The sequence below is a fragment of the Amblyraja radiata genome, chromosome 30 (assembly GCF_010909765.2).
Source record: "Amblyraja radiata isolate CabotCenter1 chromosome 30, sAmbRad1.1.pri, whole genome shotgun sequence".
Lineage (NCBI taxonomy): Eukaryota > Metazoa > Chordata > Chondrichthyes > Rajiformes > Rajidae > Amblyraja > Amblyraja radiata.
Window position 1 is genome coordinate 19,927,861 of NC_045985.1, and position 144,179 is coordinate 20,072,039.

Here is a 144,179-nt window from a genome sequence, read left to right on the forward strand (position 1 = left end):
AGTTTTGTTGTCTAAGAAATGCCAAAGCTGGTTTAAGAATTTTTGTGAATAATCTAGGGGCTGACGTTAGCCCGTTTGGTAGCGCCTTGTATTGCCAAAGCTGACCCATCCAATTAAATTTCAAAAACCGTCTGTGTTCTTCTCTGATGGGTACCGTATAGTAAGCATCTTGCAGATCAATACTTGCCATAAAGTAGCCTGCCGACACTAGCTCTGTAGCAGTACTAAAAGTATCCATTTTAAAATGAGCATATTGTACAAACTTATTAAGTGTTGATAAATCAATAATTATCCGGCAACCCCCATCTTTCTTATGTCTAATGAATATATTTGAGACAAATTCCTGTTGTTCATGTTTGGTTTTTTCAATTACTCCTTTCGTGAACAACCTTTGTATTTCAATTTTTGCTTTAGCTCTGTCTAATTTGGTAAGCATATAAGTTCTGTCCGGTGTATGTTGTACTGGAGGTTCTTGTATGTGTATAAACTCTATAAGATATCCCTTAATACTGCTAAGGATATACCTATCCACAGTTAACTTACACCATGCTTCCAAATGAAATTGCAACCTCCCTCCAAGTTCTGTGCTCCTTATTAATTTTTGAGGCACAGACCCACCTACCTCCATGGTTATCGGTGGTGTTACTTTCTTGGTCTTAACCGAGGTTGCGGAGGGCCTTGAGGTTGAAAGTGGGGTAAATGTTGAAGTGGAGGCTTCCGCATTTTCCATTGTGGGCGTCCCGGGCCAACCCCTAAAAAAGGACGCTGTTGCTGGTTTCCTCTGGCCTCTCTCCAATTTTTCGTACTATACATACTAGTACTTGCTTTTTTAGTCGTCCCATAAGGATGATACCGTTTTCCGACATATCCTTTGGTCGCTTTTATTAGGCCCAACGTTTTGGCCTCTTCCTCCAAATCTTTGACCTGTTTTGATAGGTCACCCCCAAACAACAAATTTTGAGGTTTTATGGCTTTCTGTTTGCACAGGATTGCAAATTTTGGGTCTAACGTTGGCTGAATAGCCCCTTTCCTGATGTTGTTCAGTTCAAATTGAACATTGCAAAACAGTGCTAAAGCGTCTTTCCCAGTTTCTTCTTGCTGGAAATATGTGTGCACCATGTCCAGCAACTGTGTTCCCTCATCCTCCATATGGGAACGTGGCTCTGACTCTTGTTCAGAGTCCGAGTCAGGCAGCCCTTGAACACCCTCTTCAGATGAGGATGATATGTCCAGCAGCCTTTTCTGGCCATGCTCTGAGGGACTTACACCTGTATGTGTGCGGCTTTTATCCATTTTCTGGAGCCTGACACTATGGAGATGTTCCTCCCACAACCGCTCCAGCCGACTTTCGTGCTCTCCCGCACTAGTCGCTCGCGGGTGTTTCTTTTTAGCCCACCGCTCCTGCCGACTTTCGTGCCCTCGGGCACTAGTCGCACGCGGTTTAAATCGCAACTCGTCGCCATGCCTACCGGCTCTGGTTGCTCCCGGCCGCTGCAAACGCCGTTTTTCGCCGTCCCGGTACTCCTCCAAACAGATAGATGACGGCCCCACATGCTGCAGCCACTCGTACTGTTTTCCGAGCTCTGCAGATGCGATCGCTGCCGGCTGCTCTATGCCCTGCAGCTGGTCATCATCACTGCTATACAAGTAAGTATTTACCGGCGATTTTTCGGGCTCACTTTCCCAGCGGTTCGTTTTGCGTTTCGCCTTCCCGCCCGGTCTAGAATAAGTTTTTCCCGGCGCGGGGTTTGAATCTGGCACAGCTGGCTCAACGCAAACTGCCTGTGCCGTCGGCTGCTGCTGCGGGTCCCCGGCACCTTTACCGCCGACATCCTGCAGCTTCTTCACAGCCTTTCTGCGTCCTCTATCCATTCCTAAAAAACGGTGAAAATGCAGAATCACTTACCTGCCGTCGACCGGCTTGTTAACTCTCCCGTTCAAGGGGACGTCCTCCCCAGGTCCGACACGTTCAATGCGTGTATGCGATATGACACGCATGCGCCGTAGGCGGGGTTCTTCACGAAGTCACTCACGTGACTCCGAAGTAAAATTGATGGGAAGATGGATGGAGCCAAATACAGGGCAATCTTGGAAGAAAACCTGTTAGAGTCTGCAAAAGACTTGAGACTGGGGCGGAGGTTCACCTTCCAGCAGGACAACAAACCTAAACATACAGCCAGAGCTACAATGGAATGGTTTAGATCAAAGCATATTCATGTGTTAGAATGGCCCAGTCAAAGTCCAGACCTAAATCCAATTGAGAATCTCTGGCAAGACTGGAAAATTGCTGTTCACAGATGCTCTCCATCCAATCTGACTGAACTTGAGATATTTTGCAAAGAAGAATGGGCAAAATTTTCAGTCTCTAGATGTGGAAAGCTGGTAGAGACATACCCCAAAAGACTTGCAGCTGTAATTGCAGCAAAAGGTGGTTCTACAAAGTATTGACTCAGGGGGGCTGAATACTTTTGCATGCCACACTTTTCAGTTTTTTATTTGTAAAAAAATTTGAAAGCCATGTATAATTTTCCTTCCACTTCACAATTATGCGCCACTTTGTGTTGGTCTATCACATAAAATCCCAATAAAATACATTTACGTTTGTGGTTGTAACGTGACAAAATGTGGAAAAGTTCAAGAGGTATGAAAACTTTTGCAAGCCACTGTAGTTGGCACCATTGATGCATTCTTCATATGGCAGGACAAGCCAATTATTTCCCTCATCAGGTGTAAATGTTAAGATTTGTCTCATGTAGACTGGCTTCCAAGTCTGTATTAAATATTAATATATTATCTCTAATTTAACTATCTGCAATCTGAAGAAGGGTCCTGGCCTGTATATTACCAGTCCATTTCCTCTGTAGATGGTGATTGACCTGCTGAGTTACTCCAGCACTTTCTTTTTTGTGGAACATTCAAGCATCTGCAGTTTCTGTTGTGTCTCTTTATCTTTTATTTACTTCAGTCATTGCAGTTTAAATGATATTAATATAATGACTTCAAAGTAACAAAATTGATATTGCCCAGCCAATTGCCCAGAGGGGAACGGGAACCTTCCCCAATATTGAAAGGGAATATTATAGTGTGAAAGGTTTAGAGAGGGTGGAATTTGTCAAAATGTTCAGGAGAGTTTTCTCCAGCAATATGTAGAGGGCCCCACACAGGAGAGGGCAACACTTGAATTAGTCTTGGGAAATTGGGAGTGGCAAGTTGATGAAGTGTTTGTGGATAAGCTTTTTGGGATCAGTGATCACTGTTCTATTAAGTTCAAGATAGTTATGGATAGGGACAGAGAGGGCCCACAAGGTAAATGCTAAATTACGATAAGGCCAACTTTGAGGGTCTGAGAGAGGGACCTGCTCAACTTGATTGGAGTCGGTTGTTTGAAGGAAAAGGAATGTCAGGAAAGTGGGATGTTTTTATAAGTTTGCTGACAGGAGTCCAGGGGATGCACATACCTGTTGGAGTTAAGGGCAAGGCAGGTGAGCGGAAGGAAGTTTGCATGACCAGGTAAATTGCGGCTCATATCAGCAACACTGCCCTCATCAATAAAACTGTCCTACATAAAACATCATCTCCCCAATCCTTCCACAGATGCCCGACCCTCTGAGTTCCTCTCATCTAAATATACATTATAATGTGTGCAATGTATGATATATTGCTCCTTTTCCTTCTCTCAGTTCTCAGATGAAGTTACCAGGCTACCTTCGTGACCCTATTCCGTTATTTGAATAAGCTGACAGCACCAGCTCCTCTACATAATGATGATCTTCGGCTGCTCTATGCTCTGCCTTCTGCAACTTCTCAGCAACAGAGTTTCAGGTAAAATTACTTCTGAGCCTCTGTAAGCAGTCGGTGACTGCAATCTGGCTCAAGACTGTTCAAGTTGGGGGCGAAAAAAAACGCATTCGTAAAAATATAATTCTAAATTGAACAATAGAACAATTGATGTTAGGGCCTGATGTCTGTGTCAAACATGATCCCAAATGAAACTAATCCTTTCTTTGTGAAACTTCCCCCATCTGACCTTCACAATCAGTCCTCTACGATACGATAGAGCTTTATTTATCCCAGGAGGAAAATTGATCTGCCAACAGTCATAAAACACAAGATACATGAAACATTACATTAATGTGACGAGTGGATAGGATTGGAGATGTGCAAAGATTGGGGGTGGGAGGATAGTCAGTCTACCCCACGACAGAAGGGGGAAGAGTTGTACAGTTTGATAGCCACAGGGAAGAAGGATCTCCAGTGGCGTTCTGTGCTGCATCTTGGTGGAACCAGTCTGTTGCTGAAGGTGATCCTCATGTTGACCAGTGTGTCATGGAGGGGTGAGCTGTATTGTCCAAGATCATCTGCAGTTTGAGGAGCATCCTCCCCTCCAAGACCACCTCCCATGAATCCACCTCCATGCCCAGGATGGAGTGTGCCTTCCTGATGTGTTTGTTAATCCTGTAGCCGTCTGCGGCCTTCGCCCTGCTGGCCCAGCATGGGGCTGTAAAGAAGTTGGTACTGGCCACCACCAAATGGTATAACATCTGCAGAATCTTAGTGGAGATGTTGAAGGAGCAGAGACTCCTCAAAAAGTACAGCTGGCTCTATCCCTTCTTGTGCAGGGCCTCAGCGTTCCTGGACCAGTCCCGTTTACTCGTCTTTGACATTTCCACCCTCGAATTAAAGGTTCTGTCTGTCTATTTACAGTGCCCTCCATAAACATAGAAACATAGACAATCGGTGCAGGAGTAGGCCATTCGGCCCTTCGAGCCTGCATCGCCATTCAATATGATCATGGCTGATCATCCAACTCAGTATCCCATACCTGCCTTCTCTCCATACCCCCTGATCCCTTTAGCCGCAAGGGCCACATCTAACTCCCTCTTAAATATAGCCAATGAACTGGCCTCAACTACTTTCTGTTGCAGAGAGTTCCAGGGATTCACCACTCTCTGTGTGAAAAATGTTTTTCTCATCTCGGTCCTAAAGGATGTCCCCCTTATCCTTAAGCTGTGACCCCTTGTTCTGGACTTCCCCAACATCGGGAACAATTTTCCTGCATCTAGCCTGTCCAACCCCTTAAGAATTTTGTAGGTTTCTATAAGATCCCCCCTCAATCTCCTTAATTCTAGCGAGTACAAACCGAGCCTATCCAGTCTTTCCTCATATGAAAGTTCTGACATCCCAGGAATCATAGAAACATATAAATTAGGTGCAGGAGTAGGCCATTCGGCCCTTCGAGCCTGCACCGCCATTCAATATGATCATGGCTGATCATCCAACTCAGACTGGTAAACCTTCTCTGCACTCCCTCTATGGCAATAATGTCCTTCCTCAGATTTGAAGACGAAAACTGTACGCAATACTCCAGGTGTGGTCTCACCAAGACCCTATACAACTGCAGTAGAACCTCCCTTCTCCTATACTCAAATCATTTTGCTAAGAAGGTTTGGGACAAAGACCCATCATTTATTTATTTGCCTCTGTACTCCACAATTTGAGATTTGTAATATAAAAAATCACACGTGGTTAAAGTGCATGTTGTCAGATTTTATTAAAGGGTATTTTTATACATTTTGGTTTTACCATGTAGAAATTACAGCTGTGTTTATACATTTCAGGCACCATAATGTTTGGGACGCCTAGCTTCACAGATGTTTGTAATTGCTCAGGTGTGTTCAAATGCCTCCTTAATGCAGGTAGGAGAGCTCTCAGAACCTAGTCTTTCTTCCAGTTTTTCCATCACCTTTGGAAACTTTTATTGCTGTTTATCAACATGAGGACCAAAGTTGTGCCAAAGAAAGTCAAATACGCCATTATGAGACTGAGAAACAAGTATAAAACTGTTAGAGAAATCAACTAAACCTTAGGCTTCCCCAAATCCACAGTTTGGAACATCATTAAGAAGAAAGAGAGCACTGGTGAGCTTACTAATCGCAAAGGGACTGGCAGCCAAGGAAGACCTCCACAACTGATGACAGAAGAATTCTGTCTCTATTTAAGAAAAATCCCCAAACACCTGTCCGACAGATCAGAACCGCTCTTCAGGTGTGAATTTGTCATTGACCACTGTGTGCAGAAGACTTCATGAACAAAAAGTCATGTATGTTCATTGCTGATACAACTGCTGATGGTGGTAGCATAATGAATTCTGAAGTGTATCAACACATCCTATCTGCTCATGTTCAAAGAAATGTCTCAAAACCCATTGGCCGGCGGTTCATTCTACAGCAAGACAATGATCCCAAACGTACTGCTAAAGCAACAAAGGAGTTTTTCAAAGCTTAAAAAATGGTCAATTCATGTGTGGCCAAGTCAATCACCCGATCTGAACCCAATTGAGCATGCCTTTTATATGCTGAGGAGAAAACTGAATGGGGCTAGCCCCCAAAACAAGCATAAGGTAAAGATGGCTGCAATACAGGCCTGGCAGAGCATCACCAGAGAAGACACCCAGCAACTGGTGATGTCCATGAATCGCAGACTTCAAGCAGTCATTGCATGCAAAGGATATGGAACAAAATACTGAACATGACTTCTTTCATTTACATGGCATTGCTGTGTCCCAAACATTATGGTGCCCTGAAATGGGGGGACTATGTGTAAACACTGCGGTCATTTCTACATGTTGAAACCAAAATGTAGAAATATGGCCTTTATTAAAATCTGACAATATGTACTTTAAGTAAGTAAGTAAGTTTTATTTATATAGCACGTTTTAAGTCAACTCACATTGACACCAAAGTGCTTTACATAAAATAGATAATAAGTTTGCATACCATAGAAAAAGGTTAACAAATAAAGAAAATGGACACAACACATTATAGAGTTCAACACAAACATCCCCCCACAGCAGAATCAAAAATTTCCACTGCGGGGAAAGGCACCAGAATGTTAAGTCCTCTTCCTCCATGAAACACCCGAGGTCGGGGCCCATTTGTGGCCTTCCGATGTTTTCAGGGCCCTCTTGCCGTGAAGATCGAACTCCAGCGTCGGGTGAAACAATTCCTCAGCGGCTTGGTAAAGTCTGGAGCAGCTGCCTCCTCCCCGGAGACCAGGGCACTCGTAACCGTATGTGATTTGTTTTCTATTACAAATATAAAATTGAGGAATACATTGGGAAATAAATAAGTGGTGGGTCTTTGTCCCAAACATTATGGAGGACACTGTATGCCTTTTCAAAATTTTACAAACTTCTATCAGGTATTGTCTATAGTCTTCTATTGTCTATTGTAATCCCTCAGCTGCCGATGACCGAGAGAAAAAAAATTGAATTTACTACTTTCTACTGTGCATCTGTAGACATTGATAAGTTATTGGAGATATACTGAACTTGTCCTTTGTCTCTTAAACAAGTGGAGGTGATGATGTGCTACTTTGTTCTTCAGTCTTCAAATTTCATTTGCATATTCATTTTTAATCAACATCTACAATCTTCAATGTGGTTGGTTGGTCCATGAAAAATTGGTGGAGATATTGTGTTTTAGTTTAATTTAGAGATACAGCACGGAAACAGGCCCTTCGGCCCATTGAGTCCACACTGACCAGCGATCCCCTCGCATTAACACTTTCTGATACAAACTAGGGACAATTTACATTTATACCAAGCCAATTAACCCATAAACCTGCACGTCTTTTGAGTGTGAGGGGAAACTGAAGATGTTGGAGAAAACCCACGGGGAATGTACAAACGCCGTACAGACAGCATCCATAGTCAGGATCCTACCCGGGTCTCTGGCGCTGTAAGGCAGCAAATCCACCACCGTGGATGCCCTTAAAGGGTGCCCTTTACACCCAGGAAGATGAAGTTTCAACCATTTCCACTTCAGCACCATTGATGCTGATTGGACATGTACTCCACCATGCTCCCTGAAGTTAATAACTAGATATTTTGCCTTTTTAACTCTGAGGGAGTGGGTGTTGTCAAAAAACCATGCCTCGCACATCTCTTTTAAACTTTCCCACCCCCTCCCCCCTCCTCACCTTAAAGCTATGTCCTCTTGCCTTTGACATTTCCATGTTGGGGGAAAAAATGTTCTGACTGTCCACCCTATCAATGCCTCTCACTATTTTAGATACTTCAATCAGGTCTCTCATCACCCTCTGAAGTACCATATAAAATAACCCAAGTTTGTCCAATGTCATCTGATAGCTAATACTCTCGAATCCAGGCAACATTGTGGTAAATCTCTTCTACACTCCCTCGAAAACCTCCATAATCTTCCTGTACAAGTGATGATTAGCACAACATGCAATACTCGAAATGTGTCCGAACAATGGTTTTATAAAGCTGCAACCTGACTTCTTGACTCTTATACTCAATGTCCCATCTAATGTGGAAGCATACTATACACTTTCTAGTGTGGCAGCTTTTTAAAGCATCCCAAAGTTCAACCTTTGTTAAACCACTAATATGTCGGAGACCATTAGTAAAGTAATCTCACGCATGTCACGACACTCCTGAGATAGCAATGATGAATCTTCCAGCCGTAGTTTGTTGATTAATAGCTTCTTTATTGTAGAAATACAGAACAATGAAATAACACTTAAATTCCGTTCTTAATCATCGTCCCAATCATGCTGGTGGTCATGATGATAATGGTAGAAAACTGTATCATCTCATGGCTCTGACATCAAAACTGAAACTAATGTATCTGCGCGTAAGTGCTAGACTCTTCAGGCTAAAAACACGCCCAGACTACTTAAATAACTCCACCCACATTAACATAGGCAGATAACTATGGAAGGTAACAAGACAGGTGGCTATAATAAACTTACTTAAGGGCTTGTCCCACTTGGCCGTCATTTGCGCATAAATTACGCGACATAATTTACACGTCACGATGCACACGATGCGTGCATGGTATGCATTACATGCGCGTGGCGTGCGATGACATAGGCAGTGACGCGCGGCGCCGCAGGATTTTGTGATGTACAAAATATTCGCTCGCCATCTGCGTGACGTGCAAATGATGACCAAGTGGAACAGGCCCTTAAAGCTAAATGACTCCTACACTTTCTTTACCGTTAGTACTGTGTGGTAGCTAAGATAAACACTGAACATCTACGTGTGTGTGTGTGTTCATCTATCTCAGATGTGGCACAAAAACCTGGAGTAACTCAACGACTGCATCTCTGGGGAAAAGGAATAGGTGATGTTTCGGGTCGAGTCCCTACTTCAGACTCTGGAGTCTTCAGGAGTCTGAAGAAGGGCCTCGACCCGAAATGTCACCTATTCCTTTTCTCCAGAGATGCTGTCTCACTCGCTGAGTTACTCCAGCTTTTTGTGTCAATCTTCAGTTTAAACCAGCATCTACAGTTCCTTCCTACATATCTCAGGTGTGATACTGTTTGTATTAATTCATTGTTTTGCAGCTCAGTGGACAAGTGACAGGATGCTGGCTGCCACAGGCTCCACTATTCCATTCCCCGGAACTGATAAGGAATTTAAAAATGTCCACTGGGGCTTCTCAGATTCCAGCCGGAATCTCCTCATTACCGAGGTGCATGAAGGAAATATCAACATATTTGAAAACTATAGGAATCGAATTCAAGTTAACAGATCAGATGGATCCTTTCAATTAAAAGATGTTGGTAAAGCAGACAGTGGCCACTATAAAATGACAGTGGACTTAGACCCACAGAGGACTAGAATTCGATCTCTTGAAGTCATTGGTAAGTAACCAGAGGGTTTGTAATTATTTGAATGAAATGGTGACAGTGTGCTGAGTCGACATTTTCCAAGCATGAATCCTTTTCCTGTATTAATTGCCTTGAAGCTCAATTACTGTAAGTTGATTTTGGTTCAGATATACATCATAGAAACAGGCACTTTGGCCCACCGGGTCCGCACCGACCAGTGATCCCATTAACACTACCCTGCACACACTGGGGACAATTTTACATTTACGCCAAAACAAAACAAATCACATAATCCTGTACGTTTCTGGAGAAAGCCTGCTTGAGAAGAAATACAAGCTACAACCTAGTCAAGTATCCCACCATGTATCTTTTATATATTTAAGAGCATTTAACCTTTTCAATGGCAGATGGTGGCTGAGAAATGTGAATCATTATATTGTGGGAGATGTTCAAGAAGTGTCAATCAAACCTAGAGGGCACAGTCCTAAATTGGGTCCTAAATACCCCATGATCTGGTATCAAGACAACAACCTTGGAGATAGTGATGGAATTCTGAAAGGAAGCGGTTCACATATCCCAGTATGCAATTATGGTGCTGAGGTAGATATGGTTGAAAATGTTAAGTTCTTAGGAGTAAACATCACCAGTCCTGGACCACCCGTATCGAAGCAATGGTCAAGAAAGCAGGCCAACACCTATACCTCCTCAGAAGGCAAAGGAGCGTGGCCAGGGTGTTGTGGATCTATGATGATGCTGACAGGCTTTTTGAGGCAGCGACTCTTGTAGATCCCTTTCATAAATCTGGAATTACTTTTGTATACTTGAGGTCTAAAAAAAGGGTGTTTGTGTCTTGGTTCATTGACTCTGTTGTTCACCAGATCCTCTCTCCACACCATCCATCTCCTGTGAATACAACCCTGAGAACCACACGGCTGTGCTGAACTGCACGGTGCAGAGACGGAGAGCGACTTCCATTCTGTGGAGCAGAGAAGGAGTTGTCCTCCCAGTGAGCCCACGGCAGTCCCTGTCTGATGGGAACGTAACGTTTACCATTTGGAACGCAGAGAAGTCAGACTCTAGCTATTACACATGTAGCGTGGGAAAACCAAGTCAGTCGAACCAACATCACCTACCAGCTGGTCATCGAAGGTAAGTCTGTCACGGTATTGGCAAAGGTCTGTTTGACCCACATTGTTGAAGCTGCACAAGAAGCGGCACGGTGGTGCAGCGGTAGAGTTGCTGCCTCACAGCTCGCACGTCGTCAGAGACCCAGGTTCGATCCTGGCTACGGGCTGTATTAAATAATACAAGATAGACACAAAAAGCTGGAGTAACTCAGCGGATCAGACAGCATCTGTGGAGAAAAAGAATAGTTGACGTTTCGGGTCGAGACACTTCTTCAGACTGAGATTTAGGGGAAAGACGTTCCTTAAGCATCTGTATGGAGTTTGTACGTTCTCCCCGTCACCTGCAAGGGTTTCCTCCCACACTCAAGATGTACATGTTTGTAGGTTAATTGGCTTGGTATCAATGTTACAAATATTATCCCTAGTGTAGGATAGTGTTAATGTGCAGGGATCGGTGGTCGGTGCATACTCCATGGGCTGAAGAGCCTGTTTCTGCGTAGTATATCTAAACTAAACTAAATAAAACTAAAGAACCCCTCCTCACTATTGTTATTTGACCTTATCATCATAAGATATCACTCCGATCTCCCTGGTGTGTTTAACTTCCAGTTTAGTTTATAGATACATAGATACAACACGGAAACATGTGCTTCTGTCCACCGAGTCCGCACCGACCAGGGTTTCCCGCACACTCAAGCCCCTGTCCCACTTAGGAAACCTCTGGAGACTTTGCGCCCCACCCAAGGTTTCCATTCGGTTCCCGGAGGTTACAGGTGGTTGTCGGATGTTGCAGGTAGTGGAAGCAGGTAGGGAGACTGACAAAAACCTCTGGGAACCGCACGGAAACTTTGGGTGGGGCGCAAAGTCTCCAGAGGTTTCCGTTCAGGTTTCCTAAGTGGGACAGGGGCATAAAACTATCCTGAGATACAAAGATACAACACAGAAACATGTGCTTCTGTCCACCGAGTCCGCACCGACCAGGGATCCCCGCACACTAACACTATCCTACACACGAGGGACAATTTACAATTATGCCAAAGTCCATTAACCTACAAACCTCCACGTTTTTGGAGTGTGGGAAAAAACCCACGCTGGTCACGGGGAGAACGTCCAAACATGTGCTGACAAGGACCCGTAGTCATGAACGAACCCGGGGTCTCTGGCTCTGTAAGGCAGCAACTCAACCACTGCGTTATCGTGTGACCCAAGTTGTAAAGGTCTATTGCACAGATGATGGCCATTTGTCCCATGTTGATGTTTATTTTACACAAGAGCCCCTCTCCACGCTTGTTATCTGTCCTTATCAGCGTATGTCACTCTAGACTAAGCACTCTCCAGCCATATAACATCCCCCTAAATTCTGATTGAAATGGATGACTATCTTATTCTTAGTGTCATAGAGAGATACAGTGTGGAAACAGGCCCTTCGGCCCAACTTGGCTACCTGTCCCAGCTACACTCATCCCACCTGCCTACGTTTGGTCCATAACCCTCCAAATTTGTCCTACCATGTACCTGTCCAACTGTCTCTTAAAAGTTGGGATAGTCCCTGATAGTCAACTACCTCCTCTGGCAGCTTGTTCCATACACCCACCACCCTTTGTATGAAAAAGTTACCCCTCAGATTCCTCTTAAATCTTTTCTCCTTCACCTTAAAGCCTTTGGTCCACAATTCACTTACTCTGAGCAAGAGACTCTATTCCTCTCATTCTTTTTTTCCTCCTGCTCTCCAAAGATTAGAGTCCCAACCTCCTCACCCTCCCCCTATAGCTCAGACCCTCTACTCCTGTCAACATCCTTGTAAATCTTCTCTGTATCCTTTCCAGCTTGACAACATATTTCTTATAATTCACATGATCTCTCATTCCGTTTTCCCTGTGTGGATAAATATCTCTCCAGACGTGATGTAGGAAATTTAGAAAATTGTAAGGAAGATAAGTAGTTTTTAATCCGTGTAACTCAAGAGAATGCATCGTGGGGAAGCAAGATAGGAACAATTGTCCAACAAGGCATCATGGCAGCGCAGCTGTAGAGTTACAGCCTTCCAGCGCTTACAGCGTCAGAGACCCAGGTTTTCTGCGAGACTCGGGTTGTCCACGTTTGGTTTAGTTTAGTTCTGTTTAGAAATACAGCGTGGAAACAGGCCTTTCGATCCACTGAGTCCGCACCGACCAGTGATCCCCGCATATTAACACTATCCTACACACACTACGGACTATTTACACTTAGACCAATCCAATTAACCTACATACCTGTACGCCAATGGAGTGTAGGAGGAAAGAGAAGATCTTGGAGAAAACCCACGCAGGTCACGACAAGAACGTACAAACTCCATACAGACAGCACCCGTAGTCAGGATCGAACCCGGGTCTCCGGCGCTGCAAGGCAGCAACTCTACCGCTATCGAGGAGAAGTCTGCTGTGTGATTACGGTTTGTACAACACAATCAAAGAACTTAATTGTACCTAGATACGTGACAATAAATTATCACTGAATCATTGAATTGAATGCAAAACATGATACATACAAAGGGAAGTCTTCTCTGCATCATGGACATTTAAATTAAAATCTACAAGAGGTAACCAAAGGTGATTTATTTTGTTGTAGATCATGAACCCAATCCCAGATCTCGGGTTGGATTGTACCCAGCCGCTATCTTGGTGATCACAGTGGTTGTCGTGTTTAGCGCTCTGTTGGTACATGGTGAGTATTCATTCTCTGGTCAGTCAGTCAGAGGGTGGTGAATCTGTGGGATTCATTGCCACAGAGAGCTGTGGATGTCATGTCAATGGATATTTTCTAAAGCAGAGATAGATAGATTCTTCATTAGTACATGTGTCAGGGGTTATGGGGAGAAGGCAGGAGAATGGTGTTAAGAGGGAATGATTGATTGAATGGCGGAGTAGACTTGCTGGGCTGAATGGCTGAATTCTGCTCTTATGATAGACACAAAATGCTGGAGTAACTCAGTAGTATACTCGTCATTGCAGGCCATTGAGTTCTTCTGAAGAAGGGTCTTGACCCAAAATGTCAACAGAAACGTGAAGGAATTCCCTGCCTGTCTGTGTGTGTGTATTTAAGATAGAAACAAAATGCTGGAGTAACTCAGCAGGACAGGCAACATCTCTGGAGAGAAGGGATGGGTAGACATAAAGGCATAGACTTTTTTTTAAATGGGGATTGGATTCAGAAATCGGAGGTGCAAAGGGACTTGGGAGTGCTGGTGCAGTTCCCAAAAGGATAATTTGCAAGTTCAATCGGTAGTGAGCGCAATGTTAGCATTAATTTCGAGAGGATTAGATTATAAAAACAAGGATGTAATGTTCAGGATTTAAAAGGTGCTGGTATGATCGCACTTAGTGCATTGTGAGCAGTTTTGGGCCCAGGACCACACAATGTTCCCCCCTCTACCCTCAAGCTCTGTGCTGACCAACTGGCACCAGTCTACACAGATATTTTCAATCGATCCCTGCAAACCTGCACTGTCCCTGCCTGCTTCAAAGTCTCCACTATTGTTCCCCTACCCAAAAAGCCAAGTATTACTGGTCTTAATGAATACAGGCCTGTCGCACTGACCTCTGTAATCATGAAGTCCCTTGAAAGACTTGTGCAGGCCCAGCTGAAAAATATCACAAACCTTGTGCTGGACCCCCGGCACTTTGCATACCGGGCAAATAGATCAGTGCCCTTGTCCTGAGGCGAGAGGGGTTGAATATATTCACTGACGTTGTTTGTGACTACTTTACCCCCCCCCCCCCCCCCCACCAGCCCGTGACTCCGACTCTGGCAGTGACCAGGGAGAGACACAAAGCTGGCAGAAAGCTTCTCCTCCTCCTGCACTGGGTGGAAAATGTACCGTCTGACCTCACGGACAGAGTGGGGTTTGGAGGAAGAAGGTTAGGAACTGGTGCTGGGGATTGCTTGTCTCGTGAATAAATGGGCGCCGTGATGTAGGTGAGCTTTCCGTGCGGGAACATGGACGTGGAACGGGAACGGATTGTGGATGGATTCTTCAGGCTCCCCTGAAGTACTAACGTGGTACTTGGATGAGAAGCTACTCCAGGTAGCTCCTGGTAGTGGCAAACCACGGGCGAGGGGGGTGGCAGCTAGTGGGTGAGGGTGGGGCAGCATTGAGGAACCAAGGTGTGGTGTGAAAGGCTGTGGGAAGGTGAGGCAGGAGAAGGAGGGGGAATTAGAAGAATGGATTGTTTCTGGGCTGAGTGAAACATTTGCACCCTCTACTGGGAACAGTTGGAATGGTTATCATCTACTTATTGGGAGTTAACCAATTTTACATATTAGATGATATTCCAGTCTTTTTTCCAGCACGTTTCCCAAACATTGGACCTCCATTTGACTCCAGTGGTAGCAGTTTCTCATTATTTGCTACATTTTGTATTAACTCTGCCCGTTCCTTTACTTTACCCAGTGTCTGAATTCGCTCCATGAACCCAAGCCTCGCCTCTCCTTTTTCAGACTGAATCATGAGGTCAATGTGAGCTGGGGTGGATAATGGGTTTGGCCTCAGAGCTATTTCTTCAAGTCGTCTGATGCAAAATTCACCAGGATCTGAATGTTTTCTGCAATATCTTTTCCAAAAATAGAAAGAATCGAATCAAAGACATATTTCTGTGTGTGAGTCAGGTGAGCCAGGGAGGCTTGAGCAACAAAACACACGGCGTCAATCTGATCAACACCCTGTGGAGAAGTGAAGAACTCGCGGATTTGCTCAGTGATCTGTTGATCCTGGCTGATGCCCCTGGTGTCCCCGAACCCTGGCGTGTCAATGATCGTCAGAGAGTAATCAATGTTAAATCCTACCTGATGGTGGAGCTGGTGGTCAGTGATGGAGGACGTCTGACTCTCAGCCTGGGATTTTCCTGTCTCTTCCCGTATTAACTTGCATCTGAAGTTGTCTCCCCATTCCACGCCCAAGATGTAATTGATCATCCCTGAAACTAACAGAGTTGTAGTCACTATCGTAAAATTGGTCGAGACTCCCGTAGAGACATTAGTATGGGTACCTTAACGCCGCGCCAGTCAGAAACCTGTTCTGAAGCAGGAAGTTTCCATCAGAAGCAATGAGCAGATATCAAGGCAGGGATGTGTTCTAACTGCAAAATTATTTCAATAGGGAAATCAACGTGAAACCAACTGAAACTGAATGCCACATGTATCCTCAGAGATCACAGCCTTGCTATTCACTGCTGTAAAATGCAACACGCCTACAGTCCCTGCTTTATCTGGTTATATAGAAATATGTGCAGCTAATTATATTACAACGTTCTGATCATGTTGTCACTACGTGGACTACGTGTACTATGTTGGACACTGAATGGAAGGACCATAGTCAGTGCTGTCGGGCAGAACATACAAAATGACACAAAGCTGGGTGGCAGTGTGAACTGTGAAGAGGATGTTCGGAGGTTGCCGGGTGACCTGGACAGGTTGAGTGGGCAGATGCGTGGCAGATGCAGTATAATATAGATAAATGTGAGGTTATCCACTTTGGTGGCAAAAACAAGGGGGTAGATTATTATCTCAATGGGGTTAGGTTAGGTAAGGGGGAGGTGCAGCGAGGCCTGGGTGTCCTTGTACACCAGTTGGCCTTCATAACAAGAGGATTTCAGTATAGTAGAGAGGTTCTTCTGCAGTTGTATAGGGCTCTGGTGAGACCACATCTGGAGTATTGGTTATTGCGAACTGAGTGGAGGTGTTGTGCGAAGCGATCGCCAAGCTTGCACTTGGTCTCACTGAGATTGATTATACGCTGAATAATCGAACCACATTTTTGTTTGGAAGTGGAAAGAAATAATAGAACTTTCATTAATTGCAACGTGTAAAAAGAGTTGAGATACTGTATTATAATTTTGCTGCATGTCATTGTGGTATATATCATGCCTTGATTGGTGAATATGTTTAGTTTGTGACTTTATTTGAAGCAGAAATAATATGTGAATGCTTCATTGAGCATAATTCCAACTGGTAACTACAGACTTCGTCCGAGCACGTTATCGCACGGGTCATGCAAACCGTCTTAAATGACCACCTAAACTGTCATTTGGCAACTTAAAAAGCTGCCAAGCTGACAACAGAGAAAAAAAGTTAAGTGAGAGCCCTGCAACGTGTATAATATTTTTGACACTGTCATAGGCCTTTCCTACATATGCTGTCACAGCGCACTGTAGTCTCTAAACAACCCTTCATTTATTTTCCTTCCCCTCCATTTCAGAACAATAGTGTTTTAAGCCAATAACTCGACACTAGCACTGGCAATAAATAAATAAATCTCAACGCAGCTTTTCAGCCCCTTATCTCATTGGCCACGCTCGGCTGCAAATCGGTGTCAAACTGGTGGACAATCCTAGTCGTGGGGGTGGGGGATCGGGAAGGACCTCAAAAGTGGAACAGCTTAGAGCCTCTCTTCATCTAAATCCGGTCCTGACTAAACCTCGCCTCAAGCACGAAACCTCGCCTCGACTAAACTCCACCTCACGACTAAACTCCACCTCACGACTAAACTCCACCTCACGACTAAACTCCACCTCACGACTAAACTCCACCTCACGACTAAACTCCACCTCACGACTAAACTCCACCTCACGACTAAACTCCACCTCACGACTAAACTCCACCTCACGACTAAACTCCACCTCACGACTAAACTCCACCTCACGACTAAACTCCACCTCACTACTAAACTCCACCTCACGACTAAACTCCGCCTCACGACTAAACTTCGCCTCACGACTAAACTCCGCTTCACGACTAAACTCCACCTCACGACTAAACTTCACCTGACGCCTAATCCCCGCCTCTACAAATCACCGCAGGGAGGGGCTCGGGCTCGACGTCAACATCAGCGCCAGTGGCCCCTCCCCTCCCACCGGCTCTTTCGGGCATTGCACCTGCGCCGCTCTGGGCCCTGCCCCCCAGGTTGGAGCCGCTCCGCTCATGTGAGGCGCCGCCAATGGCCGGTGCCGGGGTGGGGGGGGGGCGAGAAATAGCGGGGATGGGTGAGAGCCGGCGATTAGTCGATGCGTGGATTAGGTGTGAGGTGACGTTTAGTCGTGAGCTGGGAGGTTTAGTTGAGGTAAGGTGTGAGTTAGGTGTGAGGTGAAGTTTAGTGAGGTATGAAGTTTATTTGAGGGGCCAGGTTTAGTGGAGGCGAGGTTTATGTGTGAAGAGAGGTTTGGTAGTGAGGTATCGTCGAGGCCAGGGGTTTAGTGAGGCGAGGAGATTAGTTGAGGTGTAAGTGTGTAGGTGAGGTGAGAAGAAGTGAGCGTCTGAGCTCAGAAAGGAAGACCGAGGTGCTGCTGAAGGAGACGAGACCACTGCCTTCTGTGGCAGAGAAATGCGCAAATTCACAACTCTCTGGGTGAAAAACATTTTGCTCATCTCAGTTCCAGGCAAAGAGCCATTTCAAGTAACGTTTTGTCTAAAGATTTTTTTAGTTGTATGAAGTAATTTAGTGAAACATAAGATTACTAGACCAAGTGCAGACCCGTTGGGTCTGTGCCCCCAACGTGCGGTTGTGGGGGGGGGGAGGAGGCGGCATGCAGCGTCACACACTAACTTTCCCCCCTGCACTCATGCTAATTACCCCCTCCCCTTGATATTATATTAATATTATTAATTTGCTCCTTTTACCCCATAACCACCCTATCTACTGACGCATAGTCCCCAACTTGCAGTCACATCTTGAGGGGGGAGGGGGGGCGGGGGTAGAGAGTGAGTGCAGAGAGAGAAGGGGCAGAGACAGAGAGAGAGACAGAGACACAGAGTGATGGGCAAGAGGGATAGAGGGGTGGAGAGGAGGAGTAGAGGGAGGGTGGGTGAGGGGGGAAAGGTGGGGCAGGAGAGAGAGAGGGTGAGAGTGAGGGGGAGAGAGAGGGGTGAGGGGGAGAGGTGGGGAGCAGGCAGGGGGAGGGAGTGTAGAGGGTGGAGGGAAGAGGGTATGGGGTGTTTAGGGGAGGGAGGGAGGGTGGGGGAGGGGATGGAGGGGAGGAGGAGAGAGAGAGAGAGAGAGGAGAGAGGGTGTGCTGAGAGTGGGGTGAGATGAGGGGAGGGGGAGAGGTAGGGTGCAGGGAGGGGGAGGGAGGGTGGAGGGAAGGGGGTAGGGGTGTGTGGAGGGGAGGGGGGATGGAGGGGAGGAGGGGGAGAAAAAGGGGAGAGGAGATGGGGGGAGGAGAGAGGAGATGGGGGGGGGAGGAGAGGGGGGGGAGAGGAGAGGGAGGGGGGGGGAGAGGGAGGGGGGGAGGAGAGGGAGGGGGAGAGGAGAGGAGAGGGAGGGGGGAGAGGAGAGGGAGGGGGAGAGGAGGGGGGGGAGGAGGGAGGGGGGGGGTAGGGGGGAGAGAGAGAGAAAGAGAGAGGAATAGGGATAGGGAGAGACAGGTGGAGAGAGAGAGAGTGCCTTTTTTACTCAACCCAAACAACCATTTGCAGGCAGTGCTTTTTTACTTCAAACTATCCATATTTTCATTTTCAAACCAAATTAAGGGTACTCGCAGTGCTGTAGACATTTGTTCAGTGTCATTCAGAGCTCAGAGTGACAGAGACTAATTGACAGAGCTCCAGCTTGCAGAGATTAATTGAGGCACACCACTTCCTGGTTTTATAGTCCCTCCCCCTCCCACCAGCAGGAGCAGCAGAGAGAATGGGGAATTTTGTAAAAACATTAATATATCTGTCATTTTTCATCGACGGGAAAAATCCTCGGCACACATACGGTGGAGGGGGGGCTCTGAGCGAGGTGGCCAAAATGACGGCCGTAGGTGGCGGCGTTCTCTCGGAAATCGCAGCACAGATGGCCAAAACAGGTCAAGAACAGACTTTTAGTAATATAGATTAAGGGTTTGTACACGCTAGAGGCAGGACACATGTTCCCAATACTGCGAGAGTCCAGAACAAGGAGACCATAGTTTAAGAATAAGTGGTAAGCTGTTTAGAACGGAGATGAGGAAAACTTTTTCACACAGAGAGTTGTGAGTTTGTGGAATTATTTGCCTCTTATGGATAGCAGAGTTAAGGGATATGTTGAGAAGGCGGTGCTGGCTCGAAGGGTCGAATGGCCTACTCCTGTACCTATTGTGTATTGTCTGTGATCACATTGAATGGCAGTGCTGGCTCGAAAGGACGAATGGAATACTCCTGCACCTATTGTCTATTTCATGAAATATATATTTTTGGAGTTAATTATACTGGTTATGTGTTGGAAAAATTCTAAGCTTCCGTTATGTAAACTACCAGCAGAAAGCTTGGGAATCACTTCAATTTATTGAAAATGCCGGGGACCTAGCCGGCCTCCTGGACCCCCCGGCCAATAATTTCTACGTTTTTTCTGGAGGTGAATATCATGCCTGACGCACATCCTCCACATCCACAATAATCAGATGACCCTGCCAACGATTAGAGAGTAGTCCGAAGCCACTCTCGAACTCATTATAGAGACCCTCGGACTATCTTTCATCGGCTTGTACACCCTAGAATTTAGAAAATTGAGGGGGGATCTTATAGAAACTTAAACAATTCTTAAGGGGTTGGACAGGCTAGATGCAGGAAGATTATTCCTGATGTTGGGGAAGTCCAGAACTAGGGGTCACAGTTTAAGGATAAGAGGGAAGTCTTTTAGGACCGAGATGAGAAAGTCATTTTTTACACAGAGTGGTGAATCTATGGAATTCTCTGCCACAGATGGTAATTGAGGCCACAGTTCATTGGCTATATTTGAGAGGGAGTTAGATGTGGCCCTTGTGGCTAAAGGAATCGAATATGGATAGAAGGCAGGTACAGGATACTGAGTTGATAGAGGCAGGTAGAGGATACTGAGTTGGATGATCAGCCATCAGCCTTTATCAAGTTATGTGGAGATATGTGCTGCTAATTTTACAGCAACGTTCTGTTCATGTTGTTACTGCGCACTGAGTGGAAGGAACATGGTCTGTACTGTGGTGGCGACCAATCCCTGCATTTAGAGTCAAATTCCAACATGCACAGAGCCGGATACACACACGCATGACATTGGTTGGGTATTAATGGTGGAGTAGCAAGATGGATTCAACAGTGGCTGAATGGGAGATGCCAGAGAGTAATGGTGGATGGTTGTTTGTCAGGTTGGAGGCCAGTGACGAGTGGGGTGCCACAGGGATCTGTGTTGGGTCCACTGTTGTTTGTCATGTACATCAATGATCTGGACGATGGTGTGGTAAATTGGATTAGTAAGTATGCAGATGATACTAAGATAGGTGGGGTTGCGGGTAATGAAGAAGAGTTTCAAAGTCTACAGAGAGATTTATGCCAGTTGGAAGAGTGGGCTGAAAGATGGCAGATGGAGTTTAATGCTGATAAGTGTGAGGTGCTACATCTTGGCAGGACAAATCAAAATAGGACGTACATGGTAAATGGTAGGGAATTGAAGAATGTAGGTGAACAGAGGGATCTGGGAATAACTGTGCACAGTTCCATGAAAGTGGAATCTCATGTAGATAGGGTGGTAAAGAAAGCTTTTGGTGTGCTGGCCTTTATAAATCAGAGCATTGAGTATAGAAGTTGGGATGTAATGTTAAAATTGTACAAGGCATTGGTGAGGCCAATTCTGGAGTATGGTGTACAATTTTGGTCGCCTAATTATAGGAAGGATGTCAACAAAATAGAGAGAGTACAGAGGAGATTTACTAGAATGTTGCCTGGGTTTCAGCAACTAAGTTACAGAGAAAGGTTGAACAAGTTAGGGCTTTATTCTTTGGAGCGCAGAAGGTTAAGGGGGGACTTGATAGAGGTTTTTAAAATGATGAGAGGGATAGACAGAGTTGACGTGGAAAAGCTTTTCCCACTGAGAGTAGGGAAGATTCAAACAAGGGGACATGACTTGAGAATTAAGGGACTGAAGTTTAGGGGTAACATGAGGGGGAACTTCTTTACTCAGAGAGTGGTAGCTGTGTGGAATGAGCTTCCAGTGAAGGTGGTGGAGGCAGGTTCGTTTTTATCATTTAAAAATAAATTGGATAGTTATATGGATGGGAAAGGAATGGAGGGTTATGGTCTGAGCGCAGGTATATGGGACTAGGAGAGATTATGTGTTCGGCACGGACTAGAGGGGTCGAGATGGCCTGTTTCCGTGCTGTAATTGTTATATGGTTATATAGCCCCGTAAAGGCGTAGAACACAAAGTGCTGAAGGAACAGGGAGCAGGGCATGAACAGATGACGCACAGAGTTTCCCCATGGTTATTAATTACCTGAATCCCGCAGATTTCCTTTTTTGTGTTTCCCGGGAACACGCATCTGATTCACTCACCGGTCGAGGAAGCGTCCGTCTGCAGCTGTATGGGGGTTGCAGCGTTGACGATGGGACGAACGGTCTCGCTGGGAGCCCCCTCCTGCACTGTCAGCGCTGAAGTCAGACGTTGACCCTCACCGGACTGACACAAGGATCGCGCCGGGAGCTCTGATGTGCCGCCGCCTTGAACAAATCCCAGAGTCGACTCCAATGCCAGCGGTGATATCTGTGGGGGAACGATATTCTGAACCTGTTCGTGTAGGACTGCAAGACTGGACTGGAATGCGGAATGTATTCTATGAGTTTCAGTCTTACTCACTGGAGGTACCCGGCTACTACTCACATGGCATCAACCCACAAAAGCGACAAATAACGTCATAAGGTCAATGGTGATAGAAGCAGAATTAGGCCATTCGGTCCATCGTCCAAGCTAACAGATCAGATTTGGGATTCTTTGAATAAAGTTTATTTTTGAAATAAAGAAAAGCAGTCGCCCACCAATGTCTACCGATAGTTTCTCTACACCACCCACTGCCCTGGGCTCCTGTGTGTCCCCGAGATATCAGCATGTGTAAATCTACACCCACCCAGAAACCTGTTCCCAAACACGAAACCTCCATCTGAAGCGACAAGAGTAGAGACCAGTTTATTCATAGATGTTATCCGGCAACTGAACCATCCTCTGGAATGTTGTCCCGTCCTTCATCTCCCTCATTGGAGACATTTGAACTATCTTTAATCCAACTATCGGACTTTTTATTTTCACTGCCACGGCAACTGGTCGGCGCTGGGCACATTCTCCCTCGCTTTGAATTGTGGGAGATCTGGCCGCCATTGCTGTCTGGTTGCCGCCTCGTCGCGACCGCTGAAAACCAACGCTGAATCACTCCCTCACCCTGGATCTGGAGTAACTCCCTGGAGTAACTCTTGCTTCTGGTTTCCTGGTCATCCATAAATATTCTAAATGGAATTTAAATTGGAGGTTTATCTGTTTATTTATTGTGTGTATATATATGGTCTATGGCAGTGGTTCTCAACCTTTTTTCAGTGATGTACCCCCTGTGAAATATTTTTTCAGCCAAGTACACCCTAACCAGCGCAAAGCATTTTTGGTTGAAAAAAAAAGACTTAAAACAGAGCACTGTGCCATCAGTGTCTGATTTATTAAACTTTGGGACTGATAAACACATACAAAATTCAAACATTTGAAAAAAAACAATTTTGAACATTTTAAATGTTAATAATCCATGACTAAATTTATTGCAAATATTTCTCATCACTAAAATGTAGTGATTCAAACTAATGTAGTAAAAACAGTGACCATATAACCATTTAAAACTATAAAATGAACCATTTAAAAACTCCATAAATGTGCAAAACACTGCTCATTTGTAGTGGTCTCTCTTGAACTATTTGGAAATAAAAAGATATAACTAAAAAAAAGAAAGAAATAATTAACTTAATTATAAATAAAGATTTGTGCACATAAAAATAATTATCAACATAAAGTGTCCTCTTTTGGGATCATAGTAAAGATCTGTGCTCAAAAAGAAATCATTAACTTAATTTTAAATAAAAGCAGAAATTGCTAAAAATAAAAAATAAACATAGAAACATAGAAATTAGGTGCAGGAGTAGGCCCTTCGGCCCTTCGAGCCTGCACCGCCATTCAATATGATCATGGCTGATCATCCAACTCAGTATCCTGTACCTGCCTTCTCTCCATACCCTCTGATCCCCTTAGCCACAAGGGCCACATCTAACTCCCTCTTAAATATAGCCAATGAACTGGCCGCGACTACCCTCTGTGGCAGAGAGTTCCAGAGATTCACCACTCTCTGTGTGAAAAAAGTTCTTCTCATCTCGGTTTTAAAGGATTTCCCCCTTATCCTTAAGCTGTGACCCCTTGTCCTGGACTTCCCCAACATCGGGAGCAATCTTCCTGCATCTAGCCTGTCCAACCCCTTAAGAATTTTGTAAATATCTTTTTAAGAATCAAAAAGAAGACTGACATCTTAACATTACAAACTGTCAACACTGAATTTTGCATTGTTGCACTGAACTGAGTGTTTTTGCACTTAGTGAGACATTTTAGTGAGACACTTGAGCTTGTGCTTAACTGAGGATTTTTCATTCTTGGTGGCAGGGAGGCAACTGCTGTGATCAAGCTCTTCTCCAGGCACAGTCTGTTTCTCTGCTTTGTTTTGATCACAGTCATTGCAGAGAAGGAGGCCTCACATAAATATGTGGAGGCAAAGGGTAGTAGCTGCTCCAAAGCTTTCTGTCCCAGGTCAAGGTGCTCCTGCTTCACACACACACAAAACTGTGTAAGTGTGAACATGGCAAACTTCATCTGGAGGCCACGATCAGATGACACTTCCAAGAGTTTTTCCTGATAGGTGACAGGGGGCTTGCTTCGGTTTGCTTTGGACAAGAGAAATGGGTTTCTCACCCAATCCAGCTGTGCAGATTTCTCCTCCATGTCAGGAAAGTAGGAATGAAAATCCTGTATCAACTTGGTCAAATGTCCCACTATGACCAACTTGACTGGAGCTCTGTCCACATCCTCACTAGAGAGAAAATCATCCAGCTGAGGAAAGCAGGTGAAATCCTCCTGTCCACAGGCTCTTCTCCACAGCTCTGCTTTCTTCAGGAAGCCACCCACCTTGTCATACAGGTTTAAAATGCTGGTGTCCTTGCCCTGCAGAGACATATTCAGTTCGTTCAGTTTGCTGAATATATCTGCCAGATAGCACAGCTTTGCAAGCCAGTCTGTGTCCTGGAACAAGGTGGCATGGGGAGATCTGTGCTCAATCAGAAAGGCGTGTACTTCGGATCTTAATTCCAACAGCCGGCTGAGTATTCTCCCTCGAGAGAATACTCAATCCAATTAAAACATAATCTTCAAGATACAGCCGGAATTTTTCCGGCTCTGGTTTGGCCTTCTTTGCCACTTGTCCCTCCGTGTTTTCAAAAGGATTGCTGCTACGCTTCAACCACGACTCCATGTTTGAGTTGTGATTGACAGGTGATGCCGGGTGGCATATGACAGGTTGGGTCGAACCATCCTGGAATGGGGGAGACTCTGGGTTTTTAGGATAATTAAATTGAATAGCCTACTGAATATAAAATTCATTTTATGAACTTATACTTATATTTTCCTGAAATATTTATTAAATAATTATTTTTAAAGGATTTTTGCATGGATGCTACTTTTTAAATATATGTAAGCCTATATTTTAAAATCTCACGTACCCCCTGGAGTGCCTTCACGTACCCCCAGGGGTACGCGTACCCCCATTTGAGAACCGCTGGTCTATGGTATGTAAACACACGGAACGTTTATCTCATGTTCTGTATTATGTTCACATATTCTGTTGTGCTGCAGCAAGTAAGAATTTCATTGTCCTATCTGAGACACATGACAATAAAACTCTCTTGACTCTTGACTTGGACTAAAGCAAAGAAGGGTTCTTGGTGAAAAAAGAAGTACCTTAAATTTAGTTGCGTCTGGTTGGGTAACTATGGTAGAATGAAGACTATTCCATGCTTTAATTGTGCGGGGGAACTCCATGGAGCAGCCAGCAACTCTGTATAGAAGAAATTGGGGGACGTTTCAGGTAGAGACCCTTCTTTAGACTCCTTCTGGATGTCCATGAGGATGTTCCCCAGGGTGTGAAGGTGGGGAAGGAGGGCCTCATTTGTGATGCAGGGCAGGACGTTGGACAGGACCAGCTGCTGCGCGGTGGACTCCAAGGGCTCCACCTGCAGGAATGTTTCCACCACTGTGACCCCTTTATACACGGCCGTGTTCACCCCCTCAACGGACTCGAGGAAGAACACGGCCTTCCCGAACATCTCACCCACGTGCAGGACGCCTGCGGGCTTAGCCGCCACTGCCACGGCCATGGCAGCCGTGCAGTCCTTCAGGGTCATCTGGAGGGGCAAGTAGCACCTTATCCACTGCTCAAAAGGTGCGTTCTTCATGGGGAACCGGGCCCCAAGAGGAGCAGCCGAAACAGCTGAAGCAGCCGCCTTTGCATAGCTCTGGAAGGCCCCGATCCCCCGGAACACTGACCCTGCATCATATCAGGCACTACACTTAAACAAAACAATTAAACAAAATACCACACAGACACAGACAGTCCAAATGGCACGGGGCCAAGTTCACACACAAGAACAAATATGGAACAGTTCGAGGGAGGGAGGCGAGTGATGTTGTCTTGAACGATAATAATGGCGGCTCGCAATAAACTGCTGTGTCACCACCTCTGTATATTAAATACTGAATATTAACCTCTATCTTCGTAACCCTTGCTTTCCCTCTCTCTCCACCCCTCCCCCTTCCTAGTTCTGTGACCAGTCTGACAGTCCCCTGATTAAATTTTATCTCTGTCTGCTTCGTTGTCAGCTTCTCCTCGGTAACAATGATCTATTCTAAATATTGTGTAGAAAGGACCTGTAGATGCAGGTTTAAACCTTTTCTTCTTTTCAGGTTAGGCAGAGGTTCACTTACACCTTATCCAATCTTATCTCCTGTGTCCTTTGTTCAAGATGAGGAATCTTGTACATCGGCTAAACAAAACGTAGACTGGGCAATTGTTTCACTCAACACCTCTGCTCAGTCGACCTGGACCGACCTGATCTACCGGTTGCTAAACACTTTAATTCTCCTTCCCATTCCCACACAGACCTTCCTGTCCTTGGTCTCCTCCATTGTTAGAGCAATGCTAAACGCTAATTGGAGGAACAGCGCCTCATATTTGTATCATTGCCTTCACTTACTGTGGCTGTATGGTAACTCAAGTTTCACTGTACATTAGTTGGTTATGTGAGAATCAATGCAAACTTGAACTTGATAATACGCTTGGGCGGCTTGCAGCCTAATTGTTGATTTCTCTAACTTCAAGTAACCCCAGCATTCCCTCTGTCTCCATCCCTCCTCCACCCAAGTCGCACTAGCTTCTCGTTTTCACCAAACAAATAGCTAACAATGGCCTGTTCACTTTATGATCATTACTTTTTTGCATATCTTTCATTCATTGTTCTCTATCTCTCAACATCCTCATTTATAACTCTCATTTCCAATTTTGCTAACTAGTTTGAAGAAGGGTCTCAACCCGAAACGTCACCCATTCTTTCTCTCCAGAGATGCTGTCTGAGTTACTCCAGCATTTTGTGTCCGATTTCTTATGCTATTTTCTATCATCTTCAAGGTAATCTTCAAACCATTACACATGAGGTCAGTGCCCAAGTAAGTCCACATTGTACATTAATTGTATATTACCCCAGACCTGTGTACCACTCCTGCTCTGCCTTAGGCACTGTTTGTGTACCGTTTGAGAGAAAAACTATTACGGGACTGTTTTTCATTTCTGGATATAGAAACATAGAAAATAGGTGCAGGAATAACTTCCATCCAGCACCGCCATTCAATATGATCATGGCTGATCATCCAGATTCAGTAACCCGTTCCTGCTTTCTCCCCGTATCCCTTGATTCCGTTAGCCCGAAGAGCTATATCCATCTCTCTCTTGAATACATCCATTGAATTGCCCTCCACTGCCTTCTGTGGCAGAGAATTCCACAGATATGGCAACCCTGGTAATTCCCCTCCCGCTCCCACATTTCCTCGTGATTGTTGTTCCCACGAGTAAATAAACATTCTTCTCCTCTCTTTGTCACAGAGTCATAGAGTGATACACCATGGAAACAGTCCCTTCAGACCAACTTAATTACAGGCCAATATGCTCAGCAACACTAGTCGCACCTGCCTGCGTTTGGTCCATATTTCTCCAAACCTGTCCTATCCATGTACCTGTCCAACTTTATCTTAAATGTTGGGATAGTCCATGCTCCTCTGGCAGCTTCTTCTATCCACCAACCACATTTTGTGTGAAAAAGTTACCCCTCAGATTACTATTAAATTTTTGTCCCTTAACCTTAAACCGATATCCTCTGGTCTTCGAGTCATCTACTCTGGGCAAGAGACTCTATTCCTCTCATGATTTTATAGACCTCTATAAGATCCCAGCCTACTCAACCTATAGCTCAGACCCTCGAGTCCTGGCAACATCGTAATAAATGTTCTCTGTACCCTTTCCAGCTTGACAACATTATTCCAGTAACATGGAGCCCAGAACTGAACACAATACTCTAAAGGGCCTGTCCCACTTTGCGATTTTTGCAGCAACTGCGAACGTCAGTGAGTAACGCCCGAAGTCACCCTAAAAACCGTCAAGTTATACGACATACACGCTGATGTATGCTGTCCTATGGGTGATGCCCGGTTAGGGTCAGGGCTAGGGTTAGGGTTAGGGTTAGGAACCACAGATGGGCTGTAACATATTCTTCCTTCAATGCATGGATTTTAAACATTAATATTTTAAAGTTAATACAATAAAATAGTAAGATTAAACGAGAACTTACCAGTTTGAAGTTTGATCTGTATTTTATGAGGTGTTACGATGAGGGATTACGTGCCCTCCGCTCCCACCCTCAATAATATGGGTCAAACTGATAAACTGATGTCTCCTTGTCTTTACTATGTTTACTTCAATAACTGTGTCTATCTGTGATTCCACACCGCTGCTTTGAAGTATGCCGCGCATGCGTGCTGAGCGGGTTCTTCACGGAATCACTCACGTGACTCCGAAGTAAAATCAATTGTGCAAATGAAAAGATGGCTGAGTAGTTCAGTTTTATTTACAGATGTATTGGCCCGCTTCCAGATCCAATCACTGTCTCTAGCTTTTCACAGGGATGGATTCAGTTAGTACAGACTGAACTCCCCTCTCCCACCACCCCCCTCCTGCCCCACTCCCTCCTTCTCCACTCCCCCCTACCCTTCTCCCCTCCCCTCTCCCCTCTTCCTCCCTGCTCCACTCTTCTCCACACTTCCCCTCTGCTCACATCCCCTTCTCCCCCTCTCCATCCCTTCTCCCATTCTCCAACCTCCACCGCCCTTCCCCCTCATCCCCCGCCACCCCCTTGCCTTGCTTCAAAATGGGTGGTGGCTATTTAGACTAAGTGACCAGAGCAGGTGGGTGGCACTGGTACATTGACAACATTGCCAGCTGCCTCTGGGGATTTGGAGACCAATGGACGAGAGATCTGCCTCTGGGACAACTCGTGGCCAACAGTTTAGTTCCCAAGAGGAGCGGGCAGAACATTAGGGGTTTGAGTCCAACCCCTGGGACCCCTGTGTTACATTTAGTTCAGAGATACAGTGCCCTTCGGCCCACCGAGTCCACACCGACCAGCGATCCCCGCACACTAACATTATCACACACACACTAGGGACAATATATACTTATACCAAGCCTATCAACCAACAAACCTGTGCGCCTTTGGTGTGGAGGAGGAAACCCTAACCCTAATCCAAACCCTAACCCAAGCCCCTAGTCCTAACCCTAACCCAAGCCCCTAGTCCTAACCCTAACCCAAGCCCCTAGTCCTAACCCTAACCCAAGCCCCCTAGTCCTAACCCTAACCCAAGCCCCTAGTCCTAACCCTAACCAGGCGTCACCCACAGGACAGCATACATCAGCGTGTGACAGGGCGCACGACATGATGAGACACCCAGATGTCGCCTGAAGGCGGTAGGGAGACACCACGCGTCACCTCGCGTCACGCCCCGACCAAGCAGTCGCCGAAAATGTGGCCCAAGTGGGACAGGCCCTTTAATGCAGCCTCACCAACGTCTTATACAACCGCGACATGACCTCCCAACTCTTCCATTAGAACCTCCTCATTGATTCTAAGTTAAAATTGTTTCCATTCATTCCCTCAAATTGTCAGCTTCACAGATTCGTGGGTGTTGGCGATGAAAGAAGACCAAACGCTGCAGGTTCCAACACTTTCTGGACATTTTTGTGGCATCAGTTTTAGTCCCGACTGGACTATTGCAACTCACTTCTCCTTGGCATCAGCTCCACCTACATCAACCGACTCCAACTGGTCCAGAACGCAGCCGCCCGACTCATCACCCACACCAAATCGTGGCATCACATCACTCCAGTCCTCAAACAACTTCACTGGCTTCCTATCTCCCACCGGATCACCTACAAAATCCTGGTCCTCACCTACAAAGCCCTCCACCATCTGGCCCCCCCATATCTCACTGACCTCCTCTCCCCCTACCAACCCTCACGGTCCCTCAGATCCACATCAGCCGGTCTCCTCTCCATCCACAAGTCCAACCTCTGCAGTTTTGGGGACAGAGCCTTCTCCAGGGCAGCTCCCAGGCTCTGGAACTCCCTCCCCCAACTGATCCGCAATTCCGTGTCCCTCACCATCTTCCAGTCCCGCCTCAAGACCCATCTCTTCACCTCTGCCTATCCTTAGCCCCACGTCCCCCTCCCTTTTCATCTGTGCATTAATCGCCTCATACTGTGTTTTGTATTGAATTCTGTCTTTACTTTGTGTACTAGTCATGTCTCTACTATTTATTTCATTCCCCTTACATGTTTTTCCTCTACATGCTCAATTTTTGTAAGGTGTCCTTGAGACTCTTGAAAGGCGCCCATAAATAAAATTTATTATTATTATTATTATTATCAGATGAACGTGTTCGCCCGGATCGCCCGGCCGGAGGGTTTACATTGTCGAGGAGTGGGGCTCATTTCTCAGGAGAAATTAAAGGACGTATGTTTTTTAAGGTAGTGGGACTAGGATTGCGTTGCTGAAGCCCACACAGACACACACACACACACACGAGACAATTTACATTCATACCAAGTGTAAATGCTCCGTGCAGTAGACCACCCATAGTCAGGATTGAACCCGGCCGTGCAGAAGAGCACCCATACCCGCGGGTCTCTGGAAGTCTCTGCAAGGCAGCAACTCCACCGCTGTGCCGCCGAGCGGTGGCGCTGGGATCTGGTATCTGGATAAACTTCACATTCGAGCAGCGGTCCGTCTCCTGTTGCAGAGGGGCTGGATATTTCAAGCGGCGATCTGCTTTTACTGGCCGGGCACCCGTCCAACTCGATCTCACGGGGGGGAGAAGAAAGGAAAAAGGAGGAGGAACCCGAAGGATGGGAGGAGATGGGTGAGGAAGGGGAGGAGACAGCAAGGACGAAGAGAGTTTTGTTATTTGGGAATCTGATGTCATTGTGTGAATTCTGTAACACGTAGTTGAATTTCACCCCCGACGGTAAGGAAAGTGAGTTTAACGCCCTTCTGACAGTGGTTTCACAAATGTTGTTGTGTTAACAAGGGAGTTACGGAGGGAGCGGTCTTTGCGGAAGGCAGACATGGGGGGGGGAGATGGGAAGATGTGGCGAGTGGTGGGGTCACGTTGGAGGTGGCGAAACTGATGGAGGATTACTTGTTATATGTGACGGCTGGTGGGGTGAAAGAGAGGGAGAGAGAAAACGGGGAATTACAGACCAGTTAGTCTAACGTCGGCAGTGGGGAAACTGTTAGAATCAGTTATTAAAGATGGGATAGCAGCACATTTGGAAAGCGGTGAAATCATTGGACAAAGTCAGCATGGATTTATGAAAGGTAAATCATGTCTGACGAATTTTATAGAATTTTCGAGGATGTAACTAGTAGAGTGGATAAGGGAGAACCAGTGGATGTGTTATATCTGGACTTCCAGAAGGCTTTCGACAAGGTCCCACATAAGAGATTAGTATACAAACTTAAAGCATACGGTATTGGGGGTTCAGTATTGATGTGGATAGAGAACTGGCTGGCAGACAGGAAGCAAAGAGTAGGAGTAAACGGGTCCTTTTCACAATGGCAGGCAGTGACTAGTGGGATACCACAAGGCTCAGTTCTGGGACCCCAGCTATTTACGATATATATTAATGATTTGGAGGAGGGAATTGAATGCAACATCTCCAAGTTTGCGGATGACACGAAGCTGGGGGGCAGTGTTAGCTGTGAGGAGGATGCTAGGAGGCTGCAAGGTGACTTGGATAGGCTGGGTGAGTGGGCAAATGCATGGCAGATGCAGTATAATGTGGATAAATGTGAGCTTATCCACTTTGGTGGCAAAAACAGGAAAGTAGATTATTATCTGAATGGTGGCCGATTAGGAAAGGGGGAGATGCAACGAGACCTGGGTGTCATGGTACACCAGTCTTTAAAAGTAGGCAGAAGGTACACAAAATTGCTGGAGAAACTCAGCGGGTGCAGCAGCATCTATGGAGCGAAGGAAATAGGCGACGTTTCGGGCTGAAACCCTTCTTCAGACTGATGGGGGGGGGGGGGGGGGGGTGGAGATGGAAGGAAAAGGGGAGGAGGAGGAGCCCGAGGGCGGGCGGATGGGAGGGTGGGAGGAGACAGCTAGAGGGTTGAGGAAGGGGAGGAGACAGCAAGGACTAGCAAAATTGGGAGAATTCAATGTTAATGTTAAAAGTTAATGTTAATGTTAAAAGTAGGCATGCAGGTGCACCAGGCAGTGAAGAAGGCGAATGGTATGTTAGCATTCATAGCAAAAGGATTTGAGTATAGGAGCAGGGAGGTTCTACTGCAGTTGTACAGGGTCTTGGTGAGACCACACCTGGAGTATTGCGTACAGTTTTGGTCTCCTAATCTGAGGAAAGACATTCTTGCCATAGAGGGAGTACAGAGAAGGTTCACCAGACTGATTCCTGGGATGTCAGGACTTTCATATGAAGAAAGACTGGATAGACTCGGTTTGTACTCGCTAGAATTTAGAAGATTGAGGGAGGATGTTATAGAAACGTACAAAATTCTTAAGGGGTTGGACAGGCTAGATGCAGGAAGATTGTTCCCGATGGAATTCTTTCCCGCAGAAGGTAGTTGAGGCCAGTTCATTGGCTATATTTAAGAGGGAGTTAGATGTGGTCCTTGTGGCTAAAGGGATCAGGGGGTATGGAGTGAAGGCAGGTACAGGATACTGAGTTGGATGATCAGCCATGATCATATTGAATGGTGGTGCAGGCTCGAAGGGCCGAATAACCTACTCCTGCACCTATTTTCTATGTTTCTATGTTTCTATGAAAGGTGAGGACGAGGGGCAGGGCCGGCCTTACGAGGTGCGGGGCCCAATTGGGAACAATTTTGGTGAGCCCCAGGTTCCCAGCCAAGGTTTGTAGAATCTTAGAAATACAAATAAAGTCTATTATAGACTTTATATCTCTATGGTAGAATGGAAAGTAATCAAAATGTGCGCTTAAAAAGTGCCTGTGAGTTAATGGACCAAACAGATCTAAGCTACATTTTAATATAAAATTGCATACACGTAAGCCTACAAGTAACAAACAAATTGTGTAGATCACCTCTGAAAAGTACATAATTGCAATACCACTTGTTTTAGTGACAATGAAATGAAAAAAAAAATAACTAGATCCTAGAAAACCAATAACTGTTGTCGAAAAACCAGTCCAGGCATTAAATTTTGGGCTTCAGCCCCATCCTACCCTTCTACCCCATCTAAACTTAGTTGTCTGTGTGTGTGCCTTTGTTGTGTGTATGTTAGTTGGCTGTGCGTGATGTGTGTGTTAGTTGGCTATGCGTTATGCGTGTGTGTGGGAGGGAAGGAGAGAAGGGAGGGAGGGAGAGAAGGGAGGGAGGGAGGGAGAGAAGGGAGGAAGGAGAGAAGGGAGTGAGGGAAGTAGAGAAAGAAGGAGAGGAAGAAGGGAGGGAAGGAAGGAGAGAAGGGAAAAGAGAGAGAGGAGGGAGAGAAAGAAGGGAGGGTGGGAAGGAGAGAAGGGAAAAGAGAGAGGAAGGAGGGAGGGAAGGAGAGAAGGGAGGGAGAGAAGTAGGGAAGGAGGGAAGAACGGAAGGGAGGGGGGGGGTGGAGGGAAGGGAGGGAGGGAAGGGAAAGAGAGATGGGAGGGAGGGGGCCGGCGGCGGGAACGGGTGCCGGGGTCCGGGCGTGAGCTGAGGCCGAGGTTTGTAAACGTTGCTCCAACCCCTGGCCCGGCCCTCCCTGTATTGTTCACTGTTTGTCCCCGGGGAGAGAGAGGGATGGAGCCGGGATTGTGTGCGTGAAGCACGGCGACTGGAGGGGCGGGAGCGCTGCCCCGGGACCGTGAGGGAACGACCCACCTCCCCCTTCTCCAGGGGGTCACACCCCCTCCCCGTCTACCCCTTTCTTCCCCCTCAAAATGCAGCGAGTCGGTCTGCATTTCTGGACACAAGGAATAGGTGACATTTCCGGTCGAGATCCGTCTTCAGACTGAGTCAGGGGAAAGAAGAACTCAAACCATCCTCCCCCCTTCCCTCCGTCATGGACACGGAGCGATCGCCGGCGCCCACTTTCTTTTGGTAACCATCGGGGTTTTTTCCCCTTTTTCCCTTCGGATATATCCTTCAGGTTTACAGGAAATCCTTCGTGTTTTTTTAATTTCCCCTTTACCATTTCCGTACTTTTTCGATAGCTGCCATGACCTGTTTAATGCCAACTGTCACCCTGCTCCTCAAAGCTAACCCTGGTCTCAGCCCGCACAGATCTGCCGGACATGCTGTGTGTGTTTGTGTGTGTGTTTGTTTGGCGGAGTTGCGGAGCTCTCGGGTCTAGCGCGGGGCCCAATTAGAAGCAATCGGTCCAATCGCCTTAAGGCCGGCCCTGACTAAGGGGACTCTGCCCTTGTTGCAGTGCGGGGATGGGGGAGAGAGCAGTGTTGCGGGGTTTGGAAGAGACCCTGGTGCGAGCCTCATCTATGGTGGAGGAGGGGAACCCCCGTTCCCTGAAGAATGAGGACTTCAGATGCCCTGGTGTGGAACACCTCATCCTGGGAGCAGATGCGGGGTAGACGGAGGAATTGGGAGTAGGGGATGGAGTCCTTACAGGAAGCAGGGTGGGAAGAAGTGTAATAATAATAATAATAATGAATGGGATTTATATAGCGCCTTTCTAATACTCAAGGCGCTTTACATCACATTATTCATTCACTCCTCAGTCACACTCGGTGGTGGTAAGCTACTTCTGTAGCCACAGCTGCCCTGGGGCAGACTGACGGAAGCGTGGCTGCCAATCTGCGCCTACGGCCCCTCCGACCACCACCAATCACTCACACACATTCACACAGTGTAGTCCAGATAGCGATGGGAGTCAGTGGGTTTATAGTGGATGTCGGTCAGAAGTCTATCCCCTGCGATGGAGATAGTGAGATATCAACATTGAATATATTGGGAATTATCGCGTATGCTCACTGCATTTCATCAAAAGTAAGGTATTATTTGTGTTTTTTCTTGATTCCTTTGGTATCTAAAAAGGTTCAGAAGTGATAAATCTGGCTGTAAACATTTTAAATCGCCCATGGTTCTCAAGTGGGATTTTACATGCAAAGAGAAAACGCTTCTGAAGCTAAATTTATCGTTAAAAACATAGCAGACCATAATGTGGGTTTTGAATTACATTTTACTCAGATGCAAGACAAGGAATGGCATAATTGTTAGCTGTTAATTGGGCATAATCAACCTCAGCAAATTGACAATTTTGAAAATGAAAACGCTTCTGAAACGAAATTTATTATTAGAAAAATCTCCAGACTTATGAGTGGTGTGTGGAGAAGTAACTTTTCTATCATTAAGCATATATTTTGGCAAATAATCAAATGGCCTAACAGCATAAACACCCACTCCCCAGATATTGTCAATTTGCTGAGTTGATGCAGATGGAGATGTAATCCTTTCTCCACATTTGCACATCTCCACAATCTCCACATTTATACTTTGTCTCCTTTACCGAACTAGAATTTTGATTGAAAATGAGGACTTGTCGTATCTTATGGGCTCTTATCTTTTCAACCAGTCTTCCTTGTTGAAGGCCTTGCAGAAGCCCATGTAAATCATATCAGCAACGCTGCCCTCATCAATAAAACAGTCCCGACCAAAACATAATCTCCCCATTCTTTCCACATATGCCCGACCCTCTGAGTTCCCCTCATCTAAATATAAATTATAATGTGATATATTGCTCCTTTTCCTTCTCTCAGTTTTCAGATGAAGTTACCAGGCTACCTTCATGACCCTATTCCGTTATTTGAATAAGCTGACAGCACCAACTCCTCTACATAATGATAACCTTCGGCTGCTCTATCCTCTGCCTTCTGCAACTTCTCAGCAACAGAATTTCAGGTAAAATTACTTCTGAGTCTCTGTAAGCAGGCGGTGACTGCAATCTGGCTCAAGACTGTTCAAGTTGGGGAAAAAAAGAAAATGCATCAGTAGAAATATAATTCTAAATTGAACAGTAGAGCATAGGAACAGGTCCTTGATGTTTGGACCTGATGTCTGTGTCAAACATGATTCCAAATTAAACTAATCCTTTCTTCGTGAAATTTCCCCCATCTGACCTTCACACTCAGTCCTCTACGATACGATACAATAGAACTTTATTTATCCCAGGAGGGAAATTGGTTTGCCAACAGTCATGTGTTTACAAGATACATGAAATTAAAGTGACGAGTGGAAAGGATTGGGGATGTGGCAAGATTGGGGGTGAGAGGATAGTCAGTCTACCCTACGACAGAAGGGGAAAGAGTTGGACAATTTGATAGCCACAGAGAAATTACAGCTGTGTTTATACAGTCCACCCATTTCAGGGCACCATAATGTTTGGGACGCATGGCTTCACAGTAGTTTGTAATTGCTCAGGTGGGTTTAAATGCCTCCTTAATGCAGGTATAAGAGAGCTCTCAGCATCTAGTCTTTCCTCCATTTTTTCCATCACCTTTGGAAACTTTTATTCCTGTATATCAAAATTAGGCCCAACGTTGTGCCAATGAAAGTCAAAGAAGCCATTATGAGACTGAGAAACAAGAAAAAAACTGTTAGAGAAATCAGGCAAACCGTGGACTTACCAAAATCAACTGTTTGGAGCATCATTACGAAGAAAGAGAGCACTGGTGAGCTTACTAATCGCAAAGGGACTGGCAGGCCAAGGAAGACCGCCACAGCTGATGACAGAAGAATCCTGTGTATATTAAAGAAAAATCCCCCCAACCCAGTCCGACAGATCAGAAACACTCTTCGGGAGTCAGGTATGGATTTGTCAATGACCACTGTCCGCAGAAGACTTGATGAACAGAAATAGAGGCTACACTTCATGATGTAAACCACTGGTTATCTGCAAAATTTGAATGGCCAGGTTGCAATTTGCCAAGAAGTACTGAAAAGAGTAACCACAGTTCTGGGAAAAAGGTTTTGTGGACAGATGAGATGAAGATTGACTTAGTGATGGCAAGAGCAAAGTATGGAAGAGAAAAGGAACTGCCCAAGATCCAAAGCATACCACCTCATCTGTGAAACACGGTTGCAGGGGTGTTATGGCTGGTGAAAGAACTGGCTCACTTATCTTCATTGATAATACAACTGCTGATGGTGGTAGCATAATGAATTCTGAAGTGTACAGACACATCCTATCTGCTCATGTTCAAACAAATGCCTCAACAAAGGAGTTTTTCAAAGCTAAAATATGGTTAATTCTTGAGTGGTCAAGTCAACCACCCGATCTGAACCCAATTGAGCAGCCTTTTATATGCTGAGGAGAAAACTGAAGGGGTCTAGCCCCCTAAACAAGCATAAGCTAAAGATGGCTGCAATACAAGCCTGGAAGAGAAGTCACCCAGCAACTGGTGATGTCCATGAATCGCAGACTTCAAGCAGTCATTGCATGTAAAGGATATGCAACAAAATACTAAACATGACTACTTTCATTTGCATGACATTGCTGTGTCCCAAACATTATGGTGTCCTGAAATGGGGGGACTATGTATAAACACTGCTGTAATTTCTACATGGTGAAACCAAAATAGTCTTTATTAAGTCGCTGCCGAGCGAAACAGCAACTGCTGTGGCTTAAGAGGAAGGATTCCAACTGGGCTGCAAAATGACCAGCAAGAGGGGTAAAACGGAGGGGAGCGCACCTGGGAGGCCATGTGTTGCTGTTGAGCCCTCTGGAGGTGTCGTGGGCCTATCAATGAAACACCAAGGAAGGAGGGTGCCCACCTGATGACCCAATAAAGTTTTTACCCCTACCCCCACTCAAGATAGTAAAAAGGTGCCAATTATAGTAGGGATTGTAATATCAAGTCCTATAAGCCCAACTGACAATGTGCACTTTAACCACATATGATTTTGCTATTACAAATCTCAAATTGTGGAGTACAGAGGCAAATAAATAAATGATGGGTCTTTGTCCCAAACATTATGGAGAGCACTGTATCCTTTTCACAATTTTACAAACGTCTGTCAGGTATTCCCTCAGCTGCCGATGTCCGAGAGATTAAAAACATTGAATTTACTACCAGATAGTATGCTTTCTACTGTGCATCTGTAGACATTGATAAGAGTTATTGGAGATCTACTGAACTTGTTCTTTGTCTCTTGAAGAAGTGGAGGTGATGATGTGCTACTTTGTCCTTCCATCTTCAAATTTAATTTTCATTTTTGATCAAAATCTACAATCTTCAATGTGGTTGGCTAGTCCCTCTCCCTCCTCCCCTCCCACCCCTCTCTCCCCCCTCCCCTCCACCCCCATCTCCTCCCCACCCCCTTCCCCTCTCTCTTGCACCACTCCCAGCTAACCCTCTCCCACCCCCTACCCCTCTCCCCCCTTCCTGCCCTCCCCGCTCTCCTCCCACTCCCCTCTCTCTCCCCTTCCCCATCCCCCTCTCTCTCCCCCTCCCCATCCCCCTCTCTCTCCTCCTCCCCCACTCTCCTCTCCCTCCCCAATCTCTCCCGTTTCCTCCTTCCCCTCTCCCCTCTTCTCACCCTCCCCTGGGTGGTGTTGCGTGTGCGAGTGGTGTTGCGTGTGCGGGTGGTGTTGCGTGTGCGAGTGGTGTTGCGTGTGTGGGTGGTGTTGCGTGTGCGGGTGGTGTTGCGTGTGTGGGTGGTGTTGCGTGTGTGGGTGGTGTTGTGTGTGTGTGTGTGTGTGCCCGATGCGGTTACGGTAAAATTTTTAGACATTACGGTAGACATTTTTTCTGTGGAAAAATCCAAATCGCCTTATCTGAAAATGTCGTGCTTTATTTATCGAGTTCTTACTGAAAATGTTCAAAAATATGACAAAACTTTGAATTTATAGCCGACTGCTTTTCGCTGATGACGTCACAATGGGTCTGTGTGCCGTCTTCCTCACGCTGTGAATGACGTCACCCCTCCCCTCCGCTGAAGACTGTGGAGACCCAACTCGCAGTCCTTTGGTCGACACTCGCCTGCCTGCCTGCCCACTCGCCCCCTTGCTCGGGTTCCTCGTGACGGCGCATGGTGGGGAGGTTGCTGCCTCTCTCTGCCTCTGCCTGTGCCTGTGCCCTCTGCCGCTGCTCACTGCCTCTACCCCGCTGCCTCTACCCCGCCGCCTCTGCCCTCTGCCTGCTGCCCTCTACCTCTTCTTGCTGCCCTCTACCTCTTCTTGCTGCCCTCTACCTCTTCTTGCTGCCCTCTACCTCTACCTCTTCCCACTGCCCTCTGACCTCGCTCTCTCTACCCATTTCCTCTCCCTCTCTAGCTCTGCCTGCGAGTTGTGGGCTATGTGTGAGGGGATAGGGCGGGGGATGGGGTAAAAGAAGCGAATTAATAATATTAATATGATACAAAGGGGGGTGGTTAGTGTGTGCGTGAGGGGGTGGTTAATGTGTGTGTGTGTGTGTGGGGGGGGAGTGATTTGTGTGGGTTTGTGACACCGCAGGCCGCCCCCCCCCCCCCCACAACCACACGTTGAAGGGACTGGACCCAACGGTCCCACTTGGTCAAGTCTCTTTTTGACTTTGCCCCTCCACCTTAAATCTATGTCCTCTAGACTTTGACATTTCCATGCTGGGGGATAAAAGTTCTGACTGTCTACCCTATCAACGACTCTTACTATTTTAGATACTTCAATTGGGTCTCTGCTTAACCTCTGACGTGCCATAGAAAATAATCTAAGTTTGTCCAATCTCGCCACATATCTAATACTCTCTAATCCAGGCACCATTGTGGTAAATCTCTTCTGCACTCCCTCGAAAACCTCCATAATCTTCCTGTACATGGTGCGACTAGAACTGCATTAAATACTCCAAATGTGGACTGACAATGGTTTTATAAAGCTGCAAGCTGACTTCACGACTCTTATACTCAATGCCCCAACCAATGTAGAAGCATACTATACACTTTCTTTACTGTTAGGACTGTGTGGTAGCTAAGGTAAACACTGAACATCTACGTGTATGTGTTCATCTATCTCAGATGTGGCACAAAAACCTGGTGTAACTCAACGGCTCAGACTGCATCACGGGGGAAAAGGAATAGGTGATGTTTCGGGTCGAGACCCTTCTTCAGACTCGAGTCTGAAGAAGGGTCGAGACACGAAATGTCACCTATTCCTTTTCTCCAGAGATGCTGTCTGACTCGCTGATTTACTCCAGCTTTTTGTGTCAATCTTCGGTTGAATCCAGCATCTGCAATTCCTTCCTACATATCTCAGGTGTGATACTGTTTGTATTAATTCATTGTTTTGCAGCTCAGTGGACAAGAGACAGGATGCTGGCTGCCACAGGCTCCTCTATTCCATTCCCCGGAACTGATAATAAATTCAACAATTTGCACTGGTACTTCTCGGTTTCCAACAGGAATCTACACGTTATGGACATGCAAGAAGGAAATATCATCATATATGAAAAGTACAAGAATCGAATTAAAGTTGACATATCAGTTGGATCCTTTCAATTAAAAGATGTTGGTAAAGCAGACAGTGGCCACTATAAAATGACGGTGGACTTAGACCCACAGAGGATTAGAATTCTAACTCTTGAAGTCATTGGTAAGTAACCAGAGGTTTTGTAATTATTTAAATGAAATGATGACAGTGTGCTGAGTCGACATTTTCCAAGCATGATTTTTTTTCCTGTATTAATTGCCTTGAAGCTCAATTACTGTAAGTTAAGTTTAGTTCAAGTATACATCATAGAGCATAGAGATCGAGGAGAGCAGGTACATAGTTCGTTGAAGGTGGAGATGGGGTGGTCAAAAAGGCTTTTGGCACATTGTACTTCAACAGTCATTGAGTATTGAGTATAGAAGTTGGGAGGTCATGTTGTGTTCAGTTCTGGGCACCATGTTACAGGAAAGATGTTGTCAAGTTGAAATAGGTACACAGAGGATGTACGAGGATGTTGCCAGGACTCGAGGATATGAGCTTTAGGGAGAGGTTGAGCAGGCTGGGACTCTATTCCTTGGAGTACAGGAGGAGGGGTGTCGGGTGAACACTCCTCAGCGGCTTGGAATCTCTGGAGCAGCCGCTTCCTCCCTGGAGACCGCGGCTCCCGAAGTCCTCGGGCCGCGCTGACTCTGGAGGTCTCGGATCCCAGGCTCCACGGAGTTTTAAATCCAGCGCCGCCTGCCCGCGGCTGGACGCCCGCAGCCACAGCTCTTCGGAAGTTGGAGTCGGCGGTCACAGCTCTCCGGAGCTTACCGCACGGCGACCCGGGCAGGGCATCGCCCGCTCCGTGATGGTGTCCCAGTGCTGTGCCGCCACCGAAGCTGGGGTTCTGGCCGGTCCCGACAGGAAACGCCGCTCCAGTCCGATGGTAGGAGAGGGCGAAGAAGGAGCTCGGAGGGAAGCCGCCTCTCCGACCAGGTAGGGACTAGGAAATAAAGTTTCCCCTTTCTCCTGCCCCACCCACCCACCACATAAAAGACTAGAAGACCTCCAAAACAAACACTTTTAACACTACAAATTAAAAAAAGGGCGAAAGGACTACAGCTGCTGGCTGGGCAGCCATACTCAACGGCGCCCCCTAAAAAGCTGGCTTATAAGATACCCAAGTGGCATAGTGAAAAGTTGATTAGCCAGGCAGGTTCAAACAGTATTCTTTAATCACACAGCAAGAGCACACACACAAGGGTGCTCTGGAAACCCTGTGGCAGACCAATCGGCAAGGGGGATGATCCAAGGAGTGGCCTACCCCTTAGGGACCGCCACATTATCCAGTCAACCGAAAGACTATACATAATTACAATCAAGCTGTCTGCAGTGTACACTTACAGGATGAATGGAATAAAGTTTAGTGCAAGAGAAAGTCTAGTAAAGTCCGAATAAAGACAGTCTGAGGGTCTCCAAAGAGGTAGATGGTAGCTCAGGACCATTCTGGATGGTGATAGGATGGTTCAGTTGCTTGATAACAGCTGGGAAGAAACTGTCCCTGAATCTGTAAATAGGCGTTTCACTTTTATGTACATCATTTCAGATGTGAGAAGGATTAGACTCCAGGGTTAGACTAGTCTTTGATGATACTGGTGGCCTTGCCGAGGCAGCATGGTATAGATAGCGTCAATGGAATGTCACTAATAGACATCATCTTCTTCTTGCGTATGGGAGCACAGACTAAAGTTGTAGGACAACTTGTGCTATTTGATCATTTGTATATACACGTTGGGTTGATTGCTTTAGTCGAAACAGGGTTGGCCACGTGCAGGTTTCAATCTCCCATCCCCATTAATAGACATGAAAAGAATATAATCAGGCTGGTGGCAGATGGTGGCTGAGAAATGTGAATCATTATATTGTGGGAGATGTTTGAGAAGTGTCCACCTAACCGAGAGGGCATCGTCCTAAATGGGGTGTGGGAGAGATGGGGGTGAGAACCTGGTGACTTGGTACCAAGACAACAATCTTTCTCTCAATGTCAGCAGGATAAAGGAACTAGTGATGGAGTTCAGAAAGGAAGCGGTTCACATTCCCCAGTATGCAATTATGGCGCCGAAGTGGAGATGGTTGAAAATGTTAAGCACGGAGGAGTAAACATCACCAGTGTCTCATCCTGGACCACCCATATCGCAGCAATGACCAAGAAAGCAGGCCAACACCTCTACCTCTTCAGAAGGCAAAGGAGCGTGGCCAGGGTGTTGTGGGTCTCTGATGATGCTGGCCGTCATTTTGAGGCAGTGACTCTTGTTGATCCCTTTCATAAATCTGGAATTACTTTTGTATACTTGAGGTCTAAAAAAGGGCGTTTGTGTCTTGGCTCATTGGCTCTGTTGTTCTCCAGATCCTCTCTCCACACCATCCATCTCCTGTGAAAACCACCCTGAGAACCACACGGCTGTGCTGAACTGTACAGTGCAGAGAGGGAGAGCGACTTTCATTCTGTGGAGCAGAGAAGGAGTTGTCCTCCCAGTGAGCCCACGGCAGTTCCTGTCTGATGGGAATGTAACGTTTACCATTTGGAACGCGGAGAAATCAGACTCTGGCTATTACACATGCAGCGTGGGAAAACCAAGTCAGTCGAACCAACATCACCTACCAGCTGGTCATCGAGGGTAAGTCTATCACGGTATTGGCAAAGGTCTATTTGACCCACATTGTTTATGTTACACAAGAAACGGCACGGTGGTGCAGCGGTAGAGTTGCTGCCTCACAGCTCGCACGGAGTCAGAGACTCGGGTTTGAGTTACGGGCTATGGGCCGTATTAAATAATACAGGATAAACTTAGGAAGCTGGAATAAATCAGCGGGTCAGACAGCATCTGTGGAGAAAAAGAATAGTTGACGTTTCGGGTCGAGACACTTCTTCAGACTGAGAGTCAGGGGAAAGGCGTTCCTTAAACATCTGTGTGGAGTTTATAAGTTCTCCCTGTGACCTGCAAGGCAAGGCAAGGCAAGGCAACTTTATTTATATAGCACATTTCATACACGAGGCAGACTCAAAGTGCTTCACATAAAAACATGTCATACAATAAATGAAATAATAAAATGAAATAAAATAGAACTAAAAGAAAAGAAAAGCAAAATTAAAAATGCATTATAAAAAGTGCAAAAGTTAAAAGTACAATGTAGTTAAGATTTAGCTTAATAGTTTCCTCCCACACTCAAGATGTACATGTTTGTAGGTTAATTGGCTTGGTATCAATGTTAAAAAATATATCCCATGTGTAGGATAGTGTTAATGTGCAGGGATCGGGGGTCGGTGCGAACTCAATGGGCTGAAGAGCCTGTTTCTGCGCTGTATATCTAAACCAAACTAAATAAAACTAAATAACTCCTCCCCATGCTTGTTATCTGACTTTATCAGCATAAGATATCACTCCGTTCTCCCTAGTGTGTTTAACTTCTAGTTTAGTTTATAAGTAAGTAAGTTTATTGGCCAAGTATTCACATACAAGGAATTTGCCTTGTTGCTCCGCCCATAAATAACAACATGACACACAGTGACAGTTACAAATCACTCAGAAAACACTAAACATTAATAATAATAAAACATTAATGATAAAACACAATTGATCAACATGGACCAACAAAATTCGAGATCAAAGGGAGGCTACAGATTTTTGGCTATTAAGTAGAGCAACTACTCGTGGATAAAAACTGTTTTTATGTCTGGCTGTGGCAGCTTTGACAGTCCGGAGTTGCCTTCCAGAGGGAAGTGATTCAAAGAGTTTGTGGCCATGGTGAGAGGGGTCAGGGATGATATTGCCCGCTTGCTTCCTGGCCCTTGCAGTGTACAATTTCTCAATGGAGGGAAAGTTGCAGCCAAAGAGCATTGAGCTCTGGAGCATTGAGCTCTAGGTGGTTGCGATGGCACCAGGACGCCAGCTGTGACACTTCCTGTCTGTAGGCAGATTCCTCCCCTAGATACAGAGATACAACATGGAAACATGTGCTTCTGTTCACCGAGTCCGCACCGACCAGGGATCCCTGCACACTAACACTATCCCACACATGAGGGACAAAATACAATTATACCAAAGTTAATTAACCCACAAACCTCCACGTCTTTGGAGTGTGGGAGAAAACCCACGCTGGTCACGGGGAGAATGTACAAACTCCGTGCAGACAAGGGCCCGTAGTCATGAACGAACCCGGGGTCTCTGGCTCTGTAAGGCAGCAACTCAACCACTGCGCTATCGTGTGACCCAAGTTGTAAAGGTCTATTGCACAGGTTATGGCCATTTGTCCCATGTTGATGTTTGTGCGACACAAGAGCCCCTCTCCACACTTGTTATCTGACCTTATCAGTGTATGTCACTCTACACTAAGCACTCTCCAGCCATATAACATCCCCCTAAATTCTGATTGAAATGGATGACTACCTTATTCTTATTGTCATAGAGTCATAGAGTGATACAATGTGGAAACAGGCCCTTCGGCCCAACTTGGCCAACTGTCCCAGCTACACTCGTCCCACCTGCTTACGTTTGGTCCATATCCCTCCAAACTTGTCCTATCATGTACCTGTCTTTTAAATGTTGGGATAGTCCCTGCCTCAACTACTTCCTCTGGCTGCTTGTTCCATACACCCACCACCCTTTGTGTGAAAAAGTTACCACTCAGATTCCTCTTAAATCTTTTCACCTTCAACCTGTGTCCTGTGGTCCTCGATTCACTTATTCTGGGCAAGAGACTCAATTCCTCTCATAATTTTAAACACCTCTATAAGATCACCCCTCATCCTCCTGCTCTCCAAAGAATAGAGTCCCAGCCTACTCACCCTCTCCCTATAGCTCAGACCCTCTACTCCTGTCAACATCCTTGTAAATCTTCTCTGTATCCTTTCCAGCTTGACAACATCTTTCCTATAATTCACATGATCTCTCATTCCGTTTTCCCTGCGTGGATAAATATCTCTCCAGACATGATGTAGGAAATGTTGAAAATTATAAGGAAGATAAGTAGTTTTTAATCCGTTTAACCCAAGAGAATGCAACATGGGCAACCAAGATAGGATCAATTGTCCAACAAGGCATCATGGCAGCTGTAGAGCTGCAGCCTTCCAGCGTCAGAGACCCAGGTTTTCTGCGAGACTCGGGTTGTCCACGTTTGGTTTAGTTTCGTTAGGTTTAGAAATGCAGCGTGGAAACAGGCTCTTCTGCCCACCGAGTCCGCACCGACCAGCGATCCCCGCATATTAACAATATCCTACACACACACACTAGGGACAATTTACACTTATACCAAGCCAATGAATCTACATAACTGTACGCCTTTGGAGTGTGGGAGGAAACTGAAGATCTCGGAGAAAACCCATGCAGGTCACGGGGAGAACGTGCAAACTCCATACAGGCATCACCCGTAGTCAGGATCAAACCCGGGTCTCCATCGCTGCAAGCTCTGTGAGCAGCAACTCTACCACTGCGCTACCATGCATCGTGCTCCATGCACCTGCAACAACACCCCTGGTTCACCGCTGCGAGTAGATCAGACTGCACTGAGAACTTCTGAAACTTTGTCTGCACCAGAAATGTGGCCACTCTTTGTGTATTGCCCAGAAGACATCTGCTGTGTAATTACGGATTGTAGACCACAATCAAAGAACTTCATTGTACCTAGATAAGTGACTATAAAATATCATTGAATTGAATGAAAAACATGATACATACGAAGGGAAGTCTTCTCTGCATCAGGGACATTTAAATTTACAAGAGGTAACCAAAGGTGATATATTTTGTTGTAGGTCACGAACTCAATCCCAGAGCTCGGGTTGGATTATTCCTGACCATTATCGTAGTGATCACAGTGGTTCTCGTGTTTATCCCTCTGTTGGTACATGGTGAGTATTCATTCTCTGGTAAAACCGTGTCCTTGTATGTGGTGGTGTAGAGTCAGTCCGAGGGTGGTGAATCTGTGGGATTCATTGCCACAGAGAGCTGTGGACGCCAAGTCAATGACAGAGATATTTTCTAAGGCAGAGAGAGATGGATTCTTCATTAGTACGAGGGTTATGGGGAGAAGGCAGGAGAATGGCGTTAAGAGGGAATGATTGATTGAATGGCGGAGTAGATTGCTGGGCTGATTTGCTGAATTCTGCTCTTACGATAGACACAAAATGCTGGAGTAACTCAGCAGTATACTGGTCATTGCAGGCCATTGAGTTCTTCTGAAGAAGGGTCTCGACCCGAAATGTCAACCGAAACGTGAAGGTATTCACCGCCTGTCTGCATGTGTGTTGAAGAAAGAAGCAAAATGCTGGAGTAACTCAGCAGGACAGGCAACATCTCTGGAGAGAAGGAATGGGTGACATTTTGAGTCGAGACCCTTCTTCAGACCCAAAACGTCACCCATTCCTTCTCTCCAAAGATGCTGCCTGTTCCGATGAGTTACTCCAGCATTTTGTGTCTGCCTCCAGTGTAAACCAGCATCTGCAGTTCCTTCCTGCACAATTCTGCTCATATCACTTATGAACAATTGTGTACAGTCAGATCCTGCAAATGGCTTTGTGACAATTTGTTTGGATATCGGTGAGGGAGAAATATTACACATGTCCCCAGGGACAAAGTGCATCTTGGAATCATAGAGAGTCATAGAGCAATACAGTGTGGAAATAGGCCCTTCAGCCCAACTCGCCCACACCGGCCAACATTGTCCCAGCTACTCTAGCCCCACTTGCCTGCGCTTGGTCCATATCCCTCCAAACCTGTCCTATCCGTCTAACTGTTTCTTAAATGATGGGATCGTCCCAGCCTCAACTACCTCTGGCAGCTAGTTCCATACACCCACCACCCTTTGTATGAAAAAATTACCCCTCAGATTCCTATAAAATCTTTTCCCCTTCACCTTGAACCTATGTCCGCTGGTCCTCGATTCCCCTACTCTGGGCAAGAGACTGTGCATCTACCTGATCTATTCCTCTCATGATCTTATACATCTCCATAAGATCACCCCTCATCCTCCTGTGCTCCATGGTATAGAGACCTAGCCTACTCCACCTCTCCCTATAGCTCACACCCTCTAGTCCTGGCAACAGCCTCATAAATCTTTTCCGAACCCTTTCAAACTGGACAATATCGTTCCTATAACATGGTACCCAGAACTGAACACAATCTTCTAAATGCAGTCTCACCAATGTCTTACACAACTGCAACATGACTTCCCAACTTCTATACTCAATACTCTGACTGATGAAGGCCAAAGAGCCAAAAGTCTTTTTGACCACATTATCTACCTGCGACTTGACCTTCAAGTAATGAGTGCAGAATTCAGAGCCTCTCATCTTGGAAGACAGATGGAAAACAGTGTAGCAAAGAGTACAGTGGTGCATTTTAGAGATTGAAATAAAGGCGCAGACTTTTTTCTAAATGGGGATTGTGCAAAGGGACTTGGGAGTGCGGGTGCAGTTCCCAAAAGGGTAATTTGCAAGTTCAATCGGTAGTAAGAAAGCCAAACGCATTGCTAGTGAAAGAGTCTATCATCCCTCTCAATTCCAGAGTGTACAAGGCCAGCCGCTCCATTCTCTCAGCATATGACAGTGCTGCCATCCCAGGAATTAACCTTGTAAACCTACGCTGCACTCCCTCAATAGCAAGAATGTGCATCCTCAAATTTGGAGACGAAAACTGCACATAATACTCCAGGTGTGGTCTCACTAGGGCCCCAATACAACAGCAGAAGGACCTCCTTGCTCCTATACTCAACTCCTCTTGTTATGAAGGCCATTTGCTTTCTTCAGTACCTGCTGTACCTGCATGCTTACTTTCAATGACTGATGAACAAGGACCCCCAGATCCCGTTGTACTTCCTCTTTTCCTAACTTGACACCATTTAGATAGTAATCTTCCTTCCTGTTTTTGCTACCAAAGTGGATAACCTCACATTTATCCACATTAAACCGCATCTGCCCACTCCCCCAACCTGTCCAAGTTACCCTGCAATCTCATAGCATCCTCCTAACAGTTCACACTGCCGCCCAACATTGTGTCATCTGCAAATTTGCTAATGTTACTTTGAATCATAGAAACATAGAAACATAGAAACATAGAAAGTAGGTGCGAGAGTAGACCACCAGGTCCGTCGAGCCCGCACCGCCATTCGCTCATGGCTGAACACTAAACAGACACACTTACCCACAAACAGTAGACACAAGACACAGAACACAAGACACTACCCTCCCCTTTATACCGCTATCACCCCTCTCCACCCCAAAAACCTCGTGATCTCCTGGGAGAGGCAAAAAAACGGATAAAAACCCAGGTCCAATTCGGGAAAAAAATCCGGGAAATTCCTCTCCGACCCCAATCCAGGCGATCGACACTTGTCCAGGAGATCACTCAGGTCTTACTATACTAACCATACCTAGGTCCATATCCCTGCCCTCTCCCCGTAGCCCCTTATCCCCTTGGCAGCTAAAAAACCATCTATTTTAGTCTTAAATATATTTAAAGTTTCTGCTTCCACTGCTCCCTGGGGCAGTGAATTCCATAAATTAACCACCCTCTGGGTGAAGAAGTTCTTCCTCATCTCCGTTTTAAAAGAGCCCCCCCTTATTCTGCAACTATGTCCCCTAGTTCTAGTTTCCCCGATCATTGGGAACATCCTCGGTGCATCCACCCGATCAAGGCCCCTCACGATCTTATATGTTTCAATGAGATCGCCTCTCATTCTTCTAAACTCCAAAGAGTAGAGTTCCAGCCTACTTAACCTTTCCTCATATGTCAATCCCCTCATTGCAGGAATTAATCTTGTAAACCTTCGCTGCACTGCCTCCAGGGCTAGTACATCCTTTCTTAAGTATGGACCCCAGAACTGTACACAGTATTCCAAATGTGGTCTCACTAATACTGTGTACAGCTGCAGCAAGACCTCCGTGTTTTTATACTCAATCCCCCTAGCAATAAAGGCCAAAACTCCATTGGCCTTCCTGATTGCTTGCTGCACCTGCATACTAACTTTTAGTGATTCATGTACTAATACCCCTAGATCCCTTTGCGTTGCATTACAACGCAGCTCCTCCTCATTTAGAAAATAACTTGCCCTATCATTTTTTTCCCCAAAGTGAATGACTTCACATTTATTAGTATTAAACTTCATCTGCCAAGTTGTTGCCCACTCACCTAGCTTATCTATATCCTTTTGCAGACTCTTCCTATCCTCCTCATCCCCTACTTTTCCTCCCATTTTTGTATCGTCCGCAAATTTTGATATATTACACTTGGTTCCCTCGTCCAAATCATTTATATAAATTGTGAACAACTGGGGTCCCAGCACCGACCCTTGCGGAACCCCGCTAGTTACCGGTTGCCATCCCGAGTATGAACCATTTATCCCCACTCTCTGCTTCCTATTTGTTAGCCAATCCTCTACCCATGCTAATATATTACCCCCAATCCCATAATTTTTTATTTTTAGCAATAGTCTCTTATGTGGCACCTTGTCAAAAGCCTTTTGGAAGTCCAAGTATACCACATCCACCGGTTCCCCTTTATCCACCCGGGTTGTTACTTCCTCAAAGAATTCGAGCAGATTCGTTAAACAGGACTTCCCCTTCACAAAACCATGCTGGTTCTGTCCGATGAAGTCATGTTTATCCAAGTGCCCCGTTAGTGTTTCTTTAATAATTGTCTCTAACATTTTACCCACCACCGATGTTAGACTAACCGGTCTATAGTTACCCGCCTTCTGTTTACTTCCTTTTTTAAATATAGGTGTTACATTGGCCATTTTCCAATCCACTGGGACCGTTCCTGCCTCCAGGGAGTTTTGGAAAATTATCACCAATGCATCCACAATCCCCACCGCTATCTCCCTCAAGACCCTTGGATGTAATCCATCAGGCCCAGGGGATTTATCCTCCTTCAGTCTCATTAATTTCCCTAATACCACCTCCTTGGTGATCTTAATAGTATTTAGCTCCTCCATTCCTACCGCCCCCTGTTTATCCAGCGTTGGAATATTTTTTGTGTCTTCTATGGTGAAGACTGATACAAAATACTCGTTTAATGCCTTTGCCATTTCCATGTTCCCCACCAACAACTCTCCAGTCTCACCCTCCAATGGACCAACGTTCACCTTAGCCACCCTTTTTCTTTTTATATAGCTATAAAAACTCTTACTATTAGTTTTTATGTTGTTTGCTAATTTCCTTTCATAGTCTATTTTCCCCGTCTTAATTAATCTCTTAGTTATTTTTTGCTGACCTTTAAATGCTTCCCAATCCTCTACCCTCCCACTATCTCTGGCTACCTTATATGCCCTTGCCTTCAGCCGAATACTATCCTTTATAGTTTTACTGAGCCATGGCTGACTGTTCTTACCCGTACCCCTTTTTTTCTTCATAGGAATAAATTTTTCTTGAAGGTTATACAGTAGACCCTTAAACGTACACCACTGCTCATGTACCGTCTTATTCTTGAGTCTGCTATCCCAGTCAACTTTGATCAGCTCATTCCTCATACCTTCATAATCCCCCTTATTTAGACTAAGCACCCTAGCCTGAGTTTCAACCTGCTCCCCTTCTATTTGAATATGGAATTCGACCATATTGTGGTCACTTGTTCCCAACGAGTCCCTAACTATGACATTTTTAATTAATCCTGCTTCATTACACAGGACCAGATCCAAGATTGCCTCCCCCCTTGTCGGTTCTGTGACATACTGTTCTAGGAACCCGTCTCTAATACATTCTATAAACTCTTCCTCTAGTCTACCCTGCCCAGTTTGGTTTGCCCAATTAATATGAAAATTGAAGTCCCCCATGATTACAGCAGTTCCCTTTTTACATGCGTCAACTATTTGCAGATTTATGTTCTGACTAACAGCGTCACAGCTATTTGGAGGTCTATAAATTACACCCACTAGTGTTTTTTTCCCCTTGTTATTCTCTATCTGTACCCAAGCTGTTTCACTATCCTGATCCTTCAACGCAATATCCTTCCTCTCTATTGCCGTTATTCCCTCCCTTATTAAAAGGGCCACCCCTCCTCCCTTTCTTTCCTGTCTATCTTTCCTAATTGTCGAGTACCCCTCTATATTTAACTCCCAGTCCTGATCCCCTTGCAGCCATGTCTCCGTAATGGCCACAATATCATAACTATATATACTTAATTGCACCGTTAATTCATTTATCTTATTACGAATACTCCGTGCATTTAGATAAAGCACTTTCAGATGATTTTTACTACCCTTCCTTTCCGTTTTTGCCCCTTTTACATCTAGAGCTTTATCTTCACACATTCTGTCTCCTGTCACATTTTGACTTTCCGCTTCCCCACTGATACCCTGCTCTATTTCCTCTACCCCTGCCGTTATTACCCCCCTTGATACCTCCCCCCCGCTACTTAGTTTAAAGACCTCTCTACTGCCCTAGTTATATGATTTGCCAGGACCCCAGTCCCAGCACCGTTCAGGTGAAGTCCGTCCTTACAGAACAGATCCCCCCTGTCCCAGTACTGGTGCCAGTGGCCCAAGAAACCAAACCCATTATTCCCACACCAGTCTTTGAGCCACGCATTCAACTTTTTAATTTTACGTACCCTCGCCGATTTGGCCCGTGGCTCAGGTAGCAATCCAGAGATCAGTACCCTCGAGGTTCTGCTTTTTAATTTATTCCCTAACTGCTCAAACTCCTTCAGCAGATCCTCCTTCCTCGTCCTTCCTATGTCATTGGTCCCCACATGGACCACGACCACTGGATCCTCCCCCTCCCACTGCAAATTTCTCTCCAGCATCGCAGAGATATCCTTAACCCTAGCACCGGGTAGGCAACACAGCCTTCGGGACATGTTCTGCTGGCCGCAGAGAACCCTATCTACCCCCCGAATAATACTATCCCCTATCACTACGGCATTTCTTCTAACTCCCCCCTCTTGAATGGCCTCCTGATCCACGGTGCTGCAGCCAGGTTGCTCATCCCTCCCACAGCCCCTGATCCCGTCCTTACATTGAGTAAGAGCCTCGGTCATGCTTGTCAGGGACAAGGGCTGTGGCTCCTGCCGCATCTCCTCCTGGTTCCCCCTACCTGCCTCGCTTATGGCCACACCTTCCTTTCCTTGCTCACTGCCTACTGAATTAGTTAAACTGGTCGGTGTGACCATCCCCTGGCACAAAACATCCAGGTAATACTCCCCCTCCCTGATGTACCGCAGCGTATGAAGTTGGGTCTCCAGCTCATCAATGCGGAGCTGGAGTTCCTCTAGCCTCAAACACTTACTGCAGCTGTAGGGATCTTCTACATCAATGGTGTCGACAAATTCCCACATCTCGCAGTATTGGCACATCTCCTGACCGCCCATCTTATATAAGTAATTAACTGGTCCTATTTAAGAATCCCCTACTGTATTGATACACCCCTTATTGATATAATCCTACCTCCTATAAATGGGAAAGTACTCACCCCAGCCGTAAATTACCTACTGGTTTGGCTGTCTAGTGGTAATTCCGTCCGCTCTTCCTGTCTGGTCCACTGCTCCCTTGCAGTGCGTGGCAAACCTCTTTGCCTCTGTTAGTCTCTCGAGCCGCGGCTCCGTCCGTCCTCCCTCGGCGACAGCACCTGTGGCACCGCGGTCGTGACTCCCTTCCGTTCCTGCAGAGCCTTCCTGTTCTGGGCGGAGTCTGCAGCTAACTGTGTGCTCACGTCCGGTAGCTCACGTCTGGTAGGTCAGCCTCACGTCTCCGGTCCCTCCCTTCATGTAAATCAATGATGTATATTGTAAATAGCTGGGGTCCCAGCACCGAGCCATGCGGTATCCCACTAGTCACTGTCTGACATTCTGAAAGGGACCCGTTAATCCCTACTCTTTGCTTCCTGTCTGCCAACCAATTTTTTATCCTTGCCAGCACTCTAGCCCCAATACAATGTGCCCTAATTTTGCCCACTAATCTCCTATGTGTGACTTTATCGAATGTTTTCTGAAAGTCCAGGTACACTACATCCACTGGCTCTCCCTTGTCCATTTTCCTAGTTACATCCTCAAAATATTTCAGAATATTAGTCAAGCATGATTTCCCCTTTGTAAATCAATGCTGACTCGGACCGATCCTGTTACTGCTATCTAAATGTGCCGCTGTTTCATCTTTTATGATTGACTCCAGCATCTTTCCCACCACCGATGTCAGACTAGCTGGTCTATAATTCCGTTTTCTCTCTCCCGCCTTTCTTAAAAAATGGGATAACATTAGCCACCCTCCAATCCACAGGAACTGTTACCGAATTGGAGAGGGTCCAGAGGAGGTTTTCGAGAATGATCCCAGGAATGTGTAGGTTAACGTACGATGAGCGTTAACTAGGCTTCCTGTACTCACTGGAGTTTAGAAGGACAAGGGGGACCTCATTGAAACTTACCGAATAGTGAAAGGCCTGGATGGGGTGAATGTGAGAGGATGTTTCCAACAGTGAAAGAGTCTAGAACCAGAGGACATAACCTCAATAAAAGGACAGACTAACATATTTTGTCCAGCTTCCCCCCCCCCCCCCCCCCCCCCCCCCCCCCTGCAGGTCGCGGTTTCAAACTTACCACTGCGGGGGAACGCTCCACCCCGCCTCTCGTTTCGCAAGCGTGAAAGCGATATGGCACGCATGCGTCCTGGCGGGGTTCTTCACGTAGTCACTCACGTGACTCCGAAGTAAAATTGTCATCCACTTGGTATGAGTGTAAATTGTCCCGTGTGTGTGTGTGGGCGCAGAGACGGCTTCAGCAAATTACTCGCTTCACTTCAATTCAGCAAAAGAAATCCTAGTCCCACCCCTTCTAAAAAAAATGGCCCATAATTTCTTCTGTGTAAACAATCCAGTGGGGCGATCCTGGCAGACACGTTCAGTCGATACCACTAAAATAGCCAGTGTTAGATCCTGCAGCGTTTTGACATTTTTGGTTTTCTTTCTTCCCCCAACACCCACGGGTCTGGAACGCTGACAATTTGAGGGAATTAATGGAAACAATTTTAACTTAAATCGACTCGTCTAATAGGTTCAAATGTAATAGTTGGGAGGTCATTTCTCAGTTGTATAAGAAGTTGGCGAGGCCACATTTAATGTATTGTGTTCAGTTCTGGGCACCATATTATAGGAAAGATGTTGTCAAGCTGGAAAGGGTACAGAGAACATTTATTGCGATGTTGCCAGGACTTGAATTACCATATCATACCAGGTCTGCGGTAATATACAGTTAATGTACATTGTGAAATCACCCTATAACAACTTGTTAACTAGTTAACAAATCGTTTGTGTCTGATGGCCGTGCAGCGGTTGTTACACGTGTTCGTTTAACAAAAATCCGGATGGCGAATTTAAAAAAAAATCTTTATTTAACAAAGAGAATTCGTATTTCCGTACGAAATACAGAACATTAGTGCGGGGCCCCCATTAGGCGCGGGGCCCAATAGGGAGCAATCGGTCAAATCGGCTTAAGGCCGGCCCTGCCAATCTGTATTTTGCTGCTCCTTGCCTTCTGGCTGCATTTTTCACCCACCATCCTCATCTTTGGACACCCTGTGCGTAGGGGAGAGGGTAGGGCTGAAGATGTCCTGGTTGGGTTGCTCCTGGGCCTGGCCAAGCTGGCCATCCGCGAGTCACGGCGCCAGACGGTGGAGGGCTCTACCCGAGTCAGCTGCCTGCCCCTTTTCCAGGGTTACATCCGTGCCCGGGTGGGATTAGAAAGGGAATACGCCCTGTCTGCAGGCACCCTGAGGGAGTTCCGGGACTGCTGGGCTCCGCAGGGTGTTGAATGTATCCTCAATAAGGATTGTATCATAGTTGTATAGTAGTTTATTATGGATACATGTTTGTATTGTATTATGGTGGTGGGTTCTGGCTTGTTTTATTGTAATGTAAATATTATTTTTAATAATTGAATACATTTTTTGATTAAATTTAAAAAAAAAAAATCTGTATTTTAAAGCCAACTGTTAAACGACAACATTCAGTAGGATCGAAAAGTGTCACAATGTCACTGTCGGGTAGTCATGGTTCTCTAGCCGTGGGGGTAGGGGATTGGGGGGGGGGGCTCACAAGTGAAATAGCTTCATCTAAATCCGACCCTGGATGCTGCTGCACCCGCTGAGTTTCTGCAGCATTTTTGTGTACCTTCCCTCTTCCAATCACCTGCTCTAAGATCTTTGGTCCTCAGTCTCAGTCTCACCCTCCCCCCCCCCCCCCCCCCCCCCCCCGCCTTACCCGAAACGTCACCCATTCTTTCTCTCCAGAGATGTTGCCTGAGTTACTCCATTAATTTGGGTCTGATTTCTTATGCTATTTTATGTAATCTTCAAAGTAATCTTCAAACTATCACATATGAGGTCAGTGTCCAGGTAAGCCCACAATGTACATTAACTGTATATTACCCCAGACCTGGTATGATATGGTAATTCAAGTCCTGGCAACATCGCAATAAATGTTCTCTGTACCCTTTCCAGCTTGACAACATCTTTCCTATAATCTGGTGCCCAGAACTGAACACAGAAATGTGGCCTCGCCAACTTCTTATACAACTGAGAATTTAAGTTAAAATTGTTTCCATTAACTCCCTCAAATTGTCAGCGTTCCAGACCCGTGGGTGTTGGCGAAGAAAGAAAACCAATAATGTCAAACGTACACAAACTTGCTGGAGGAACTCAGCGGGTGCAGCAGCATCTATGGAGCGAAGGAAATAGGCGACGTTTCGGGCCGAAACCCTCAAACGCTGCAGGATCTAACACTGGATATCTTCCAATCACCGCGCTGATTCAGCATGTCCCGCCCCCATTGCCTGCTGACCGACGTCTCTCTCGTCCAATCGGCGCCCTCGATCAGCAGTCCCACCTCCTCTGTCTCGCAGAAGGCGGGGATTTTAAAATCGGGTGACACAAACTTGGGCGGGGATCTCCCCCACCTCTTAAAACACGGAGGGGGACCCCGGGGAGTGCAGGAGCTCCTCCATGACAATGCACCTCGCCCGGCCGGAGGGTTCACATTGTCGAGGAGTGGGGCTCATTTCTCAGGAGAAATTAAAGGACGTTTGTTTTTTTAAGGTAGTGGGACTAGGATTGCTTTGCTGAAGCCGTCTCTGCGCCCACACGGACACACGGGACAATTTACACTCATACCAAGTGTAAATGCTCCATACAGTAGACCACCCTTAGTCAGGATTGAACCCGGCCGTGCAGAACAGCTTCCATGACCACGAGTCTCTGGCCCTGCAAGGCAGCAACTCCACCGCTGTGCCGCCGAGCGGTGGCGCTGGGTTCTGGTATCTGGATAAACTTCACATTCGAGCAGCGGTCAGTCTCCTGTCGCAGAGGGGCTGGATATTTCAAGTGGCGATCTGCTTTTACTGGCCGGGCACCCGTCCAACTCGATCTCACGGACTAGACTTCCTCGCCAGCGAGCTGGGCAACCGGGTGTAAAGGTTAGTGGCGAAAGGAGAAGGGTTTCGGCCCGAAACGTTGCCTATTTCCTTCGCTCCATAGATGCTGCTGCACCCGCTGAGTTTCTCCAGCATTTTTGTGTGAATTCTGTAAACGGCTTTCCTCATCCAACTTTAATGATTCAGCGTTTAACAAATGTAAAACGCAATTGAATTTCACCCCCGACGGTAAGGACTGGTGAGTTTTTCGCCCTTCTGACAGTGGTTTCACAAATATTGTGTTAACCATCGCGTTGTTTTCATGTGTTTCTGTTTAATTCCTATTCTTGAGCAGGCGTTTGCCCACATCGCTCCAAACTTGTACCTGTCTAACTGCTTCTTAAAAGTTGGGATAAATCCTTCCTCAACTATATCCTCTGGCAGCTTGTTCCACACACCCACCGCCCTTTGCGTGTAAAAGTTACCCCTCAGATTCCTATTAACTCTTTTCACCTTAGTCATCTGGTCCTCGATTCACCCACTTTGGGCAAAAGACTCAGCATCAGTGGCGGTACCTACATTTTTGGGGCCTTGAAGCTTGAACTGTTATGGGGGTCTCTTCGCAACCAGCAATGAGGTCTTCTTCAATGGGATGGTCCACAACAGATCACCACAATTTTTAATTTCTGTCATAAGTGTTAATAGTGTTTTCAATTATTTGATATTACATATATTTAGAATGAAACATCCTTAATTTGAACGTTTTTTTTCCATTTACGATAGCCTACATGATACTTTAATAACCTTTTCAATTTTATTTAACTATTATTTTGTATTGAATGACACCATATTAAAATTATTAATTAAAAAAAACCCCTTCTCATACAGTAAACCCAACACTTTTAAGTAATGTGGACTGAGCATGGTATTCACCTTCAGAATAGGCAGTATTGGCCGGGGGTCCAGGAGGCTGGCTATGCCACCGGCATGGGCAGGGGGAAACGCCCCCTGAAGCTCCTGCATTTTCATGGAGGAGCTCCTGCACTTCCCCTACCACAGGGGTCGACAATCTACGGCCGCTGGACCAAATGCGGCATTTAAACCGAAATGATCCGGCCCGCAGGCGGATATTATTCCCCGTAATCATCCGGCCCATCCGAGCAGCGGCCGAGCTCTGGCTGTACTGCATCCTGCACAAGCCGCTGGCATGGTCACGCTCCTTCTGTGAACATGTTTAAGAAAGAACAGCGGTTGCTGGAAAAATTAAAGGTAGACAAAAATGCTGGAGAAACTCAGCGGGTGAGACATGCAAGGATTGCATGAGGCTGCCTCACCCGCTGAGTTTATCCAGCATTTTTGTCTACCTCCTGTGAACACGTGATTTGATGCCTGACATCCTGGACGGGATGGGGGTGAGATCCATGTGTACACGTGATAGATGTGGCCCACCATCCGCTCACAGACATGCGTCCCGGCCCCAATGCAGAACAAGGTTGCTAACGTCGGCAGTGGGGAAACTGCTAGAATCAGTTATTAAAGATGGGATAGCAGCACATTTGGAAAGTGGTGAAATCATTGGACAAAGTCAGCATGGATTTATGAAGAGTAAATCATGTCTGACGAATCTTATAGAATTTTTCGAGGATGTAACTAGTAGAGTGGATAAGGGAGAACCAGTGGATGTGTTATATCTGGACTTTCAGAAGGCTTTCGACAAGGTCCCACATAAGAGATTAGTATACAAACTTAAAGCACACGGTATTGGGGGTTCAGTATTGATGTGGATAGAGAACTGGCTGGCAGACAGGAAGCAAAGAGTAGGAGTACACGGGTCCTTTTCACAATGGCAGACAGTGACCGCAAGGCTCAGTTCTGGGACCCCAGCTATTTACAATATATATTAATGATTTGGACGAGGGAATTGAATGCAACATCTCCTAGTTTGCGGATGACACGAAGCTAGGGGGCAGTGTTAGCTGTGAGGAGGATGCTAGGAGGCTGCAAGGTGACTTGGATAGGCTGGGTGAGTGGGCAAATGCATGGCAGATGCAGTATAATGTGGATAAATGTGAGGTTATCCACTTTGGTGGCAAAAACAGGAAAGTAGATTATTATCTGAATGGTGGCCGATTAGGAAAGGGGGAGATGCAACGAGACCTGGGTGTCATGGTACACCAGTCATTAAAAGTAGGCATGCAGGTGCAACAGGCAGTGAAGAATGCGAATGGTATGTTAGCATTCATAGCAAAAGGATTTGAGTATAGGAGCAGGGAGGTTCTACTACAGTTGTACGTGGTCTTGGTGAGACCACACCTGGAGTATTGCGTACAGTTTTGGTCTCCTAATCTGAGGAAAGACATTCTTGCCATAGAGGGAGTACAGAGAAGGTTCACCAGACTGATTCCTGGGATGTCAGGACTTTCATATGAAGAAAGACTGGATAGACTCGGTTTGTACTCGCTAGAATTTAGAAGATTGAGGGGGGATCTTATAGAAACTTACAAAATTCTTAAGGGGTTGGACAGGCTAGATGCAGGAAGATTGTTCCCGATGTTGGGGAAGTCCAGAACAAGGGGTCACAGTTTAAGGATAAAGGGGAAATCTTTTAGGACCGAGATGAGGAAAACATTTTTCACACAGAGAGTGGTGAATCTCTGGAATTCTCTCCCGCAGAAGGTAGTTGAGGCCAGTTCATTGGCTATATTTAAGAGGGAGTTAAATGTGGCCCTTGTGGCTAAAGGGATCAGGGGGTATGGAGAGAAGGCAGGTACAGGATACTGAGTTGGATGATCAGCCATGATCATATTTAATGGCGGTGCAGGCTCGAAGGGCCGAATGGCCTACTCCTGCACCTATTTTCTATGTTTCTATGACCCCTGCTCTAGTGTGCCCAACCCCTTAATAACCTTATATTTCAATAAATGGCCTCGTACAGCTAATAAAATCTTTCCAAAAAAATGTTACCTGAAATGTCTCTTTGCCCAGCACTGAGATAAGAATAAACTTTTTCACCCCAAGTTGTGAATTTGTGGAATTCTCTGCCGCGGAATGTAGTAGTCTTGTCTCCTTCAGCTGCACCTCGGTCTCCCTTCCAAAGCTCAGAAACTCACTTCTCTTCACCTCACCTACGCTCACTTCCCCTCACCTACACACCAACACCTCGACTAATCCCCTTGCCTCACTAAACCCCTTGCCTCGCTGATACCTCACCGCCAAAGTTCTCGCGGGGGAGACGTCGTGGTGGGGATTATGCGTGAGGTGGGAGGTTTAGTTGAGGTGAGGTTTAGTGAGTTGAGGTTTATGTGTGAGGTGAAGTTCAGTCGAGGCGAGAGGTTTAGTCGAGGTGAAAATCAGATTCATTTCTTGGAAAAGAAAATCGGAATTCCGATTTAAATCGGAAGAATATCTGGACTAAAGTCGCTTCCAAGGCCCCACTGGGATTAGGGGCCCTCAAGCTTAAGCTTCAATAGTTTCATAGTGGATCCACCCCTGCTCAGCACATCTATCCGATCTGTTCCTCTCATGATTTTATACATCTCTACAAGATCATCCCTCATCCTCCTGGCTCCAAGGAATAGAGTCCCAGCCTACTCAACCTCTCCCTATAGCTCATACCCTCTAGTTCTGGCAACATCCTCTTAAAAGTTCCGACACCATCCCCGTAAACGGCAAGTTGGGCTGGAGTTATTTAGACAATAGACAATAGGTGCAGGAGTAGGCTATTCGGCTCTTCGAGCCAGCACCGCCATTCACTATGATCATGGGCCATCATCCACAATCTGTACCCCGTTCCTGTCTTCTCCCCATATTCCCTGACTCTGCTATCTGTAAGAGCTCTATCTAAATCGCTCTTGAAAGAATCTAGAGAATTGGCCTCCACTGCCTTCTGATGAAGAAAATTCCACAGATTCACAACCCTCTGTGTGAAAAAGTGTTTCCTCATCTCCGTTCTAAATGGCTTGCCCCTTTTTGTTAAACTGTGGCCCCTGTTTCTGGACTATCCCCACATAGGGAACATGTTACCTGCCTCTGGGGTGTCCAAACCCTAAATAATCTTAAATATTTCAATAAGATACCCCCTCATCCTTCTAAATTCCAGGGTATACAAGTCCAGCCGCTCCATTCTATCAATATATGACAGTCCTGCCATCCCGGGAATTAACCTGGTGAACCTAAGCTGCACTCCCTCAATAGCAAGAATGTCCTTCCAGACCAAAACAGCACACAATACTCCAGGTGTGGTCTCACTAGGGTCCTGTACAACTGCAGAAGGACCTCCTTGCTCCTATACTCAACTCCTCTTGTTATGAAGGCCAACATGACATTCACTTTCTTCACTGCCTGCTGTACCTGCATGCTTACTTTCAGTGTCTGATGAACAAGGACACCCAGATCTCGTTGTACTTCCCCTTTTCCCAACTTGACACCATTCAGATATTCTTTTGCCATAAAATTGGATAACCTCACATTTATCCAGATTAACTGCATCTGCCATGCATCTGCCCACTCCCCCAACCTGTCCAAGTCACCTTGCATTCTCATAACATCCTCCTCACAGTTCACACTGCCACGCAGCTTCGTGTTATCTACAAATTTGCTAATGTTACTTTGAATCCCTTCATCTAAATCATTAATATATATTGTAAATAGCTGCGGTCCCAGCACTGAGCCTTGCGGTACCCCACTAGTCACGGTCTGCCATTCTGATAGGGACCCATTAATCAATACTCTTTGTTTCCTGTCTCAAAACAATTCTATCCATGTCAGCACTCTATCCCCAATACCATGTGCTCTAATTTTGCCCACTATTCTCCTATGTGGGACCTTATCAAATGCTTTCTGGAAGTCCAGGTACACTACATCCACTGGCTCTCCCTTGTCCATTTTCCTAGTTACATCCTCAAAAAATTCCAGAAGATTAGTCAAGCATGATTTCCGCTTCGTAAATCCATGCTGACTTGGACCAATCATGTTACTGCTTTCCAAATGTGCCGCTGTTTCATCTTTTATAATTGACTCCAGCATCTTCCCCACCACTGTTGTCAGGCTAACTGGTCTATAATTCCATGTTTTTTTCTCTCCCACCACTCTTTAAAAAGTGGGATAACATTAGCTACTCTCCAATCCACAGGAACTGATCATGAATCTATTGAACATTGGAAAATTATCACCAATGTTCCTACAAATTCTAGAGCCACTTCCTTAAGTACCCTGGGATGCAGCCCATCAGGCCCTGGGGATTTATTAGCCTTAATTCCCATCAGTCTACCCAACACCATTTCCCGCCTAATGTGGATTTCCTTCAGTTCCTCCGTCACCCCAGATCCTCTGGCCACTAGTACATCAGGAAGATTATTTGTGTCTTCCTTAGTGAAGACGGATCCAAGACGGACATTTCCCAGCTGTGCGACTATAATCCACTGTAGGATCTCTACAGTTCATCCCAAAGCAACCCTGGCCTCTCCCTATAACTGATATTACTTTGTACCATCAATCCCTCCAGCATCTTTATCTCTGTTTTTCTTCACACAAACGCAGTCTGATCTTTTTTTTTATTTTTTTTTATTTTATTAGAAGTTAATACAATACAAAACAATACAGTGGCACCTAATTTTAGGTGCCAACTATGTCATACCGTAATCCATTCTATGTACAACCTCTAGTTTTATGTTATGAGAAGGAAGTAAGCAAGACAAGAAAAAGAAAACAATAGAAAGGGGAAAGAGTGGAAAAATAGATGGTAGAGAGTAGAAAAATGTGAAGTGTGTATATAAAAAATAAAAATAAAAAAATAAAATAAAAAAGAAAAGGTGGAAAGTAGAAATAGAAGAGAAGGCCCCTTAAAAGAGAATTTTTCAAATCTATATTCGGAGATGTAGATCTATGCACGTCATGAACTGAAATCAGCAATCCTTATGGTACCGCTGCATCACATGATTCCAAAAAGTCGATGAAAGGAGACCAACTCCTTAAGAATTGGTCATATTTATCTATTAGTCGGAGTCTCATTTCTTCAAGGCGTGCTATGTCCATCATATTCCTAATCCACATTTTAACAGTTGGTATGGTTGTATTTTTCCAAAATATAAGTATCAATTTCTTTCCAATTATTAACCAATAATTAAAAAAACCATTTTGGTCTTTATTTAAATTGGTATCTTCTCCTATTATTCCAAATATAATCCATTCCATTTTGGGTTCTATTCTTGACTTGAAGAGCTTTGTAAATATATCAAATATATCACTCCAAAATTTATTCAACTTTGTACATCCTACAAATGAATGTGTTATATTAGCGTTTTGAAACAAACATTTATCGCATCTGGGAGAGACGTTTGGATAAAATTTATTCAACCTCGTTTTTGAATAATATAGTCTATGTAATAATTTGAATTGAATTAAATTATGTCTTGTATTAATAGAACAGTTATGTGTATTCATCAAATACTTTTCCCATCTATCCTTCGAGATCTTTATCATTAGCTCATGTTCCCAATCTTCCCCTAGTGCTTCTGTTGAGGGTGATTCTCTATATAATATATAATTATAAAAGTATGATATTAATTTTTGTGAATCAGCCTTAATATTCATTGCTTCTTCTAAAGGGTCTAAAAATATAGTTTGAAATCTCTGTGTATATTTCTTCATAAAGTCACATACCTGTATATATTTAAAATATTGATTATCCTTCAATTTAAATTTTAATTGTTGAAATGATAACAGGATGCCCAATTCATACATATCCCCTACTTTCCTAATCCCCAGTCTATCCCATTGTTGATATGTGTTGTCGATGAGAGAAGGTTTGAATGCGGGGTTGTTCAATAGTGGGGTTAGTACTGATAATTTAAAAACGCAGTCTGATCTACTGAGTATTTCCATCATCTTCTGTTTTTACTTTTGCATCTCCTCTATCCCATTTTTCTTTCCCAGTCCGAATGAAAAGTCATTAACTTGAACTGTTAACTGTTTCTCTGCCTGGCCCGCTGAGTGTCACCACATTTTTTTTTTATAATGCAATAATGTGCTCGGACAAAATGCATATGTAGCGGCAGATTTTTCATATCTTTCAGGTAATTATCACCCTAGCCGCTAATTGGATGACAATGGATAAGGGGAATATCTTCGGTACACATGCAAGCTGCCTCAGAGACCTTCAGAGCTTCTCCATTCATAAATCTTCAACACTCAGTCTTTTGATGAATATTTTCTTTATTGTAGATATAAAACAAGTAAGATACATCCAAGGTTTTTCCGACTTGTTACGGCAATCTTCTTCGAACTCCAGCTCATTACTTCTGATATTAGAAAGCTCCTCGTGTCTCCGTAACAATGACATGCCTTGACATGCTCGACATTGTCGAAGGATTAACCTTCTCCCTCGTCTCTCCAAAACAAATCTAAAAAACTAAACTTCTGCGCAAGCAGTTAAGCTGCAAAGACACGTCATAAATCCCACCCACATTATAACGGGCAGTCTAAAATTTAAAGACACATGCCCTCCACAATGACATGCAAAACAGGCCAAATGGCCACTACAGCGTAGTTACCAGTCGGAATTATGCTCAATGAAGCATTCACATATTATTTCTGTTTTAAATGAAGTCACAAACTAAACATATTCACCAATCAAGACATGATATATACCACAATGAAATGCAGCAATATTACAATACAGTATCTCAACTCTTTTTACACGTTGCAATGAATGCAATGATTATTATTTCTTTCCACTTCTAAACAAAAATGTGGTTGGATTATTCAACGTATGATCAACCTTGGTGAGACCAAGCGCAGGCTTGGCGATCGCTTCGAACAACACCTCCACTCAGTTCACAATAACCAACCTGATCTCCCGGTGACTCAACACTTCAACTCCCCCTCCCATTCCGAATCCGACCTTTCTGTCCTGGGCCTCCTCCATGGCCAGAGTGAGGCCCACCGCATATTGGAGGAACAGCAACACCTCATATTTGCTTGGGTAGTTTACACCCCAGCTGTGTGAACATTGGCTTCACTAATTTCAGGTAGTCCTTGCTTTCTCCCTCCTTCCCCACCCATTCCCAGCTCTCCCACAGCCCACTGTCTCTGCCTCTTCCTTTCATTTTCGTGTGTTTCCCCCAACATCAATCTGAAGAAGGGTCTTGACCCGAAATGTCCTCAATTCCATCGCTCCATAGATGCTGCCTTACCCGCAGATTTTCTCCAGCTTTTATGTCTACCAATGGGATCCCACCACTGACCACATCTTCCCATCTACTCCCCTGTTGGCTTTCCTCACAGACCACTCCCTCCGTAAATCCCTGGTCAATTCGTCCCTTTCCATCCAAACCACCCCCTCTCCTTGCACTTTCCCTTGCAACCGCAGGAAATGCTATACTTGTCGCTTTACCTCCCCCCTTGACACCATTCAAGGACTCAAGCAGTCTTTCCAGGTGCGACAGACCTGCACCTCCTCCAACCTCATTTATTGCTTCCACTGCTTTAGGTGTCAGCTGCTCTACATCGGTGAGACCAAGGAAAGGTTTGGCAATTGCTTCACCCAACACCTCCGCTCGGTTCGCAATAACGAACCTGATCTCCCGGTGGCTCAGCACTCCAACTCCCCCTCCCATTCCAAATCCGAACTTTCTGTCCTGGGCCTCCTCCATGGCCAGAGTGAGGTAGGGGGAGAGAGAGGGGGATGGGGACGGGGAGGAGAGCAGGGAGGGAGAGGGGGGGGGGAGGGGTTGTTAGAGGGGCGGGACAGAGGTGGAGGGAGGGAATGAGGGGAAGGGGAGAGAGGGGTAGGGGGAAGGGAGGGGGGAGAGGGAGGGGGAGGGAGAGAGGTGGGGGAGGGAGAAGGGAAGAGTGAGGGGGAGAGGGATAGCAGGGAGTGGTGCAAGAGAGAGTGGAAAGGGGTGGGTGCGAGGGGAGGAGGGAGAGCGGTGAGGAGGGAGATGGAGAGGGGGAAGGGGAGGAGGGTGGGGGGGTGTGGGAGGGGGGAGAGGGGTGGAGAAGGGGAGAGAATGGTGGGGGAAGGGGAGAGAGGGAGGGGGAAGGTGAGAGAGGGGGAAGAGTGTGGAGTGAGGGAGAGAGTGGTAGGGGGAAGAGTGGTGAGGGAGGGGGGAAGGGTAAGAGTGGGGGTCAGAAGGGTAGGGGATAGGTGGGAGGAGAGAGGGTTGGGGTGGGAGGGAGAGGGGAGAGAGGGGGGAAAGGGAGGAGGAGAGAGGGGTGGGGAGGGGGTGAGAGAGGGTGGGGGGAGGGGTGAAAGAGGGTGGGAGAGGGAGGGGAGGGAGGAGGGGGAAGAGTGAGGTAGGGGGAGAGAGGGGGAAGAGTGGGGAGGGCGAGGGAAGGGAGGGAGGAGGGAGATGGGGTGGGGTGGGGGAGATAAGTGCAAGAATGGGGAGGGAAGGGGAGAGGTGTAGGGGGAGTGGTGGAAGAGGGGGAGGGGGTAGGGGGAGCGGTGGAAGAGGGAGAGAGGGGTAGGAGAAGGGGGTGGGGGAAGAGGGGGAGGGATGGGAGAGAGAGGGTGGGGGATGGAGGGGGAGGGGTGGGGGAAGGGGGAGAGACGTGGAAGAGTGGGGAAGAGGAGAGGGGTAGGAGGAGTGGTGGAAGAGGGACAGAGAGGTAGGGGGAATGGGGCGGGATAGAGAGGGAAGAGGGCGGGGGAGAGAGGGGGAGGAGAGGGAGAGGGGTGGGGGAAGGGAGAGGTGTGGGGTAGGGGGTAGGGGATGGGGGAAGAGGAAAGGGGGTGGGGGAGAGACGGATGGGGTGGGAGGAGGGGGAGAGGGGTGAGGAGAGGGGGAGGAGAGAATGATGGGGAGGAGAGAATGATGGGGGAGGGGGAGAGAGGTGTGGGGGAGGGGGGAGAGAGGGGAGATGGGGTAGGGGAGGGAGGGGTGGAGGTGGGGGGAGAGGGGAAAGAGTGGGGAGGGGGAGGGGTAGGGGTAGGGGCAGTCCATCTATTCCCCATTCCCTATCACCCCCAAACCTCTTTCTCTATTCCCACACACGTGATCACGTGCGTCGACACAGGGTGGGGGGGAGAGGGGGGCTGGGGCTAGTGCTGGTGCAAAGGCATATGTAAATGAGATCCATTCCGATTGCACATCTGTGAGGGATGGCATTGTGACCAACATTCACCAACGTTCTATGGGTGAGAGCTGTTTTTTTTTTTTACATTTTGACATTTTGGAGGTGGGGGGGGTAGGATTTTATTTTTTAAATGTGTACTTAAACACGACAAAATAATGAGGAGTGGAACTGAGAATGTAAAAGTGAAATCTCTACCGAAATGGAAAAAATGGCGAAATTTGAGCATGTGGTGTTGGCGGACCAAGGCATCAAAGGGCAAAAATCTAATGAGAAAATGGAATATCACACACACACACACACAAACACAGCGTTTTAATATATAGATATATATTATTTGTTTTCTCGTTTAGAACATTGTTTACAGAGTACTATGTTTCAATATTCTGTTGTGCTGCTGCAAGTAAGGATTTCATTGTTCTATCTGGGACGTGAGAGAATAAAACACTCTTGACTTACTCCGCTAATGTGTGGGATAGAACTAGTGTACGGGTGGTCGGCGTGGGCTGAAGGGCCTGTTTCCACGCTGTATCTTTAAATTAAACTAAAAACACTAAAACCAGATGGAGTCTAAAGAAGGGTCTCTTCCCGAAACATCACCCAATTTCTTCTATCCTGAGTTGCTGGCTGCTGCATGGAGTTCCCCCGCACAATTAAAGCATGGAATAGTCTTCACCCTACCATAGTTACCCAACCAGACGCAACTAAATTTAAGGTACCTCTTTTTTCCCCCAAGTACCCTTTTTTGCTTAAGTCCAAGTCAAGAGTCAAGAGTTTAATTGTCATGTGTCCCAGATAGGACAATGAAATTCTTGCTTGCTGCAGCACAACAGAATATGTAAACATAATACAGAACAGGAGATAAAAGTTCAGTGTGTTTATATACCATAGACCATATATATATACACAGGCTGTTATTGTTCAGCCCTCCACCACCTCCAGTTTAAATACCATTTAGAATATTTATGGAGGACCAGGAAACCAGAAGCAAGAGTTACTCCAGGTAGTTACTCCGGATCCAGGGTCAGGGAGTGATTCTGCGTTGGTTTTCAGCGGTCGCGGCGAGGCGGCAACCAGACAGCAATGGCGGCGAAATCTCCCACAGTTCAAAGCGAGGGAGAAAGTGCCCAGCACCGACCAGTTGCCGTAGCAGTGCGCATGCACGGGGCGGCCGATGATGTGCTGGCCGTGGTTGTGCGCGTGTGCAGGGGGGAGGACGTGTTGGCTGTAGCAGTGCGCATGTGCAAGGCGGCCTGCCGTGCCGGCGGATGAGGAGCGAGCGGAGAGCGGAGACCCGGCGGCCCAGATACGGATACGGAGACGGAGAGTGACAGACAGAGAGAGATAGAGTGGGGGGCCGCCCAGAGTTGAACGCCTTGGCCGGAGGCTGCCTAGTTTCAACCTATGAAGCCGAGTGCCCTAAACTTAAGCTTGTCAAGCTTATACATAAATCTGGCCCTGGGAGGCATGGGCTACTAATAAGCAGCTGGGATCAAGTGCATCACTGGATGGAGTTTTGGGAAGTTAGGTGCAAGCTTAACTAGGAAATCAGGAAGGCAAAAATGGGACACGAGGTAGCTCTAGTAGACAGCATTAAGGATAATCCCCAGAGATTTTACAAGTACAAAAATGGAAAAAGGGTAACCAGTGAGAGAGCTCAGGAATCAAAGTGGTCAACTCTCTGTTGAGCCGCAGGAGATGGACAAGGTCCTCAATGAGTATTTCTCCTCTGTTTTTACCATGGAGAAAGACAGGAAGACTGAGGAACTTATGGAAATGCCTCGAGAACAGTCAGTGTTTCAATCGAAGAGGAGCTGAAGGTCCTGACTTGTATGAAGGTGGACAAATATCCAGGGCCTGATCAGATATATCCAGGGCCTGATCAGGGCACTGTGGGAAGCTGGAGGGGAAATTACGAGAGCCCGGGCTGAAATTTACAAGTCATCATTAAATACAGGAGAGGTGCCGGAAGACTGGAAGGTGACAAATGTTGTGGTTCTATTCAAGAAGAGCTGCAGGAAAACGGCTGGGAACCATAGGCCAGTGAGCTTAATATCTGTATTTGGAAAGTTTCTGGAGAGTATTCTGAGGGATAGGATACACATGCATTTAGATGAACTAGGGATAGTCAGCATGGTTTTGTTCAAATGCAGTTGATGCAGTTGGAGATGTAGTCCTTGCACCTCCACCTTTATCCTTTGTCTCCTTTACCACACTAGTATTTGCCATATCTTATGCGCTCTAATCTTTTCAACCAGTCTTCCGTGTGTGGGTCCTTGTTGAAGGCCTTGCAGAAGCCCATGTAAATCATATCAGCAGCACTGCCCCCTCATCAATAAACCAGTCCCGCCCAAAACACCATCACCCCATTCCCTCCACATATGCCCGACCCTCTGAGTTCCTCTCATCTAAATATTAATTATAATGTGTGTTATGTATGATATATTGCTCCATTTCGTTCTCAGTTCTCGGATGAAGTTACCAGGCTACCTTTGTGACCCTATTCCGTTATTTGAATAAGCTGACAGCACCAGCTCCTCTACATAATGATGACCTTCGGCTGCTCTCTGCTCTGCCTTCTGCAACTTCTCAGCAACAGAGTTTCAGGTAAAATTACTTCCGAGTCTCTGTAAGTAGGTGGTGACTGCAATCTGGCTCAAGACTGTTCAAGTTGGGGGGAAAAAAATGCATTCGTAGAAATATAATTCTAAATTACAAACTTCTATCAGGTATTCCCTCAGCTGAGAAAAACCAGAGAAAAAATTTGAATTTACTACCTGATAGTATGCTTTCTACTGTGCATCTGTAGACAATGATAAGAGTTATTGGAGATAGACTGAACTTGTCCTTTGTTGTCCCAACAGGAACAATTGTTGGCGATATTTAGTTTAGTTTTAGTTTAGTTTAGAGATACAGGACGGAAACAGGCCCTTCGGCCCACCGAGTCCACGCCGACCAGCGATCCCCGTGCATTAACACTTTCCAGCACAAACTAGGGACAATTTACATTTATACCAAGCTAATTAACCTACAAACCTGTAAGCCTTTGCAGTGTGAGGGGAAACTGAAGATCATGAGAAAACCCCCTACGGGGAGAATGTACAAGCGTCGTACGGACAGCAGCCATAGTCAGGATCATACCCGGGTCTCTGGCGCTGTAAGGCAGCAAATCCACCACTGTGCCACCATGCTGGCCTTTACACCCAGGAAGATGAAGTTTCAACCATTTCCACTTCAGCACCATTGATGCTGATTGGGCATGTTCTTCCTGAAGTCAATAACTAGCTCTTTTGCCTTGTTAACTCTGAGGGAGAGGATGTTGTCAAAAACCATGCCCCACACATCTCTTTTAAACTTTCCCCCCCTCACCTTAAAGTTAAGTCCTCTAGTCTTTGACATTTCCACCTGGGGGAAAAAGGGTTCTGACTGTCTGCCCTATCAATGACTCCCACTATTTTAGATACTTCAATCTGGTCTCTCATCAGCTCCTAACGTGCCAAAGAAAATAATCTAAGCTTGTCCAATCTTGTCTGATAGCTAATACTCTCTAATCCGGGCACCATTGTGGTAAATCTCTTCTGCATTCCCTCGAAAACCTCCATAATTTTCCTGTACAAGGTGCAACTAGAACTGCATTAAATACTCCAAATGTGGACTGACAATGGTTTTATAAAGTTGCAAGCTGACTTCATGACTCTTATACACAATGCCCCAACCAATGTAAAATCATACTATACACTTTCTTTATTGTTAGTACTGTGTGGTAGCTAAGGTAAACACTGAATATCTACGTGTGTGTGTTCATCTATCTCAGATGTGGCACAAAAACCTGGAGTAACTCAAGGGCTCAGACTGCATCTCTGGGGAAAAGGAATAGGTGATGTTTTGGGTCGAGACCCTTCTTCAGACTCTGGAATCTTCAGGAGTCTGAAGAAGGGTCTTGACCCAAAATGTGTCCTATTCCTTTTCTCCAGAGATGCTGTCTCACTCGCTGAGTTACTCCAGCTTTTTGTGTCAATCTTCGGTTTAAACCAGCATCTGCATTTCCTTCCTACATATCTCAGGTGTGATACTGTTTGTATTAATTCATTGTTTTGCAGCTCAGTGGACAAGTGACAGGATGCTGGCTGCCACAGGCTCCTCTATCCCATTCCCCGGAACTGATAATAAATTCAACAATTTGCACTGGTACTTCTCGGTTTCCAACAGGAATCTACACGCTATGGACATGCAAGAAGGAAATATCATCATATATGAAAAGTACAAGAATCGAATTAAAGTTGACAGATCAGATGGATCCTTTCAATTAAAAGATGTTGGTAAAGCAGACAGTGGCCACTATAAAATGACGGTGGACTTAGACCCACAGAGGACTAGAATTCTAACTCTTGAAGTCATTGGTAAGTAACCAGAGGTTTTGTTATTATTTGAATGAAATGGTGACACTGTGCTGAGTCGACATTTTCCAAGCATGATTTTTTTTCCTGTATTAATTGCCTTAAAGCTCAATTACTGTAAGTTGAGTTTGGTTCAGAGATACATCATAGAAACAGGCACTTTGGCCCACCGAGTCCACACTGACCAGTGATCCCATTAACTCTACCCTGCACACACTGGGGACAATTTTAGATTTACGTCAAAACAAATCAACTACAAACCTGTCCATATCTTGTGTGTGAGAAGAAACCAAAGATCTCTGAGAAAACCCACGGGGAGAATGTGCAGGTCACGGGGAGAACTAGGGAAACCCGGGTCTCTGGCGCTGTAAGGCAGTAGCTCTACTGCTACGCCACCGAACCGCCCTTCCTGATCTGAAGCAATGTTGTATGTGACAGAAAAACAAAATGTAATAAATATTTGTGCTTGATCCCAAATATCTGTGGGTAAGCCTTGCTTTCTCACCACCACGCATTCCCACTCTCAATTTTGCCATCTTTTCTCACACCAACTCAGCATCCAGTTCAGATCCGTTTAGTTTATTGTAACGTGTACTGAGGTACAGTGAAAAGCTTTTGTTGCATGCTAACCAGTTAGCGGGAAGACAAAATATGATTACAATCCAGCCATCCACAGTGTACAGATACATGATAAGGGAATAATGTTTAGTGCAAGGTAAAGCCAGTAAAGTTCGATCAGAGACAGTCCGAGGATCACCAATGAGGTAGATAGTAGTTCAGGACTGCTCTCTGGTTGTGGTAGGATGATTCAGTTACCTGATAACAGCTGGGAAGAAACTGTCCCTGAATCTGCAGGTGTGCGTTTTGACACTTCTGTACCTTTTGCCCGATGGGAGAGGGGAGAAGAGGTAGTGGCCGGGATGGTGGATGAGAAATGTGAATCTCTATATTGTGGGAAGATGTTTGAGAAGTGTCCACCTAACCTAGAGGGCATTGTCCTCAATGGGGTGTAAGAGAGATGGGGGTGAGAACCTGGTATCAAAACAACAACCTTGGAGGTAGTGATTGAGTTCAGAAAGGAAGCGGTTCACATACCCCAGTATGCAACATGGCGCCGAAGTAGAGATGGTTGGAAATGTTAGGTTCCCAGGAATAAATATCACCAATGTCGCATCCTGGACCACCCGTATTGAAGCAATGGTCAAGAAAGCAGGCCAACACCTCTACCTCTTCAGAAGGCAAAGGAGCGTGGCTTGGGTGTTGTGGGTCTCTGATGATGCTGGCTGTCATTTTGAGGCAGCGACTCTTGTAGATACCTTTCATAAATCTGGAATTACTTTTGTATACTTGAGGTCTAAAAAAGGGTGTTTGTGTCTTGGTTCATTGACTCTGTTGTTCTCCAGATCCTCTCTCCACACCATCCATCTCCTGTGAATACAACCCTGAGAACCACACGGCTGTGCTGATCTACAAGGTGCAGAGAGGGAGAGCGACTTCCATTCTGTGGAGCAGAGAAGGAGTTGTTCTCCCAGTTTGCCCACGGCGGTCCCTGTCTGATGGGAATGTAACGTTTACCATTTGGAACGCAGAGAAATCAGACTCTGGCTATTACACGTGTAGCGTGGAAAACCAAGTCAGTCGAACCAACAGCACCTACCAGCTGGTCATCGAGGGTAAGTCTGTCATGGTATTGGCTAAGGTCTATTTGACCCACATTGTTTATGTTACACAAGAAACGGCACGGTGGTGCAGCGGTAGAGTTGCTGCCTCACAGCTCGCATGGCGTCAGAGACCCAGGTTCAATCCTGGCTACGGGTTGTATTAAATCTATATTACTAAAACTCTGATCTTGACCGCTTTTGGTTCGCTGTGCTGCGATTTCCAACAGAACGCCGCCACCTACGGCCGTCATTTTTGGCCACCTCGCTCAGAGCCCCCCTCCGCCTTCCAGGGACCGGAGGATTTTTCCCATCGATGAAAAATCAGAGAGATATTAACGTTTCTAAAAAATTCCCCATTCTCTCTGCTGCCCCCGCTGGCGGCAGGGGGAGGGACTATAAAACCCGGAAGTGTAGTGCCTCACTCAGTCTCTGACAGACCCAGGAAGTGAGAGGGTCATGGCTTACTGAGATGCGAATAACACTGAACGCACATCTACTCCACGGTGAGTCCCCTTGATGCGGCTCTAAAGTGGCTGCAGCCCCATTGTTTGCTTCGCCTTTTTAAAATCTTTGTGTTCACAAAATGAATTTTGGTTGTCGGGTGGCTGCAGCCCAATTGTTTGCCTTGCCTTTTTTTTAACAAGTTTGTGTTCACAAAATGAATTTTGGTTGTCGGGTGGCTGCATCCCAATTGTTTGCCTTACCTTTTTAAAAGGTTTGTCTTTACAAAATGAATTTTGGATGTCGGGTGGCTGCAGCCCAATTGTTTCCCTCGCCTTTTTAACAGGTTTGTGTTCACAAAAAGAATTTTGGCTGTCGGGTGGCTGCAGCCAAATTGTTTGCCTTGGGTTGGCTTTTAAAATCGTTGCAACAGTTGGATGCCAGCCCAAGAATCCATTCAGCCCACAGTGTCAATACTAGCCCTTTGGAAACCAGGACCTTCGGCCCACAACACCCATACTAGCGCAACAGAAAGCCCCCCAGTCCCCCCCCCCCCATCTGGCCAGAGCAATATTGGAATTGGTGGAGGGGTGGAATATTGCGTTGGTGACCAGCCCTCCCGTGTGATGCTGGGACCCAACGGGTCCCACTTTGTCTAGTAATACAAGATAGAAACATAGAAAATAGGTGCAGGAGTAGGCCATTCGGCCCTTCGAGCCTGCACTGCCATTTGATATGATCATGGCTGATCATCCAACTCAGTATCCCATCCCTGCCTTCTCTCCATACCCCCTGATCCCTTTAGACACAAGGGCCACATCGAACTCCCTCTTAAATATAGCCAATGAACTGGCCTCAACTACCTTCTGAAGCTAAAAGAAGATATGAGGTTGCTTTGGCAAGTAAGGTGAAAGTAAATCCAAAGGGTTTCTACAGCTATATTAATAGCAAAAGGATAACGAGGGATAAAATTGGTCCATTGGAGAGACAAGAGTGGACAGCTATCTGCAGAGCCAAAAGAGATGGGGAAGATATTGAACAATTTATTTTCTTCGTTATTCACCAAGGAGAAGGATATTGAATTATGTAAGGTAAGGGAAACTAGTAGAGTAGCTATGGATACTATGAGTTTCAAAGTAAAAGAAGTACTGACACTTTTGAAAAATATAAAAGTGGATAAGTCCCCAGGTCCTGACAGGATATTCCCTAGGACATTGAGGGAAGTTAGTGTAGAAATAGCCGGGGCTATGACAGAAATATTTCAAATGTCATTAGAAACTGGAATAGTCCCCGAGGATTGGCGTACTGCGCATGTTGTTCCATTGTTTAAAAAGGGTTCTAAGAGTAAACCTAGCAATTATAGACCTGTTAGTTTGACTTCAATGGTGGGCAAATTAATGGAAAAGATACTTAGAGATAATATATATAAGCATCTGGATAAACAGGGTCTGATTAGGAACAGTCAACATGGATTTGTGCCTGGAAGGTCATGTTTGACTAATCTTCTTGAATTTTTTGAAGAGGTTACTAGGGAAATTGACGAGGGTAAAGCAGTGGATGTTGTCTATATGGACTTTAGTAAGGCCTTTGACAAGGTTCCTCATGGAAGGTTGGTTAAGACGGTTCAACTGTTTGGTATAAATGCAGGAGTAGCAAGATGGATTCAACAGTGGCTGAATGGGAGACGCCAGAGGGTAATGGTGGATGGCTGTTTGTCGGGTTGGAGGCAGGTGACTAGTGGGGTGCCTCAGGGATCTGTGTTGGGTCCTTTGTTGTTTGTCATGTACATCAATGATCTGGATGAAGGTGTGGTAACTTGGATTAGTAAGTATGCAGATGATACCAAGATAGGGGGTGTTGTGGATAATGAAGAGGATTTCCAAAGTCTACAGAGTGATTTAGGCCATTTGGAAGAATGGGCTGAAAGATGGCAGATGGAGTTTAATGCTGATAAATATGAGGTGCTACACCTTGGCAGGACAAATCAAAATAGGACGTACATGGTAAATGGTAGTGAATTGAAGAATGCAGTTGAACAGAGGGATCTGGGAATAACCGTGCATAGTTTCTTGAAGGTGGAATCTCATATAGACAGGGTGGTAAAGAAGGCTTTTGGTATGCTGGCCTTTATAAATCAGAGCATTGAGTATAGAAGCTGGGATGTAATGTTAAAATTGTACAAGGCATTGTTGAGACCAAATCTGGAGTATGGTGTACAATTTTGGTCGCCCAATTATAGGAAGGATGTCAACAAAATAGAGAGAGTACAGAGGAGATTTACTAGAATGTTGCCTGGGTTTCAACAACTAAGTTACAGAGAAAGGTTGAATAAGTTAGGTCTTTATTCTCTGGAGCGCAGAAGGTTAAGGGGGGACTTGATAGAGGACTTTAAAATGATGAGAGGGATAGACAGAGTTGATGTGGACAAGCTTTTCCCTTTGAGAATAGGGAAGATTCAAACAAGAGGACATGACTTCAGAATTAAGGGACAGAAGTTTAGGGGTAACATGAGGGGGAACTTCTTTACTCAGAGAGTGGTAGCGGTGTGGAATGAGCTTCCAGTGGAAGTGGTGGAGGCAGGTTCGTTGGTATCATTTAAAAATAAATTGGATAGGCATATGGATGTGAAGGGAATGGAGGGTTATGGTATGAGTGCAGGCAGGTGGGACTAAGGGAAAATAATTGTTCGGCACGGACTTGTAGGGCCGAGATGGCCTGTTTCCGTACTGTAATTGTTATATGGTTCTGTGGCAGAGAATTCCACAGATTCACCACTCTCTCTGTAAAAAATGATTTTCTCATCTCGGTCCTAAAAGACTTCCCTCTTATCCTTAAACTGTGACCCCTAGTTCTGGACTTCACCAACATCGGGAATAATCTTCCTGCATCTAGCCTGTCCAACCCCTTAAGAATTTTGTAAGTTTCTATAAGATCCCCCCTCAATCTTCTAAATTCTAGCGTGTACAAGCCGAGTCTATCCAGTCTTTCTTCATATGAAAGTCTTGCCATGCCAGGAATCAGTCTGGTGAACCTTCTCTGTACTCCCTCTATGGCAAGAATGTCTTTCCTCAGATTAGGAGACCAAAACTGTACGCAATACTCCAGGTGTGGTCTCACCAAGACCCTGTACAACTGCAGTAGAACCTCCCTACTCTTATACTCAAATCATTTTGCTATGAATGCTAACATACCATTTGCTTTCTTCACTGCCTGCTGCACCTGCATGCCTACTTTCAATGACTGGTGTACCATGACACCCAGGTCTCGTTGCATCTCCCCTTTTCCTACTCGGCCACCATTCAGATAATAGTCTACTTTCCTGTTTTTGCTACCAAAGTGGATAACCTCACATTTATCCACATTATACTGCATCTGCCATGCATTTGCCCACTCACCCAACCTATCCAAGTCACCTTGCAGCCTCCTAGCATCCTCCTCACAGCTAACACTGCCCCCCAGCTTCGTGTCATCTGCAAACTTGGAGATGTTGCATTCAATTCCCTCATCCAGATCATTAATATATATTGTAAATAGCTGGGGTCCCAGCACTGAGCCTTGCGGTACCCCACTAGTCACTGCCTGCCATTGTGAAAAGGACCCGTTTACTCCTACTCTTTACTTCCTGTCTGCCAGCCTGTTCTCTATCCACATCAATACTGAACCCCCAATACCGTGTGCTTTAAGTTTGCATACTGATCTCTTATGTGGGACCTTGTCGAAAGTCTTCTGAAAGTCCCGATATAACACATCCACTGGTCCTCCCTTATCCACTCTACTAGTTACATCCTCGAAAAATTCTATAAGATTCGTCAGACATGATTTACCTTTCATAAATCCATGCTGACTTTGTCCAATGAATTCACCACTTTCCAAATGTGCTGCTATCCCATCTTTAATAACTGACTCTAGCAGTTTCCCCACTACTGACGTTAGACTAACTGGTCTGTAATTCCCCGTTTTCTCTCTCCCTCACTTTTTAAACACAAAAAGCTGGAGTATCTCAGCGGATCAGACAGCATCTCTGAAGAAAAGGAATAGTTGACGATTCAGGTCGAGACACTTCTTCAGACTGAGAGTCAGGGGAAAGACGTTCCTTAATCATCTGTAAGGAGTTTGTACATTCTCCCCGTGACCTGCAAGGATTTCTTCCCACACTCAAGATGTACATGTTTGTAGTTTAATTGGATTGGTATCAAAGTTAAAAAATATATCTCTAGTGTAGGATAGTGTTAATGTGCAGTGATCGGTGGTCTGTGCATACTCGATGGGCCGAAGAGCCTGTTTCTGCGTAGTATATCTAAACTAAACTAAATAAAACTAAAGAACCCCTCCCCACTATTGTTATTTGACTTTATCAGCATAAGATATCACCCCGTTCTCCCCAGTGTGTTTAACTTCCAGTTACAGAGATTCAACACGGAAACATGCGCTTCTGTCCACCGAGTCCGACCAGGTATCCCCACACACTAACACTATCCTACACACGAGGGACAATTTACAATTATACCAAAGTCCATTAATCTACAAACCTCCACGTTTTTGGAGTGTGGGAGAAAACCCACGCTGGTCACGGGGAGAACGTACAAACTCCGTGCGGACAAGGACCCATAGTCATGAACGAACCCGGGGTCTGTGGCACTGTAAGGCAGCAACTCAACCACTGCGCTGTCGTGCAACCCAAGTTGTAAAGGTCTATTACACAGATGATGGCCATTTGTCCCATGTTGATGTTTATTCTACACAAGAGCCCCTCTCCACACTTGTTATCTGTCCTTATCAGTGTATGTCACTCTACACTCCAAGTACTCTCCAGACATATAATATCTCCCTGAATTCTAATTGAAATGGATGACTATCTTATTCTTAGTGTCATCGAGAGATACAATGTGGAAACAGGCCCTTCGGCCCAACTTGGCCACCTGTCCCAGCTACACTCGTCCCACCTGCCTACGTTTGGTCCATATCCCTCCAAACTTGTCCTATCATGTACCTGCCCAACTGTCTCTTAAATGTTGGGATAGTCCCTGCCTCAACTACCTCCTCTGGCAGCTTGTTCCATACACCCACCACCCTTTGTGTGAAAAAGTTACCACTCAGATTCCTCTTAAATCCTTTCCCCTTCACCTTCAACCTGTGTTTTCTGGTCCTCGATTCACTTATTCTGGGCAAGAGACTCAATTCCTCTCATGATTTTATACACCTCTATAAGATCAACCCTCATCCTCCTGCTCTCCAAAGAATAGAGTCACAACCTACTCACCCTCTCCCTATAGCTCAGACCCTCTACTCCTGTCAACATCCTTGTAAATCTTCACTGTATCCTTTCCAGCTTGACAACATCTTTCCTATAATTCACATGATCTCTCATTCCGTTTTCCCTGCGTGGATAAATATCTCTCCAGACGTGATGTAGGAAAATTTGAAAATTATAAGGAAGATAAGTAGTTTTTAATCCGTGTAACTCAAGAGAATGCATCGTGGGGAAGCAAGATAGGAACAATTGTCCAACAAGGCATCATGGCAGCGCAGCTGTAGAGTTGCAGCCTTCCAGCGCTTACAGCGTCAGAGACCCAGGTTTTCTGCGAGACTCGGGTTGTCCACGTTTGGTTTAGTTTCGTTAGGTTTAGAGATACAGCGTGGAAACAGGCTCTTCTGCCCACCGAGTCTGCACCGACCAGCGATCCCACATATTAACACTATCCTACACACACACTAGGGACTATTTACACTTATACCAAGCCAATTAATCTACATACCTGTACGCCTTTGGAGTTTGGGAGGAAAGTGAAGATCTTGGAGAAAACCCACGTAGGTCACGGGGAGAACGTACAAACTCCATACAGGCATCACCCGCAGTCAGGATCAAACCCGGGTCTCCATCGCTGCAAGCTCTGTGAGCAGCAACTCTACCACTGCGCTACCATGCATCGTGCTCCATGCACCTGCAACAACACCCCTGGTTCACCGCTGCGAGTAGATAAGACTGCACTGAGAACTTCTGAAACTTTGTCTGCGCCAGAAATGTGGCGACTCTTTGTGTATTGCCCAGGAGATGTCTGCTGTGTAATTACGGATTGTGGACCAAAATCAAAGAACTTCATTGTACCTAGATATGCGACTATAAAATATCACTGAATTGAATGAAAAACATGATACATACAAAGGGAAGCCTTCTCTGCATCAGGGACATTTAAATTTACAAGATGTAACCAAAGGTGATTTATTTTGTTGTAGGTCATGAACTCAATCCCAGATCTCGGGTTGGATTGTACCTGACCATTATCGTAGTCATCACAGTGGTTCTCGTGGTTGGCGCTCGGTTGTACATGGTGAGTATTCAGTCTCTGGTAAAACCGTGTCCTTGTATGTGTTGGTGTAGAGTCAGTCAGAGGGTGGTGAATCTGTGGGATTCATTGCCACAGACGGCTGTGGAGGTCATGTCAATGGATATTTTCTAAGGAAGAGATAGGTAGATTCTTCATTAGTACACGTGTCAGGGGTTATGGGGAGAAGGCAGGAGAATGGTGTTAAGAGGGAATGATTGATTGAATGGCAGAGTAGACTTGCTGGGGTGAATGGCCTAATTCTGACACAAAATTCTGAAAGGGGGAGAACACAGGAGGAGCCGGTGTGGGGGGACCTCCATGATGGGGGGGGGGGGGGGGGGGGGGGGCTGTGGAAGAACAAAGGAGGACCCGGCACGGGAAGGTGGGGGGCGGGGGAAGAACAAAGGGGGACGCGGCGTGGGATACTTTGTAACTTTGTAAGGCGACTATTTCCGTACCGTGGGTAAGCAAGGTATGAAAGAATTTCACTGTGACAATGAAGTATTCATTCATAATAGCTCATTCACAGGGAAACATGCAGATCAGAGAGATGCACTGTTAATTCTCTACTATCTGTCTGTGTTTGGACTGCCTCACTCCACTGCTCAAATGTGCATCTTGGAGCCATAGAGAGTCATAGAGTGATACAGTGTGGAAACAGGCCCTTCAACCCAACTCTCCCACACCGGCCAACATTGTCCCAGCTACACTAGTCCTACTTGCCTGCGCTTGGTCCATATCCCTCCAAACCTGTTCTATCCATCTACCTGTCCTACTTTTTCTTAAACAATGGGATCATCCCAGCCTCAACCACCTCCTGCAGCAGCTAGTTCCATACACCCACCACCCTTTGTGTAAAAAAGTTACCCCTTGGATTCCTATTAAATCTTTTCCCCTTCAGCTTGAACCTATGTCCTCTGGTCCTCGATTCCCCTACTCTGGGCAAAAGACTCTGTGCATCTACCTGATCTATTCCTCTCATGATCTTATACACCTCCATAAGATTACCTCTTATCCTCCTGCGCTCCATGGAATAGAGACCCAGCCTACTCAACCTCTCCCTATAGCTCACACCCTCTAGTCCTGGCAACATCCTCGTAAATCTTTTCTGAACCTTTTCGAGCTTGACAATATTTTTCCTATAACATGGTACCCAGAAAAGAACACAATATTCTAAATGCAGTCTTATGCAACTGCAACATGACCTCCCAACATCTATACTCAATACTTTGACTGATGAAGGCCAAAGAGCCAAAAGCCTTTTTGACCACATTATCTACCTGTGACTCGACCTTCAAGTAACGAGTGCAGAATTCGGAGCCTCTCATCTTGGAAGACAGATGGAAAACTGTGTAGCAAAGTGTACAGTCGTGCATTTAACAGGTGGAAATAAAGGCGCAGACTTTTTCTAAATGGGGATTGTATTCAGAAATTGGTGGTGCAAAGGGACTTGGGAGTGCGGGTGCAGTTTCCAAAATGGTAATTTGTAAGTTGAATCAGTAGTAAGGAAGGCAAGCGCAATGTTAGCATTTATTTCAGGAGGACGAGAATATAAAAACAAAGATGAAACGCTGAGCTTTTATAAAACGCTGGTCAGATCGCACTGTTTAGTTTTTTTAGTTTAGAGATACAGCGCAGAAACATAGAAACATAGAAACATAGAAATTAGGTGCAGGAGTAGGCCATTCGGCCCTTCGAGCCTGCACCGCCATTCAATATGATCATGGCTGATCATCCAACTCAGTATCCCGTACCTGCCTTCTCTCCATACCCCCTGATCCCCTTAGCCACAAGGGCCACATCTAACTCCCTCTTAAATATAGCCAATGAACTGGCCTCAACTACCCTCTGTGGCAGAGAGTTCCAGAGATTCACCACTCTGTGTGAAAAAAGTTCTTCTCATCTCGGTTTTAAAGGATTTCCCCCTTATCCTTAAGCTGTGACCCCTTGTCCTGGACTTCCCTAACATCGGGAACAATCTTCCTGCATCTAGCCTGTCCAACCCCTTAAGAATTTTGTAAGTTTCTATAAGATCCCCTCTCAATCTCCTAAATTCTAGAGAGTATAAACCAAGTCTATCCAGTCTTTCTTCATAAGATAGTCCTGACATCCCAGGAATCAGTCTGGTGAACCGTCTCTGCACTCCCTCTATGGCAATAATGTCCTTCCTCAGATTTGGAGACCAAAACTGTACGCAATACTCCAGGTGTGGTCTCACCAAGACCCTGTACAACTGCAGTAGAACCTCCCTGCTCCTATACTCAAATCCTTTTGCAATGAAAGCTAACATACCGTTCGCTTTCTTTACTGCCTGCTGCACCTGCATGCCTACCTTCAATGACTGGTGTACCATGACACCCAGGTCTCGCTGCATCTCCCCCTTTCCCAATCGGGCACCATTTAGATAATAGTCTGCTTTCCCGTTTTTGCCACCAAAATGGATAACCTCACATTTATCCACCGAGTCCGCACCAACCCACGATTCCCACACTATCCTATACACACTAGGGTCAATTTACACATACTCCAAACCAATTAACCTACATACCTGTACGTCTTTGGAGTGTGGGATGAAGAAAATGCACGCGGTCATGGGGAGAACGTACAAACTCCGTCCAAACAGCAGCCCCCGTAGTCGGGATCGAACCCGGGTCTCCGGCGCTGCAAGCACTCTAAGGCAGCTACTCTACCGCTGTGCCACAGGCCCCTGGAATGAGTGGGTTAACATATGATGAGCATTTGACTGTGCTGGGCCTGTACTCACTGGAGTTTAGAAGAACGACAGGAGACCTAATTGAAACTTACCGAATAGTGAAAGGCCTGGATGGAGTGAATGTGGAGAGGATGTTTCCACCAGTGAAAGTGTCTACAACCAGAGGACATAACCTCAGAATAAATGGACATACATAACTTTAGAAAGAAGATGTGAAGGAATTTCTTTAGTGAGAGGGTGGTGAATCTGTGGAATTCCTTGCCACGGACGGCACTGGAGGCCAAGTCATTGGGTAGTTTTAAGGTGGAAATTAAAAAATTCTTGATTCATAATGGTGTCAGGGGTTATAGGGAAAAGGCAGGAGAATGGGGTTAGGAGGGAAAGATAGATCAGCCATGATAGAATGGTGGAGTAGACTCGATGGGCCAAATGGCCTAATTCTGCTCCTATGACTTATTGAGGCCATGTACATTTAACCTGTGCATTAGTTAATACTGATATTCTGATTCCCACAGCTTGGACTGCCTTCTTGAATAAATGAAGCCCTCTACCCACTGGGACAAGAGGAACATGTACATTGGAACATCACCATCTCTCTGTTCCACTCCAGTTCACGATGTCCCAATGTTGGTCCACAGCTGGAATGAGGCCCTGGAACTATCTGGCAAGCTACACTGTGGAAACAGCTTCACCCTAAGTAATGCAGCAGTTTAAGATATGGCAGATATTTAAACAACCTTTTCATTGCATTCTGTGGGAAAATGAGCCCAACTAGAAACAGGGGATCCTGAGAGAAGGTGGACCATTTTTAGAAGGGATGTTACAAGCCTGATGCACAAGATGGGGTTGAGAGAGAAAGATAGATCAGCCATGATTGAATGGTGGAGTAGACTCGATGGACCGACAAGGCCATCTAAATCCGAATTAGGGTCTTGCCCCGAAACGTCACCCATTCCTTCTACCCAGAGATGCTGCCTGTTCTGTAGAGTTACTCCAGCCTTTTGTGTCTATCTTCGGTGTGAACCAGCATCTTCAGTTCCTTCCTGCACAAGATAAGAAGTCACGGTATCTGGCTTGAGGATGGGTTATAAACACAGAAGAAACAAAAGATGCAAGTTGTGGATTGACCCAAGATCAGCTTAGTTTAGTTTAGAGATACAGCGTGGAAACAGGCCCTTCGGCCCACCGAGTCCGCAACTACCAGCAATCCCCACACACTCCAGACTTTTTCATCTGGAGCCTGGGAGCGCCAAACCGGCACGGCCTTGTCGGCTTCGGCAGCCGCGGGCTCCAACCAAGAAGCGGCCGTTCCAGGTGGCCCAGCCGCCGAAAGGACTCTCCCGACGCCGGGGCAAGACCACCCGGTGAGAACGGCCAGGGACATCGGGCCTCCGTAGAGGCAATTGCGGTGGCCTCAATAGGCCTGACTTTGGGGTGAACATGGGGTGGGGACTGGACATTGTGCCTTCCTCCACAGTGCTACCCACTGTGGGGGGATGATTTTTTTTTGTCTAATTGTAGTCCTGTAGGTCTGTGTCCAAGATGGCTGCCGTGAAGAGAGAGTGAACGCTGGCGCGCTTTGGCTGCCACTGCTCTCTTTTCACACTGTGTTTTTGATTTTCTGTTTTTGGATTGAATTCTGTTTTTAATTTGTGTCACTGTGATGTCTTTAATTACTTGTTTTATTCCGATTATATGTTTTTATTCCGATTACTATGTAAGGTGTCCTTGAGATGTATGAAAGGCGCCCATTAAATAAAATTTATTATTATTATTATTAACGCCACCCTACACACACTAGGGACAATGTTACATTTTACTAGACTAAGTGGGACCCGTTGGGTCCCATGCTCACACGGGGCTGGTCCCCCAACACAATATTCCACCTCTCCATCAGTTGCAATATTGGTGGCCAGTGGGGTGGGGTTCTGGAGCGCAGGTATGGGTGTTGTGGGCTGAAGGGACTGGTTTCCAGTGGGCTAGTATGGACATTGTGGTCTGAATGGATTCTTGGGCTGGCAGCTGTCACTCAAGCCTGGTGGGCTGGCAGCTCACTCACAGCTGGTGGGCTGGCAGTTGACCCACGGCTATTCCTTGAAATTCTATTTCAAGCAGGGTGCAAGGCCACCAAATTCAAGTGTAGTTTCCTACCACTTCAAGCAGGGGGCAAGATCACAAAATTCAAGTGCAGTTTCCTACCACTTGAAGCAGGGTGCAATGCCACCAAATTCAAATGCAGTTTCATACTATTTCAAGCAGGGTGCAAGGCTGCCTAATCCAAGTGCAGTTTCATACCATTTCAAGCAGGGTGCAAGGCCACCAAATTCAAGTGCAGTTTCATACCATTTCAAGAAGGGTGCAAGGCCACCAAATTCAAGTGCAGTTTCATACCATTTCCAGCAAGGTGATGATGTTGCATTCCCCAGTAAAAATCCCAAAGATAGACACAAAATGCTGGAGTAACTCAGCGGGTCAGGCAGCATCTCTGGAGGAAATGGGTTGCTGACATATCAGAGGTGGGAGCAAGACTGAATGCTGGAAGAGAGGAGCTGGACGAAACATAACCGGCCACAGATAACCTCAGGTGAGGGGGTTCCCTGATAGCCAGAGTGTTGGATACAGGCAAAAGGTAAAATCAGGTGTAAGCCCATATGAAATACATAGTTGCAAACATTAATTATGTTTAGAGATACAGCATGAAAACAAACAAAAACCGTGGTATCACATCCACCCACCACCATAATATAGAATCACCAAGTTATCTTATGCACTAAATTATTCAAATAACTATAATACAATTCTTATTGTGGATACATTCCACTCCCAGCGGTCCCGGAAATCCCTCAGAGTGCCGGTGGACAGCATGTTGTCTCTTTCCAGTATCTCCCGGGCTCGCACATAACACAGGCAAAGTGGCACAGAATCTCCCTTTCATGTGCATGGTGCCCCTTTCCTTTCTTGCAGGCCATCGAGCCGTTTACCACTTCAGATGGTCCTACGACAATCATAGATTGTCCTGTTATCCTTTAGATCTAGTTTCATGATTTCTCTCACTTCAAGTTCAAGTTCAAGTGAGTTTATTGTCATGTGTCCCTGTATAGGACAATGAAATTCTTGCTTTGCTTAAGCACACAGAAAATAGTAGGCATTTACTACAAAACAGATAAATGTGTCCATGAGGCAGCCCCGGCATTCCCTCACTTTCTATCCCTCCCCCACCCAAGTCGCACTAGCTTCTATGTTTCTGTAGGGTTGCCCTTCTATGTTTCTATAGGGGCTAGTGGAATCAAGGGATATGGGGAGAAGGCAGGCATGGGTTATTGATTGGAGAAGATCAGCCATGATCACAATGAATGGCGGTGCAGGCTCGAAGGGCCAAATGACCTCCTCCTGCACCTATTTTCTATGTTTCTCGTTTTCACCTAACAAACAGCTAACAGCTATCCAATAATGGCCTGTTTCCTTAATCATCGTTACTTTTTCGCATATCTTTCATTCATTGCTCTTTATATCTCTTGTTCTCCCTATCCCTAACCCGACTGAAGAAGGGTCTCGACCCGAAACGTCACCCATTCCTGCTCTCCAGAGATAAACAACAATGGCCCTGAGTTGGTTAATGGTTTATTTATTGTCACCTGGAACAGCCCCCTCCATTCAGGCACCTTATTCAGTGCCTAATCTCCATGTCCCCTCAATCAGAACCAACTGTTCTGGGACCTGGGGTGGAGGGTACTGCACCGAGGTGTTCTCTGCAACCTACTTCTCTCGCGGCCCACACACTCGCCAGCCTCCTGCCACTGTTGCGGGCTAGAAGTGTCTGTGTACCACGTGTTTCTGGAGTGAGTGAGGTTGTAGCCACTGTTTCAATCCCTAAAGGGGTTTCTCCTTGCCTTCTGGCTGCACTTCACACCCACCATCCTCATCTTTGGACACCCTGTGTATAGGGGAGAGGGTAGGGCTGAAGATGACCTGGTAGTGTTGCTCCTGGGCCTGGCCAAGCTGGCCATCCTTGAGGCAGGCGGAAGAGGGCTCTGCCCGAACCCAGCTCCCTGCCCCTTTTCTGGTGTTACGTCCACGCCCGGGATGGAGCGTCCTGCAACCGGGGGAGGGGCACGGCTTCAGGCGGGGGCTGGTGGGGAGGGCGAGAGCGCCTTGCAGCCGGGGAGAGGGGAAGGCTTCAGGCGGGGCCTGTCGGGGGCCAGTGGGAAGGGGTGGGAGCGCTGTTGTGGCCTACCCCTGCCGTAACCGACCGCCGCCTGCCGCTGCCTTGATTGATCAACCATGATTGAATGGCGGAGTGGACTTGATGGGCCGAATGGCCTAATTCTGCACTGCTCATTTATGACCTCATGACCTAAACAAGGTCAATTCTGTGGGAGAATCAACAGTCATATATCAAAATTAAACTTAATCAAAAAATGTAAACAAGGAATATAATACAGGAGACATGACACAAAAAGCTGGAGTAACTCAGCGGGTCTGACAGCATCTCTGGAGATAAGGTTTTCCTCCTGACTCTCATTCTGAAGTAGTGTCTTGACCCAAAACACGGCCTATTCCTTTTCGCCAGGGATGCTGCCTGTCCCGCTGAGTTACTCCAGCATTTTGTCTATCTTCAGTGTAAACTAAATACAGCTGTGTTATCATTTTACTGACATTAGTGTTCACAAAATTCCTTATCCTAGGCAGGCTTTCTTAGATACCTGGAGAATTCTCTGGTCAGAGCCTGATTTATGAGAGACTGCTACTTCACAGAAAGGCATTGAGTTATGTTGAAGATTATTAGGGGTGGAAGCACAACTGACATCCATAAATGACATCCATGAAAAAGTCGCAAGTACGACCAGACTATTCGCTGATGATTGTTCAAAAGGGAACTGCAGATGCTGGAATATCGAAGGTACACAAAATTGCTGGGGAAACTCAGCGGGTGCAGCAGCATCTATGGAGCGAAGGAAATAGACGACGTTTCGGGCCGAAACCCTTCTTCAGACTCAGGGTTCGCTGATGATTGTTTGCTGTACCGTCCAATTAAGTCAGCTGATGATGAAGATGCTCTCCAAAAGGATCTCGATACTATGGTCGAGTGGTCACAACAATGGGGCATGCAGTTCAACCCTTCCAAATGTGAAACCATGCGTGTCACCAGAAAGAGGAATCCAGGCGACACATCTTACAACATACTTGGTGTCACCCTTGAAGAATCCAAACAAACCAAGTATCTTGGCATCAAATTGCAGAATGGTCTGCGTTGGAATGGTCAGACTCATCATGCAACAGTGAAAGCAACAGGTGTCCTAAACTTCCTGAGGCGCAACTTTCATCATAGTTCAACTTCTGTCAAGGAGAAGCTGTATTTCACCCTCGTTAAACCTCATTTGGATTATGCAGTTGCAGCTTGGGACCCATACACAAATAAAAACATTTCATCCATCGAACGTGTCCAAAGACAGGCCGCTCGATTTGTTACTAACACCTATGAGAGAGAAGCGAGTGTCACCAAACTTCTGAATTCTCTGGGGTGGAACCCTCTCCAAGACAGACGTGAAGCTCACCGTTTGACCTGTTTTTACAAAATGTTAAATGGTCAGCTCGACATAGATCACAAGACCTACACCAAACCCAAACCAATTAGGAGCAGACGAGGGCATTCGATCCAATTTGTGATCCCAGCTACAAAGACAGATGTGTACAGCAATTCGTTCTTCCCCTGCACAATTAAAGCATGGAATAATCTCCACCCAACTATAGTTACCCAACCAGATGCAACTAAATTTAAAGTAGCACTTTCTTCCCAATAACCCTTTCTGGCTTAATCCCTCCCTTCACCACCTTCAGTTTAAATTCCATTTGGAATATTTTGGAGGACCAAGAAACCAAGAAGAACCAAGACAAACTCCACAACGAGCTGAAACAGAGATAAACCCTGCAAATATTTGCATATGTTAAAATACCTTTTAAAACAGCGCTAGTCAATTTAATGACGTTCTTTGAAGCAATATAATGCAAAATAAACAAACAAGGCTAAAAAAAACCTGTTTTTCAAAAGATTAAAACAGTCTGAAAAGATTGTGTTTGATTTTTTAAGTGCTTTGAAACCAATAATCTCTCTGAAAATCTTCTGACGAGCCCATTCTGTTGGCTTTTCATTATCACTGATATTGAAGGGGCGGGGAAGCCTTTTCATTTAGTTTAGTTTAGTTTAGAGATACAGCGTGGAAACAGGCCCTTCAGCCATCTGAGTCTGCACCGACCAGCGATCCCCGCACATTAACACTATCCTACAATAGGGACAGTTTTACATTCATACCAAGCCAATTCATCTACAAACCTGTACGTATTCGGAGTGTGGGAGGAAACCGAAGATCTCAGGGGAAAACCCACGCAGGTCGCGGGGAGAAGGTAAAACTCTGTACTGACAAGCACCTGTAGTCAGGATCGAACCGTGGTCTCTGGCGCTGGAAGGCAGCAACTCCACCGCAGCTCCACCGTGCCGCCCAGGGTCGATGCTAAGTTCACAAGTGTAGGGTGAAATGTAGATATAGGGTTGGCTCACTTTCCCACACTGAGGCCCATTATACCACACCTGGAGTATTGTGTGTAGTTTTGGTCTCCTAATTACAAGGAAGGACATTCTTGCTATTGAGGGAGTGCAGCGTAGGTTCACCAGGCTAATTTCTGGGATGGCAGGACTGACATATGATGAAAGAATGGAGCCAATGGGCTTTCAGTATATTCACTGGAATTCAGAAGGATGAGAGGAGATCATAGAAACATATAAAAATCTTAAGGGATTGGATAGGCTAGATGCAGGAAAAATGTTCCCGATATTGGGGGAGTCCAGAACCATGAGTCACAGTTTCAAGAATAAGGGATAGGTCATTTAGGAATGAATATATTTGTGATGTCACTGTGATGTCTTTAATTACTTGTTTTATTCCGATTATATGTTTTTATTCCGATTACTATGTAAGGTGTCCTTGAGATGTATGAAAGGCGCCCATTAAATAAAATTTATTATTATTATTATTAAACAGTTGCGGCCCCAACACCGAGCCTTGCGGCACTCCACTCGCCACTGCCTGCCATTCTGAAAAGGACCTGTTCACTCCTACTAACCATATAACCATATAACAATTACAGCACGGAAACAGGCCATCTCGACCCTTCTAGTCCGTGCCGAACACAAATTCTCCCCTAGTCCCATATACCTGCGCTCAGACCATAACCCTCCATTCCTTTCCCGTCCATATAACTATCCAATTTATTTTTAAATGATAAAAACGAACCTGCCTCCACCACCTTCACTGGAAGCTCATTCCACTTTGCTTCCTGTCTGCCAACTAATTTTCTATCCATGTCAACACCCTACCCCCAATACCATGTGCTCTAATTTTAGTCACCAGTCTCCCGTGCGGGACCTTATCGAAGGCTATCTGAAAGTCTAGATACACTATATCCACTGGCACCCCTTCATCCATTTTACTTGTGAGATGAGGGAAAACTTTTTCACCCAGAGAGTTGTGAATTTGTGGAATTCTCTGCCACAGAAGGCAGTGGAGTCCAATTCACTGGGTATTTTCAAGAGAGTTTAGTAAGTAAGTATTGGCCAAGTATTCACATACAAGGAATTAGATTTAGCTCTTAGGGCTAACGGAATCAAGGGATATGGGGAGAAAGCAGGATCGGGGCATTGATTTTGGATGATCAGCCATGATCATATTGAATGGCCACCTTCTTCTATGTTTCTATGTTAAGAGGCCCTGCAACAGAAAATAACTTGCAACCTCATGGCAAATCACCAGCAATGGTTTTGCAATTTCACGAATACTCGCTCAGAATTCCCTGCCTTACAATTCCTTTCAGGTGAGGCAGAGGTTCACCTGCACCTCCTCCAACCTCATCTACTGTACCCGCCGTTCCAGGTGTGGACTCCTGTATATCGGTGAGACCAAGTGCAGGCTCGGCAATCGTTTAGCTGACCGCCTCTGCTCAGTCACCCTAGGTGGACTACGTGATTTCCCAGTTGCCTAACACTTTAACTCCCCCCTCCCATTCCCACACTGACCACATTTCTCATCATTCCCTTTCTATCCCTTATCTCCCAACTCCCTAGTCTCCCATTTCCTTCTTATATCCCATTTTCCCCCCTGTCCCCTTCCACCTATACCCCTTCCTCCAGCTTTATCTTGCACCCCTTCATGCAATTTTGTAAGTGCTTGAAGTTCACGCCTGTTAAAATGCAAATGATGATGATGTTGTACTGTGATAGTTGATCATGTCATGTTCATAAGTTCTCAGAGCAGAATAATGCCATTCAGCCCCTCAAGTCTACTACGCCATTCAATCATGGCTGATCTATCTTTCCTTCTCAACCCCATTCTCCTGCCTTCGCCCCATAACCTGTGACACCCTTACTAATCGAGAATTCGAGCAATCGAGCAATCTCTGCATTAAAAATATCCATTGACTTTCACCCCAGTCTTTGTTGCCTTTTCCACCCATTTGCCAATTAACCTCCCCATCTCCCTTCACCTGTATCCACCAATTACCTAAGATAGACACAAGAAGCTGGAGTAACTCAGCAGGTCAGACAGCATCTCTGGAGAAAAGGAGTAGGTGACGTTTTGGGTCGTGATCCTTTGAGAGACTGCTACTTCACAGAAAGGCATTGAGTTATGTTGAAGATTATTAGGGGTGGAAGCACAACTGACATCCATAAATGACATCCATGAAAAAGTCGCAAGTACGACCAGACTATTCGCTGATGTTTGTTTGCTGTACCGTCCAATTAAGTCAGCTGATGATGAAGATGCTCTCCAAAAGGATCTCGATACTATGGTTGAGTGGTCACAACAATGGGGCATGCAGTTCAACCCTTCCAAATGTGAAACCATGCGTGTCACCAGAAAGAGGAATCCAGGCGACACATCTTACAACATACTTGGTGCCACCCTTGAAGAATCCAAACAAACCAAGTATCTTGGCATCAAATTGCAGAATGATCTGTGTTGGAATGGTCAGACTCATCATGCAACAGTGAAAGCAACACATGTCCTAAACTTCCTGAGGCGCAACTTTCATCATAGTTCAACTTCTGTCAAGGAGAAGCTATACTTCACCCTCGTTAAACCTCATTTGGACTATGCAGTTGCAGCTTGGGACCCATACACAAATAAAAACATTTCTTCCATCGAACGTGTCCAAAGACAGGCCACTCGATTTGTTACCAACACCTATGAGAGAGAAGCGAGTGTCACCAAACTTCTGAATTCTCTGGGGTGGAACCCTCTCCAAGACAGACGTGAAGCTCACCGTTTGACCTGTTTTTACAAAATGTTAAATGGTCAGCTCGACATAGATCACAAGACCTACACCAAACCCAAACCAATTAGGAGCAGACGAGGGCATTCGATCCAATTTGTGATCCCAGCTACAAAGACAGATGTGTACAGCAATTCGTTCTTCCCCCGCACAATTAAAGCATGGAATAATCTCCACCAAACTATAGTTACCCAACCAGATGCAACTAAATTTAAAGTAGCACTTTCTTCCCAATAACCCTTTCTGGCTTAATCCCTCCCTTCACCACCTCCAGTTTAAATTCCATTTGGAATATTTTGGAGGACCAAGAAACCAAGAAGAACCAAGACAAACTCCACAAGGAGCTGAAACAGAGATAAACCCTGCAAATATTTGCATATGTTCAAATACCTTTTAAAACAGCGCTAGTCAATTTAATGACGTTCTTTGAAGCAATATAATGCAAAATAAACAAACAAGGCTAAAAAAAACCTGTTTTCCAAAAGATTAAAACAGTCTGAAAAGATTGTGTTTAATTTTTTTAAGTGCTTTGAAACCAATAATCTCTCTGAAAATCTTCTGACGAGCCCATTCTGTTGGCTTTTCATTATCACTGATATTGAAGGGGCGGGGAAGCCTTTTCATTTAGTTTAGTGTAGTTTAGAGATACAGCGTGGAAACAGGCCCTTCAGCCATCTGAGTCTGCACCGACCAGCGATCCCCGCACATTAACACTATCCTACAATAGGGACAGTTTTACATTCATACCAAGCCAATTCATCTACAAACCTGTACGTATTCGGAGTGTGGGAGGAAACCGAAGATCTCAGGGGAAAACCGACGCAGGTCGCGGGGAGAAGGTAAAAATCTGTACTGACAAGCACCTGTAGTCAGGATCGAACCGTGGTCTCTGGCGCTGGAAGGCAGCAACTCCACCGCAGCTCCACCGTGCTGCCCAGCGTCGATGCTAAGTTCACAAGTGTACTGTGAAATGTAGATATAGGGTTGGCTCACTTTCCCACACTGAGGCCCATTATACCACACCTGGAGTATTGTGTAGTTTTGGTCTCCTAATTACGAGGAAGGAGATTCTTGCTATTGAGGGAGTGCAGCGTAGGTTCACCAGGCTAATATCTGGGATGGCAGGACTGACATATGATGAAAGAATGGAGCCAATGGGCTTTCAGTATATTCACTGGAATTCAGAAGGATGAGAGGAGATCATAGAAACATATAAAAATCTTAAGGGATTGGATAGGCTAGATGCAGGAAAAATGTTCCCGATATTGGGGGAGTCCAGAACCATGAGTCACAGTTTCAAGAATAAGGGATAGGTCATTTAGGAATGAATATATATGGTAAACAGTTGCGGCCCCAACACCGAGCCTTGCGGCACTCCACTCGCCACTGCCTGCCATTCTGAAAAGGACCCGTTCACTCCTACTAACCATATAACCATATAACAATTACAGCACGGAAACAGGCCATCTCGACCCTTCTAGTCCGTGCCGAACACATATTCTCCCCTAGTCCCATATACCTGCGCTCAGACCATAACCCTCCATTCCTTTCCCGTCCATATAACTATCCAATTTATTTTTAAATGATAAAAACGAACCTGCCTCCACCACCTTCACTGGAAGCTCATTCCACTTTGCTTCCTGTCTGCCAACCAATTTTCTATCCATGTCAACACCCTACCCCTAATACCATGTGCCCTAAATTTAGTCACCAGTCTCCCGTGCGGGACCTTATCGAAGGCTTTTTGAAAGTCTAGATACACTACATCCACTGGCACCCCTTCATCCATTTTACTTGTGAGATGAGGAAAAACTTTTTCACCCAGAGAGTTGTGAATTTGTGGAATTCTCTGCCACAGAAGGCAGTGGAGTCCAATTCACTGGGTATTTTCAAGAGAGTTTAGTAAGTAAGTATTGGCCAAGTATTCACATACAAGGAATTAGATTTAGCTCTTAGGGCTAACGGAATCAAGGGATATGGGGAGAAAGCAGGATCGGGGCATTGATTTTGGATGATCAGCCATGATCATATTGAATGGCCACCTTCTTCTATGTTTCTATGTTAAGAGGCCCAGCAACAGAAAATAACTTGCAACCTCATGGCAAATCACCAGCAATGGTTTTGCAATTTCACGAATACTCGCTCAGAATTCCCTGCCTTACAATTCCTTTCAGGTGAGGCAGAGGTTCACCTGCATCTCCTCCAACCTCATCTACTGTATCCGCCGTTCCAGGTGTGGACTCCTGTATATCGGTGAGACCAAGTGCAGGCTCGGCAATCGTTTAGCTGACCACCTCTGCTCAGTCGGCCCAGGCCTACGTGATTTCCCAGTTGCCTAACACTTTAACTCCCCCTCCCATTCCCACACTGACCACATTTCTCATCATTCCCTTTCTAACCCTTATCTCCCAACTCCCTAGTCTCCCATTTCCTTCTTATATCCCATTTTCCCCCCTGTCCCCTTCCACCTATACCCTTTCCTCCAGCTTTATCTTGCACCCCTTCATGCAATCGTGTAAATGCTTGAAGTTCACGCCTGTTAAAATGCAAATGATGATGATGTTGTACTGTGATAGTTGATCATGTCATAGAAACATAGAAACATAGAAATTAGGTGCAGGAGTATGCCATTCGGCCCTTCGAGCCTGTACTGCCATTCAATATGATCATGGCTGATCATCCAACTCAGTATCCCGTACCTGCCTTCTCTCCATACCCTCTGATCCCCTTAGCCACAAGGGCCACATCTAACTCCCTCTTAAATATAGCCAATGAACTGGCCTCGACTACCCTCTGTGGCAGAGAGTTCCAGAGATTCACCACTCTCTGTGTGAAAAAAGTTCTTCTCATCTCGGTTTTAAAGGATTTCCCCCTTAGCCTTAAGCTGTGACCCCTTGTCCTGGACTTCCCCAACATCGGGAGCAATCTTCCTGCATCTAGCCTGTCCAACCCCTTAAGAATTTTGTAAGTTTCTATAAGATCCCCTCTCAATCTCCTAAATTCTAGAGAGTATAAACCAAGTCTATCCAGTCTTTCTTCATAAGACAGTCCTGACATCCCAGGAATCAGTCTGGTGAACCTTCTCTGCACTCCCTCTATGGCAATAATGTCCTTCCTCAGATTTGGAGACCAAAACTGTACGCAATACTCCAGGTGTGGTCTCACCAAGACCCTGTACAACTGCAGTAGAACTTCCCTGCTCCTATACTCAAATCCTTTTGCTATGAAAGCTAACATACCATTCGCTTTCTTCACTGCCTGCTGCACCTGCATGCCCACTTTCAATGACTGGTGTACCATGACACCCAGGTCTCGCTGCATCTCCCCTTTTCCTAGTCGGCCACCATTTAGATAATAGTCTGCTTTCCTGTTTTTGCCACTAAAATGGATAACCTCACATTTATCCACATTATACTGCATCTGCCAAACATTTGCCCACTCACCCAGCCTATCCAAGTCACCTTGCAGTCTCCTAGCATCCTCCTCACAGCTAACACTGCCCCCCAGCTTAGTGTCATCCGCAAACTTGGAGATATTGCCTTCAATTCCCTCATCCAGATCATTAATATATATTGTAAATAGCTGGGGTCCCAGCACTGAGCCTTGCGGTACCCCACTAGTCACTGCCTACCATTGTGAAAAGGAACCGTTTACTCCTACTCTTTGCTTCCTGTTTGCCAGCCAGTTCTCTATCCACATCAATACTGAACCCCCAATGCCATGTGCTTTAAGTTTGTAAACTAATCTCTTATGTGGGACCTTGTCGAAAGCCTTCTGGAAGTCCAGATACACCACATCCACTGGTTCTCCCCTATCCACGCTACTGGTTACATCCTCGAAAAATTCTATAAGATTCGTCAGACATGATTTACCTTTTGTAAATCCATGCTGACTTTGTCCAATGATTTCACCACTTTCCAAATGTGCTGCTATCCCATCTTTAATAACTGACTCTAGCAGTTTCCCCACTACCAATGTTAGACTAACTGGTCTGTAATTCCCCGTTTTCTCTCTCCCTCCCTTCTTAAAAAATGGGGTTACGTTTGCTACCCGCCAATCCTCAGGAACTACTCCTGAATCTAAAGAGTTTTGAAAGATTATTACTAATGCATCCACTATTTCTGGAGCTACTTCCTTATGTACTCTGGGATGCAGCCTATCTGGCCTTGGGGATTTATCGGCCTTTAATCCATTCAATTTACCCAACACCACTTCCCGGCTAACCTGGATTTCACTCAATTCCTCCATCTCCTTTGACCCGCGGTCCCCTGCTATTTCCGGCAGATTATTTATGTCTTCCTTAGTGAAGACGGAACCAAAGTAGTTATTCAATTGATCCGCCATATCCTTGTTCCCCATGATCAACTCGCCCTTTTCTGACTGCAAGGGACCTACATTTGTTTTAACTAATCTCTTTCTTTTCACATATCTATAAAAACATTTGCAGTCAGTTTTTATGTTCCCTGCCAGTTTTCTTTCATAATCTATTTTTCCTTTCCTAATTAAGCCCTTTGTTCTCCTCTGCTGGTCTCTGAATTTCTCCCAGTCCCAGTATGCTGCTTTTTCTGGCTAATTTGTACGCATCATCCTTCGCTTTGATACTATCCCTGATTTCCCTTGTTATCCACGGATGCACTACCTTCCCTGATTTATTCTTTTGCCAAACTGGGATGAACAATTTTTGTAGTTCATCCATGCAGTCTTTAAATGCCTTCCATTGCATATCCACCGTCAACCCTTTTAGAATTAATTGCCAGTCAATCTTGGCCAATTCACGTCTCATACCCTCAAAGTTACCTTTCAAGTTCAGAACCATTGTTTCTGAATTAACAATGTCACTCTCCATCCTAATGAAGAACTCAACCATATTATGGTCACTCTTGCCCAAAGGGGCACGTACAACAAGACTGCTAACTAACCCTTCCTCATTACTCAATACCCAGTCTAAAATAGCCTGCTCTCTCGTTGGTTCCTCTACATGTTGATTTAGATAACTATCCCGCATACATTCCAAGAAATCCTCTTCCTCAGCACCCCTGCCAATTTGATTCACCCAATCTATATGTAGATTGAAGTCACCCATTATAACGGTTTTGCCTTTGTCGCACGCATTTCTAATTTCCTGTTTGATACCATCTCCAACTTCACTACTACTGTTAGGTGGCCTGTACACAACACCCACCAGCGTTTTCTGCCCCTTAGTGTTTTGCAGCTCTACGCATACCGATTCCACATCCTCCAAACTAATGTCCTTCCTTTCCATTGCGTTAATCTCCTCTCTAATCAGCAACGCTACCCCACCTCCTTTTCCTTTCTCTCTATCCCTCCTGAATATTGAATATCCCTGGATGTTCAGCTCCCAGCCTTGGTCACCCTGGAGCCATGTCTCCGTGATCCCAACTATATCATAGTCATTAATAGCTATCTGTACATTCAATTCATCCACCTTATTACGAATGCTCCTTGCATTGAGACACAAAGCCTTCAGGCTTGTTTTTACAACACTCTTACCCCTTATACAATTATGTTGAAAAGTGGCCCTTTCTGATTTTTGTCCTGGTTTTGTCTGCCTGCCACTTTTACTTTTCACCTTGCTACCTATTGCTTCTACCCTCATTTTCCACCCCTCTGTCTCTACGCTCACACATTTAAGAAACCCTTTCCCTTTAACTCCATCCTCCACTATCCCATTCGACACCCCACCCCCCTTATTCAGTTTAAAACCACCCATGTCATAAGTTTTAAGAGCAGAATAATGCAATTCAGCCCCTCAAGTCTACGCCATTCAATCATGGCTGATCTATCTTTCCTTCTCAACCCCATTCTCCTGCCTTCGCCCCATAACCTGTGACACCCTTACTAATCGAGCATTTGTCAATCTCTGCATTAAAAATATCCATTGACTTTCACCCCAGTCTTTGTTGCCTTTTCCACCCATTTGCCAATTAACCTCCCCATCTCCCTTCACCTGTATCCACCAATTACCTAAGATAGACACAAGAAGCTGGAGTAACTCAGCAGGTCAGACAGCATCTCTGGAGAAAAGGAGTAGGTGAGGTTTTGGGTCGAGATCCTTTGGTCTGTGTGACCCGCTGAGTTACTCTGGCTTTTTGTGTCTATCTTCGGTTTAAACCAGCATCTGCAGTTCCTTCCTCCACCTATTACTTGCCAGACTTTGTCCTGACCCCACTCCTCCTTTCCAATTCCCCCCCACCCACTTCAATCAGCCTGATAAACGGTCCTGCCTCATAACATCGTCTGTCCATTCCCTCCACAGATGCTGCCTGACCCGCTGAGTTCCTCCAGCACAGTGCACTTTGCTCCGGATTCCAGAATCTGCAGTCTCTTGTGACTCTCAAAACTGCTGCAAGTTACACAGCGTGAATGTAGATAAAAGCGAAACTGAAAATCTGACCGTTTTAAGTTATCCCACAAAAAGACAGGCCATCATTATTATTGTGTGGGAAGGAACTACAGATGCTGGTTTAAACCGCAGATAGACACTAAATGTAACTCAGCAGGACAGGCAGCGTCTCTGGAGAGCAGGAATGGGGGACATTTTGGGTTGAGATCCTACTTCAGAGTCTGAAGAAGGGTCTCAACGTGAAATGTCACCCATTCCTTCACTCCAGAGATGCTGCCTGTCCCGCTGAGTTACTCCAACATTTTGAACCCATCATTCTTTTCCCCTTCCATTAAGCTTATGACTATGCTGTTAAATTTGTGCTGCTAAGTTGTTAGCTTAAATTCTAAATAAAGAACTTTCTAAATTTATGGCCTGCTTCAAAATGAGGAAGTTAAAGGCTTTCAACTCAGGTCTCGGAATTCTCCGCCTGTCTGTTTGTGCATTTACATGTGTGTGCCTTGTTTGTTTATTAATGTGTATCTGAGCATGCCTTGTACATGTTTATGTGTGTTCCATGTGTGTGTGCGTGCCACATGAGTGTACCTATGTGTGCATTATGTGTAGATGGTTACAAAATGCTGGAGTAACTCAGCTGGACAGGCAACATCTCTGGAGAGAAGGAATAGGTGACGTTTCGTGTCGAGACCCTTCTTCAGATCATTCCCCTTATCTACGCCTCTCATGAGTTTGTAAACCCCATTAAAGTCAATCCCCAGCCTCCTATGCTTCAGTGAAAATATTCTGACCTTCCCAGCCTCTCCCTTACACTCAAACCCATCATTCCCAGCAACTTGTGGTGAAATTCATGAGATCATTTCTGGATTTACAACATCCTTCCTCTATCAGGACAACCAGAACTGCACACGATACTCAAATGTGGTCTCTCCTAACGGTTTGTGCAGCCGCAACATGACGTTGTTAATATTGAATTCCCTTTTCTACTTCTGTTGACATTTGTTTCTCACCGTGCATGAGGAATCACATGGTGGGGGGCTGACTGAAAGTGGGCCGTCAGCTAAATGCTCACTTCTCTTCAAGAAACGAGAGATATAGACAGTGATATGAAGGGCCTGTTTCCGTGCTGCTTCTCTAAACTAAACTAACCTAACATTAAATTAGTGTGAATGGGTAATTGATGGTCGGCGTGGACTTGGTGGGCCAAAGGGTTTGTTCCCATCCAGCTAAACTAAAGATCCTTCCTTATATGCCCTTCATTCCCACCCACACCAAGCATCTTCCCCACTCACTCCATCTGCCTATCCCCTAACATTCCCCTCTTTGGGAACTCTCCTCCCTATGTTCCTATCTACCCACCTCACCTCTCTCATTTGGATCATAAGTGAGCAGAAATGCCTTGGGTGGAACTGCAGATGCTGGTTTACACCGAAGAAAGGCACATAATGCTGGAGTAACTCAGTGGGATAGGCAGCATCTCTGGAGAGAAGGAATTCTTTCCCTCCAGAGATGCTGCCTGTCCCACTGAGTTACTCCAGCATTTTGTGTTTAGCTGCGGCAATATCACAGGTGCATAATATATTTTTTAAAGGCACTGTGGCATATTTGTGGTAGTAACAGCTGCCATACATCTGTCTCCTTATCCGTTCTCTCTCCTTTGACTGCTGATACAAAATAAAGCAATTTTCTAATACTTTATACTTGAATGTGCAACTTAACAAGTTGTTCATGAACTTAACAAACAGTTTTTTTAGTCAAAGGGTGATGAATCTGTGGAATTCATTGCCACAGAAGGCTGTGAAGGTCAAGTCAATGGATATTTTTATGGTTGAGGTAGATAGATTCTTGATGAGTACCGCTGTCAGTGGTTATGGGGAGAAGGCAGGAGAATGGGGTTGAGAGGGAAAGATAGATCAAGCATGATTGAATGATGGAGTAGACTTGATGCGCCGAATGGTCTAATTCTATTCCTATTACTTATGAACATGTTTAAGAAAGAACTGCAGATGCTGGAAAAATCAAAGACAAAAATGCTGGAGAAACTCAGTGGGTGAAGCAGCATCTATGGAGCGAAGGAATAGGTGATGTTTCGGGTCGAGACCCTTCTTCAGACTGATCTGGTGGTGGGGAGGGGGGGTCGGGAAGAAGAAAGGAATAGGTGGAGACAGTGGGCTGTGGGAGAGCTGGGGAGGGGAAGGAGGGAAAAAGCAAGAACTACCTGAAATTGGAGAAGTCAATGTGGTGTAAACTGGGGTGTAAACTGCCCAAGCGGAATATGAGGTGCTGCTCCTCCAATTTGCGGTGGGACTCACTCTGGCCATGGAGGAGGCCCAGGACAGAAAGGTCGGATTCAGAATGGGAGGGGGAGTTGAAGTGCTGAGCTACCGGGAGATCAGGTTGGTTAATGCGAACTGAGCGGAGGTGTTGGGCGAAACGATCGCCAAGCCTGCGCTTGCTCTCACCGATGTAGAGCAGCTGACACCTAGAGCAGCGGATGCATTAGATGAGGTTGGAGGAGGTGCAGGTGAACCTCTGCCTCACCTGGAATGACTGCTTGGGTCCTTGGATGGAGTCAAGGGGGGAGGTAAAGCGATACGTGTAGCATTTCCTGCGGTTGCAAGGGAAAGTACCAGGTGAGGGGGTGGTTTGGGTGGGAGGGGACGAATTGACCAGTGAGTTACAGAGGGAGCGGTCTCTGCGGAAAACCTAAAGGGGAGGAGATGGGAAGATGTGGCCAGTGGTGGGATCCAGTTGGAGGTGGCGATAATATCGGAGGATTATTTGTTGTATGTGACGGCTGGTGGGGTGGAAGGTGAGGATAAGGGGGGCTCTGCCCTTGAGTTGGGGGTTGGGGAATGACAGCGGAGCAACAGGATACAGAGGAGACCCTGGTGAGAGTCTATAGTCGAAGAGGGGCACTTCAACCCCCCTCCCATTCCGAATCCAACCTTTCTGTCCTGGGCCTCCTCCTTGGCCAGAGTGAGTGGGTTGATAGATTGATTGGCCATTCTCTTCCTGTCAAGTCCACACACAAGATTAGAAGTTGTTCAGCCAGAGCTGAGTACACGTCTCGGCATCTGCACACAATGGTGTCTGTCTTGTGCTTCTTGTGCGTGGAGGTGGAAACAGGGTCGCGACGTGAACGCTCTTTCCATGACCCCGATTAGCCTTGTAAATTGCTCCTGTTGAGTAAACAGTGAATGAGAGGGTGAGATTACATAGAACTAGTGGGTGACCTATGGCAGGAATGGACTTGTGGGCTGAAGGGCCTGTTTCCAGACTGTATTTCTAAACTAAATTAAAGTTGGCAACAACTCTAAGAAAATATTTTAGTTTAGTTTAGTTTAGAGATACAGCTCAAAAAACAGTCCCTTTGGCCCACCGGGTCCCCGTCGACCAGCGATCCCTGCATATTAACACTATCCTACACAGTTTACACATGTATCCAGTCTGCTGTTTTGTTCCTTATTCTAATTTGTAAGTCTGATTAAATGTGGTCCACATTCATAGAACACCAATTATCATGCAGACCTGTACGTCTTTGGGGTGCAGGAGGAAACCAAAGATCTCGGAGAAAACCCACACCGGTCCCGGAGAGAACGGACAAACTCCGTACAGACAGCACCCATAGTCGGGATCGAACCCAGGTCTCTGGGGCTGAAAGCACTGTAAGGCAGCAACTCTACGGCTGTGCCACCGTGCATTTTTTGTTTCCAGTTTATTGCTGCATTTTATCAGCAATTTTCTTATCATTCGACATGCAAAACGTGAGGCCACGTATCAGTTGCAGCTGGTAAAATATTTACATAATTTAAACGACTGTCGAGACTCTGTCTGTCAGCTCCAGAAACAGGTGGTGCAGAGGTTCAGCTGTTTGTCTTTCTGCACCAGAGAGCTGGGTTCGAACCTGACTAGGGCCCTTGTCTGTATGGAGTTTGTCCCGTGACCTTCCAGGGTTTTCTCCGAGATCATTGGTTTCCTCCACACTCCCATTTAATCAGATGAATGTCAAATACGTACTATGAATCTATGACTCTATGACTGTAGGTAGGAACATGGCAGGAGGGAGTTATGGGATGAAAATATTAGGTCATCTGCTCAATAGAAAAGATTGAAGGCCAAATTATCTTTGAGCAGAAGGAGAATGGGGTTGAGAGGGAGAGATAGATCAGCCATGAGTCGAATGGGTCGAATGGCCTAATTCTGCTCCGAGAACTTATGTACATGAACTGTTTAGAGACCAAAATATGTCGTGTTCAGGAGTTCTGTTCAGTGTTTCTCTGGAGCATTGGAGGTTGAGGGGAGACCTGATATAGGTTTATAAAATTATCAGGGGCAGAGATAGGATAGAGAGGCACCCTCTATCCCAGGGTGGAAATATCAGACTAGAGGGCTTAGTATCAGTGTGAGAGGGGCAAAGAGGGCGGCGAATCTGTGGAATTCGTTGCCATAGAGATCTGTGGAGGCCAAGACATTGGGTATTTGTAAGGTAGAGAATGACAGATAAATGATTAGTGCGGGGGTCAGGGGTTATGGGGAGAAGGCAGGAGAATGGGGTTGAGATGTAAAGACAGATCAGCCATGATTGAATGGCGGAGTAGACTTGATGGGCCGAATGGTCTAATTCTGCTCCTATCACTTATGAACTGCCTGTCCCGCTGAGTTAGTCCAATCAATATTATAGAAAATAGGTGCAGGAGTAGGCCATTCGGCCCTTCGAGCCTGCACCGCCATTCAATATGATCATGGTTCAATATGATCATGATTATCGAGTCGGGTTATATTTGTACAGCTAACTTTATTGATTGTTATTTTATTTCTCATCAAGGATGGAAGGGAGAGTGAAATGTCAAGTACGGCATCTCAGTTGCCTACAGCTCCACAGCTTTCCCCCACCCCCACTGCAATTCATCTTTAATTAAACAAAACCTTTATATGCAGTCATTGTAATCAGGAGTTGAGTCTGGGAGTGTGACGATCCCAGCATTTAAGAAACAGTTAGACAGGTCCAGGGGTTGGACAGGCTACATTGCAGGAAGATTGTTCCCGATGTTGGGGAAGTCCAGAACAAGGGGTCACAGTTTAAGGATAAGGAGGAGTCTTTTAGGACCGAGATGAGAATATATTTTTTCACACAGAGAGTGGTGAATCTGTGGAATTCTCTGCCACACAAAGTAGTTGAGGCCAGTTCATTGGCTATATTTAAGAGGGAGTTAGATGTGGCCCTTGTGGCTAAAGGGATCAGGGGGTATGGAGAGAAGGCAGGTTCAGGATTCTGAGTTGGATGATCTACCATTATCATATTGAATGGCGGTGCAGGCTCGAAGGGCTGAATGGACTACTCCTGCACCTATTTTCTATGTTTCTATGTTTCTATTGGACAGGCTTTTGTTCTCTAAAGCTGGAGACTGAGGAGAGTCCTGAGAGAATTACGATCCGATCCGATCCGATAGAACTTTATCTCAGTAGGGAAATTGATCTGCCAACAGTCATAAAACACAACAAGATACATGAAAGATGACATTAAAGTAACCAGTGGGAAGTCCAGGATTGGGGATGTGCAAAGATTAAGGGGGGGGGGGGGGGGGGGGGGGGGGGGGGAGTCAGTCTACCCCACATCAGAAGGGGAAGAGATGTACAGTTTGAAAGCCACAAGGAAAAAGGATCAGTGTAGGAAGGAACTGCAGATGCTGGTTTATACCAAAGATGTACAAAAAGCTGGAGTAACTCAGCGGGACATGCGGCATCTCTGGAGAGAAGGAATAGGTGACATTTCGGGTCTGAAGAAGGGTCGTCACCCGAAACATCACCCATTTCTTCTCTCCAGAGATGCTGCCTGCCCCGCTGAGTTACTCCAGCTTTTTGTGTCTATCTTCAGTGTCCTCCACCTCTACACTACCAGCTACCTCTTTTCAGCCACCTCGTTCAACCTCCCCTGCCCCCTTCTGAACCTCCTCAGCTCCTCGCTGAGTCTCACCAGGTACTTCTTGGACCTCTCTGGGGCCAACATGCACCCTGTGGGTGGGCTCAGTTCTGGGCAAGGGCCCATCCACTTGCGATTCACTCGCTTGGAGATGCTTATTTTTCCTCTTGGACTTCTTCTTCCTCTGCACCATCCATTCCCCCTCACCCTTCCCCTGCCCTCGCCGTCAACCACCGCCACAGGTTCAGGACATGGGGAGCAGGGTTCAGCAATGCTCTGGGCTGCCGAGGTGGAGCTGGCAGCTCCTGGTGAGCCAGCAGTCACTGAGGCAGAACTGACGGCTCCGGATGGGCCAGCAGTGCATTCCTGGGTTGCTTTGTTGGGATTCCACCTTTAGGAAAAGGGATCTCCTGTGGCGTTCTGTGCTGCATTTGGTGGAACCAGTGTTATACAACATTTGACAGACATGGATAGGGACCTTTCTTCAAGAATGAAATGCTTGTTTTCACTGCTTGGGGATTTGAGCATTGGGGTCAGGATGACATGTTGCAATTTTATAGGTCTGAGCTGAGTTTCGCATCGCCCTGCTGCATCCTGTTGACTTCAGACGCCCTTCCTACTGGAGGAAGGGCATTCCCTAATTTGTGGAAGGACATTCTTGCTATTGAGGGAGTGCAGCGTAGGTTTACAAGGTCATATGCTGAGAGAATGGAGCGGCTGGGCTTGTACACTCTGTAGTTTAGAAGGATGAGAGAGGATCTTATTGAAACATATAAGATTGTTAAGGGTTTGGACAGGCTAGAGGCAGGAAACATGTTCCTGATGTTGGGGGAGTCCAGAACCAGGGGCCACAGTTTAAGAATATGGGGATATGGGAATAAGGGGACATGACTTGAGAATTAAGGGACTGAAGTTTAGGGGTAACATGAGGGGGAACTTCTTTACTCAGAGAGTGGTGGCTGTGTGGAATGAGCTTCCAATGAAGGTGGTGGAGGCAGGTTCGTTTTTATCATTTAAAAATAAATTGGATAGTTATATGGACGGGAAAGGAATGGAGGGTTATGGTCTGAGCGCAGGTATATGGGACTAGGGGAGATTATGTGTTCGGCGCGGACTAGAAGGGTCGAGATGGCCTGTTTCCGTGCTGTAATTGTTATATGGTTATATGGTTATATGGTAAGCCATTTAGAACACTTTTTCACACAGAATTGTGAGTCTGTGAAATTCTCTGCCTCAGAGGGTGGTGGAGGCCGGGTCTCTGGATACTTTCAAGAGAGAGCTAGATAGGGCTCTTAAAGATAGCGGAGTCAGGGGATATGGGGAGAAGGCAGGAACGAGGTACTGATTGGGGATGATCAGCCATGATCACAATGAATGGTGCTGCTGGCTTGAAGGGCCGAATGGCCTACTGCACGTATTGTCTATAGTCTATTGGTCATACATATAGGCACCCTCTCTCTCTCTCTATCTCCACTCTATCTATTTCTTTCCTTTGCAAGGACTTTATTCAGCAATTGCATATTACAGCGTCATTATAATAGTCATTATAATACAATGGTGCAATCAATATGTTCTCGACCCACCGCGGTGACCAGAGTACATGGAAGGCCTCCAGCATCCATGTAGAAAATGCATGATCCCTTTCCAGGGACACATGAACGTAGGCCCGGAAGAGGGGCAGGCAGCTGACTAGTGTCACCATCTGCCTGGACCCGCGAATGGCCATCATGGCCGGGCCCAGGAGCAAAAGGACAGGGAGATCTCTCCCCCCCCCCCCCCCCCCGATCTGCCCTCCCCACTCCCTGCCTTATGCCCAAACACCAGGATCGTGGGACTAAAATGCAACCAGAACCTGAGGAGCAGCCCCTTCAGATATAGGTACAGGGGTAGCAACCTCATACACTCCATATACACGTGGAACACGGACTCTATCTCGCTGCTGAAAATGCGAGACACTCCTTCTGGGGTTCCTCTCCCTCCCCAGGCCCACGCCTTCTTTTAGTCCCGCTGGCATGTGGCGGTACGGTGACCTCCATAAAGGAAGTGTCCTCCACCTCCACACTACCAGCTACCTATTTACAGCCCCCTCGTTCAACCTCCCCTGCCCCCTTCTGAACCTCCTCAGCTCCTCGCTGAGTCTCACCAGGTACTTCTTGGACCTCTCTGGGGCCAACAGACATCCTGTGGGTGGGCTCAGTTCTGGGCAAGGGCCCACCCACTTGAGATTGACTGACTTGGAGATGCTTATTCTTCCTTTTGGACTTCTTCTTCCTCTCCCCCAACCCTCACCCTTCCCCTGTGCCTAGCCTTCAACCACCGCCACGGGTTCAGGACATTGGGGGCGGGGGTGCAGCAATGCTCTGGGCTGCCGAGGAGGAGCTGGCAGCCCCTGGTGAGCCAGCAGTTACTGAGGCAGAACTGACAGCTCTAGATGGGCCAGCAGTGCATTCCTGGGTTGCATTGTTTAGCATCGTTACAAAATTTTGAGATTTTAAAAATCAAGTCTGCAATTTATCCCATCAGATAAAGCATAAACATAAGTTTAATTTGACACCTAATTCACTTTCATATCTCAAGTATTTAAAAAGTTATGGCCATTTTCATACTGGGAAATGAGCATCTTGTTCCCTATTGATTTTCTATGGACATAACAAAAAAGCTGTGATCGTGAACAGTCAAAAGCCCATAACTTTCTTAAAAATTAAGAGAACTGAATGAAATTTTCAGTTATCATAGATTGAAGCATTCTGAAACAAATATAAAATAATCTTACTTGGATGACCTGAAATTAAAGCATATAATTAGTTAGTTACCCAATTGTAGCTAATTTCAGACTTCAATTACTAGATCTAAACATCTATCCATTTCTTATATAAATGATTAACATTTTTAAATAGCCTAAATGTCCAAATAATATTCACAAATAATTCACAATAAAACATGATTTTTAAATCTCATTTACATTAATTTATAGACCAAATGGAAGGAATTTAGTGTTTAATTGCTGTAAATAAATGCCCATTTAAATCAGCTTTCTAGTGGGTTCCTGTGGAACGCGCTGGTTTAGAACGTTCACATTGCGGTAGAATTGTGCCCCAAATGCCGAGAAAAATACTGCGGGATATAATGGGCCCAAAATGAGCTACTCGCAATATTAAACTTTGTATAAAGGGATCTTTAGAAGCCCTTTTTAATGTAAAAATATACAGCATACCTTCAGTTGACTGCTTTATGAGACCCTGCGGTTGCTGGTGTTCGCGGGTTTAGAGATTGATTTTTAAACTACTATAACTATTATACGAGGCCTTTAAAACTAATAATAGCTTTTGCGACGGGGTCTTTCAGCGATTTTTCGTTAATAATTAACTAGGCTGAACATCCTCGATTTGAACAGCCTAGAGAAAATCGCGTTTTAAACCCGCCCCCCTCTAAACGGCGCCAAAATCGCGCACACCCTCAGCGACAGATTTTCAGCGACGTTTCAGGTAGGCTTTGCAACATACCTACATTGTTGGGATTTCTTGCGGCAGCCTGACCATTGGGACAATCCCTGCTGAAGTGTCAAAATTCCTTGCACGCATGACACCGTGCCTCTCCCCAACTCCAACTCACGCGGAAAGGGGCCACCTTAATGCTCCACGATGAAGCTCCCCTCCTCACCCAACCCCATTCCTACCTTCATGAACACCCGCCACTTGAAACTCAGAATCCCTTTGAGACACGGGTCACTCCAGAGCTGCATAAGCCTAGTCAACCTAGACCGCACCTCTCCAATATTTTTATTTATTTTTATTAGAAGTACAGTAAATTACAGTAATACACATCACATATATCTTATTACATTTGTTGTACCACTTCATTTTTCGGGCTTTAAAAAAGGTAGAAACAAAAGAAGTAAGGAAAGTGAGCAAGAGTCGTGAAGGTGCAGGAAAGTGTTGGGAAAAGAAAGCCTCTTAGAAAAGAAGTTAGAGAAGTAAAGAAAGGAAATAGACCCTAGAAAGGAAAGAAAAAAAAGGAGAAACAATCGCTCTATTATAACACAAAACTCCGCAAAAAAGGATATACCAACCGTGTTTTTTTTACCCCCCGTTACCAGATCCTGGTACCATTTATTTTTTTAAATTACTATTGCACCTTATGCTTGTAATAGATCCATAAATGCAGACCACGTCTTTTGGAAGTAGTCTGCTTTGCCTGCTAGGAGGAGTCTCATCTGTTCCAGGTGTAGTTTTTTTCGAACATGTTTGAAATCCACATTTTTATTGTTGGTATTGGAGCATTTTTCCAGAATTTGAGTATGCTTTTTTCCCATTATTAGCCCGTAATTAAGTAAGTTATTTTGAAACACGTTTAGTTCGGGGTTACCTTCCGATATTCCAAAAATGATCCATTCTGCTTTTGGTACATGTATTATTTTAATTAATTTTGTGAAGATTTCAAATATTTCGTTCCAGAATTTTTGGATTTTTATACAAAAAACAAAAGAGTGCGCTATGGTAGCTTCTTGAGACTGACATTTATCACAAATGGGTGAGACATTGGGGAAAAGTTTATTTATTTTGATTTTTGAATAATATAGTCTATGTAATGTTTTGAATTGAATTAGAGTATGTCGTACGTTGATCGAGCATTTATGCACATATAGTAAGTGTTTATCCCAGCTCTCTTTTGAAATTTTTATAGCTAGTTCTTGTTCCCAGTCTCTTCTAATACCATCAGTTGTAGGTATTTCTATATTTAAAATAATGTTGTATAAGTATGATATTAGATTTGCTGATTCAGCCTTTGTCTTCATTGCTTCATCCAGTAAGTCTGGGGGCATGTTATGATAGTCTTTTGTGTATTTTTTCAGATGGTCACGGATTTGAAGATATTTAAAATATTGATTATTTTTCAAATTATATTTCAGTTGTAATTGTTGAAATGATAATAATTTTCCCAATTCATACAAGTCTCCAAGCATTTTGATTCCCATTCTTTCCCATTGTGTAAATGATTTATCTATAATTGAAGGTTTAAACGACGGGTTATTGACTTGGCATTAAAAGAGATAGATTTCTTAATTTTAGATTCTGTTTTATTTGTTCTAATTGTGCTATGTATCATTGGATTTTTATTGTAATTTTTGCCAGGTGTGGATGAAGGAGCGCATCCCGGGAGAACGTAGGAATGCCGTGCAAGAGAACAGGTCTCACGGTGGACACATACGGTTCAAAGATCCCCCCCACTGTCAGCCCCTTCTCCAGAGCTTAGGCCACTTCCTCCTGAGACTTTAATATAATCTCACACTTTCCCCCTGCAACCTCGGTAGAGGCAATTACATCCTTCTTGAAAAGATCATGCAGACCCTTTGTTACTGCATCCCTGGTCCACTGGTACCCGGTTTGGACTGAGATCCCATGTTCGGTCCAATCCAAGTCAACATAAGGCTCATCCTCGATTGACCCCGAGGCCGCAGCCGAAACCGCAGCTGTGTAACTCCGACTCCAAGACCAAGCCACCGCCAACTTGATATTGGTACAAAACCAGCACCAGGGACACAAGCGGTCTCAGCTCAAAATGCGATCTCGGAGCCAGTCACAGTCCGAAAAAGCAACAGAAGCAGTTCTCTCCAGCCGATTACGGAGAGTCGGATTGTCAAGGAAGACTCTCTCTAACTTCTACAGGTGCACAGTCGAGAGCATGCTGACCTGTTGCATCGTGGCTTGGTTCGGAAATTTGAGCGCCCTGGAGAGGAAAAGACTACAAAAAGTAGTAAACACTGCCCAGTCCATCATCGGCTCTGACCTTCCTTCCATCGAGGGGATTTATCGCAGTCGCTGCCTCAAAAAAGGCTGGCAGTATCATCAAAGACCCACACCATCCTGGCCACACACTGATCTCCCTGCTACCTTCAGGTAGAAGGTACAGGAGCCTGAAGACTGCAACAACCAGGTTCAGGAATAGCTACTTCCCCTCAGCCATCAGGCTATTAAACCTGGCTCGGACAAAACTCTGATTATTAGCAACCACTTTCTGTTATTTGCACTACCAGTTTATTTATTCATGTGTGTATATATTTATATCATGGTATATGGACACATTTATCTGTTTTGTAGTAAATGCCTACTATTTTCTGTGTGCTTAAGCAAAGCAAGAATTTCATTGTCCTATACAGGGACACATGACAATAAACTCACTTGAACTTGAACTTGAGTAAGGAAAATCCCCACGCTTAAATCCACAGCCGCAAGCAGCTCTTGGGAGGCTTCTCACAGCCCTTCTGAGCTTCCAGAAACTGCCGGAAGCAAAAATTACCTCCTGTTCATTAAGCCCAGGCAGCCTGCTCTGGGCAAAACGATATGGGAGCAAAGATCCGGTATTAAAAACGACCAAAAACACCGCACACTTTCCTAATCCAGGTCTCCAGGCACTCTTGGCAATCCGCCAGCAACATCTGCTCCCGTGGCGCTCCAGAAGAACGCAGGAATACCTCACTAAATGGAGAAATCCTTTAACAAAGGAAAGTTTCTGCAGTCCGACATCAAGTCAAACTTTGAAATCCAACTGCCTCTGCCCCTCTACCTTCGACAAATAACCTTGAAAAGTTGCTTCGAAACTTCTCAGCTGTTGGATCAGAGAGTCACCACCTCTCTCTCTCTCTCTCTCTCTCTTTTTCATTTCCAAGGACTTTATTCAGCAATTGCATAAAACAGCTTACCAAACCTACACACACTTTCAATGGATACAATACATCAAACAGTATAATACAATGGTGTAATCAGTATTAACAATGCCCTCGAACCCCTGTGGCGACCAGCATTCACAGAAGGCCTCCAAAGTCCCCGTGGACACCGCATGTTCCCTCTCCAGAGACATGCGGGCACGGACGTAGGCTTAAAAGACCTCTCTCTCTCTCTTCTCCCTCTCCCTCTCTCTTTTTTTTTTCCTTTCCAAGGACTTTATTCTGCAATTGCATATTACAATTTACCAAACGTACATTAACTTTCAATGGTTACAATGCATCAAGCAGTCATTATAATACAATGGTGCAATCTTTATTTACAATGCTCTTACAATTACGGTGCTGGCTCGAAGGGCCGAATGTCCTACTCCTGCGCCTATTGTCTATTGTCTATTGTTCTTGACCCCCGGTGGTGACCAGCGTTCACGGAAGGCCTCCAGAGTCCCCGTGGACATCGCATGTTCCCTCTCCAGGCCCGGAAGAGGGGCAAGGCAGCCGACTCTAGCACGACCATCGACCGCCCGCTGCCTGGACCCACGAATGGTCATCTTAGCCAGGCCCAGGAGCAAACCGACAGGGAAATCCCTCCCCCCCCCCGAACGGCTCTTCCCACTCCCTGCCCTTGTGCCCAAACACCAGGATCATTTGGACTAAAATGCAACCAGAACCTGAGGAGCAGCCCCTTCAGATATTGGGGCAGCAACCTCACGCACTCCGTATACACGTGGAACACGGTCTCTACCTCGCCGCAGAAAATACAGGCGGCCGGCTAGCCCGTGAACCGCCTCAAAGGTTTATTCCACGCCACGTCTCTGTGCAACACTCTCCACCCCAACTCTCTCTATCTCTCTCTCTCTCTCTCTCCTTCACATGCGCCACACACACACACCCTCTTTTTCTCTTTGTTCTTACTGTCCTATGAACTATTTGATCCCTGTTTTTTGGGAAGTAGGTCAGTCCTTCTGTTGTGTTTCTTGTTTTGCAGTTCCTCATTTTGTTTCTTGCCTTCTGAGCTGTTTCTCTCTCACTGTCTCACACACTCGCACAGACACACACACACACACACACGCACACACTCACACACTCACACAGACACACACACACTCACACACTCGCACAGACACACACACACACACTCGCGCACACACACACACACACACACACTCGCAGACACGCACACACACACACTCGCACAGACACACACACACACTCGCACACACACACACACACTCGCACTGACACACACACGCTCGCACAGACACACACACACACGCTCACACACACACACACACACACTCGCACAGACATACACACACACACTCGCACAGACACACACACACACACTCGCACACACACACACACACACACACACACTCGCACAGACACACACAGACACACTCGCACACACACACACACACTCGCACTGACACACACACACACTTGCACACACACACACACACACACAGACACACACATACACACTCGCACAGACACACACACACAACTCGCACAGACACGCACACACACACACGCACACACACACACACACACACACTCGCACTGACACACACACACACACACACACAGACACGCATGCGCACACACACACACACACACTCGCACAGACACACATGCGCACACACACTGTTTACACTTTTGCCCATTTATATCGTCTAACTAGCAATATCATCCATGAGTCAGTGGATATATTTAATGTAGAGTTAGACAGATTCTTGATTTGTACGGGTGTCAGGGGTTATGTGGAGAAGGCAGAAAAATGGGGTCAGGTGGGAGAAATAGATCAGCCATAATTGAATGGCGGAGAGGACTTGATGGGCCGAATGGCCTCTTTCTACTCCTATCACATGAGCCTATGATCCCCGTTTTTTTGGGAAGTAGGGTTGATGCGTCAGTACTTACCAGTTCTGTTTCATTGTGCTGTTCCTGATTTTCATTTAGTTTTTTGCAGACCAAACTGTTCCCTAAATAAGCCACTTCAACTATTTTCTCAACTAATTGTGCAGTGTTCTGTCACATGCTCCTCTTGATTCAGTGACATGCACAGTATTTATGGATTATCAATGCCTTCTTTGTTCTCTATCTCGTAAACTGTGTTCTGGCCTTATGTTGCCAGTTCAGTTCAGTTAGAAACACAGCATGGAAACAGGCCATTTGGCCCACCGAGACCAAGCAAGGGTGAGTGGTCAGATGCATGGCAGATGAGGTGTAATGTGGATGAATGTGAGGTTATCCACTTTGGTGGCAAGAACAGGAAGGCAGATTATTATTTGAATGGTGTCAGATTAGGAAAACAGGAGGTGCAACGAGACCTGGGTGTGCTTGTACATTAGTCACTGAAAGTAAGCATGCAGGTGGGGTGGGAGATTGCAACCTTCACGTGGTCCGCCCTGTATCGACAAATGCAATCAACCTGGTGTGCACAATGAAATAATATCAAATAGAACAAGTTGTCCTACAACTTTAGGCAGTGCATGCCATACGCAAGAAGAAGAAGTAGCATGCAGATGCAGCAGGCAGTGAAGTAAGCAAATGGCATGTTGGCCTTCGTTGCGAGAGAATTTGAGTTTAGGAGCAAGGAAGTCCTACTGCAGTTGTACAGGGCCCTGGTGAGACCACACCTGGAGTATTGTGTGCAATTTTCTTCTCCAAATTTGAGGAAAGACATTATTGCTATTGAGGGAGTGCAGCGTAGGTTCATCAGGTTAATTTCTGGGATGGCAGGACTGACATATGATGAAAGAATGGGTCGATTGGGCTTGTATTCACTGGAATTTAGAAGGATGAGGGGGGTCTTATAGAAACATATACAATCTTTAAGGATTGAACAGGCTAGATGCAGGAAAATTGTTTAAGAAGGAACTGCAGATGCTGGAAAATCGAAGGTAGACAAAAATGCTGGAGAAACTCAGCGGGTGCAGCAGCATCTATGGAGCGAAGGAAATAGGCAACGTTTCAGGCCGAAACCCTTCTTCAGACTGATGTGAGGGGGGGAGTCGGGAAGAAGAAAGGAAGAGGTGGAGCCAGTGGCTTGAGGGAGAGCTGAGAAGGGGAGGAGAATGTAAGAACTACCTGAAATTAGAGAAGTCGATGTTCATACCGCTGGGGTCCAAACTGCCCAAGCGAAATATGAGGTGCTGCTCCTCCAATTTACCATGGCCCTCACTCTGGCCATGGAGGAGGCCTAGGATGTTTCCCATGTTGGGGGAGTCCAGAACTAGTGGTCACAGTTTAAGGTTATGGGGCAGGTCATTTAGGACTGAGAGGAGGTAAATCTTTTCACCCAGAGAGTTGTGAATCTGCTGAGTTCTCTGCCACTGAAGGCAGTGGAGGCCAATTCACTGGATGTTTTCAAGAGAGAGTTGGATTTAGCTCTTAGGGCTAAAGTAATCAAGGGATATGGGGAGAAAGCAGGAACGGGAACTGATTTTAGATGATTAACCATGATCATATTGAATGGCAGTGCTGGCTTGAAAGGCCAAATGGCTTATCCCTGCACCTATTTTTCTATGTTTCTATCCATCTATCACCCATTCACACACTAGTTCTGTTATTCCACCCTACACACCAGGGGCAATTTACAGAGGGCCAATTAACCTCCAAACCCGCATGTCTTCGGGATGAGGGAGGAAACTGGAGCACCCGGAGGAAACCAACGTGGTCTCAGGTGGGTACACAAAATGCTGGAGAAACACAGCGGGTGCAGCAGCATCTATGGAGCAAAGGAAATAGGTAACGTTTCGGGACGAAACCCTTCTTCAGACTGATGGGTCTCAGGTGGGACGTGCTAACTCCACGCAGACAGCATCTGGGGTCAGGATTGAACCCTGGTCTCATAGGGTCGCACAGCAGGGAAACCTGTGATGATAGACACAAAAATGCTGAAGTAACTCAGCGGGACAGGCAGCATCTCTGGACAGGAATGGGCGATGTTTTGTGTCGAGACGCTTCTTCAGACTGAGAGTCAGGGGAGAGGGAGGCGCAGAGATAAGGAAGTGAAAGATGTGAAAAGGAGACATCAAAGTAGATGTGGTTCAAGGAAAATGTTCAAGAGATCATTGTTATCTGGGAGAATGTGACAACAAAGCAGATAAAATGTAATCTGGGAGACAGTCAGACTGGTTGGAGAACTGGGAAAGGGAGGGATGGAGGGGGAGGGAATACAAGGGTTACTTGAAGTTAGTGAAGTCCATATTCATAGTGGTGAGATGTAAACTGCACAAGCAAAATATGAGTGAAAAACCTCTAGTGCAGTTCAGTTTAGTTTATTGTCACATGTATCGAGGTACAGTGAAAAGTATTATCGATCTTGCCGACCAAGGTGCCCCAACTGAGCACTTTACTTTCTCAGCAGCTTCCTGGTAGATTTAATGCATTCATTCTGTACCAGATGCCTGTTTGTTCCAGCACCACCATCTATATTAATACCCTTCCATTTAACCATAATTCTACCCAGTCCATTGTGCTTGGTTCTACCTCTTTGATGACCCTCGGACTATCGCTGATTGGACATTGCTGGCTTTACCTTGCACTAAACGTTATTCCCTTATCATGTATCTGTGCACTGTAAATATAGAAACATGGAAAATAGCTGCAGGAGTAGGTCATTCTGCCCTTCAAGCCAACACCGCTACTCAATGTGATCACGGCTGATCATCCAAAATCAATAACACTTTCATGCTTTCTCCTCATATCCCTTGATTCGTTAACAAAATGGATCGATTGTAATCATGTGTTGTCTTTGTGCTGACTAGTTAGCACGCGACAAATGCTCTTTACTCTATCTTGGTACACATAATAATAAATTAAATTAATTCACTAATGGTTCATTGAACGCGCTGCCAAGGGTAGTGGTGGAGGCAGATAGCATAGTGTACTTTATGCGGCTTTTAGATAGACACATAAATATGCAGCAAATGTAGCAACATAGATCATGTGTGAGCAGAGATAAGTTTATCGTGACAGGATGTGTGGCATAAACATACTGGGCCTGTTGCTGTGCAGCCATTTGCAATGCATCAATGTTTAATTATTCCAGCACATTCTTTTAATTTAATAATTTTTACAAACAATTGTGCTTTGTTCTTGTCCTTATATCATTTTATTAGGCATTCCATTTAACCAACTTTTAAAACATGGCCCCTGTACAGGAACGATATTACAACTAATACACATCAGAAACGCTTCAAAATAAGTTTATATATTTTAAGACATTTCACTGTTACTTTAAGCTTTCCATTTGAATTTTCTTTAATCGGATTTTATCGGATTCCAAAGTTATATCTGAATAAATGATTTATTGTCACATGTTACAGGTCACAGTGAAATTCTTTGCTTGAATTCCCAAGGTATGCGAATAGTCGCCACATTAAGAGCGCTGAAAAAAGTTACAAAGTATCAAAGTATCCGCGCCAGGTTCACCTTTGTTCTTCCCCGCTCCCCCTTACAGCTGTCCCCCCCCCACGCTGGGTCCGCTTTGTACAAACATCTTTGTACATAAGTTACATCCCTTATCTTTTACCTTGCACTGTGGGTAGCTTGATAGCACACAACCCAGGCGACTTTGGCATGTTGGCCACAGAAGCAGTTCTATAATCACACATTATATGCACTAAACATTATTCCTTTATCATGTATCCATACTCTGTAATGGCTCGATTGTAATCATGTATTGTCTTTCTGCTGACTGGATACCACACAACAAAGGGTTTTCACTCTATCTTGATTCACATGACAGTAATTATGGTTAATGTTAATGCTGGACTTTAGGATGAGCGGAACACCCCTGTCCCCTGTCTCCATCAATGGTGTGGATGTGCAGTTTCCCAGGGAGTACAAATACGTTGGAGTTCACCTGGACAGTAAACGGGACTGGTCCAGGAACGCTGAGGCCCTGTACAAGAAGGGACAGAGCCGGCTGTACTTTTTGAGAAGTCTCCGCTCCTTCAACATCTGTACTAAGATGCTGCAGATGTTCTACTAATTGGTGGTAGCCAGCATCATATTCTTCACTGCCCTGTGCTGGGCCAGCCGGGCGAAGGCCACGGACGCCAATAGGATCAACAAACTCATCAGGAAGGCTGACTCCGTAATGAAAAGTATTCATGGGAGGTGGTCTTGGAGGGGAGGATGTTCCTCAAACTGCGGAGCATCCTGGACAACACAGCTCACCCCCTCCGTGACACACTGGTCAACCTGAGGAGCACCTTCACCACCAGACTGGTTCCACCAAGATGCAGCACAGAACGCCACAGGAGATCCTTCTTCCCTGTGGCTATCAAACTGTACAACCCCTCCCCCTTCTGTCCTTGGGTAGACTGACTCCCCTCTCCCCCCCTCCCCCAATCTTTACACATCCCCAATCCTCTACACACATCATATTTCTGTGTTTTTACGTCTGTTGGCAGATCAATTTCCCTTCTGCGATAAATAAAGTTTTATCGTATCGTATCGTAATAAACTAAACTAAACTTTCATCAGGAACCTGCAGACAACAAGGATCTTGTCACCAGCCACATCTGCTGCAGCTGATTGATCAAACTACTACTGCTTGAGGGTTGCATCACAGTTCACTGTAGTGTGTACTGACCAGAGGCCCTTTTCACAGAATTGGAAAGAGGTTCTAATCATTCTAACTGCCACATCCTCCTCTGTGAAGGGGACGTGTTCCTGTCCATCACACCAACATTTCTCAATCGAAATATGCGATGCTGTTTCTCCAATTTGCATGTAGCCTCGCTCCGACAATGGATTTCTCAAATTTCAAGTAACGCAGCATTCCCTCTCTCTCTATCCCTCCCCCACCCACGTCGCACTAGCTTCCCGTCAAAGCTCCACTCTATGATCTTTCCTTCCCTTTGTCACTGAGCAAACAGCTAACAATGGCCTGTTTACTTTATCATCCTTAGGTACACAAAATTGCTGGGGAAACTCAGCGGGTGCAGCAGCATCTATGGAGCGAAGGAAATCTTTTGTGTACCTTCGATATTCCAGCATCTGCAGTTCCCTTTTGACTACTTTATCATCCTTACTGTTTTTGCACGTCTTTCATCCATTTTTTCACTATCTTTACATCATTGTCCATATCTCTCATTTCCCTTTCCCCTGACTCAGTCTGAAGAAGGGAATCGACCCGAAATGTCACCCATTCCTTCTCTCCAGAGATGCTGCCTGTCCCGCAGTTTCGCCAGCATTTTGTGCCTATCTTCGGTTTAAACCAGCGTCTGCAGTTTCTTCCTACAGGCAACCACATTCCTCGGTGATGAAACAAACTACAGAGCGGAGCTGCAGAACCTGGCGGACTGGTGCGCACGTAACAACTTGTCACTAAACACCTCCAAGACCAAGGAGCTGATTATTGACTTCAGGAGGTCACATAATGGAGAATACGCCCCATCTCCATCTACGGGGAAAGTGTGGAGAGAGTGTCCAGCTTTAAGTTTCTGGGCACTCACATTTCTGAGGACCTCACATGGTCCACCAACTGCGCTGGTCAAGAAGGCACAGCAACGACTGTTCTTCCTGAGGACATTAAAAAAGACTGGTCTGCCCCAACAGCTGCTGACAACCTTCTACCGCTGCACCACAGAGAGCATATTAACGTATGGCATCTCTGTGTGGTATCTCAGCTGCACGGAGGCGGAGAGGAGAGCTCTTCACAAAGCGCAGAGGATCATTGGGACACAGCTACCAGCCTTGGAGGGCAACTACCACACAAGGTGCCTCAGGAAGGCCGTCATCATCCATAAAGACTCCTCACACCCTTGTAATGGACTGTTCGAACTACTTCCCTCCGGCAGACATTACAAGGCCTTCTACGCCCGCACCTCCAGACTCAGGAACAGCTTCATTCCCAGAGCTATAGCGGATCTGAACTGGCCTGCTGAGTGCCCCCCCCCCCCCCCCGGACTGTCTCCCTCGGATGGTCACGTCGCACAGACACATCTGCACTTTAGTCGGTTTGAACTGTTTTGACTATTTTACTGTTCTTTTTACAATCCATGTTCTCAGGATATCAATATCTAAATTGTATTAGTTATTTGTGTTATGACATCGGATGGAAGTTGCATACCAAATCTCGTTGCGCTTATTTGCCATGACAATAAAATATATTATTATTATTATTATTATTATTATTATTATTATTATTATTATTATTATTATTATTATTATTATTATTATAGCTTACTGAACTAAAGCCGGATATGTTTAATCAATTTTACTGAAGCCAATTAATCTACAAACGTTTGTTACACCCTCCACAGATGCTGCCTGACCAGCCAGGCATTTGCAGCCCTTTCTAGCTTTATTCACAGCCTACTTCGAGAGTTCCTCTGTCATATTCCACTGGGGTAGTCTACAACTCAACGGTGACAACATTGAAGATAGACACAAAATTCTGGAGTAACTCAACGTACAGGCAGCATCTCTGGAGAGAAGGAATGGGTGCCGTTTAAGGTCGAGACCATCTTTTACTCGAGGTATTGAATTAGTTTAGTCTAGTTTCAAGATACAGCGGGGAAACAGGCCCTTCAGCCCATCAAGACACCACTGACCAGTGATCCCCTCACACTAACACTATCCTACACACACTAGGGACAATTTACAATTTTACTGAAGCCAATTAACCTGCAAACCTGCACGTCTTTGGAGTGTGGGAGGAAACCGGAGCACCCGGAGAAAACCCACGCGGTCACGGGGAGAACGTACAAACTGCACACAGAAGTGTAGGGAGCAACTGTGGTCAGGATCGAACCCGGGTCTCTGGTGCTGTAAAGCAGCAATTCTACCGTTGCACCAGCGCGCCATGTGAAGAATTGAATTCAAAGGTTCAAAGGTTATTTATTGGTCACATACACCTAGGTGTAGTGAAATGCTTCTTGCCAATGCAGCACATAAAGAAAGAATACAGACATAACATTAATAAGAGATTTAAACATAAAGAACATCCCCCCACAATGGCTCCCACCATGAGGGAAGGCACAAAGTCCAGTCCCCAACCCCAGTTCACCCATAGTCGAGCCAATTGAGGCCTCCACAGTTGCCTCTACGGAGGCCCGATGTTCCTGGCCGTTCTCGCCGGGTGATGGTGCTCCGGCATCAGGAGAATCCTCGCTGAAGATACACACAAAAGGCTGGTGTAACTCAACGGGTCAGACAGCATCTCTGGATGCTCATCAGGCAGTGTTCTGACCCGAAACGTCACCTCTTCCTTATCTCCACAGACGCTGCCTGACCCACTGAGTTACTCCAGCTTTTTGTGTCTATCTTCGGTCTAAACCAGCATCTGCAGTTACTTCCTACACATGGAACTCTTCAATGTCAGGTAACCAACAACTCCCCTCTCCTTTGTTCACTCCTCCCCCCCTCCCTCCCCCTTCACCTTGTCCCCCATCTGCACTCACCCATTTCTCCCTTCCCATTTGCATTTTGTCCTCTAGCTTCACAATTTGAAACTCTCCTATTCTTATCTCAAACCTTTTGTCTTTTCATCTCTGGACTTTGTCCAACCATCTGCCTACCAAACCCTTCCCGCCTCCCTGGCCTGTATCCACCTATCACTCGTCAATATTTGTCCTGCCTCTATTCTCTTCTAGCTTTCTTCCCCCATCTCCCCCACCACATACAGTCTGAAGAAGGGTCCCGACCCGAAACGTCACTTATCCATGTTCTCCAGAGATGCGGCCTGGCCCGCTGAGTTACTCCAGCACTTTGCATCTTTTTCTGAAAGGCCTGGGTTGTGACATTTCTCCTTGTGTTCATCTTCTCCTGTTGGCGCTGTTAGCTGATCCAATGTCCCAACAAAACGCTGCTGTTCCGGTCCTTCACCTCCATTGCACTCTCTGTGGCACAGCGTAGATAATGCCTGCGTCCTGATTATCTGGTGTTGCTGGCCTGTTGGCCTTAGGAAGCTGGAGAAGGCAGTATATGATGTCATCCCGTGAATTTAATTCCGGGGCCTGTGAAGAACAGAGAGAGGACCATTTACGGGACGCAATATTCGAGTTGATGCAAGAAAGAATGTAGCAGGGCAACAAGTGGTTAATGGAGGAAGACTACGTTTTCAGATACTTTGAGAGGAAAGTTGGAATGTGGAACATGGAAAAGTACAACACAGGAATAGGCTCTTCAGCCCACAGTGTCTACGCTGAACATGAAGCCAAAATAAACTAGCTTTAACTGCCTGCACGTGGAGTCATAGAGTCATGTGAAAAGTCCCTTCAGCCCAACTAGCCCATGCCAAGCAGCATGCCCCATCTACACTTGTCCCATCTGCCTCATTTGGCCTCAATCCTTCTAAACCTATCCTATCGAGGTAACTTTGGGGCAGCACAGTGGCGCAGTGGTAGAGTTGCTGCCTTACAGCGCCAGAGACCCGAGTTCGATCCTGACTATGGGAGCTGTCAATACGGAGTTTGTACGTGGGTTTTCTCCCACACTGCAAAGATGTACAGGTTTAGCCCTAGATAGTGTGTGTGGGATAGTTTTAATGTGCGGGGATTGCAGTTGGGTACGGACTGGACTGAAGGGCCTGTTTCTGCGCTGTATTTCATAACAAAAAACTAAACTAAACTATCCAAATGCTTTTCAATGCTGTGATAGTACCTGTCTCATCTACCTCCTTTGGTAGCTCATTCTGTATACCTACCACCCTAGGTGTGAAAGTTGTCCCTCAGGATCTTTCCCCCCCTCATCTTTAACCCATGTCCTCTGGCTCTTGATATCCCAACTCTGGGTAAAAGACTGTGCATTTATCTCTTCATGATCTGATGCACATCTACAACATCACCTCTTATCCTGCTGCAATCCAAGCCTGCTCAACCTCTCCCCACAACTCAGGCCCATGAATCCTGGCAACGTAGATTTTCTCTGCGGTACACAAAAATGCTGGAGAAACTCAGCGGGTGCAGCAGCATCTATGGAGCGAAGGAAATAGGCAACGTTTCAGGCCGAAACCCTTCTTCAGACTGCGGTTTCGGCCCGAAACGTTGCCTATTTCCTTCGCTCCATAGATGCTGCTGCACCCGCTGAGTTTCTCCAGCATTTTTGTGTACCTTCGATTTTCCAGCATCTGCAGTTCCTTCTTAAATACATTTTCTCTGCACCCTTTTCTGCTTATTCATAATCATAATCGTAATTTATTAGCCAAGTGTGTTTTGCAACATACGAGGGATTTGATTTGCAGTACAGTCATACCAGAAAAAGCAACAAGACACACAAGAGGCTGCTGTCGTGTGGCGCCCCCTGGTGGGGATCAACCCCAATAACAGGTCGACCAAAACTGAACACAACACTCCAAATGTGTTCTCAGCAATGTCTTGTAATGCTGTAACATAACCTTCCAACTTCTATGTGTAGGAAGGAACTGCAGATGCTGGTTTAAACCAAACATAGACACAAAAAGCTGGAGTAACTCAGCGGGACAGGCAGCGTCTCTGGAGAGAAGGAACGGGTGGAATAAATGTATTCCTGTGAAATGTCAAGTGCTGCATCTCAGTAGCTCACAGCTCCACAACTTCCTGAATGTGGCAACACAGGGAGACAAAGTAGTAAAGGAGGGGTATGGTATGCTTGCCTGCGTTGCACGACCCATTACGTATAAGAGTTGGGTAGTGCAGATTTGCATAATGCAGCTTTATTCGACATTGGTTGATCTGCATTTGGAGTATTGCGTGCAGTTCTGGTCGCCCCTTACAGAAAGAATGTGGAGGCTTTGGAAAGGGCACAGAAGAGGTTTACCAGAACCAGCCTGAATTAGTGGGTAATGGCTATAAGGAGTGTGTCATCCGTTTGAAGAAGAGTCTCGACCCAAAACGCCACCCATTCCTTCTCTCCAGAGATTCAAGATTCAAGAGAGTTTATTGTCATGTGTCCCATATAGGACAATGAAATTCTTGCTTTGCTTCAGCACAACAGAATATAGTAGGCATGAATAAATACAGAACAGAACAGATCAGTGTGACCATATACCAATGAATATATATATACACACACATAAATAAACAGATAAAGTGTAATGGGCTATTGAAAGATTAGGGTTTGTTTGAGTCGAGTTTAATAGCCTGATGGCTGAGGGGAAGTAGCTATTCCTGAACCTGGATGTTGCAGATTTCAGGCTCCTGTACCTTCTACCTGAAGGCAGCGGAGAGATGAGTGTGTGGCCAGGATGGTGTGGGTCTTTGATGATACTGCCAGCCTTTTTGAGGCAGCGACTGCGATAGATCCCCTCGATGGTGGGGAGGTCAGAGCCGATGATGGACTGGGCAGCGTTTACAACTTTTTGCAGTCATTTACGCTCCTGGGTGTTCAAGTTGCCGTACCAAGCCACGATGCAACCGGTCAGCGTGCTCTCTACTGTGCACCTGTAGAAGTTCAAGAGAGTCCTCCTTGACATACTGACAGGATGCTGCCTGTCCCGCTGAGTTACTCCAGCTTTTTGTGTCTATCTTCCAACTTCTATACTCAGTACTCTGACTGATGAAAACCAATGTGGCAAAATCCTTGTTGATCGCCTTTTTGAGCTGTGAAGCCACTTCCATGGAACTTTGTACCTGCACTCCTAGATCTCTCTGCTCTAAAACAGAACAGACCACTCCCCATCCCGTGAAGCACCTCTATTCCTCTATCCACCCTATCATCCACACGTACTCTTCTTTACCACAACTTTACCCCCCCCCACTCATAAGTTCATATATCATAGGAGCAGAATTAGACCATTCAGCCCATCACGTCTACTCCGCCGTTCAATCATTGTTGATCTATTTTACCCTCTCAACCCAATTCTCCTGCCTTCTCCCCATAACCCGTGACACCCACTCTATCTATCTCTGCCTTAAAAATATCTACTGACTTACCTCCACAGTCTTCCGTGGCAATGAATTCCACAGATTCATCACCCTCTAACTAAAGAACTTCCTCCTCATCTCCTTCCTCAAGGAAAGTCCTTTTATTCTGAGGCTGTGACCTCTGGACCTAGACTCTCGCATGAGTGGAAACATCCTCTCCACATCCACTCTATCCAGGCCTTTCCCTATTTTGGTAAGTTTCAATGAGGTCCCCCCTCATCCATAACCCTTGACACATTTACTTATCATGTATCTGTCGATCGCTGCTTTAAATATACCCAATGTCTTGGCCTCCACACCGTCTGTGGCAATAAGTTCCACAGATTCACCACCCTGCCTAAATGAATTAAGCAGTTTCTTCCTCAACCACCTCATCTTCCCATCACCCACACTCTCCTCCCATCAGGTTCTCCCCCGCCCCTCTCCTCATTGCCATCTGCCCAACCAACTTCTCTCCTTTGGTGAGAGGAATGGGAGACGATTTGTGACGAGACCCTTTTTCAGACCCCCATTCCTTCGATCCAGAAATGCTGCCTGTCCCGCTGAGTTACTCCAGCGTTTTGTGTCTATCTTCGGCTTAAACCAACATCTGCAGCTCCTTCCTGCACCTTTCCCTTCTTTGGTCCCAGACACCACCATCCCTTCCCTTCCCATCTGATCCCATCATCTGCAACCCCTGGTCACCTCCATCATTCACATCCCAGCCACTGTTGTTATCACCATCCCTCTTTAACCCAGTTTAACTACATCCAGCAATCCATCACCTTCTCAACCTGGATCCACTGACCAGGTGCCACCTCTTTCCACCCCCCCACTCCCTACTGGTTTTCCCCTCCCCACCCTGATAGTCCAGAGGAAAGGTCCCAACCCGAAATGTCGACTGTCCATTTTCTTCTCCTGATACTGCCTGACACGCTGAGTTCCTGCAGCTTCGGCACAAAATGCTGGAGCAACTCAGTGGGTCAGACAGCATCTCTGGAGGAAAGGAAGAGGCGACTATGTTACGGGTCGAGACCCTTCTTCAGACCCTCCAGCAGTTGACCTCTTGCTCAAATGTGTACAACCAGAATCGCACTCACTCCCTTTGCCTTCCAGATGCTAACATGTTTGGCTAAGATAGGAACTATTTTGTTTCCATTGGCGACTTTGTATCAGAACCAACCAACGTGACGTGTGGAGTCCCGCAAGGTTCGATCTTAGGGCCCTCTTTATTCAACATCTACATGCTCCCACTAGGCCAAATCATGCAAAATAATAATATTGACCACCACTGCTATGCCGATGACACTCAAATCTATGTAGCGCTATCACCAAATGACTATCGCCCCATAGATCTGCTGTGCCAGTGCATTGAGCAAGTCAAAGACTGGATGTGCCAAAATTTTCTCCAACTAAATAAGGACAAAACGGAGATAATTGTTTTTGGTGCTAAAAAAGAAAGGCTTAAAGTAACCCAACACCTTCACTCTCTGTCCCTGAAAACTTCAAACAAAGCCAGAAATCTTGGGGTCATTATGGATTCAGATTTAAATTTCGACAGTCACATCAAATCAGTAACAAAATCGGCCTACTATCACCTCAAAAACGTAGCAAGATTAAGAGGACTCATGTCAGCTCAAGACTTAGAAAAACTTGTACATGCCTTTATTACTAGTAGGCTAGATTATTGTAACGGTCTCCTTGCAGGTCTTCCGAAAAAAACTGTCAGGCAGTTACAGCTTGTTCAGAACGCTGTTGCTAGAGTTCTAACAAAGACCCAAAAATTTGAACATATTACACCAATTCTTAAATCCTTACATTGGCTCCCTGTATGTCAGAGAATTGATTTTAAAATCCTGCTGCTCACCTATAAATCACTACATGGTTTAGGGCCAAAGTATATCACTGACATGCTTCCACTATATAAGCCTTCTAGACCGCTAAGATCTTCTGAAACCAATCTGCTAGTGATTCCCAGAGTAAATACAAAACATGGGAAAGCAGGATTTAGTTACTATGCAACAAATAGCTGGAATAAACTTCTTGAAGATTTAAGACTTGCCTCAACTTTGAACACTTTTAAAACAAGACTGAAAACTTTTATGTTTACTTTAGCTTTCAGCTAAATCTTAACTACATTGCACTTTTAACCTTTGCACTTTTTATAATGCATTTTTAATTTGCTTTTCTTTTCTTTTAGTTCTTCTATTTTATTTCATTTTATTATTTCATTTTATTGTATGACATGTTTTTATGTGAAGCACTTTGAGTCTGCCTCGTGTATGAAATGTGCTATATAAATAAAGTTGCCTTGCCTTGCCTAAGGAAGAGGGGTCATTTGACACAATTGATGAAGCAGATTTTATTTTGCGAATGATTTCTCCTCCCTCTAATCCACTGCTCACTTACCTTGTTCAAGTCTTGCCGTGAAACTCTGTTAAACGCAACAAATCCTTCCGTGGCGTCCGACTTTCTCCTTCGATAATAATCTGACATAAAACAATGAGATAGCAACAGGATTTCTAATTGTGCATTATCCAGAGTCTTACCAATTTGCAGCCATTAAATGATGGAAGCAGGGTGGCACGGTGGTGCAGCGGTAGAGGTACTGCCCTACAGCGCCAGAGACCTGGGTTCAATCCTGACTACTGGTGCTGTCTGTACGGAATTTGTATGTTCGCCCCGTGACCTGCATGGGTTTTCTCCAAGATCTTTTGTTTCCTTCCACACTCCAAAGATGGACAGGCTTGTAGGTTAATTGGCTTGGTATAAATGTAAATTGTCCCTAGTGTGTATAGGATAGTGGCAACATGATCAATGTGGACTGAGTGGGCCGAAGGGCCTGTTTCTGTGCTGTATCTCTAAACTAAACACAATACTTTAATACTGGATTAATATGTTGCACATATAGAGATTTTTTATAGTAGATTTATAGTGGATATTGGTCACTAACTTAGCCTCAGGGGTGGATAAAGAAATGAAGGGGCCAGAGATGGATGAAGTGAAAGTGTGAGCCATTTGACAATTGGCAGCCAAAACGTGGTGAAATTCTCCAGATGCGGCACGGTGACGCAGAGGTAGAGTTGCTGCCTTACAGCACCAGAGACGCAGGTTCGATCCTGACTACGGGTTCGGACTGTCTGTTCGGAGTTTGTACGTTCTCCCCGTAACCTACGTGGGTTTTCTCCAAGATCTTCGGTTTCTTCCTACACTCCAAAGACGAGCAGGTTTGTAGGCTAATTGGGTTGGTAAAATTATAAAATTGCCCCTCATGTGTGTAGGATAGTATTAGTGTGCGGGGATCGCTGCTCGTAGCGGGCTCGGTGTGCCGAAGAGCTTATCTCTAAGCTAAACTAAGCAGAAACCAGTCCAGTATAGTCATCAAGTTTTCCCTGTCTGTTGGGTCTTACCTTTCAAAAAAACTTGTTCATGCAATAAAGCTGGAGTTACTCAGCGGGACAGGCAGCATCTCATGAGAAAAGGAATAGGTGACGTTTTGGGTCGAGACCCTTCTTCAGTGAAAATCGCAGGAAAGAGACATGAGATATATAGACAATGATGTAGAGATATAGAACAAATGAATGAAAAATATGCATAAAAATAATGTACAGAGAAGGTTCACCAGACTGATTCCTGGGATGTCAGGACTTTCATATGATGAAAGACTGGATAGACTCGGTTTGTACTCGCTAGAATTTAGAAGATTGAGGGGGGATCTTATAGAAACTTACAAAATTCTTAAGGGGTTGGACAGGCTAGATACAGGAAGATTGTTCCCGATGCTGGGGAAGCCCAGAACAAGCGGTCACAGTTTAAGGATAAGGGGGAAATCTTTTAGGACCGAGATGAGGAAAACATTTTTCACACAGAGAGTGGTGAATCTCTGGAATTCTCTGCCACAGAAGGTAGTTGAGGTCAGTTCATTGGCTATATTTAAGAGGAAGTTAGATGTGGCCCTTGTGGCTAAAGGGATCAGGGGGTATGGAGAGAAGGCAGGTACAGGATAATGAGTTGGATGATCAGCCATGATCATATTGAATGGCGGTGCAGGCTCGAAGGGCCGAATGGCCTACTCCTGCACCTATTTTCTATGTTTCTATGTAACAATGAAAAAGGAAATAGGTCATTGTTAGGTGTAGCGAGGTGAGAATGTAAAGCTGATGTGACTTGAGTGGGGGAGGGATGGAGAGAGAGGGAATGCCGGGGTTACTTGAAGTTAGAGAAATCAATCTTCATACCACAGGGGTGTAAACTGCACATGCAAAATATGTGAAGCTGTTCCTCTAATTTGTATATAGCCTCACTCGAACAATGGAGACCTAAGACAGAAAGGGCATTGTGGGAATGGGAAGGGGAATTAAAGTGTTTAGCAACCGGGAGATCAGGTAAGCTTCACACGACTTTGAATTTAAACACCATTGAAAATAAATTATTTGCTCCAGACTCTCAGTCTGAAGAAGGGTCTCGACCTGAAACGTCACCAATTCCTTCTCTCCAGAGATGCTGCCTGTCCCACTGAGTTACTCCCGCTCTTTGTGTCTAACTTCGTTCTAAACCGGCGTCTGCAGTTCCTTCCTGTACAGTCCCGGTGCAACCTGCCCTTCTCTCTGGGTATGTGAGGCCATGACATCACTAAACTTGTGACCTACCACTGGATGCTGACCGCCATTCACTGAGTCAGGAAGGGTCACTTACCCCTGAGGCCTTTGGTCAGCAGTATGGTCAAGACAATGGTGATTAGGATAAGGAAAAGGGATGCGGGTATAACTGTATCCATCAGCCTGTTCCGCCCAGATCCTGTTGCAGTCACGGAAGTGGAGGTTACACTTTCTGTAATAAAACAGTTGGGTTATTGCAGTAAACTAGATCAGAAGGGACCACTTCCTCAATGAAGCAGCCTATATCACCAAACACCCACACCACCCTGGCCACGCACCCATCCCACAGCGTGAGAACTGTGACCACCAGCTTCAACAACAGCGGTAGAGTTGCTGCCTTACAGCGCTTGCAGTGCCGGAGACCCGGCACCGATCCCGGCTACAGGTGCTGTCTGTACGGAGTTTGTACGTTCTCCCCGTGACCCACTTGGTTTTCTCCGAGATCTATGGTTTCCTCCCACATTCCAAAGACGCACAGGCATGTAGGTAAATTGGCTTGGTAAATGTAAAAATGTGTAGGATTGTGTTCATATGCGGGGATCGCTGGTCGGCGTGGAACCGATGGGCCAAAGTGCCTGTTTCACGCTGTATCTCTAAACTAAACTCGGCTTGTACTCGCTAGAATTTAGAAGATTGAGGGGGGATCTTATAGAAACTTACAAAATTCTTAAGGGGTTGGACAGGCTAGATGCAGGAAGATTGTTCCCGATGTTGGGGAAGTCCAGGACAAGGGGTCACAGCTTAAGGATAGAGGGGAAATCCTTTAGGACCGAGATAAGAAAAACTTTTTTTCACACAGAGTGGTGAATCTCTGGAACTCTCTGCCACAGAAGGTAGTTGAATCCAGTTCATTGGCTATATTTAAGAGGGATTTAGATGTGGCCCTTGTGGCTAAAGGGATCAGGGGGTATGGAGAGAAGGCAGGTACAGGATACTAAGTTGGATGATCAGCCATGATCATATTGAATGGCGGTGCAGGCTCAAAGGGCCGAATGGCCTACTCCTGCACATATTTTCATATGTTTCTATGTTTCTAAACTAAACAGATTCTTCCCAACAGCCATCAGGCTCTTGAGCACTGCACAACACTAACCACAGCATACGTGATCTCCAATGGACGACGTCTTTGTTTCCAATACAGATTAATCTGTACAACTCCCCCCCCCCCCCCCCTTCTGTCATGGGGTAGACTGAGACTGACTCCCTCCCCTCTCCCTTCCCAATCTTTGCACATCCTCAATCCTTTCCCCTCCTCACTTTAATTTCATGTATTTTGTGTGTTTATGACTGTTGACAGATCGATCTCCCGACTATCAAGTTCAATCGTATCGTATCATAGAAACATAGAAATTAGGTGCAGGAGTAGGCCATTCGGCCCGTCGAGCCTGCACCGCCATTCAATATGATCATGGCTGATCATCCAACTCAGCATCCCGTACCTGCCTTCTCTCCATAACCTCTGATCCCCTTAGCCACAAGGGCCACATCTAACTCCCTCTTAAATATAGCCAATGAACTGGCCTCGACTACCCTCTGTGGCAGGGAGTTCCAGAGATTCACCACTCTCTGTGTGAAAAAAGTTCTTCTCATCTCGGTTTTAAAGGATTTCCCCCTTATCCTTAAGCTGTGACCCCTTGTCCTGGACTTCCCCAACATCGGGAGCAATCTTCCTGCATCTAGCCTGTCCAACCCCTTAAGAATTTTGTAAGTTTCTATAAGATCCCCTCTCAATCTCCTAAATTCTAGAGAGTATAAACCAAGTCTATCCAGTCTTTCTTCATAAGACAGTCCTGACATCCCAGGGATCAGTCTGGTGAACCTTCTCTGCACTCCCTCTATGGCAATAATGTCCTTCCTCAGATTTGGAGACCAAAACTGTACACAATACTCCAGGTGTGGTCTCACCAAGACCCTGTACAACTGCAGTAGAACCTCCCTGCTCCTATACTCAAATCCTTTTGCTATGAAAGCTAACATACCATTCGCTTTCTTCACTGCCTGCTGCACCTGCATGCCCACTTTCAATGACTGGTGTACCATGACACCCAGGTCTCGCTGCATCTCCCCTTTTCCTAGTCGGCCACCATTTAGATAATAGTCTGCTTTCCTGTTTTTGCCACCAAAATGGATAACCTCACATTTATCCACATTATACTGCATCTGCCAAACATTTGCCCACTCACCCAGCCTATCCAAGTCACCTTGCAGTCTCCTAGCATCCTCCTCACAGCTAACACTGCCCCCCAGCTTAGTGTCATCCGCAAACTTGGAGATATTGCCTTCAATTCCGTCATCCAGATCATTAATATATATTGTAAATAGCTGGGGTCCCAGCACTGAGCCTTGCGGTACCCCACTAGTCACTGCCTGCCATTGTGAAAAGGACCCGTTTACTCCTACTCTTTGCTTCCTGTTTGCCAGCCAGTTCTCTATCCACATCAATACTGAACCCCCAATGCCGTGTGCTTTAAGTTTGTAAACTAATCTCTTATGTGGGACCTTGTCGAAAGCCTTCTGGAAGTCCAGATACACCACATTCACTGGTTCTCCCCTATCCACGCTACTAGTTACATCCTCGAAAAATTCTATAAGATTCGTCAAACATGATTTACCTTTTTGTAAATCCATGCTGACTTTGTCCAATGATTTCACCACTTTCCAAATGTGCTGCTATCCCATCTTTAATAACTGACTCTAGCAGTTTCCCCACTACCGATGTTAGACTAACTGGTCTGTAATTCCCCGTTTTCTCTCTCCCTCCCTTCTTAAAAAGTGGGGTTACGTTTGCTACCCGCCAATCCTCAGGAACTACTCCAGAATCTAAAGAGTTTCAGATGGTATTCGGCTTTTGTTATGGTTAGCTAGTTTAATTTAGTTTATTACTGTCACGTGTATGGAGGTACTTGTTTGTAACCTGCTATCCAGTCAAAGAAAAGACCAAACTTGATTACAATCAATCCGTCCACAGTGTACAGATAAAGGATAAAGGAATCCACATTTAGTGCAAGATAGGGTTTAATTAAAGATAGACACAAAATGCTGGGGTAACCCAGCGGATCAAGCAGCATCTCTGGAGAGAAGGAATAGATGACATTTCTAGTCGGAACCCTTCTTCGTATTGCTATTATTTTCCCAAATACTGCAGTTGTGAACAGTGTGATTACATTAATGTGATTAGATGAATGAATTACAGAGTGCAAGTGTAATACAAAATCAACTCAAACACAGCATATAAGCCATTTAAAAATAAATGATTTAAAAAACATTAAAAAAGAATATTACCAGTCAAAATGTATAAACATTTTATTCTTTAACAAGAATTAACAGAATTATGAACCAACAGAATTATGAATCTAACCCTATATCACATACAGAAACTGTTCCCCCGCAACGTTGATTACGCTGCGAGTCGGGTAGGTTCCGGTTAATACAAAATCAACTCAAACACTGCTTGTGAGCCATTTAAAAAGAAATGATTTAAAAAACATTAAAAAAAAAGACAATTACCAGAGTCAAATGTTATTATTGACACGAATTAACAGAAGTATGAACTGACAGAATTATGAATCTAACCCTATATCACACACAAACTGTCCCCCCGCAACGTTGATTACACTGCGAGTGGGATCGGGTCGGTTCCGGTTACTAAAATGGGCGGGGAAATGCCCAGGATCCGCTCCGTAGCTACTACACGTCAACCCATTGCATTTCGCAGGAGTGGCCTATGTTGCTGCGCTATAGGATCTTTGGTGAGAATGGAACAGTGGTCTCTGCGCTGTGAGGCAGCAACTCTACCGCTGCGCCGATGGGAGGGAAGGGGGTTACTCTCACTTTAATTACCCCGCTTTGTCACCCCATTGCTATTTGGACTTTCATGCTTTAATTGCCCCCTCTGTGTGTGAACCCTCCGCCGGTTCCTACCTGTCTCAGTGTGGTGATTGTAGACCGTTAATGTCACGTTGTCTTTCACGCTGTTGTTTCCGCCGCTGTAAACCGATATCTCGTACACTCCGCTGTCAGTGCGCCGTAAATCCCGCAGTAACAGGGACCCATTCTCGGGGTAGAGGTGGACTCGCCCCGTGTGGGATGGACTGGTCTTCCAGCGAACTGAACAGTTACAACCGGGTCGGTCAGTGTGTGGAGAGCAGTCTGATCGGCTCAGTCTCACAAGCGGAGTTGTGCTGTCGTGTAAACGCCACTGTAATGTTAGCTGAGAGCAGAGGTCGGGTGTGGAGTAGCAGCTGGCGAGAAGGGCCGAGCGGCCGACGGTCCCGTTCACTTCTCTGTCACGGACGATCACTGAGACGCTGCTTCCCGAGGCTGCAACACAACAGGTAAAGGATCAACGGGTCTCAGTTACAATCCCAGGACACGACCGTCTCCGCGGGCCCGTGAGGTCAAGCAGCATATTTGAAGAGGGAGAGGCGGAAGGGGAGGTGCTGCCGGCTACTCAACAACACGAAGGTACACAAAATTGCTGGGGAAACTCAGCGGGTGCAGCAGCATCTATGGAGCGAAGGAAATAGGCGACGTTTCGGGCCGAAACCCTTCTTCAGACTGATGGGGGGTGGGAGAAAGAAGGAAAAGGGGAGGAGCCCGAGGGCGGGCGGATGGGAGGGTGGGAGGAGACAGCTAGAGGGTTAAGGAAGGGGAGGAGACAGCAAGGGCTAGCAAAATTGGGAGAATTCAATGTTAATGCCATAAGGACGCAAGGTCCCCAGACGGAATATGAGGTACTGTTCCTCCAATTTCCGCTGTTGCTCACTCTGGCAATGGAGGAGACCCAGGACAGAGAGGTCGGATTGGGAATGGGAGGGGGAGTTGAAGTGCTGAGCCACCGGGAGTTCAGGTAGGTTTTTGCGGACTGAGCGGAGGTGTTCAGCGAAACGATCGCCCAACCTACGCTTGGTCTCCCCGATGTAAATCAGCTGACATCTAGAGCAGCGGATGCAGTAGATGAGGTTGGAGGAGATACAGGTGAACCTTTGTCGCACCTGGAACAACTGCTTGGGTCCTTGAATGGAGTCGAGGGGGGAGGTGAAGGGACAGGTGTTGCATTTCTTGCGGTTGCAACGGAAAGTGCCCGGGGAGGGGGTGGGGCGGGGGGGAAGGGAAGAATTGACGAGGGAGTTGCGGAGGGAGCGGTCTTTGCGGAAGGCAGACATGGGGGGAGATGGGAAGATGTGGCGAGTGGTGGGGTCACGTTGGAGGTGGCGGAAATGGCGGAGGATTATGTGTTGTATTTGGCGGCTAGTGGGGTGAAAGGTGAGGACCAGAGGGACTCTGCCCTTGTTGCGAGTGCGGGGATGGGGAGAGAGAGCAGTGTTACGGGGTATGGATGAGACCCTGGTGTGAGCCTCATCTATGGTGGCGGCGGGGAATCCCCGTTCCCTGAAGAACGAGGACATTTCCGATGCCCTGGTGTGGAATGTCTCATCCTGGGAACAGATGCGGCGTAGGCGGAGGAATTGGGAGTAGGGGACACGATACTGACCCAGGTTGCGGAGAAGGTGTGGGAGGGGAGGGGATGGGAGTGGGAGTGGCAGGGAGGGGAGAGGGAGGATGAGTGGGTAGTGGGGAGGAGAGAGGGGTTGGGGGGGAAGCGGGGAAAGGGGAGAGGGGCAAGGGGAGGAGGGAGGGGAGAGTGAAGGGGAGGGGGGAGTGGGAGGGGAGTGGGCGAAAGAGGAGGGGGAGTGGGCGGGTTGGTGGAGGAAGGGGGCGAAGGGTGGGGGTGGGGAGAAAATAAACTGGGAGGGTGAAGGGAGTGGGAGGTGAGGGAGGGGGGGTAGGTGGGAGTGAGTGGATGGGGAGAGGGTGTGGGGCAGGAGGTGGGGGAGAGGGTGTGAGAACGGGGAGTGCAGGGTGTTAGAAGGGGGCTGGGGTGGGAGAGGAGGGAGTGGGAAGGGTGGGGGAGATGAGAGGGTGAGGAGGGAGTGAGAGTAGGATTAGCGGGAGGCAGAGGGAAGTGTAGAGTTGGGGGAGAGGGTGGGGGAGGGGTGAGAGAGGGGAAAGGCTACAGTGTGAACACTCGCTACAACAACAACACACTCGGGGAATAGACTTTAACTCAATATAACCGGCTCAATACTAGCGCGTTACAGGCTGTGAAATGTCCCCCGTGGTCACGAAGACGCTCTTCGGATCACAGTGGCTTTTGAACAGCAGAACCGATACACAAAAGGCTGGGACACGCTGGCCTTCTTCGGCTTTGTTTAAGGCAGGCGCCAGTGGGGATTAGATTTCACAGAGTGAGGCTGTTTCATTATGTTCTGCCCCTTTCTGGACGATACATAATGGACGATTAAAGCAGTCTTGCTTACTTGAACTTTATTGTCTTTGTGCAGTCATCATCCGAACTGGGCCGCGCCCCCTGTGTCACCTCTAAAAACAGTCCCCGTACACCAGTACTTAAATAAACAATCCTATTTCTTTACTCAGAGAGTGGTAGCTGTGTGGAATGAGCTTCCAGTGAAGGTGGTGGAGGCAGGTTCGTTTTTATCATTTACAACAGATCTAACAACATAAGCAATAATAAATCAACAGTTCAAAACATCCGTTTTCCAACAAGTGCATCAACAACACATTTTCATTTCTTTCTTTTTTTTTTTTTTCATAGTCCATACTATAATCACTGAGTATAGTCTGCCAGGTAGCGGGGTCTGACAACTTGTCGACCTGACCTGGTGACCGTGTCTTGGTTCTCTGCTGGGCCATCTGGCAGTATGGCCGCCTCAGTCACTGTTGGTGTGGGTGTGTTTTGTGTTGGTGTGAGCGTGGTGAGATTGTGTCTGAGGTGGCGACGATTTCGTCTCAGCACACCTCCTGACTCTAACTCCACCTCATACGATCTATGGCTCTCCTGTTGGACCACTCTCGCTGGTCTCCAGCCCTTGTGTGTGTCACAGGGCTGTACTCTCACACTGTCCTCTCTTTTCAGAGTGTCCATGTCTTTTGCTGTGCGGTTGTAATACTTTTCCTGTCTCTGTCTGTTGTATTTCCATCCCTGTTCGTCGTGTGTCACCTCTGGCTTCAGCAGAGTGTCCTTTGTGGGAAGCAGGGTCCTGGTCCTCCTGCTTAGGAGTCTCTGTGCCGGGCTTGTGTTGAGGCCCTGGCTCGGTGTGTTGCGATGATCCAGCATTGCCAAGTACGGATCCTGTCTCGCTGCTGCAGCCTTCAGCATCAGGCGCTTGGCTGTCTTTACCGCTGACTCCGCCTTCCCATTACTCTGCGGGTATCCCGGCGACGATGTCCTGTGTTCAAAGCCCCACTTCTGGCTGAAGTGCTGAAACTCTTGTGATGCATACTGGGTCCCGTTATCCGAGATAACAATGTCAGGAATCCCCTGTCGGGCAAAGTGGGCCTTGAGTTTTTTGATCACTGTGTTGCTCTTAGTGTCAGGTAGATAATCGACCTCCCAAAAGTTTGAATAATAATCTACTGTTATCAGATAGTCTTTATTGTGAAAGGAGAAAAGGTCCGTTCCTACCTTGGCCCAGGGTCTGCTGGCCATGTCATGTGGATGTAGTGTCTCTCTTTGTTGCTTTGGGTCCACTAACCTACATATGTCACATTTGGCGATGAAGGTCTTGATCTCCTCGTTCATTCCAAGCCAGTATACACACTCCCTCGCTCGCCTCAGACATCCTTGTACTCCCAGGTGAGAGGAGTGGATCCTGTGAGTGATGTCCACCCTGAGTGCGTCAGGTATCACGGCTCTGTCTCCTCGGAACACTATGCCGTCCTGGAAACTCAGTTCATCTTGGAAAGTGTGGTAGTGCCTGATGTCACTTGGTAAGTCCTTTTTTGTCTTGGGCCACCCTGACAGTATTCTGTTTGCCACACTCTGTAACTTTGTGTCATCTTTTGTTGCAGCCCTGATGGCACTCAGCCTCTCTGCTGAAATGGGTAGGTAGCTGACCATGTTCACAGTCTCTATATCTGTCTCACTCTCTCCCTTAGTGCTCTCTGGTAAGTATGCTCTACTCAGCATGTCTGCAAGTAGCATGTCCCTGCCTGGAACATAGGTCACACTGATATCATACTGCTGCAGCCTGAGTAGCATTCTCTGCAGTCTCTTAGGTGCACTAAGTAATGGCTTTCTGTGTATATTTTCTAGAGGCTTGTGGTCGCTTTGTACTGTGACCTCTCTACCATAAGTATACTGATGGAACTTTCCCATCCCAAACACTATGGCTAAGCATTCTTTCTCTATTTGGGCATAGCCCCTTTCAGTTAGTGTGAGTGCCCTACTACCAAATGCTACCGGTTTACCTTTCTGTGTCAGGGCGGCCCCCAGTCCCGTGTCAGATGCATCACACTGAAGTGTCAACTCCTTTTCCTTGTTGTAGTACTGTAGAACTGGTGCTTTAGCGATTTTGTCTTTCAGTCTTTGAAACGCCCCTTCTTGGATGTCCGTCCATTCCCACATGTTCTCCTTGCGCGTGAGTTGTCTCAGAATCTCAGAGTCATCTGAAAGGTGGTCATAGAACTTAGAAAGATAGTTGACCATCCCAACTAATCTCTGTACCCCTTTCACGTCCGTTGGCCTTGGCATCTCTCTGATTGCCCGTACTTTCTCCGGGTCAACCCTCAGTCCCTCGGCCGTGAGCTGATGACCTATGTAGGGTACCTCTTTTTGTCTGAGCTTGAATTTGTCCGCGTTCAGCTTGATGTTGCGCTCTCTGCACCTGGTTAGAAAGCGTCTGACTTTCTCGTCGTGGTCCTTTCCTGCCTCCTCTTGTGTTGCTCCTTCCCCCGTGATTAACACATCATCTGCTATGACGCAGACTCCTGGGAGGCCCTCCAGGGCCTGCATGAGCTTTCTTTGGAACACTTCAGGTGCTGGGCTTATTCCCATCGGCATCCTTAGCCAACGGAAGCGACCAAATGGGGTGGCGAATGTGGTAAGGAAGCTCGGCTCTTCCTCTAGTTTGACGTGCCAGAAGCCTTGCTTCACGTCGCAGACTGTGAATACTTTTGCCTTTGACATCTCCGGCAGGATGTCATCTATAGTTGGGATTGGATAGTGACTTCTTTTTAGTGCCCGATTCAGAGGTTTTGGGTCTATACAGATCCTCAGCTTCCCATTAGGTTTTCTCACTGCGACCATGCTACTGATCCAGTCAGTGCTGCGTTCCACTGGTGTGATTATCCCTCTTCTCTCTAGATCTTTGAGTTCCTCTTGTAGAGGTGCCATCATAGCTACAGGCACTCTGCGCTTTGGCAGTTTCAGCTAGCTGTAGTTTTTTTTTTCTTTGCCGGCTTCTGTAAGGCTAACGTTAGCCTGCTGCTAGCTAGCTAAACTTTCACTTTTCTAGTTAATTCTGACACTTTTCGACGTCCATCCCACCGCTGCCACCATGTTTCATTATGTTCTGCCCCTTTCTGGACGATACATAATGGACGATTAAAGCAGTCTTGCTTACTTGAACTTTATTGTCTTTGTGCAGTCATCATCCGAACTGGGCCGCAAGCCTCTAAACAGTCCCCCGTACACCAGTACTTAAATAAACAATCCTATTGTTACAGAGGCTAAACGCAAATTGGAGGAACGGCATCAGATTTTTGAACGGCATCTCATATTTCGCTCGGGCTGTTTGCAATGGTATGAAAATGGATTTATCTCACTTCAGGTAGCTCCAGCATTCCCTCTCTCTTCATCCCTCCCCCACCCAAGTCACACCAGCTTCTCGTTTTCGTCTTACAAACAACTAACAATGAATGAAAGATATGCAAAAAAGTCACGATGATGAGATATATATACGTACACGCAGAAACAAACAATAACAGTGCAATAATAACAGAGTCTATGTAGTTCAGAGCTAATGGTGGTCTTGAGAGGGAGGGAGAGAGCGAGGGGGGGAGAGAGAGGGGGGGAGAGAGAGAGAGTTGCAGCGAAGAGGGAGAGTGGCAGAGGGTGAGAGAGAGAGAGAGAGACCAAACGAGACCACACTTCAAAGATAACACGGGCTCAGCGAACTACTGTCCACTTTGCTAATCGGGGGATTGTGCTGTGGTATGGCCATACTTTACTGAACTGTATTACAGATGAATTTCACTGTGCAATTTGCACATGTAACAATAAAGCACAATAGAACAATTGAAGAGGCCACGCACCCAACCAACTGGTTGATACATTTTAAGTTGAAGAAAATCTTGCAGTTGAAAAAAATTGGAAGAAAATAGTGCAATTCACAACAATACGAACTTTGAAATTAGTTGCCCAATAATATCGAATGTAGAGTGAAAGTAGCACAGAAGACCATTCAGCCTTCCAGTTCGTGCTGGCTCTTTACAGAATAACTCGCTGGTTCCACACAGCATTCTCCATACTTTTGTAATTCTTTTTATTGCCGTATTTCTCCACTTCCCTCTTAGGAACCACAGTGGAACCTACCCCCACAACCCCAGACAACAGTGTGTTCCAGATCTCAACTTTGTGCTTTATTAAACATAAAAAATTCTTCTACCTGTCCCGCTGAGTTACTCCAGCATTTTGTGTCTGTCTTCGGTGCAGACCGGTATCTGCAGTTCCTTCCTGCAAGTTTCACCTCATGTTGCTCTAAATGGACGGGAAAGGTTTGGAAAGACATCAAGCAAGTGGGAATAAGTAGTGAGGCAACGTGGTTAGTATAGACGAGTTCAGCCGAAGGGTCTGATTCCGTGCTATATAACTATGACTATCACTCTATTTCACACCCAAGACTTCCAATCCTCGATCGCTCCTTGAAGAAAACAGCCTCCTACATCCAGACCTTTCAATATTTTATATATTTATCATCAAATCAACCTCTCTTGCACAATAAAAGCTGTCCCAGCCCCTCTAATCCCTCTTCATAACCATTCTCTCATTCTCTTTCATATTCTCCAAGTGTTAGTATAGATTATTGGCAGTATGCCGAGGTACAATGAAAAGCTTTTGTTGTGTGCTAACCAGTCAGTGGAAAGACAATACATGGTTACAAACAAGTCATCCATGGTGTACAGATACAAGATAAAGGAAATACATTTAGTGCAAGATAAAGTCCAGTAAAGTCTGATCAAAGATAGCTCGAGGGTCTCCAATGAGATAGATATTATCTCATGCGGGCTTGTAGGTTATTTGGTCTCTGTAGATTGCTACTAATGTGTATGGAGTGGATGACAAGTGGATGTTTTCAAGAGAGAGTTAGATATAGCTCTTAGGACTGATGGAATCAAGGGTTATGGGGAGAAAGCAGGAACAGGGTACAGATTCTGCATGATCAGCAGTGATCATATTGAATGGCGGTGCTGGCTCGAAGGGTCAAATGGCCTACTCCTGCACCTATTTTCTATGTTTCTATGAATAACACGGAACTAGTGTGCATGGGTGATCAATGGTCAGCGTGGGCTTGGTGGGCTGAAGGGCCTGTTTCCATGCTGTACGAAGTCATAGAGTCATGCAGGATGGAAACAGGCCCCCCAGTCAAACCTGCCCTTGCCGACCAAAATGCCCCATCTACACTAGTCTTACCTACCTGTACGTATGTTGTCCCATATCCCTCTAAACCTGTCTTATCCATCCTGTATCTGTAAATGTTTCTGGGTCCTCTCTATCGTGTTCACACCCTTTCTAAAATGTTTGACGAGAATTGACTATATCACTCCAGTTTGAGGTTAAACCGGTGTTTCACAAATAGTTGAGTGTGACTTCTCTGCTTCTAACCTCTAGCGTTCTATGAATAAAACCCATGATTGCATGTACCTTATTAACTGCTTTCTCAATAGTCCTAGTCACGTACCATGACTTGTACACACGTAATGCGTAAAGCAGCCACTTTGCACAGATGAGGTTCCCACAAAGAGAAAGCCGGTCTGAATCAACCATTTGTTTCAGTGACTTGAAGCGTTTAGTTTAGTTTAGAGATACAATACAGAAACAGGCCCTTCAGCCCATCTAGTATGCACCAACCAGAGATCCCTGTACACTAGCTCTTTCCTACACACTGGTGACCATTTACATAAGCCAATTATCCTACAAACCTGTATGTCTTTGGAATGTGGGAGGAAACCGGAGCACCCAGATAAAACCTACGTGGTTGTACGGAGAACGCACAAACTCCGCACAGACTGCACCATAGTCAGGTTCAAACCCAGGTCTCTAGCTCTGTGAGGCAGCAACTCTACTGTTGTGCCACCATGCCACCTCGCTGGTTAAACGGGGAGGGGGGATATCAGGGAGGGAGGGATAACAGGGAGGGAAGGATAACATGGGCCAGGATGATAGGAGAACAGGCCTTCTTTCATCAGTACTGTTAAGCCCCTGTCCCACTTAGGAAATCTGAACGGAAACCTCAGGGGACTTTGGCCCCACCCTCTGGGGACTTTTGGTTTCCATGCGGTTCCCGGAGGTTTTGTCAGTCTCCCTACCTGCAACCTCCGGCAACCACCTGCAACCTCCGGGAACCGCACGGAAACCTTGGGTGGGGCGCAAAGTCTCCAGAGGTTTCCGTTCAGGTCAGGTTTCCTAAGTGGGACAGGGGCATTTGGTGTTGTACAGTGCAAAATGCTGGAATGGGTAACGTTTCGGGTCGAGACCCTTCTTCAGACTATAACCATATAACCATATAACAATTACAGCACGGAAACAGGCCATCTTGGCCCTACAAGTCCGTGCCGAACAACTTTTTCCCCTTAGTCCCACCTGCCTGCACTCATACCATAACCCTCCATTCCCCTCTCATCCATATGCCTATCCAATTTATTTTTAAATGATACCAACGAACCTGCCGCCACCACTTCCACTGGAAGTTCATTCCACACCGCTACCACTCTCTGAGTAAAGAAGTTCCCCCTCATGTTACCCCTAAACTTCTGTCCCTTAATTCTGAAGTCATGTCCTCTTGTTTGAATCTTCCCTATTCTCAAAGGGAAAAGCTTGATCACATCAACTCTGTCTATCCCTCTCATCATTTTAAAAACCTCTATCAAGTCCCCCCTTAACCTTCTGCACTCCAGAGAATAAAGACCTAACTTATTCAACCTATCTCTGTAACTTAGTTGTTGAACTTAGTTAGGGATAAGGGAAACATGAGATATAGATGGTGATGTTGACATCCCCAACTTAGGGAACATATTTCCTGCATCTAGCCTGTCCAATCCCTTAAGGATTTTATGTTTCTATAAGATCCCCTCTCATCCTAAATTCCAGTGAATTCAAGCACGATCTTCGGTGTAAACCAGCATCTGCAGTTCCAATCTGAAGAAGGGTCTCGACCCAAAATGTCACGCATTCCTTTTCTCCTGAGATGCTGCCTGTCCCGCTGAGTTACTCCAGCTTTTGTGTCTATCTGAAGTTCCTTCCCACACGTTAAACGTGGAACGGTACAGGGGGCACGAGAAAGAGCAGATGCTGGAATCTGGAGCAAAAAAAATAAAGTGCGGGAGGAACTGAGTTGGGTCGGGCAGATCTATGGAGGGAAATGGCGTTCCTTTTAGCAAGTAGTATTTTGGAGAATAAAACAGAACAGTGGAGGAGACACATGGAATTGCAGGAGCTGGAAACTGAATCAAACAAGCAAAGTGCTGGAGGATTCAGTGGGTCTGGCAGTATCAGCCTGAAGAACAGTCTCAACCTGAAACGTCGCCTGTCCATTCTCTCCACAGATGCCGACTGACCATCTGAGTTTCCCCAGCACTTGGTGTTTTTCTCATATAACAGTGCAGCACAGGAACAGTCCCATCGACCCGCCCGCCACGGACAGCGGATCCGCGCCACGGACCGGGAATGAAACGAAACAATACGATCGAGCTTTATTGATCCCAGGAGGTAAATTGATCTGCCAACATTCATAAACACAAAATACATGGAACACGAAATTAAAATGACGAGTGGAAAGGATTGGAGATGGGCAAAGATTGTGGAGGAGGAGGTGGTGGGGGAGATGGGGAAGGGGAGTCAGTCTACCCCACAACAGAAGGGGTAGGATTTATGCAGTTTGATAGCCATTGGTAAAACGATCTCCTGTGGCGTTCTGTGCTGCATCTTAGTGGAACCAGTCTGTTGCTGAAGGTGCTCCTCAGGTTGACCAGTGTGTCATGGAGGGGGTGAGCTGTATTGGCCAGGATGCTCTGCAGTTTGAGGAGCATCCTCCCCTCCAAGACCAACCTCCCATGAATCTAATTCCATCCCCAGGACAGAGTGAGGCTTCTTGATGAATTTGTTGAGTCTGTTGGGGTCCACGGCCTTCACTCTGCTGCCCCAGCACACGACAGCGAAGATGATCCTGCCGAGAGTGGAGGGAGTGGGACGGAGGGCCAGTGAGCAGACCGGCTGCGGGAGTGGGTGCACGGCCTCGACGGGGGAGTGGGCCGCTGGAGGCCCTGCAGCAGCTTGGAGCTCGGCTGGAACGGGCGCTGCTCCAAGAGGCCGAGCATGTGGACCGCACGTGGCCTACAGCGGTGGAACAGTGATGGACCACACCACGGCTACGCTTGGCCAGGCCGAGCCTGCAACGACACCAGGACAACAGACCTTCATGATCAGGTCAAGATCCCTGCACTTACAACAACTGGGACTTGGAAATGGCCCCAAAGTGGCAACTATGTACATTGTCTCAGTGTACTACTGCGATACACTTGTACTGTAGCTGAGATGCTGATCTAAGATGTATCTACGTGCTTATGTATTGTGTTACTTGTACTGAACTGTACACAAAAATGAATTTCACTGTACCTCGAGTGTCAGGGGTTGTGGAGAGAAAGCAGGGGAAAGGGGTTGAGAGGGAGAGATAGATCAGCCATGATTGAATGGTAGCGTAGACTTGATGGGCCAAAAGGTCTAATTCTGCTCCTATCACTTGTGAGCTTATGTGAGATATAAAGACCGTTGACCTATTGAAACATTCGGCCCACAATGTCCATGAACAACGCAACACCGGTCTAAACTAATCTCTGTCTGCACATGATAAATATCCCCCTATTCCCAGCTTATCAATGTGTCTATCTAAAAGCCTCCAAGACACCACTATCATATCTGTCTCCATCACCTTGGCCACCATCCTCTGTGTAGAAAGATAGAAACATAGAAAATAGGTGCAGGAGTAGGCCATTCGACCCTTCGAGCCAGCACCGCCATTCAATATGATCATGGCTGATCACCCAAAATCAATATCCCGTTCCTGTTTTCTCCCCATATCCCTTGATTCCGTTAGCTCTAAGAGCTAAATCTAACTCTCACTTGAAAGCATCCAGTGAATTGGCCTCCACTGCCTTCTGTGGCAGAGAATTCCACAGATTCACAACTCTGCGTGAAAATATTTTTCCTTATCTCATTCCTAAATGGTCTACCCCTTATTCTTAAACTATGACCCCTGGATCTGGATTTCCCCAACTTCAGGAAAAAAAAACAGCCCCTTCAGCCCAACTTGCCCACACCGGCCAACATTGCCCAGCTACACTAACAGGCTAAAAGCAGCGCCTCGCAGGGTGGCATAGGTGGGCCGAGGAAAGACCACTGTTATATATAATCTTGTTCAAAACACTAAATGCCAGAGTGACTCAGCGGGTCAGGCAAAATCCAGAGAAGCATGGAGTCACAGAGTGATACAACGTGGAGCCAGGCCGTTCAGCCAACCGTGTCCACGCCAACCAGCCGACACACACTCGGGATAATTTTACAATTTACTGCAGACTTGAATTAATAAACAATTGATCTTGAATTAATCTGCACCAGACGTTCCCCTAACACAAACCTGACCTGTTGGTAATCCCTTTGTGCAGTAACAATTTATAGTCATAG

The 144,179-nt window shown here is 46.0% G+C and overlaps 2 protein-coding genes across 9 annotated transcripts; one reads left to right on the plus strand and one right to left on the minus strand.

Moving 5' to 3' along the window:
- The first annotated feature begins 3,615 nt into the window (after window positions 1–3,615).
- LOC116990174 (carcinoembryonic antigen-related cell adhesion molecule 6-like) lies at window positions 3,616–83,797 on the plus strand. 8 transcript variants are annotated; one of them, XM_033047719.1, is made up of 7 exons: window positions 3,617–3,822; window positions 9,373–9,500; window positions 17,939–17,944; window positions 21,255–21,258; window positions 40,609–40,770; window positions 42,998–43,268; window positions 79,783–79,877. In XM_033047719.1, the coding sequence occupies exons 1-7, from the start codon at window positions 3,762–3,764 to the stop codon at window positions 79,787–79,789; spliced, it is 639 nt and encodes a 212-aa protein (XP_032903610.1). In that variant the 5' UTR covers window positions 3,617–3,761; the 3' UTR covers window positions 79,790–79,877. The 8 variants fall into 8 exon arrangements, with proteins under 8 accessions (XP_032903611.1, XP_032903610.1, XP_032903603.1 ...); XM_033047712.1 differs by lacking the exons at window positions 3,617–3,822; window positions 9,373–9,500; window positions 17,939–17,944; ... (1 more) ...; window positions 40,609–40,770; window positions 42,998–43,268 and adding exons at window positions 31,100–31,156; window positions 57,133–57,224; window positions 69,522–69,656; ... (1 more) ...; window positions 72,850–73,119; window positions 83,103–83,797; XM_033047713.1 differs by lacking the exons at window positions 3,617–3,822; window positions 9,373–9,500; window positions 17,939–17,944; ... (1 more) ...; window positions 40,609–40,770; window positions 42,998–43,268 and adding exons at window positions 31,163–31,209; window positions 35,973–36,107; window positions 71,150–71,449; window positions 72,850–73,119; window positions 83,103–83,797.
- Window positions 83,798–120,345: 36,548 nt separating this feature from the next.
- LOC116990025 lies at window positions 120,346–137,615 on the minus strand. Its single transcript, XM_033047549.1, has 5 exons — window positions 137,036–137,615; window positions 132,341–132,739; window positions 128,457–128,591; window positions 126,171–126,250; window positions 120,346–120,896 (listed from the first exon to the last, which is right to left on the minus strand). The coding sequence occupies exons 1-5, from the start codon at window positions 137,613–137,615 to the stop codon at window positions 120,762–120,764; spliced, it is 1,329 nt and encodes a 442-aa protein (XP_032903440.1). The 3' UTR covers window positions 120,346–120,761.
- Window positions 137,616–144,179: the final 6,564 nt, after the last annotated feature.

Excerpts from the sequence above, each read along its gene's own strand:
- LOC116990174 (XM_033047712.1), top strand. The coding sequence starts at position 69,596 with ATGATGACCTTCGGCTGCTCTCTGCTCTGCCTTCTGCAACTTCTCAGC. Across the intron at positions 69,657-71,149 it reads TCTCAGCAACAGAGTTTCAG|CTCAGTGGACAAGTGACAGG; the intron begins GTAAAATTACTT and ends ATTGTTTTGCAG. Across the intron at positions 73,120-79,782 it reads CTACCAGCTGGTCATCGAGG|GTCATGAACTCAATCCCAGA; the intron begins GTAAGTCTGTCA and ends ATTTTGTTGTAG.
- LOC116990025 (XM_033047549.1), bottom strand. The coding sequence starts at position 137,615 with ATGGCACCTCTACAAGAGGAACTCAAAGATCTAGAGAGAAGAGGGATA. Across the intron at positions 128,592-132,340 it reads CAATCACCACACTGAGACAG|AAAGTGTAACCTCCACTTCC; the intron begins GTAGGAACCGGC and ends GTTTTATTACAG. Across the intron at positions 120,897-126,170 it reads CACGGCAAGACTTGAACAAG|GCCCCGGAATTAAATTCACG; the intron begins GTAAGTGAGCAG and ends TGTTCTTCACAG.